The 137375-nt window shown below is 53.5% G+C and overlaps 6 protein-coding genes across 16 annotated transcripts; 3 read left to right on the top strand and 3 right to left on the bottom strand.

The window, feature by feature from the left end:
* Window positions 1-49400: 49400 nt before the first annotated feature.
* On the bottom strand, window positions 49401-66117 carry TAFA3 (TAFA chemokine like family member 3). The gene is made up of 6 exons (XM_074893554.1): window positions 66069-66117; window positions 60866-60950; window positions 60465-60580; window positions 53015-53164; window positions 51988-52112; window positions 49401-50707 (listed from the first exon to the last, which is right to left on the bottom strand). Exons 3-6 carry the CDS (start codon window positions 60577-60579, stop codon window positions 50696-50698), a joined length of 402 nt encoding a protein of 133 aa, XP_074749655.1. The 5' UTR covers window position 60580; window positions 60866-60950; window positions 66069-66117; the 3' UTR covers window positions 49401-50695.
* Window positions 66118-72737: 6620 nt separating this feature from the next.
* On the top strand, window positions 72738-81470 carry PPM1J (protein phosphatase, Mg2+/Mn2+ dependent 1J). Of its 2 annotated transcripts, none has more exons than XM_074893377.1 (10): window positions 72738-72988; window positions 74144-74270; window positions 74755-75078; window positions 75504-75616; window positions 77057-77141; window positions 78595-78713; window positions 78894-78957; window positions 79131-79238; window positions 79389-79540; window positions 79825-81470. In XM_074893377.1, exons 1-10 carry the CDS (start codon window positions 72738-72740, stop codon window positions 79970-79972), a joined length of 1491 nt encoding a protein of 496 aa, XP_074749478.1. In that variant the 3' UTR covers window positions 79973-81470. The 2 variants fall into 2 exon arrangements, with proteins under 2 accessions (XP_074749478.1, XP_074749479.1); XM_074893378.1 differs by having other exon boundaries at window positions 72851-72988; window positions 74760-75078.
* Window positions 81471-83063: 1593 nt separating this feature from the next.
* On the top strand, window positions 83064-92187 carry RHOC (ras homolog family member C). Of its 3 annotated transcripts, XM_074893379.1 has the most exons (6): window positions 83094-83160; window positions 84415-84487; window positions 90407-90564; window positions 90782-90902; window positions 91182-91312; window positions 91437-92187. In XM_074893379.1, the coding sequence occupies exons 2-6, from the start codon at window positions 84481-84483 to the stop codon at window positions 91608-91610; spliced, it is 591 nt and encodes a 196-aa protein (XP_074749480.1). In that variant the 5' UTR covers window positions 83094-83160; window positions 84415-84480; the 3' UTR covers window positions 91611-92187. The 3 variants fall into 3 exon arrangements, with proteins under 3 accessions (XP_074749481.1, XP_074749480.1, XP_074749482.1); XM_074893380.1 differs by lacking the exon at window positions 84415-84487 and having other exon boundaries at window positions 83064-83160; XM_074893381.1 differs by lacking the exons at window positions 83094-83160; window positions 84415-84487 and adding an exon at window positions 89311-89409.
* A 380-nt stretch (window positions 92188-92567) lies between these two features.
* Window positions 92568-99314, bottom strand: MOV10 (Mov10 RNA helicase). 4 transcript variants are annotated; one of them, XM_074893376.1, is made up of 22 exons: window positions 99114-99314; window positions 97923-98019; window positions 97672-97805; window positions 97350-97588; window positions 97030-97270; window positions 96609-96725; window positions 96361-96514; window positions 96127-96281; window positions 95818-95994; window positions 95585-95732; window positions 95340-95501; window positions 95162-95265; window positions 94855-94952; window positions 94644-94763; window positions 94457-94559; window positions 94202-94325; window positions 93938-94129; window positions 93755-93829; window positions 93517-93642; window positions 93327-93415; window positions 93111-93232; window positions 92568-93010 (listed from the first exon to the last, which is right to left on the bottom strand). In XM_074893376.1, exons 1-21 carry the CDS (start codon window positions 99245-99247, stop codon window positions 93118-93120), a joined length of 2904 nt encoding a protein of 967 aa, XP_074749477.1. In that variant the 5' UTR covers window positions 99248-99314; the 3' UTR covers window positions 92568-93010; window positions 93111-93117. The 4 variants fall into 4 exon arrangements, with proteins under 4 accessions (XP_074749477.1, XP_074749474.1, XP_074749476.1 ...); XM_074893373.1 differs by having other exon boundaries at window positions 94202-94559; window positions 94644-94952; XM_074893375.1 differs by lacking the exon at window positions 99114-99314 and adding an exon at window positions 98775-99093 and having other exon boundaries at window positions 94202-94559; window positions 94644-94952.
* Window positions 99315-101839: 2525 nt separating this feature from the next.
* CAPZA1 (capping actin protein of muscle Z-line subunit alpha 1) lies at window positions 101840-113303 on the bottom strand. The gene is made up of 10 exons (XM_074893946.1): window positions 113138-113303; window positions 108306-108369; window positions 108005-108056; window positions 107092-107155; window positions 105628-105834; window positions 105137-105216; window positions 104648-104726; window positions 104088-104159; window positions 103425-103487; window positions 101840-102857 (listed from the first exon to the last, which is right to left on the bottom strand). The coding sequence occupies exons 1-10, from the start codon at window positions 113174-113176 to the stop codon at window positions 102717-102719; spliced, it is 861 nt and encodes a 286-aa protein (XP_074750047.1). The 5' UTR covers window positions 113177-113303; the 3' UTR covers window positions 101840-102716.
* Window positions 113304-113519: 216 nt separating this feature from the next.
* On the top strand, window positions 113520-136242 carry ST7L (suppression of tumorigenicity 7 like). 5 transcript variants are annotated; one of them, XR_012632184.1, is made up of 16 exons: window positions 113520-113733; window positions 114618-114700; window positions 116260-116419; window positions 116950-117004; window positions 117552-117667; window positions 119263-119341; window positions 120147-120301; window positions 120817-120914; window positions 121539-121653; window positions 123481-123553; window positions 124202-124304; window positions 127401-127551; window positions 127696-127788; window positions 127884-127964; window positions 129900-130040; window positions 130533-130664. XR_012632184.1 is itself a non-coding variant. In XM_074893943.1 (16 exons), the coding sequence occupies exons 1-15, from the start codon at window positions 113535-113537 to the stop codon at window positions 135452-135454; spliced, it is 1674 nt and encodes a 557-aa protein (XP_074750044.1). In that variant the 5' UTR covers window positions 113520-113534; the 3' UTR covers window positions 135455-135470; window positions 135708-136242. The 5 variants fall into 5 exon arrangements, 3 of the variants coding, with proteins under 3 accessions (XP_074750044.1, XP_074750045.1, XP_074750046.1); XM_074893943.1 differs by lacking the exons at window positions 127884-127964; window positions 129900-130040 and adding exons at window positions 135401-135470; window positions 135708-136242 and having other exon boundaries at window positions 130533-130672; XM_074893944.1 differs by lacking the exons at window positions 113520-113733; window positions 127884-127964; window positions 129900-130040 and adding exons at window positions 113762-114287; window positions 135401-135470; window positions 135708-136242 and having other exon boundaries at window positions 130533-130672.
* Window positions 136243-137375: the final 1133 nt, after the last annotated feature.

Genomic DNA, 137375 nt, shown 5'->3' with positions numbered 1-137375 from the left:
ACATTTGTAATTTCAGGTTTATTTGCAACCGTTAAGATTTTAATATGTTAGCTTGAACATTTTTGCAGAAATATGCTGAGCTCTATTTTCATTATAATTAGTTCTGCAAAAGAATCTTTGGTTCTGCCAGTTTCACTTTTAATATTTTATAATCAATATCTAGATAAAGAATAATGCAATCAGGAGCCCCTTCGCCAGCGATACAAATGACTCTGAAACCCAACTAGTGCAATTAACATTTCCTTTTAATTTCTCTGTGTAGAAAATTAAGATTGCTGTCAGCAATATTGTATTTCCTGGGGGAGAAGAGTAACTCAATTCTGGCTGTGCCACGACTCACACCCTGCCCAGCTGGAGGGGGCCCGCTGGGCTCCCCTGGCCTGAGCCCACCCGGCTGACGGGGTCTGTCCCCGGCCGAGGCAGCAGCACCCACATCCCGCATCCTCCCGGGGGACCCCGGCGCCCCATGGGAGCCATTTCCACAGCACTTTGGACAAGCCCCCTGGGAGACCCATTCCCTCTCTCTAGGAGAGGCTTCTGCAGATTTTCCCCTATTTCTCTTCTTTGTGGAATTGGGATAAAGGATCTTCCATTATCTACATGGAAGTAACATCCCTCCTCTGATCGATTGGACAAGGAGAGTAATGCCAGTATCTGATCTACCATTAATTATGGAGACAATTATCTTAAGAATCCACAGACTAACATTCCCTGTGATTAGTGGGAGGTCATTATCTCCTCTGATAGGAATTTCTTCTGATATTAATAGTAACGTATCAAGCGTGGCTGGAGCTGCACTCCTGCATTAATGGGAGAGGGAGCACTGCCGCCCGGGTCCTTTGCACCTCGCACACTTAGACCCTGTCCCCATCTGCTGACTTGTACATAACGGAGCCCAGCAGTACGCCCTCAGGTAATTAAAGACCCTTGGACCATGGAAGAGTGCAGTTATTTTTGCCAGGAACATCAAAATGTGAAACTCATTAGCAATGGTTTTGGTGCTGGATCTGAGCCTCAAGCCCCGTCAGCTTGGGGGCAGCCATGAGACCCCCGGCACGGTGCGGGACGTGCTGCCTGCACAGGAGCTCAAACCCTGGGCACCAACCGCCAACCCCCAGCCCAGAGCCTGCAGCTCAGCCCCCAGACCTCCCCCGGGGTTCAAGATGACGCTGGAGAGCAGCGGGCAGGTTCTACGGGTGACGCGCTGCTCAGACCCCGGACCTCAGGAGGGGGCTGCACCACCCCATCTGATAACGAGTTTATACCCCGGGCCTCAGGCCCCGGAGTGGCAGTGGGATGGGGAGGGATGGATGCAGCTGTGGCCAGCACAAGCTGCAGGAGACAAGCGGAGAAGCGAAGCTGGCAGCGACGTGCCTGGCATGAGGCTGGGCAGCTGCAAGGGCAGAGACGCTGCAATTACAGCCTGCAGCCCGGCAAACGAGACAGGCAGGGTAATCAGCACTATAAAACTGTCACAATTCACATCCTTTCTGAGTAAATAAAAGGCAGACATTAAACAAACGGGACATAAACACGATGTGTTAAAGCAGCAGAGGAGCATGGTTCAAAAAGCAAAGCAGCTTTTCGCCGGGAAGGACCCCCTGTCCCACGCCCGGGCGATGGAGAGCCCAGCCTGGGGTCGCAGCACAGAGCTGAACTTTCCCTGCCAAGGGTTTCTGTTTCCTTAGAACAACAATATTCACTGTCAAAGAGAAAGCTTCATTTACTAAACAATTTTCTGTTTAGCAAAAAACCCCCAAACAATCACAAGAACCCGGCAACCCACCGGCATCCCACAGGCCATGGATTTACCCCACCTGGGCCCCGCAGCCGCTCTCAGTTTCCCTTTCTGCAAGGGGAACAGTCCCCACAACAGCTGATTTTGGTCCTACAGCAGTAGCACTTTTCTTCCCCAGGTGAGAATAATGTGGTAAAGATGTGCAAGTATTTCAGGGCAGGAGGCTCTTGCTGACAGATCAATAGCAAACGAAGAGCGGCACTGGCACATGGTGGGCGCTGAGGCCAGTGGTGCTGTAGTTCACAGCAGCTCAGCTCTACCCCCTGCGTCATAAACCATGACTCTGCAACACCAGGTATAATTAAAATACTAACCTCTACGGAAAGTGGGTGTATTTAGCAAGACCATAATCGTGGCTGAACACAGAGTTCATTCCCACAGACGCAGGATGATTCCCGGCAGGTCACAGCTGTCTGTGCAAGGGTGCTTTCCTCCCCTCTGCTTCTCCCGAGCCTGGGCTGACCTCCCGGTGGTTTAATTTAAACAAAGGCAGAAACAGCTCTACATGAAGATAAGTACATTCATTAGCAGTGGGCTCTGATAGAGCTTCATTAATTTATGGCATCTAAAAGCCTATTCTTGAGTTGTTGTCCACACCGCTAGAATTTGACTCCTGAAAGCCCATTGCTGGTTCAAATCCTTCACAATTTCATGTCCCTGGGTGGGCACATCTCGGATTTGCATGAACATGTGCCCCCACAGTCAAGATCACACCTTTTGGAGTGATTTTTGAAACTTTTTCCCCATTTTAAATAGTTCATACACATGATGTCACCATGAGGATATGATAGAGTCTATCCTCATGAAACTAACACCAGCATTTAGTGCCAAAAAGAATGTGACATGGGATAAAGGGCTCTGGTCGTGGAGCAAGGATCTGGAAGAAGTAAGAGTGGACAGTCCAGAGAATGCAAAGTTATAAACCAAGTATTGTGAGTCTCAGGGGAGAAGGTTTTCACAGCTCACACTGTGATCTATCCTGTGATACTAGAGAAGAAAAGATAGAACCAAAATGAACTAAAAGCCTGGAAGTATTCTAGTTCCAAGCACACTATTTCAAATGCTTGCATTGAAATTATGTTTGGAGTGAGATAGTGTGGAATATTTATTATCGATTACATGCTCCTGCTGCTCCCGTTAGTGTTTACAGGAGGCTGCTTAAAATTCAGAGCGGATGCCTCCCTGTCAGCCTCGCCGTTCCCAGGGAAGTACCCATCTGAGCATCAGTTCCTGAGCAAAATAAACTTCAGTGGAAACCATTCATTTGCTTCAAACTGAACCTCTATTTCAGGTCATGAGAATCATCAAAAGCTATTTGGAGCAATTTGTATGCAGATGTGTTTATTTAATCTGACGTTATTTGCACAACTGCATTATAATAAGATGAGAAATGGGAGATAATTTCACAGAGGTTTTGTTATCTTCTTTAGCAACAGAGCACTTCGGTGTCCTCTCTCAGGGGCTCACGCTGGCTTTTAAGAGCAGTGAATTCACCACCTAAAACACAACGGGGTGTTGCCCCTCGGCGGGGACAGGGACGCTGCTTGGGGATTTGGGTGTCGGCAGCCTCTGCGCAGGGCTGCGGGGAGGGGGGGGCATCGCTGTGCCTCCGAGGAGCCACCGCCGGGACCCCGGCCCTGCTCTCCACCCGGGCTGCTGGGGTCTGGCACAAAGCTGGGTGGCCAGACCAGGGCACGTCGGTGGGACACTGCAGGGAATGAGACCCCGAGGCGCAGCAAGAGCAGCGAGCAGAGACCGAGCCTCCGGCACAGCGGCAGCGAGGGTGCTGCCAGCACCCAGTGAGCGGTGCCAGCTCACCCCTCGGGTTGGCCTTCCTACACCATGGCTACACCAAACAACAGAACCAACAGCCCCTGTCGAGACACTGGGAGTGAAAACAGAAGAGCAAACACCACTCATAGGTTCGCAGATACTAGGTTTATGGAGATGGTTACACAGCCAGTCTGCCCATTTCACTGCCCTGTCCCACCACCAAGCCCACTGCTCTGCCAGCATCACACGTACTTCTGCAGCACCAGCTCTAGTCTCGCTTCACTCCAAAATTTTCTAACCATAAGTTTCAAGTGTAATAAAGTCATTTAGTGGCACTTTTCTCAGAGAACAAGTTTTGAACCAGCCCTACCTGAAGCCAGCCAGCTGCCAGGGAAGCCACCAGGGACCCTCCACTCCCAGAGGTGGTGGCTTTCTCCAGGGCTTTCCAGGGACACCCTGACCTGGGGGGTATCACCCCAAGGCATGGGAGGAGGATGCTGTGGGCCAGCAGGAGCAGGGAGTGGGTCTGGAGGCAATGCACAGCACAGGGGTGCTGGGAAAATTAATCTCAAGTTCTGATATTCTTTCAGTCAAACTTGTAATTGTTTAATGATTTAGGGTTGGCTCCCTAGGCACAGCAGCGGTTGCCTGAAGCCCAAGATCTCACCAGAAAGTATTCCAGAAAAAGAATTTTGTCCATTATGCCTCTAATCAGATGGTCTTGAGAAGCCATTGGATAAAACTAAAGAGAACGGGAGAAAAAAAATGAAAAATGGGAGCGATGTAATGGAAGAAAAGCAAAGATAAAGTGCTGTCTGGAGAGAAGAGAGAGGAAATATGCCCCACGAAATAAATTGAGAAACATGAGAAGACGATGAGATCTCATTTATCTCTCATGCATTTCTCTTTCAGTGATTGAGCACTAACTGAGCAATAAAAGGCCTGCTCTGAAATCTCTTCTTATTCAGGATTCACAAGAAGAACATCCAAAGAGCAAGCTTTTAGCACAGCTATGAATATTTTTTAAGTCTTTCCTTAAAAAGAAACAGATACTTGGCATCACCAACTCTGTATCATCTCCAGAAGTTGCTCATATCAAATTTAGGTGAGCAAGTCACTATTAACTGGGCAATTAAGCGTTTCATCTGGACAGCAGGTGCAACGAGAATCTCTCTTCTTCCCCACACTGTAATAGATGAGCAAATAAATTAATCAGAGAAAGGTTTGTGAAACAAACCCACGATCTTGAATCCTCAAGAAGAAATGCAGCTAACTTTACAGCTTGTACAAGCATTCACAAATAACTCACATCAGTGCTGTAGATGGGGAATGTCCCCCGCTGGAGCCCAGCAGCAGATGAAGAGCCAAGTCTTGGACCACCACCACGCTAGACCATGCACCTGAAAAGGGGGAAGAGCCTTTCCCCACAGAATTTATACTCTGCAGTAACATGCTCCCACTTCCATCTGCCCCTAATTACAGGACTGTGCTCACCCCACCCTTAAAATGGGCAATTATGTTGTGATTAGCGACATTCTTCTCTCTTCCCTGGTGCTGCCTAAGGCTACTCACAGCCCTTGCATTACATTAGCCAAGCAGATCTGCATTGACCCTCTTCCAAAAGCAACGCTGTCCCCAGAGAAGGACCACGGGTGTGAATTAGTCCTCAGAAGGCTTTGCTGAAGCTGCAGGAGCAATGGGGGTGAGCTCTGTCCTGGAGGGATGCAGTGCATCTGCCTGCCGGAGCGGCTGCTGGGCCAACAGCCGTGCTCAGCTTCATTTCATGGAGCCCAGCAAAAGCCAGAGAGTGCAGTGTAACTAAGCAAGTCTGTAAAGAGAAAATGTCGCACAGGCCTCCAGATAACTTAAGAAATGCGATAAAATCTCCTGTGGGCCCTGGGCCATGGGAGGGAGCAGTGTCTGCTCGTGAGACAAGGCCTGGGGGGCGATGCTGCAGGAGCGGTGCAAACAGCAGCAGTTTCATGTCCATGCCAGGGCGTGGAGGCTGTTGGTAGCACTTCAACCATTCAGCATTTCCTCAGAACCCATTAAGAAGCAACTGCTTTAATGACTGAGGTGTCTCCTGCTAGTGACAGCTCTCGCAAAACCTTCTCAAGGGATCAATGTCCGTTAATGCTCAGCCAAGCAGAACGTGCCCGGGCGGTGCTCGGCTGTTTGCAGTGTGGGACTCGGGTCTGTATTTTGGGGGCGGTGTCGGGGAATAAACATGAAGAAAACAGTCTCTGCTGATAAGAAATCGTGTTAACTCAAACCCAGGTTTAGCTGCTGGAGACTGGCCTCTGCCACTTGCAGGCTCCGCTCCTGCCGAGGGCCGTGGGATCCTGCCCTGGGAGCAGAGGCTCGGGAAGGAAAGTGGTGTCTGTTGGTGAGGAAGGATGAAGACACAAGATCTGGGAACCCAGAAGGTTTCCAGTGGTTCTTCCAGAGCAGACAGAGCCTTGGCATGCACGTCCCATGCCTGCCCAGCCCCGACAAAGCCCGAAGACGTAATTGCTGAACAGCAAACATACTGTGGAGTGTAAAACGTCACCAGCGGGGAGGAAAGCAAAGATAATCCACGCTCCCCTGGGCGAGGTCCAACACAACATCGATGCTCCGCTGCCCACCTCGGCACCCCCAGCCCCCAGGCTTTCCGCTGTTTCTGCTGCTTGCTGTAAAGTATGATTTAATGTGGTTGCTCCTGGTAACTAATGCTGTCTGGCTGAAGATTAATCATTACAATTTCTCAGTCCCCTTATGAGGAGAAAATAAGGTTTATTTGAAAATGGAGCTTCACAGGCCACGCAAACATACCTCACACTTTGTGCCTTGGAAATGTTAGTGCTTGCTAACAGTACCAGTACACGGTGCTCAGCACATTGATGGGGGATGCTTAGAGCATCATGTTAAAGTAGGTGAATGTTCTCAGGCTAGAGAATAGTCCTGAACTCCCAAGTCTGGTGGTTTTCATACAAAACTTGTGGTTCCTATTCTGATCTCACGGATGCTCCTGAAAATGAGCCAGAAGGGGCCAGACCAGCTCTGTGCTAACAATGTGAAAAATTGACCCCAGCTGAAACTTCCCATCACTTCACGTCAGTCTTTTCTCCCCTCGCACAACCTGGAGTTACTGGAGATGGCAAATGCAGATGTTTCTGTGCCATCCACTGCAGCAAAGAGCTCTGGAAATGGCGATTCCTTTTTTGCTCGGCAAGGAAAATACCTTGAGTTTGTACTTGTGAGAGACATGACTGCGTCTGGGCTCAGAACACACTAATCCCCCCAGTGACATCAAGCCTGTTGTTCTTTGGTAGCTGCTAATCAGCATTAATTCTTTAAAGTCTCTTGCTTTCCCCTATTCCTCTCTTATTGCAATAAATGTCACAAAATCATTTATTAGCCTGAGATGACAGGCTGTAGTCTGTAATTTGATTTCCCTCTGCACACACAGATGATGTCCCTTGGGACACAGAATAATTTTTGCCACATATTTTTTGACAAAAGACATTGCTAAAAATGCCAACAAAACTGAGGGAAAGGGGGAGTTCCCAGAAAAACCCTTTCTGACTGTCACTGGCAAAACATCGAGGAGAGAGCGAGGGTCTGGCTTTCTGCTCTGCCCTTCCTAACTGCTAATAATGGGAATATTGCTTTAAACTGTAACACCTGGAAAATCTGGGATGTCCCTTCCCTGGGGTCAGGGCCAGCACAGGCTTGTGCTCTGCCAGCGCGAGGAACGGGGCTGGAGGAGCCACCGCACACTGTCCTTGTCCTTAGGGGACACTCAGTGCACAGAGAAGCCCAATTCAGCCAAGATTTAATTGTAAATCTTTAATAAATGAGCCCTGGAGGTCCAACGCCACTCCCGCCTTCCCTCAGCCCACACAGCCCTGAGTGTGCAAGTCAGATAAAGTATTTTAAACCAGAGGCTGCGGCTGAGTGGGGAAGAGATCAAAACGTTGGGTGGGCGGCTTCTGGAGAAAGATGCTAAAAATTCCTGGGAGTTTAGGAGGATTTTTCTCTTTTAAGAGGCAATAGCTTTTGTAATGACTGTGTGCAGATTTTATTTTTAGGACGACCTAGTGTTAGCAGTGCAGAACCTCTGTATTTGCTTTTCATTAGAGCAATTTAATTTGCATTTGGCTAGTATGAAAATTCATTGTTGTCAGCAAGAACAGCAGCAAAAAGCCTGCCTGGAAATCTATCCCGGCACCCCGCACTCTGATCTGTGAGGGTAATCAGCTCTGTAATCACGCACTTCGGCTGCCTCCAAAAATGCTGTTAAATTGTATTCTGCCTCCTCTTCCCAAGTAATTCTGGATTTTGTTCAGGAGCTTATGTTGCATACAAGAAATAATATCTTCCCATAGGGAACCGCAGGACATGCAAGTGCTGACGGCTTCCAACACAAGAGTCATGTGGCTTAGGATGAGACATCTCCTTTCCAAGAGAAAATAACAGCTAACCCCAGCTTTCTGTACCCCCTAACCTCTGAGGGTGTCCCTGCCTGGTGGTCTTTTGGGGGTTGAAGTTAGACAGATGTTGCTTTAGGAAACGGTAACACGCATTAATAGATTTCTTTCAATAGTTATGGATCATGGGTGGCATTAGAGGCAGAGCACAGGGAAATAAATGACTTTCTGGAGGAAGACATCAGTTGATAGAGGCTATCCTATCACGATAAGGAGATAACGGGCTCAGAAGACAATGGTTCTGTTTAATTACAGCGTATCTTATCCTTGTGCTTGCAGGGAGTAAAGAGAGAAGCTCCCTATAGACACAATGTTGTGGCAAGGAGGCCTTTTCAGAAAGAAAAAAAAAAAACTAATGCTCATATTTCAGTTTATTGAATAATCTGAGCTATGTTGGTGGTACCATAAAGGTCTTACCATCTCAGAAGCTTATGGAGTGTGTTCAAATGAAAAACCAAGGTGGTGTCATGGAAATTCTGTCTGAAGCAGTGAAAAACTGCCTCCACGAAGTGGATGTGGCAATAAAATTCAGGAATATTGTTGACACGCCAATGTTACGATTGAAATTTGAAGAAGTAATTTGCTGCATGGTTGCAGAGCTAAATATAATCAACAGTGCCAGCAAAGGAGACAACCTCTGAAGGTGTGAGTGAGAGCAGCAGGGCCCGAGTCTCCAGCGGTGCCTCTGCGGTCCCGGGGTTTGCTCTCGCTCCATCACCTTGTTCCCCCTCTGGTTCCTGCCCGAGGAGCCTGGGCTGCGCTGGAATTGCACACCTGGGCCACTGCGTCCCTGTTAACTTCTCCTGTGGTTTAGCTCTTATGTTTGCCACCTTCATTAAATTTACGTATCCCCCAGGGCTGTTTCTGATAGAGGACTTCCCCAAACCCCGCCTTTGCCCCCATTTTGACTCCCTCTGCGGTGCCTTTTCCTGCCCGTCCTCATTAGCAGTCAGGCACACGTTGGTGGGGTTATGTCTTCAAGGTTAAAAAATTCTGATGGCAAGTCAGATTCCTGGTCTGAAGTTTTCCTTTGAAGTCGTTTTTCGAGCCGCTGGGGAAGGCAGCAGGCAGGGAAGCGCCGTGCGGAATCCTGACACGGGCACAGCCCCGGGCCCGCGCCCAGAGCCGTGGAGCCGCGCTGTCTGTGGGGGAGCTGGGCACCGCTGCGGGACCTTCCGTCCAGCCGAGAGGGAAAATGACATCGTCGAGTAGTGAACAATAGGAAAATTAATCATTCAGACTTTTGTTTTCAAAACTATAGCTGTTCATCCACTTAATATTCATGAAAGGTAACTTAATATGTAGTGTACAATAAATTAAAGTCTTTATTTCAGTGTCCTTCTGCTCTTCCAGCAGAGTGCCTGACATACATTGTGAAACTGAAAGAATAATTAGAATTCATCTCTGGGAAAGAAAACTAAGTAATTACCATTAAAAAAATCTTTCTGCCATTTTCTATCAAGCAAGCAATTCCGCTGAGGTATTATCAGCGATCAATAGCAACGTACTTCAATAACCGGTGATAAGAACACGTGGCAGGTGGGCGAGTTTCCCTGCAGCGTGACCCGTCCGAGTGCGGGGAGATGCCACAAACCTCCCCAAGCTGATCGCGGGAGGGAATCCAAGGCACAGAGAGAATGCAAGCTTCAGCATTTTCCCCTTAAATTACTCAGGGTTTTCAAGCTGGAAGCATCTTTTATATTCTCTCCTAAAACCCCACGCGTGGTCCTGCACGATGAAGAGCGGCTGCCGCGCGCAGAAGTGAGTCTGTGACCTGCATCCCAGTCTGCGGCCGGGGGATGCTGCCGGACCAAAACTGTCGGGTCAAACCCTGATTCAACACAACGGTCAAGCAAAGCACAATTTCACATCAGTGACTGGCATTAAATATGTGAAGAATTCACTTAAGACTGTGTCCATCTATTTTTGGTGGGCTGGGATTCCTGATCGGATGTAAAACCTCAGCAGGGAGGACCTGGGCTGAAAGAGCCTCTTCATTTTCTGCCAGGCACTTTGATCTCTGGGGGTGGCAAGGCTGGCTATTTGAAATGCTTTTGATCAATTCTTTTCTCAACCGTTATTTGCTGGAATTAAGTGAGTTCTGATTGGAAAATAAGCTTAACCACTGCTTTATTAGTCAGCGGAAATTGCTTTGGCTAATTGACAGAGGAAATATTGGAAGAGAAATCAAGACTTGGAAAATGTTACTTAACAGGAATAGTTCAGCTCCCCTAAATCACGTTAGCTTTCCATTTTGTGGTGATATTGAGTGCAGGCGTGTCACAGGCTCTTTTTCAAGGGGAAATAGAAAATTTTCCTAGTAGTGGAAAGTAATTGTAGATTTATTGAAATAAATATGATTTATCCAAGTTTGTGACCGGCAATATGAGTTCTTGAGGTGTAAAAAACAAACCTGATTATTAGAATCACTTTCTCATAAAATTAAAGGTTTATTACTTGAGATGGAGAAGGCGGAGCGGGGTGGCACTTTGTTCCCAGCCAGTGGGCTCTTCCCTGCCCCCCCGGGCAGGCACAGCTGCGGGTGGGGCTGCCCCAGCACGGGTACCACCAACACGGGCACCACCGGCACAGGGACCACCGGCGTGATGCCCAGCTTGGATGCCCTGTGCCAAAGTGGCTGAAATGTCTCCTCTGTGGTTTTATTCTGAACAAAAGCTTTTGCTGACGAGGAGAATGGGCCTTCCGCTATTTTCTGGAGAGGCTGCAGACACGCTGGCTGCTCCTCCTGCCCATCCTCACAGCACAGCCTGACCCAGAGCAGACACATTTCAAACAGAAACTGCCAGAAATAAGCCGTGAAGAGAAGCGACAGCGCTGATCCTTCCCCATCCCCTCCCAGGGCTGTGCCTGGACCCCTGAGCGTGATGGATTTGGCCCCTCTGGACCCTGAGCATCCTTCACTTCAGCTGCTAACAAGGTGTGAAAATGAATCTCCAGGGCCAGGCTCTGCCCAGCTCCCGGGGCAGCCCGGGGGCAGCTGCTCCCCCACCCCGCTGCCCCACTCCGGGGCTGAGCCCCAAGGGCAGCAGAGGAAGCAGAGCCCTGCCCAGCGCTGCAGGACTGGGGTCCATCACACCAGCAGCTCCTGAAAACCGCCGCTGCCAGCTGCTCTGCGCAGGCTCCCAATGGCACATTCAGTCCCAGGCTCCTCTCAAGGCTTATTTGTCCCTTGCAGTGGTCAAAACACAAGCAAATTTGGGCAGAAGTTATGAAAGAAGGAAGAGAAAAGGAAAGGAAACCTCTGCATGCGTGAGGAAGGCGAGTCAAGCGACTGAGCCCCCCGTCAGGCCCCTGGCACGAGGTACCGAGGGGTTTGCTCGGTGCACGGCGCTTCCCGAAGGGCTCCTGGCACTCGGAGCCCGCCCGGTGCCCGGTGGGACGGACAGACCTCTCCTCCCAGCCACGTTCCTGCAGGTGCGATGGGCAGGATGCGGGCGAGCTGCCCCTTCCCCGGCGAGCAGGTGCTGGCAGCCGATGGGCTCGCGCCGAGCTGCTTCACCGGATCGGAGTTTCACGGGCTGGGTGACGAGCTGTGGACACCGGGACCCTCCCCGGCTCCTGCCCAGGTTCAGAATCAGCAGAAATAAAGACAAGAGCTCTGAGACACTGATGGCCAATGCCTGCTCCTAACGAGAGAGGCCTTACACTGGATATTTTGGTTTAATTAGCACACTGCCTGCAGATATCCTGTATATATGTACTGAAACGGGGAAAGAGTCATTTCAATTCACATTGTAAAGCTTGGCCTTAAGTTTCCTTTGTGGTGAATTATTAGTTTGGTGATAAATACATTTTGTCATTTCCTACACCATAAACATTTATTTCTAGTGCTAATTAGAACAGATTCATTGTTGCAGAAGTTATAAGTATCTATAAAAGCTTGCAGTTGTTCCACTGAGCACTCTGCGTGCAGCTGTGCCCCCACAAATCTGGAATATAGTAGCAGATGGCAGGTATTATTGTAAAATTAGCCAGAAAGGCTAGGTTATCCGCTTACCTGGGTAATTAAGGAGTTTGGAGAAGAATGTTCAGCTAAGGCAGAAATATTAATATTACATCCCTTCTGCCTAGGCAGGCTCTGCTTTTGAGCCTTACATACACCTTTGGTTTTGAAAGCAGAAGTACAAGGGATGGCACAGAAAAGGAGCTTTTCCATTTGCTCACACGTTCGAGGGATTTTCAGGGCTTCAGGGCGGGGTTTGGTTGGTTATTTGTGGCTTTAATGAGGGCTAGAAACATTTTGCTGTTGCTTTCTGGTGCTCTGGTAATAACCAGAAACGTTATTTTCAACTGTGTTTTCTGAGTGTCACTGGTGAGCACGGCTGTGCTCAACACAGTCAATAAATGCTGGGGAATAAAATGATATGGAAAACGTTGAAGACAGAAGAGCCTACGTAGCAATCCTTAGCCACAGAGCACATTTCTCCTGCTGGCTGTGAGCCCCAGGGCTGCGGGAAGCTTCAGCAGCTTCTCCGTCGGTGTCCTGCCCGACGCGCGCAGCCGGGGGACGGTTTGCTGGGCGCAGCGGTGACGCTGGGCAGCGGATCCCACGGGCCTCGTCAGATGGAACGGCTGCCCCTGCCCTGGTGCCACCAACGGGGTGCTCTGCTGATGGGACACCCGTCACACCCCTACAAGGGGCACCGTAAGTTACTGCAGGTGAAAGCACCCCCAAGGCCAGCTGGTGACCAGCCGCCGCGACGTTCCTGCTGTGCAGGAGCGGGGCCGGGGGCACCAGCAGCGAGACGCGGCTCTCACGGACACCCCGGTCCTCAGCCAAGTCCCAGGGGCCAGTGCAAGGCTCAGGGCAGCCTGAGAGGGTCGTTCTGTCTCCTCTGCTCTTGGGGGCCTGTCCGAAGGGGTGGGTGAAGGTGAGCTTTGGTGCCAGGGGTTTGGATGGGGATCAAAAGAGGAAAAGCTTAAGGCTGGGCATAGCAAATACAGACATACCTCTGCAAACCAACCTTGAAATTGTGACGTTCAGCCCTTCCTGAGGCAGCACAACAGCTCAGCAGGGGTGTGTAGAAATCCTGTAGCTTTTATCATACCCAGAGCTGTAAATGTGACCCCATTTCTGCTTCGACTCCCCTACACTGGCATAGAGCGGGTGCAGAATTAGTTGTAACACAAACCAAGAGGAAAATATTGAAATTCATATTAAAACTCTTGCCTAATTTTGTCTTGAAAGACACTGGACCAGGTTCCTGCTTTGGTTATAGGCAATAACTGTTCCAAGGTATATTGCTGGGATCACCTGCAGAGAGAATAAAGTTCACAGGCAGACTCCCAGCCTGATGAAGACGCAGTTCAGCTCAGGCTTTAACATGCAATGTTCCTCGTAGAGTGATGAACTCTGAGCTGGTAATGGCAATTTCTTCTTGGGATCTCATTTGGGCCAAAAATGACAAATGTAGCTGTTAATTTAATTGTCTGTTGAATTGCCTTTCTCAGAGCTGGCCCAAAAATCAATGCACGGAGTTATGTCGGCTGCACGTACCCGGCATTACATACACCCCCAAATAAACCCGCACCTACTTTTAGTCAATCGCAAACCAGTGTAAGATGATAATAAAGACTGAACACAAATAGTCTATTTGGCTGAAGTATCTGTAATTTAAATTGCGAATGTTGCTGCTTCCACGGGAGCAGAAATGGAAGGTGACCTGCTGCTCGCTGGCAGCCCGCGGCCGGGGTGGGGAAGCCCAGCGAGCAGCAGCGAGCGTGACGGGGGTCTGCAAGGTGGAAATCCACACCCGAGAGGGGAAACGTCCCGAGGAAAGGGCTGCGGGGTGTGAGATACAAGCCGTGGGGAGGTGCCCGGCGCTTGCTGCTGGGGTGAGTTTAAATCACCATCTTGAGGAGCTGAACCGCTGCAGAGCCGGGCAGAGAGGCAGCTTTGCCCGCTGCGACAGCACCCACCAGAGCCCAGCGCGGGCTGGGCCCGGAGGGCTCAGGGACCGTCCCGGGGGTGCTCGGGCCCCTGGCGAGCGTGAGGCACCACGCATTTCCTACGGGCTGACGTGTGCTGGCAGCATCCAGCATCCCGCTGCCGCCGATAATCCCAGCGATCCTGGCAGCTTTACAGGGCGGGACGCAACTGGGCTCCCAGCTCCTCTCCAGGTCACTCGTTCCTTCTGCAGGAGAGAAGTGGGGACACAGGAGCTGTTGTCAAGGGTATTATTATTTCCCATGAGCAACATTACCCATGTTTTGTTGCTTTCGCTATTTAGATCACTTAATTTGTTTCAGACTAATTACTAGTTCATTATGGTGGCAGGCCTACTGCCAGCACAATTTCAAAGAATTTCAGAAATTTGACATGCAACATAGTCCTTGAGCTTTGGGCCAGATTTTTGTTTAATAATTTAATTTAAAATTCATGTGAACTCCCAAAGCATCACAAGCTCCCTCTGGAAGTCCAAATGTGTTCCTCTCTGGGCATCACCTGCGCAGCCCTTAGTACTTGTAACGTAACCTAACGCACGATGTAATGTGAAAAATGATGGTTTCTCATCCAGAGCACAATGTCAGAATTATTTTCCTCCTGTTCTTCAAGACACCTGTGCTTTCCCATCCTCGATTAAATGTCAGGTCACACTGGGTATCCAATCAAAGCTGGAGCCGTTTCAGATCCCATTTCACATAAGCATAGGGAGGAATGCTGAATTTTTATCACCTTTTTTTGAATTGAAACCTCCAGGACTGCGAACAGATATATCCAGCCCACAGAAAAACAATGTTGGTGCTGCCTGCACCCACCACCGCAGTCTGCCCCGAACAAACCCTGCACGGATCTCATTGCCTCCTTCGTGCACTATGTTCCACTGAATTAAGCTCAAAGATTAAAGCAATAAGAAAATAAAATTGAATTAAGTTGATGAGAATGCAAATAATGTCATTTGTAATTAGATCTTTTGTCTCCCCATTTAATTCCCTGCTCTTTTATCGTCTTTCTCTTTCCAGCTTTTGTGTCTTCTCCTCATCCCTCTTTTGAATTTTTTTTTAAATCCCTTGCTAAGCTCCGAATAACATGTCTGCATTATGTAATCCTCAGACAAATAATTAACCAAGAGTGGCTGTGGCAGCAGAGCTGGCCGAGGATGGGAACCTCTCCCTGGCACTGCTGCTGCCTCGGCCTCTGGTTTCTGACCACGACACCCCCCAAAGCCCGAAGGCACAAGCCCGCTGTTCCCAGCACAGGCACCGCCGGCACAGGATCAGCCCCCTAAAGCCATCTAAGACACAAACAGCGTCTCATGTTGTTGGAAACCAGCCAGAATTGTCCTGGAAATGGAGGCTGGCAAGCAGCTGGGGGGAGGACACCCCGCATTGCCCCAGCTGTGGGGCTCTGCAGGTCCCAGCCCTGCACCCCGTGCTCCCCCCAGGGCCGGTGGGTCTCCTTCCCCTTGCTGGCCAGGGGCATAATGCCCCCAGGAATGCAGAGACTCGTCACCCCAGCTGCAGTCTGTAAATAAATCTCCATTGTCACCCTGGGAAGAAGCTTCTCCAGCCCACGCACCCGGGGCTTTGGGGAGTGTCACGGGCACCGACACCTGACCCAGGGGCAGGCGGCCGCAGGCTGATGGGCCACGGCTGCACTTCAACATTTCTGCAAGGCAGAAACTGGAGGGAAGAACCTTTAAATGAATGTAACGTCTATCCTAGCTACGTGCGAAGAGCTGCCTCTGTGGGCCTGACAAAGCGAACAACCAGGCGAACACATGACGGCAGATCTGCACTGAAAGGCCCTTTCATGCCGCTGCTCTCGCCGCGGTGTCTCAGGGCTGAGCGGAGGCCGGAGCACGTAGCTCAGGGCTGGTGGCAGAAACCAGCGGGAGTTTGAGCGGGGACCAAGAGAAAAGCAGCGTTTTCCTCTGGGTGCTCGGCGTTCCTTACATAGCTGCTGGGTGCAGGGCAGGCTCTGATCAAATCACCTCCCAAGCACACCGACTGATTTTACCTAGAAACCCACCTTCTATAACTGCGTTTGTTTGATGGAGAAGGATGACAGCTCCATTTTCAGCACCCTGGTTTAGCTCCCACCAGGCTGGTTTTATCACCCAGCCAACACTGCTCCCATTCATTCATACCTGGATGCTTTTGCTGTAGCTGCTGTTCTATGATTCATACTTTTGGTTTCCCTAAATTGGATTATTAAAATCTGAGGCCTTCTGGGCTGCCCGCAGACTGTTCTGGCACTGCGCAGTGCTGTAGCTTGGTGTAACACGCAGAAATTTCAGCTCTGATCCCTGTTACGGTTAATCTTCACCCACTTCCTTGCAGAGAGCGGATTGAGCTAACGCTACGCGGGATGCTCTGCCCTGCTTCCCCCTCCTTCCCCTTATCACCCAGCAGCTTTGAACCAGCGGGCGGGTTGCAGAGCTGGGGCATGAAGACCTGGCTCACTGAACTTGCTTACAAAGAAAATGCCACCAGGTTAAACTGAATTTTCCCTTTCTGAGCTGAATTGTTCTTGGTCGGGGTCTGCCCGCAGCTCACACCCCCTCCTCCCCGCTCACAATAACCCCGTCCCTGGGCTGAGCTTGGTGGGACCGTGCCGACAGCCCAGCCCTCAACCTGCCACTGCCTCGCTCAGCGAGGAGTATCTAAAATGTTATTTTGTTGGTGTATGTACATAGAAAATAGCATATAAACATTTAATCGGGGGAATAAAACATTTTTTCCTTTCCATGTCACTTTATAGTAGTTTGATTTGATTTCTTGTTTGTCATTGGTAATTAACAGCAGACTTTACTGCTTCTAATTCCTCATTTTATTATCTTCCGATGCAGAACAGTTTCCGTGGTACAAGAGCATTTCCCGGGCTGCGCTGTGGTGGGAGACTACATGGCGTTCACTTTGTGAAGAATCATTAAAAGCGACTCCAGAAGTCAATAAGCCAACAGCTCCACTTCGGTTGCTTTATCAGTATCGATTCAGTTAATAATTATTTATCTTAATCCGAGCCCCCGGCAGCTGTCAGTTTAACCCTTTGGAGGAGGCAGGCATGGGGTCAGGCAGCTGCCCGGCTCCCGGGCTGCAGGCAGGTTTTCTCTGTAGCTCAATCCCTCCCCGGTTTTCTGCCACAGCAGCCCGGGGCCTCTCACCCGGCAATCAATGGAAACCGGGAGAAACGGCAGCACGGGCAGCCCCTCGTGGGGAAGGCTGCGGCGGACGGGACGCCAGCACGGACCCCGCTCCGAGGCAGCTGGGCTGGGGGGGACCGGGGCATCCCCCTGCCCAAACCCCATCCGGGTGCTCCCCTGTGCCCCCCCTGCAGCCAGGGTCTTCCCCGGCTCCCTGTCCCTTTCCAGGTGACAGCCTTGGCTGCGCGCTGGGACATTTCGTGTGACATCGCTGGGCTCGGCTGGGCCCCTTTCCGTGCCTTAACCTCCTACACGACCCTTCCTCCTCCTTTGACTCTCCAGACCCAGCAGTATTAAACACTAATTTCCCATTTATTCTCAACAAAAAGCGTTCTTTAACTCCTAATAGCTTTCCTAAAGCCATAACCTGCTTTGTCTGTGGTTTAATAGGAAATCAATATTGTTGTAATACAATGAAATTAACATTGATTTATCTCACTCTAACTGGCAGCTAAACCGATAAGGCATTAGTCCACGTGCTCCTTCCAGGAGGTCGGGTTGGCTTCTTCGAGCCCGATGTGCTTCTCTTTGCTAATAATTAATTACAAAAATCTGGCATAAGGCTTGCAAAGGGGCTTAGGCAGAATAACTACTTGTCACAGTTTTCTAAATTAATGCAAAAGTGGAACCTATCAAGCCGAGATCCATTTTAAGCGTGTTTGTGCTGGGGCGCACAGGCTGCCTGCGGATGTCTCCACCTCTGTGACCCGGGCCCGGGTGCGGGGCAGAGGCTTCTCATGACCATTTCAGCTGGATTCACTTCAGGGCATAAATTGTGCATCCCACTGGATCGGGACGGAGCCGCCCACCCTGGGATCGCACACGTGGCGGCACGGGCAGAGGGAAGGGGCAGGTTTCTCATCATTTTGCTGGAGCTTTTGCTCCAATGGCTGGTGCTGGATTAGCTAACAAGAAAGCGAAAGGTAAAACTGGATTTCGGGCCAAGGAAAAAGGACAATTTGTCTGTCACTCGGAGGACTGGGAGAGCCATTTCTCATTTTAATAATGCAGTGATTAACTTTGAGGCAGGAGGGAATACTCCTCCGAGACAGGAACGCTCTCGACTGCAGTTTACATGGGATCTACAGTAATTCTGTTGTATTAATATAATTACCAGACAATCCATTTCAATAACATAATCACAACCCATATTTCATTCCTCAATTACTGTTCTGATTAGAACAGTTTCTAAGCCATAACCTCCTCACAAACCCATCACTAAAATGATTTTTAAAAGAGAACAATCCAATAATTATTCTCACCATGTTAAGCCAATTAGCCCAGTGGCAACAGAGCAGAAAGGTATTTTTCTTACTGGCTACTCATCAGCAGTGGAGAGAGGAGTTGCAGCGGAAGAACACGTCCCTCTTCAGAGGCCCTTCTAAAAAACTTGCAGTCTTTCAAATAATGAGCACACTGGGCGCTGCTCGTCGCTCCCCACTGCTTTCCCGGGACTCGGCTCCACAGCCCTGTTTCCACTCCTTCAGGTGTGCCTCGGCTGCCCCTTCCCATTTAACTGGGGGCTTTGCCAGTATTTTTCCTGCTCCACCTCCCTGCTGCCGCTGCAGAAATCTTCCTACCTGCCCCTCGGCCAGGATCTGCAGCCGGCTCTGCAGGGAGGCTTTGCCCTGAGATGTGAGCTGGTGCAGTCTGTGTCTGCTCACATGGTGACTGCCCTGCATCCCTGCATCCCTGCATCCCTGCATCCCTGCAACCCTGCAGCCCTGCAACATTGCATCTCTGCATCCCTGCATCTCTGCATCCCTGCATCGCTACATCCCTGCATCCCTGCATCCCTGCAACCCTGCAGCCCTGCATCCCTGCATCTCTGCATCCCTGCATCGCTACATCCCTGCATCCCTGCAACCCTGCATCTCTGCAGCCCTGCATCCCTGCAACCCTTCATCCCTGCATCCCCGCATCCCCACATCCCTGCATCCCCGCATCCCCACATCCCCACAGCCCCGCATCCCTGCATCCCCGCATCCCTGTTCCTGGCACCTGCCATGTTTTGGTGCTGAGGATGACCCCGGGTTCGGCCCAACGCTGTTTCTGCAGCCAGTGGAGGGCAGGGGAGGGATAGCAAAGCCAGCAGCCGTGCTCATGGGGGACTGAGCCTCCGAATCACACCCCGTCAGAGCTCTCACTGACAGCTGACAGCTTTTGCCCTCAAACCCTCTGCAGCACTGACGAGGCACCTCGCTGGGACGCGGTTCCTGGGAGGCACTGGGAGCCCAGGCACCCCCCCGGGGATGGGCACTGGCAGCCCGGCCGCGGGGTCTGAGCGCAAATATAAAATCTTCTGGGCTCTCCTGGTCTCAGAGCCTGGTGTGTTCGGGTAACGCCACCCTCCCGTCGCCGCTTCCTGGGGTATCACCTGCTCCAGCGCTGCTCCAGACACCAGCCCAAAACGTTCCAAATTTAAACAAATTACATTTCCAGCAGCCCAGGAGGTCACAGCAACATGCAAGGGATGAATCCCACTTGCCTCAGTGCTGGAATTAAGGAGTAGAAATATGATTGTTTGCCATAAGAAAGCAGTTCAGAAAGCTGCATATTACACATTATCGTGTTATACATGATGGTTTTGCACTGCAGTCCTCCAAGATTGTAATGAATAAAATCTTGACAACATTCTCTCCTGCATTAATCATTTTAAGCTGATCCTACAGGATACAAGGGCAAATTAAATTCTATTTGCAATTTCATGCATGACGCACAGGCGCGGACGAGGCCTGAGCTAGCAGTTTTTCAGTAAGACAAGCGTGTAACTTGCAATTATGCAGTTACTTTCTCCCATGTGCCAACACTCTTATTACTGACAAATTTATAAATGAAAATGTATGAATGGTATTAAATTCACCTTCAAGGATGTAGCAAATTAAAATGAATAACTTGTAAGACTGTATTTGAGGAAAACCACTGCTTTTAATGGTTAAAATGGCAAATGGAAGCTCCGTGCCTTTCCGGGGCTGCCGTTGCAGCCTGCTTTCCTTGTGTGACCCGACGTGCCCCGACGCCGAGCCCTGCCTGCGCGGCCACTGCAGGCAGCTGCCTGCTGCAGGCAGGCACCCGCTGGAGGGGAGCACCACGTCTGCCCCCCCGGGCTGCGAGCATTGGGGGGCACAGGCACCGGCGTCTGGCAGCTGGGACCCGTCCCGTGTGCTCCCCTGGGCCGGGCGAGGAGCCCTGTCCCCTGTCCGTCAGGGCCAGGGGTGCAGGCAGCACGCAGGCAGCACAGGGATGGCAGTTCAGGATGGCAGCCCTGGCCCACGTGGGCTTTTCCAGACACTTTGGTCTTCTAGCACTGCCAGGGTGATGTCTTCTTCCTTTTTAAACTAAATAACCGGAGGAGCCCGGCTATGCAGAACAGCCCAGTGCCAGGGCTGCAGAGCCCCACAGCTCATTAACAGCTCCTGAAACAAGAGCAAGCAAGACCTCTTTTCACCCTGAGCATTTCAAAGATCCTTTCATTATTGTCAGAAAAGCGAAGGGTTCCTGCTTCCACCTCTCTCTGCAGTGGCTGGACAGTGCCTGGGAGAGCTGGGTCCCCACACGGAGCCAGGGTCCCCGCACGGAGCCAGGGTCCCCACACGGAGATGGGGTCCCCGCGCAGAGCCAGGGTCCCCGCATGGAACCGGGGTCCCCACGTGGAACCGGGGCACTCAGCAAACCCCGCAGCAGCCTGCGTGGCCTTGGAGCCAGCCCCGAGCGCCTGATGGAGCCGCTGGAAGTCCCTCTCCTGCAGAGATTTACAGTTGCCATCTGACCTGTTAAGGCAACAATCTGTCACTTCTGCAGGATTAACTGTATGTGTTCAGGCTGACAGAGGCTCATGCTGCTAATTTTACATGATCTACAGCCCTACTGTCTTCTCACGTTTGGAGATGTGCAAGAAGTGCAGCATATGTAAGTTGTGTTATTGCTGCATGGTCTTTCTGAGCAGCCCAGCACAGGCATTTATTAACAGTTTCTATCTAATGCACCTCTCAGGAGAGACTGCAGCCCCGGCTTTGCTTTATCCTGCGTGACTGAGTCCCAGAGAGCCTGCTCCAGCCTGAGGGCAACCGGGACTTTTTGGATCAAGAGCAATACCGATGTGAAGTTCCAGCCTAACTTCACTAATCAAACAAACACAACAATTTTCTAAGCAGCAGCTAATTACCAGCTGCCTGGGTCCCTCATAGGTGACAGCCTGAAAAGCAACAGCCACAGGTATGGTTGTGCGTGGGGAAGCCGGCGGCAGACAGCCCGGAGGAGCCCAGTGACTCACGCGGGGCGTCTCGGCACAGCACGAGCGGTCTGATGTTGATTCAGGGTTTTAAATAGCAAGAGCACCAGCACAGCGAAGTAATAATAGAAGTGGTATTAACCCAGGCATGCTCACTGCCTGTTTGTAGGGTCAGCAGCACCCTTGATGTGCTGACACTGCTCTGCTTGAGCAGTTTCATTAGGCACAAGAAGTGTCTGATTCACCCCTGGAGCTCCCTGGCACATCGGCAGGGAGGGACCGTGTCCCTGGGGCTGCCTGACCCCACACGATGCAGAGGGTGGAGGAGCTGCTGGTGTTGCCTGTTTGCAGCCGGGCTGGCGTCCCCAACCCCCTGAGCCATCCAGCATGCTTCATGCTACCCGCTCATCCTTCTCAAATGGCTGCACGGCTTCCCCGGCTTCCTCGGCGGCAGGGAAGGGCGAGGGGAGGACTGTCAGGAGTCTCCAAGTTCTCCTTTTCAAGCTTCACCACAGAGCTAACAATTTTTTAAATGCTGTTCTCGGTTTCGTTGTTTCCTTTTTTCCAAGGTCCCAGCCCCTGCTGTCAAGTGATGACACGAATTTCTCGCTCCAGCTTTCATGGGGTAAACGTTCAAAACAAATCAAGCGAACTGGAGGGAGGGAAATAGTGCAGAGCTGGTAAGTAGGATGTCTCTCTGGAAGGCACATTTGAGTCAAAATACAGGTTATGGAGAATAAAGAAGGGGTACCTGGTGGGTACTTGAACCGGTGTCTCGCACACCCTTCCCACGCCCTGGCAACACTGGCTGGCTGCGGAGAGCGCGGGAAAAGGGCCAGACAGCAAACCTTCGTCTCGGAGAAATGCCTTACACTTCCCTTCGGAGGAATTAAATTCCTGCCTAAGTACTCCCCAGCCAGCCAGCTCCGTGATCTCCCGTCCCTCTCCACTGCGCAGCGTATGCTGATCATGCTCCGTGCAAAAGTTCAAAGCCATTTCCAGCTGCCTTTGTGCGGAGGCCTGTGTTAATCAGGTTATAATGTAATGTGCTTCTTAGTCCTCTGGAGGGGAAACTTACACTTTTCTTCAAAGCAGTTTTCTCTGATAACTTATAACCTTCCCCCTCTGCCTTTCTCCTCCTTCGGTGTTATTACCCCCTGGGAGGAAGCGATTTTTGGGAAGTTGTCATGTACGATATCACACACCAGACTCCTCCGCTTTGGTCTCTCTCAGCGCATCAGCTGCAGCAGAGCCCCGAGAACACACGGGGCCCAAAGCGCTGGAGCAAGTGCCGTGTGGGTGCTGCAGCTCCTGCCTGGCTTCTCTGCCCGGCCCCCCCGGGCCCACCTTCTCGTCCACATGGGGTTTCCCCCCCCTACATTATCTTAGATTAAGAAACTCATTGCCTCAGACTGCAAGAAGCTTGGTAAGACCCTGGAAAGGATCAGGCATCAGTACAGATCACAAGGCAGCCTGGAAAGCTGTGCATGCTTGCAGTGCTCTCCAGCCCCTGGCATCCTTTGTTTGCCTCCGCTTCCCCCTCCTCTGTGCGTGTTATTTATCCCTGCAATTAGATCAGCGGCTCTGCAGCGCGTCGGGGAGGCGTTTGCATGAGAGATTTCCTGCAAGGCGCAGCGGCGCGGTGCTGTCGGGATCTGCCTCCCACACACCCCGTGCCAGCTCTGCGGGGGCCCGGGGAGGCCGCCAGCCCGGGCACGCAGCTGCCCCGTGGAGCGGGACCCCCGCAGCCCCCGAAATGCCGTGCCAGCACTGCTGGGCTGGGACCAGGAGCCCCCAGGCTCATCCCAAGGCTCCCGTCCCCTGGGTCCCCTCGCCCCACAGGCAGGTCGTCTCCTGGGTCAAGCAGTGACTCTGCTGCAGCTGGACACAAAAAGAAAATAAATCACAGGTCCACATAAAATCCTCAATTTACGTGTAGGCATCAGTCAACCAGAGAGGGAGCACACCAGAGCTGATCGCAGGCTTTAACAGGCTGAAACCTCTTCAATGCAGCCGTGCGAATTCACGCTGCGCTCCAGCCCGTTACAGCCTGGAGTCCTGAAACAAATCCAAAGTCATCACCAACCCACGACGCTGCTCCCAACACTTAATAACTTTTATTGTGTGTTTTCTGTCTGTGTGTTTGGAGTTTTGTTGCAATTTAGGCGATAGGACCCCAAGGAGGAGCCTCATAAAAACCCTATGCCATGTTTTATTTGCAACATTATGCTGATAGTCTATGGCTTTATTTTGTCGGTCTGTAAATTACCTATTCATAAGCAAAACGCTTCATCCTGTATGAATGCACTATGCTTAATTAATACTGAAAATCCGGCTGTATGGTTGCAGGAACCAAGAAGTTCCATCAAAAGGTAGGCGAGAAGCCCGCCCTGCAGGTCTGTCCCCCTCGGCCGGCCGAGGGCTCCACCGCAGCCCGGCGGCTCGGCCCCTCCCGAGTGAAGACACGCTGCTCCCTGCCACGGCTGCTCGCCTCTCGAATTTACCTAACCCTGAAAACACAGTCCTAATTAAAATATTGACGCAAGGAAGTGGAATCAATCACCAGCTGGCACACCAGGACACGCTTTGCATTAAATAGCAGCGGCTGGGTTGTTACGGACTCCTCAGGTGACATTTAATGGCTGTTTGTACAGGAGGAGAAGTGACCCCTGGCTCAGTGGTGGCACCAATTAGCACAGAGCAAGCCACGGCGTGCGCGATTTTAACGTTGAATAAAGACTCCTGGTCCTACTCCCCTTAAGCATCCGGGCAAAAAGCTGAGCGCTTGTTTTTGAAGGATGATGAAAGTCCCATTTTCAGGGTCCTGGGGTGCTGATGCTGGCGGTGGGTATCAGTTATCACCCCATGGCAGCTTCCCCGGGGACCTGGCACAGCTGAGGGGAGATTCTCTTGTGTGACTTTGGGCGATAGCAGCCAAACCCTGGGGCGGAGGGAGGAGAGCCGGGGGCTTCGCTGGGGGAGGCGCTGGGGAGAGGGGGCGTCCCTGGCAGAATGGGGTGGGAGGTGGGGACTTCAGGGCTGCATTTGCTAAAACTCCTTACCCGTGGGTAATAACAGGGGTGGTTTTCCACTCGTTCCCCTCACCAGTGCATCAACTGGTCCAGACTGGACTCCTGCACTGGAGTCTGCCCACAGGTGCCAGCGAGGGGGGGGGCTGTGAGTTGGGGGTCAGGGCAGCTCGGTCCTGCTCCTGCACTGGGATCACTGCGCTCTGCTGCTGAAAAATGTAAAAGCAATATTAGAGGGAGCATCAAAGGGCTGCGGAAGGTATTGTTAACCTACATCAAAGACGGAGGCCCGAGCAAGCAGCTTGGCAGGGGTAGCGAAAACTCACGGCAGGGACATCAAAAGGAATAAAATACCAAGATGTGCAATATTTCTTTGCCAGCCAGAGAGATAACTAAGAGAGCTTCAAAGGCATCTTCTGCGCTCATGACTGACTGATAAATAAATAAATAAGGCAGTTGGCTCCTTCTGAGCTCAGCAGTAAGAGGATGAGGAGCAGGGAAGGAGAGCTGGCTCCTAACCCTGCTCGATGGGGCGGCCGCGCAGGATCGCTCCCTGCCTTCCCATCGCTGCTCCACGGGAGAGCAACAACCCAGAAACGGGTGCAGGGGTAAATGCTCGATGGGAAACACCACCCGAGGTTTTGCCTTCGCTCTACATTCATTTCCCGTGCATGGTCCAGGAGTCTGAGGCCCGGAGAGCGGCTGTCGGTGCACGACCCAGCGGCAGAGCATCCCTGGGCTGCCCGGCCCCGGCACTGCCCTCCTCCCTCGCTGATTTTAAGCTGAGTTTCTTTGAGACTGCTGTGACTCCTTGCACAAACCCTCCTCCCAAGTGTCATATTAAAGAGGCTATTAAAAGACTTCCAGAAGTGTAAGTTTTCACACTCTTGTTACAGCTGACGTCTGCCAGCAGCAGCACCCAGAGCTAATTAACAGCCCCTGTTATCAAAATATGAAACTCATTATTTGAAAGTAACCTCTTTCTTCCTCCCAAAGTATGCTCATAAAATGACACATCAGGCAATTTTTTTCCATCCATGAGTTACATTCCATTTTCTAGGTATTTTGAGAAAGCACCACATTCATTCTTTGGGAAATGGGGTTTTTGCCATTCGGGAGGAAACCCGCGCGGCACTGAGCACCGCGGCACACCCCACAGCGATGACAAAGCCCTTTGACCCCTGCCCCAAAGGACTGATCCTGCACCATGGGCCCACGCTGCCTCCCACACAACGATCCCCTGCTCCCAGGGAAAAGCAAGGAGCAGCCGTCAGGGTGGGAGCACCGGGGCTCGCGCCCATCTCGGCAGCACCGGCAGCAGACAGACCTTCCCAACACCCAGACCCTGGTGCTGCCTCAAAACCAGCCGAAGATCAGCGCCACCACGAAGAGGCTTTTGCCCATCGCCTCATCGATGGACAGCGTTGGGGGGTGGAGGCGACACCCCAGGCTGTTCCGTTTTAGTCCCAGTAGCTTCACACGCCTTCGTACGCACGGGGGGTCACACATCTGCCAGCAAACACGGGTGCAGGCGTGACAGTGCCATTCCCTTTGGAGGCAGAACCCTGTTTTGGGTATTTTTCTGGTTTTTGGTCTTTCTTCATGTCAAGAATAAACTGCAGCAGCAAGCCCACAGCTGCTGTTGAACAAAGGAGGCAGTTCTTTTATCTAAATGGCAAATTCAGAAAATAAGCAGGGAAACTGCTTGGCTTAAGAACTCTGAACAACCTGCAAATTACTCTGTTTGACAGAAATGAGCCAGTTCTACATTTTCAATTGGACAGTTCAGTTTTGCCCCTTAGCAGATCAAAAGATGCGTTTCCTCACGTGTGGGAAAGCCTCAGAGCGAGGGAGGCGATTTCTCAGCCCGGAGGGTCCCTGCCTGGGCTGGGCTGGTTATTTGCCCGGTGGCTTTAACAAGAGTTCGCTCAGGCTTACCCATGATTATTGGGTCTTTAAACCAGCAATGATTAAAATGAAATAACACCACAGCAGAAGGCAGACTGAACTCCCTTCACTCTGCAAACACACCAGACCTCTCTCCCTGCTGGGGTAACAAAACCACATAAATAGTCCATTTAACACTGGAAGCAAAGCCAAACAGGAAGAAATTTATTCATGGCATTTTTGCAGCTTTTGTTTGGGGATCTGCAGGGGGGATTTCAGTGTAAACCTGCTTGTCTTTGCTTTTGTTAACCCTTGTCTTGCTGTTTGTGAGGGAAAGGGAAAAGCAGCAGAGCTTCAGGCAGATGCCGTGGGTTTGTGTGTCCTGCAAAAACCAGGTATCGGAGTCATTCCTGGAAAAAATTTCCGTTGAAGTGAGACACAAATGCAGATGTTAGAACGAACAGGCCCCCCCCTCCGCTGACGGGGTCTCTGGTCTAACCCAGCACCGTCCACAGCTCCCCCAGACCCTCTCGGTGTTTCTCTGGCCCCTGGCAGGGTTTTCCACTCCGGCCCCAGTGTGAGCCCAGCTCGGCGAGCAGGTCCTTCCAGGAATGCTGCCCTGAGAGCTGCTGGTCTTTCTGTCACACTGGGGATTATTTTCCCGCTGTTTTTCCCCTTTGCTCCTTTTCTCCCGGGTTCTCTGGTGTGTCTGCAGCATTCACAAGGCACGGCGGGTCCGTCCTTCTGGAGCTGCCTGTGGGCGAAGGAGCTCGGGCCCCGCCAGCTGCGACGCTGCCTGGTGCCAGCCCTGCCTATCCCGACTTTCCCACCGCTGATGCTGAGTGAGAGGGGCAGGCAGTGCCTTTCTCGACTTTCTGTTCTTGAAACACCAGGATTTATTTGTGTGGTTTCTTTTCAGTGTGAGAAATATCGCCCTGATGTTCCACAACATCCCCATGGTCCTTTGCCAAAACCAACAAAGCAGAAAGATATCTCCTCATGCTGACATTTCTTTAAATAATAAACTTTTCCCACGCGCAATTTCATATCTGAAATGTTTTCCCTTTCATAAATGCTCTGGCAGTGGAGAGCGCAAGCGTGAAGAACCGGGAGACGTCCTGCCCATCACCCAGCCTCTGCTCCTCCCCGGCTGCCCGAGCCCTGCCTGGAGCCTCCTTGGACAATCCCAGCCAATGACTTTTGTACCAACATATTTTATTGTTGGTTTAGGAATCTTCACTGTCACTGCAGTTATTTCACATTCTTTATGGCTTGGATATTCTCTACGTACAGCCACCTCCCCTAACAAAAGCAGAACAGAGAAGGTGAAAGGCCTGAAGGGTTAAACAGTTCAAGGGGTAGATGGTGACACTCATCAGAAAAGGTCTGGAGGCAGCGCTCCCCCCAGCGAAGGCACCACATCCCTCCCCAGAGCCAGGAACTGGACCCCAGAACAGGCAGAACACGACACACAGAACTAACTGGTCAGGACACACAGAACTGCCTGGCTGGGTAAAAGTGTCGCTGCCAGCGCTGGGTGGGAGCGTTCGTTGTTCAGTGCCAGTGGGAGCCAGGTGGTGTTTGAAGTATTGTACATTTGCATTGTACAGATCAGGTCCAGGTATAAATTATATATCTTGTTTCAATCCCATCTGTAAAAGCTAGTGAAAATTGTCCTTTGAGGAACAGATTCCTGTGATAACGGCACCTGTGAGGGGCTCAGCCCCGTTGCCGAGCGGGGAGGGCAGGGGGGTGCGTTGGCGTTCCCCGGGGAGCTGGTGGGGTACGAGCGTCCCCCGCAGAGTTCCTGCCGGCTGCCGGGAGCGTGGCAAAGCAGCTCAGCCTCCGTGCCTGGGAGCGTTCGTCTCCTACAGATCCGGGCGATGGTTATTTCCATTCTGGGTATAATAAAATAGCCAGGGACTCACGCTGCCGAACTGCTCCCCGGCTGCGGCGCGCGGAGCTGGCCTCCCTGGGAGGTAATGGGGTTATTCCACAGCTAAAGCCGTGTACAGAGGTACAGAATTCGGCCTGGGGTGCTTCAATTATTGTCTCCCTGAAATCGTGCCCAAAGGATGCGAAGCGGGGGGACATGGGGCCGTGTGCCCCGGGGGCCGGGGCTGGGGGCTGGAAGAGCTCCCGGCCCCCCCAGCCACCCTCGCCGGGGCGAAGCTGTGTTGGGGGGGTCCCACGGTCCCTGACCCCCCGGCCAGTGCCGCTCTCCCTGCTGTGACAGCACAGGGGCACCGAGGCTGTTCTCTGCTGGTACCACAGCTGTAAAAATGCCTTTTTCTCTCTGTGAGCATGGGAAGACGAAGGGGCAGTTTGCATACTGGGAGCCATCATCTGCAGCGTGATGTACGTATTTTTGCCGTCTCCTCCAAACATATTTAGAGGATTAGAGAAAGCCCACATCATACAAGGGATATAAATGTTATTAAGGGAGAAACGCATTTTTCAGCACAGGCTGCCTGAAAAGTGTGTAGCCAATGGTGTTTTAAATACCCCAGTGCAGTTTTTCATGGAAAATGCTTTTCTTATTTTTTTCGCCTTTTTTTTTTCCTCCCTTTTTTCCTAGTGTAACTGTAGTCATCATTCAGCCTTATAACGATAATGGATGGTTGCTAGAAGCCTTCCAAACAAGCCAGCACAATAAGATACAGACGGTTAACCCACATCAATTCTCTAAGGAAATTTCATGTTGGGCCCTTTTATACACTCTTTTTGAAATTATTCAGATAAGTCAGTGCATAGGGCACTGCTGCAGGGAAAAGATTGAACCTGGAACAAAGTGGAATGAGATTTGAAATAATAAAAATAAAGAAAAAACACAGAGGCAAGCTTCAGGTACACCTCAAAAATTCAAATGAGCTCATTTGCAGAGCTAAAAATTTCCCAGGGACTCAAGTTGATTCAAAGAGAAATGTATTTAATTTAAAACAACTCACTTCAGGGAGCTCTGCACTGGGATGAAATGTATTAAATAATTGATCAACCAGGGAGTAAGAAAGAGGGAAAAAAGAAAAAGAAAAAAGAAGGGAAGAAAGGCACCTGGGTGGGGTGCGGAGCTGGAGGGGAGCGCAGGGTTTGGCATTCAGCGCCAGCCCGGCTGCCCTGGCCCGGGGTCAGGGATGTGCCTGAGGGGTGACAGGCTGGTCCTGGAGCCACCAGCACTGTCCCCCAGGCAAACCAGGACAGCGCTGGACCCCCAGGACAGCACAGCCCAGTGACACACGGTTTTATTACATTTTCTTCCAGCCTCAAAGTCAAATAGAGCCTCGGTGTCCTGCGCGGCCTCATACTTGGCACGGGTTTCCTTTCTGCTTCACTGGGGGTTTTACAAAGTGCTTAAAATAAAACAAATATACTTAGTCCTTTCTCCTCAGCAGCTCTAAAGGCAGATTAAGATGTAGCTGGTACCAAAACACACATACAGATAATTTTTCTGCAGTGGTTCAGGTTTGGATGTGAAATGGAAATGCACTTCCAGTGCTTGGCTGTAACACTGCTGTGCATGCAAACAGCAATTACAACCTGCAGCCAAACTACATAAATCTACCAGCGACAGAATAACTGCAGTTAAAGGGGAAAAATGAAAAGAAACTGCAGTTCATTTGCATTTTTTAAGAGTAATTTTGTTCAGGCTACAGTTGTTCTGAATGAAATGTAACTTCTAAGTACCGTTTCACTTGCGGAGGCCACGCTGTGAGCGCGGGCGGCTGCGGGCGCAGCCGGGTGGCTCTGGCACGGCGACGGCTGCAGCACAGCCGGCATCGGGGACCCCTCGGATCCAGCTCAGCCACAGCAGCCGAACCCCTCCCCGCCAAACCCAGCCCAACCGGGGAGAGTCTGAGCAGCCCCGAGCCCCCCACCGCCCGTCGGGCAGCACTGCCTCACTAAATGTTATTTTTATTGATTTTTATTAAATCGTTTCCCCTTATTAACTAAACCAGGAGACAGCACAGCCTTCCAGACAAGGTGCTTTCCGCCAGCAGCAGCAGCGGCAGATCAGTTAATGCAGGCTGGATTTAAGACATCTCTCTTTTTCCTGCAGACTTCACAGCTCCTCCAGCGGGAAGTCCCCGGGGCACGTGGGCTGGCAAGGCCGCGCAAGTGCTTGCTGGTGTCGTGGATGCTCTTAGGACTTAAAATAAATGAGCTCAATTAGAGCCATACATGCAATTGTTCCCCACTTCGTTTACTATTGCCTGCGATTTGCCTGTCGGCAGGGCTGGGGGGAAGCGAGCGGCACACCCCGGGCGGTGGGTGCGGCGGGATGGAGAAGCCCCCCCGGTTCCTGGTGCAGCCGTCGCGGAGCTGGTCGGTCCCTGCGAGGGGCCTGTGTCCTGCCCGGGCGCAGCAGCCTCACCCGGCCCGTCCTCCCGCCCAGCGCCGCGGCTGACGAGGACACGGGAAAAGCCGGGCTCAGGAAGGCTGGAGCTCGGGTGGATGCTGGACAAAGGGCCAAACGTGTTTGCCTTTGGACCAGCGCTGGGTGCCAGCTCTGCTGCCACGGGCAAGCGCTGGAAACCAGGTGAAGGATTTATTCGAGGATACTCCAGTGAGGTGACGGGAGAGAAATGCTTCCCCCTGCCGCTGCCACCACGGTGCTGCCCTCGCTCCAGGCTCCCGCTGAGCCGAGCCCAGCTGAGCTGAGCTGGGCCAGACTGAGCCGAGCTGCGGTTCTCCCCAGCACAGACCGCTGTGCAAATAACAAATAAATGCTGCTCACTGTAGAAAATGAACTCAAATTGTAGGTCTTGTACAGAAAAGCGAGCAGGGGATGGTAACAGGCAGAGATGGAAGAGGATGTACAATTTCACTAGTCTTAATAGTAGGTGATGAAGCCAGTTTTTAATAAATTGGTAAAGGAACTGATAGTGGCTTTCCCTTGTGTCAACAGGCCAAGAAACATCTGTGGATTTACCATCTCCTGTTTCCTCTCTTCCCATTTACTACACTGCCCTGGATTACTTCCTTTCACACCTCATTAGGACCAATAAAATATGTAAAATTGTAAGGAGATCAAACAGAATTTTGAACATTTCTTCCTCTGCCTGTGATCGGGCCGTGTGGATCCCAGTAATTCCAGGCAATGTTTGTTTTTTCTCTGCAAAACATCGCTGTCAAAACCAACCTGGTTTGGGACATGAGTTGTGCTCCCCAAGAATGCAAAAGCATTTTATTTTAAAATCACAAGTACTTTGTTTTATTTTCTTTCCTAATCTTAAATAAAAAGAACCATCTCACTGTCTTGTAATTAAGTGCCCAGGGGTATTTCAGCTCTCCAAGAGGCCTCAATTTTGCAGCAAGTGTTGGTACCTCTCACTGACAGGTGAAGCAGCTTAAAGGGTAGGAAACACAACTGACAAATCAGGGGACTTCAAAACAGTTCCTGCAGCTCTGATTTTTTTATCCTGCAAGCATGTGCATACGTGGCATCACTCAGCAAGTGAGCTAAACCCTTGGGGTGTAAAGCATACATTGAAAGTACAGGATTGAAGTCAAAGTGACGAATTTAAGGAGATTATTTCTGTAAGTGTGATTGTGAATTTTCTGTCCTTTTCTTTGCAAGAACATTTTTATCCCCTCCAGACACCCAATTTCCATACCAAGCTCATTGTTGTAATTGCAGCCAATTTTTTTGTACATAAATTTGATTTAAAACTGTTTTCTGTTGATCGCCAATGTTTAACCAGCTCATTAGAAGCATTTCTCTTTGTGAAAAGGAATAAAGCCCACCCAGACATTGCAAACGCCGAGTGACGAGGTGCTATCGATCAGCCCGAGCCCAGGCCCCACATCTCATGCTCAGGAGCGCCAGGGAGGAGGGTGATGCCGGTGGAGACGCGGGGCCTGGGCGGGTGAAGCTGGGGCTGAGCTCTGCCCCCTGCCCTCGGCATCGCGGCTGCGAGGAGCGAGCGGGGACGGGGGTGTCCCACCCTGCAGAGCCCGACTGGCGGGGGGGGACTTGGAAAGCAGCCGAACACATCCATGCAGGCTGTCCCCAGGGAAGAGGAGCTACCTGAGTGAAAGGATGGTGTTAGCAGAGGGATAACGAGGTCTGAACTGAGGAATAAATTTAGTCTGGAAATTACAAAAAGCTTTCTAAGCTCAAAGCAGTGTGGGTCTGTGGAACAGCAGTGGAAAAAAAATCCACCGTACTTCTAAGCAGCAGTTTGATGTGTTTCACAAAGACCTGCAGGGAGCAGCACTGGTGATAGGAAGCGACTGGCTTAGGAGTTTCCCTCCGGCCCCAGCTCCCAGGGGAGAGCCCTCAGAAGCTGGCACGAAGCAGCCGCAGTGCCCGGGGCAGACGTGCCATGTACAACCAAGTCCCCGCTTTGCTTCAGCGGGACCAGAGTGCCTGTGTTGTGGGGGGGCTGATGGCGGGGACACCCCCGGTGCGGGGCTGGGGCCGCTTCGGAGCAGGGTCAGCAGAGCAGTGAGAGGTTCCAAGGGAGCCGTCAGAGTGCACTTCTTCTGCCAAATGGGATCGCTCCCTTCGGCGCTGGCAGAAGCCAGAAATTCTTAAAAAAAACCCCAAAACAATACACCAAAAAGCCAAAAAAAGCCTCTATAGGACCAGCCAAAGAAAGACATACAGGGACAAACAGTAGCCTTCTTCCAGTCTCTAGGAAACACCAGCGGGAATCGCCCTGTGCTCAGCAGGGCTCGCACACTCTGCTCCCTTCCTGAGCCAAACGCATCCCCTGGAAAAAGTATTGATTACATGAATGCAGACTAATGAGAGGCAGGCAGCATCAATGAAGGCAGTTAATTGCTTATTGCGCTTTCCTTTGGCTGGTCCCTGGTGATTTCTTCACCGATGAATAATTCAACAGCCACTGACACATAAGTAATATCTCCTGATTTGCATTGAGCATCATTCATTAGGAAGAGGATGAAAACCTCCCCTATCCACCAGCTAATGCCAGGGAAACGGATACGCCACCGCTTCAGCTTCTTGCCTGGGCCTGAAGGCACGACGTGTCCTCCTGCGGGTGGGAGGGATGTGTCCTGCTCTGTGGGGAGCCTCCCGAGGGGTGTGGGGGGCTGTCGCCCCATCCAGCACCGTCCACGCGTGGCCTCCAGCCACCGTCACCGCGGGGACAAGGGCTGTGCCCCTCAGAATCCGCTTTATTTCCAGCATCAGCCTTTTGGCATTTTAAATCACTGAGCACTACGCAGAGCTGATAATCAGATTTACTGATGGAGCTCCTCTGTCTCAGAGACCCAACAAATCCCTTTTAATCCTTTTCTTAAACTCTTTCTTACAAGTGCTTACAACAGAGTTTATCTTTCAGCTTTAGGTCTAATTTTGGTTTCCAAATGTGTTTTCTTTTCAAACGAGGCTGTAGCTGCACTCGTTATTTCTAAAGGACTGAAGTGGAGCGTATTCCACACACTTTACAACTATTCCAGCATGCTCCCAGGCCACCTGCCAGCCCACAACCATGCCCAGAAGTGCATCTGACCCGGTTGTCCCCAGGGCCAGAGGGGCCGGGAAAGGCACCGACACGCAGCCCGGCAGCAGCTTTGCTGCACCGAAGGGTACACGTAGGCAGCTGGGGGCCAGCACTGACCGCTCAGCCTGGACTTGAACCCGGCCACACGCAGACATTTAAAACGTTTGAACCACAGCCTCCTCGCCTGCAGACGGTTCATCGGCAAATTGTCCCCCAGCCGGGAGCCGTTCCCAGCAGCACCGGGGCATCCCCCCGCTCCAGGCTGACAGCAGGGAGGTTTTTAGCTCAGGGGTGTTTTGTAGAGAGCTGGGTGGGTTTGTGGCAGGTGACACACTGCCAGGACCGGGACACGGCAGTCCCATGGCTTGTCTAGGTCCTTTCCACAGCTGGGAAGACTCTCCCACACGGAAAAAAAATCCATTTCTAACCTGTGGCCAGTACTGGTGAGACAAAGCCAAGCAAGGGCAAAGGGAGGAACAGCCTCTTGCCTTCCCAGTGGCAGCAGATACTCCCCCTGCCTTAGCAGTGATCTTTGCGAGTGAAGTTACAGGTGATTTAGAAACCAGCAGACAAAAATAAATCACCCACTCCTCTTTTTTTTTTTTTTTTTTTTTTAAAGTAGGAGCTACAGTCATTGCAAAAAGTGATGAGATTGTTCTCCTGTGAACATCTCCTCATTACATCGCAACTCAGGCACCAAGGCACCTTTTGGGATGGCTGCAAATTATATAAAAGCCCAGCCTGAGTCACACCAATTAATCTCTGCATCAGCAGCACCACTCACTGCTTTTCCTGCCGCTTCTGCACGTGGTTTTCTCATCAACCAGCTCAGCCTGTTCCCATAGAAACCAAGCAGCACATCACTAGAGTCACGGCTTCTGGGGTTTTTTAAGTTATCATCAGACCTTTATTCTACCCCCAGAAAGCCATGCTGATAGCTGGGACTGGGGACGGCCACTCCGCCTTGGCTGCCAGCAGAAAACGAGGCTCAGCTGTGAGAGCGCCCGGGCACGGCACCTGGGGAGCTCGGTGGGCTGCAGAAACTTCGCTGTCAATATTTGCATCTCATGAATCCACTCCAGCTGCGGCTTCGTCTTCTGCATCTGCTGCCCACAAGCATTCGTGTCTTCCCTGGGCGGCGTGTGGGAAGTTTTCCTGGCACCGAGACTCACTGCGGGAGCGAGCCCTCGCCCTTGGCGACAGGAGGCAGCTGCCCCTCGCCAGGCCCTTTCTGCAGGGACATTAAGGCCCCCAGTTTGGGTGCACGTCCCAGGGGAGGAGCAAATGTATTTAAAGGTGCTTCTGGAAAAGCTCTTGCCTAGGGCTGGGGTGCAGAGACCCAGGGGGGTCCCACCGCAAGGAGCCAGGCAAAGCTGCCTCAGGATCCCGCTCTGCTGGGGAGAGCAGCAAGGAAAAAGCGAGTCTCAGAAATGCATCTGATGGGAAACCTTAGATGTTTTGCCTGGAGTATTGTTTTTCTATCAAAAGCTGCTAATGTAAATATTTACTGGCAACTATTCCCATCCTATTAGTGACGGGGCTTTGTGCAGACTGTTTCTTAGGGAAATACTTTAAAAATCTGCTTGATATATTTAAATCATCTTCAATGTATTCATTTAATTTGCCTTTTTTTTTGCAGGAGTGAAACTCCTGCACATATGGCTATGCTTATGCAACTAGTTGATTAGATTTTACATTTCCATGTGTAATTTATGGTAAATTGCCCACAGATTCTTTAAAAACCCCCATCCTTTAAATATGTCCTGAATAATCTCTTCCATGCATTTTATATAGAACAAAAATAGTGTGATTCTGTATTCTAAAGGGACACCTACTGATAAGAACGTGTTGCGTTTGTAGTAGTTTAAATGCAGGATATAGAAAATGTCTATCTTGCTGGGATTTTAAAGCCCCACTAAAATGTATTTCAAGGAATCAGTCAGTACTGAGTCAATGTACAAGAATTGCTTTAATAAATCTAAATAGATGTGTCAGGCTCTAAGTGAATTGCACATTAAATGAAATCTGATTCTTCATCGAATATATTGATTATTATCATTAAGACCGTATTTGTTACACTTTCTGAGCAGGGGGCTGATAGAGCAGCAGACAGCGTTGTTGAGCCCGCGGGCGGCAGCGGGCTCTGGAGGGTCGACCCGTGTGTCCCCGGGAGCCCTGGCGATGCCTTCAACCTTCGTCCCACACCGGAGAAGCCTCAGCCCGTACGTGTCTCTGTCGTACATCCCTTAAACGAGCACGAAGCACAGGAAGGATGTATTTTGTGTGCACCCTTGCGAAATAGCACGGCTGTTGCCATGTGCACCTTCCCGGCACTGAGAAGAGCCCCAGGGCGAGGTGAGCTCGGCCCAGGGCACAAGGCCAGTCCTGCTCCGGCCCGAGCCACCCAGCCCTGGCCCTGGGCAGCCTCAGGCCATCGCTCGCGCGTGGGGAACGATGGTGAAAGTCCAATGGGTTGAACGCTGCACTCGGGTTTGCGCGGCGGGTCTTGATAAATCAACTTTGCTGGGGAATGCACTTGGCGGCTGGCGGTGCGGAGCAGGACGAGGCGTTCAGCCCCATGTCGTGGGTGACCGGAGCAGCACCTCCCATCCTGGCGGCACCTCCCATCCCATCAGCACATCCCATCCCATCAGCACATCCCATCCCGCAGCAAGGCCCCGCTGCCCGGGCACGGCGTCAGAGGGGGTGTGGGGGAGCAGGGGTGCTCCCGGCATCGCGAGCATCCAGCGTTGGCGGGGACAACCCTGGCCCCATCAGCACGAGTGCTGCAGCACGGTACAGGGACACCTGCTTTTCCTTCACACATTTCACTTTCATTTGCCCTTATGTTTTCTTTATCCCTGTTAAGCAGTTTGGGACAGGTATTCCATAAATATATTTTCTCCCCAAAAAGCTGTTTTCCAAGTGTGGGTTTGATGTACAATAAGATGTTCCAATGTCTGATTTATAACGCATATGAAGTTTCTGACTGAAAAAAAATATGATTAATTTCTCAGGTGTCTCACTGATTTATTGACCATGTGGCAATTTATAAGTCATGTCAGCAACTTCATAAGTAACACAATTAATTCTGAAGTTATCCCGGAGTTACCCAAGTCCTGTGTCACTGATGAATACGTGATGGGTCTGAGTTATAGGCTGGCTCTGAACTATGACTGACTCTGAAATAAGTCACAAAGCTGAGTCATAAATCACAAGAGATGGATCTGGGTACACCGCCGAGTTGCGAGCGTGTTGTTGGATCACACACCCCGATTTACTGGCTGGCGAGGTGGCGTCTGCATTATCTCATGGCTTGTGAGTAAACGCCGGGGTGTAAATCTGGGACGGTGCTGCCATCGGGGCAAGGAGCCAGTGGGCCCTGGTGGCCCCTCGCACTGTCCGCACTGCCCAGGAAAGGGCAAATGGCTCAACGGCCACCAGAGAGAGGGGTGATGCCTGACAGGGTGAAAGGCCGCTGCCCGAAGGCAGGTTCCTCCATCGCTGGAGCATCTCCAGCACGGATCAAGCCGGGGTGAAGATGCCCGAACGCTGCCCTGGCCCAGCTGGTCCGGCCCCCGCACCCCCAGAGCCCCCAGTGCCGGCACGATGGATTCACCCGTGGCTATCGGAGGTGCTGCGTCAGCCCCGCCAGCAGCGGGCGGGCAGGGGCACCGTGACGGGCACGGCGCTGCCGAGGGACTGTGCTGGGGTGGGACAGGGACACCACCAGCAGCTCGCGAAGGGAGGGATGGGAAGGGAAGGTGACACCAAGGACTGGCACAGCAGAGGTGGCTGCTCGCCCTCGCCCCCATCCCTCCCGCTCGCCCTTTTGGAGTGGAAGGAGGTCATCTTCGGTCTTTTAGCTTGTCTGTTATTTACAGGAACTAATCCCAGGCAGCACCGGGCTCTAATGATAAAACCCACCTCTACAGCAGAGCGGCTGTTCCCAGGGAATCGGCCGGGACATGCCAACGCACCGAGCTTACGACTTTCACTGGGACTTGGTGTTTGCCCGAGCGAGAGGGGGTGGCTGGCCGTGTCCTCAGCCATCGCCAGCGGGTGACATCCACGTCTGCCACCAGCATGTGCATCCGCTGCTGGCGGCCCCGGCAGCGCCCTGCCCCTGCTCAGCTCTCCCGCAGCAGCGTGTGTGGACTCGGTGAGAGCAGCAGCGCAGCCGTGCTGGCCCCTCACTCGTAATTAATTAGCAGGCAGGGACACAGAGGGGGTGCACCCTCCCACCAGCCTGCCCCCGCACCTCGCTTGCACCCACAGGCACAGGGTTGGCCCCTCGCCGTGCCCTGCACGCGCCGAGGCATTTGCCACCATGCTGCTTGTGTCTGCACACGCCGGCGCGCTTGGGGTAAGCGCAGAGTCTGAGTAACCGCAGCCGAGCCGCGGGTCTCTCCCTCGCTCGCTCTTCCTGGGGTACCAACTCCATGGCAAGCCTGGCTGGCACTGGCAGATATCGTAGGCTATTAATTAAGATGTCATTTACAGGCCCACCGGGTGACCTGAATTAAACTATAAAATGGCAAACACTAATAAGAAAGATGATATCCCCGTGGGTGGTGGATCAAGTACATTAACCTCCTCGTGAGGAAGCTTTCCTTCATCTGATGGAGACGAGAGATCTCCCCGCTTGCTGCAAGGGCTGAGCCCCGGTGTCACGGTCGGTGGCAGCTGCTCCCCTGCCCACGGGACACCGTTCTCCTGCACCGCGGCACGGCCACGGCTCCTCCTGAGCGTGACGGGATGGATAACTCCTGTAGACCTCACGCCGGCAAAGGGACGGTCCTTGGGCCTTTCCTCAGAGCATCAGACACCTCGCTGAAGGACCACCAGGACACGTTTCCCTTCTCCTTCCGAGGATCTTCTCCCCTTTCTGTTTCGCTGGCGCCTGCCACAGACGGGGATGGAGATCACCAGAAACTGCACCGGCACTGAGGCTCTACCCGGAGCCTTTCTGTTTGTTTTCCTTCCTGTGCATAACTCAGATGCTGTTACACTAAACACTCATTTCATATTCCCGGGAGGTGAGGGAGATGTCATGGGAGACACATTTACATTTGTAAACTGCAATCAAAACTAATTAAAACCAAGACAAATACTGATTAATAGAAGAGGGAACCTGATGCCAAGTCCCTTGGCCCCACCCCAAATAACAGCAGCTTATTTTTTAAGCGGCAGATTTGCTTGTTCTCTTTCATTCCCAACATCTGGTGGCACATCTCCAGGTCCCGGCTCCATGGCAGCCTGGCAGCTGTGCTGCCTTTGGAAGTGATGGGGGGGACAAGCCGACAGCCGGGGCTTGTTCTGCCTGAACCGCAGCTTTTCTTTAAAAACCTCGCCGTGGGGACGAGATGAGGTAAGCTCCATCCCTGCTCCCATTTTGCACTAGGCCACTGGTTTTGGTTTATTTCATTAAAGCTGAATTTATTCCGGCAAAGCAGTTAAAATATTCATCACTAGTCTCACCACCTTTAAGCCTCCCGGCTCCCTGCGCTGCCCCTAATTGCCGGCTCCCGGCAGATCGGGATGTCAGCTCTCCAGGAGAGGCCTCGGATGGAGCAGGCGCTAACAGAAGGGAGTCGGAGGTGCAAACAGCTCACACCAGAGCCAGCTGCCTCACGAGCACGTTGTCACCAACCCCATGATGAGCACAAGCAGCAAGAAAAACCCTTCGCACATGGACTGGGTGAGAAAAACGCCCAGCACGTAGCTTGCTAAACACATAAATGGAGCACTGAGCGGAACCAGATGGAAATGGCTCTAAGTGGAGCAGAAAGCCAGGTTATTTAAAAAGCAAATCCTTGATTACTGTGCAGAGAAAACAAGCAGAACCGCTGGACAGGGTACGAGCGATGGACATTTCTAGGAATATAGATTTGAAAGTGGTAACTGCAGCATCAACCATCAGCTCTGTCCTGGAAGAAACGGACCCACCTGCCCAAGCATCCCCCAAGCGCAGGGGCACCGGTGGTGGGGGTCTGTCCCCCAGGCCCTGCCCTCCCCCTGAGCCTGGGGACCAGGAAGCAGCCCCCCAGGGCAGGAGGGGCCGCGCCGAATGCCGGGGCGTGGGCAGGGGGGCGCAGCGGGGAGAGGGTGCGGGCAGGGTCCTCGGGGCTGCCCTCCCCATCCCAGGCTGCCCCCGTAGACCCTCGGCTCTGTCTGTGCTGGATTTTCTGCTGTGGCTTCTTGTTGCACCCAGGCAGCTGCCAGCACGAGGGGACGCTTGGCTGGGGTGGACCGTGGGCGAGTAATTCCTGTCTGTGAAGCGGCCGTTTTCACACCAGCTCATCTGGCTTCTCCCTTTGCAGTGAGCTGGGACGGTGCCTGGCAGTCACTATTTTCAAATCACAGTTTTTTCACGGTAAAAGGCTCTTTTCCCCAGGCAGCCAGCAGGGATTTTATTGTTTAAATAGTGTGAAATCCTTCTTTATGAGGCCACTCACCTTCTGGTCTACAAGAATGGCCTTTTGCAGCATCTAATGTTTCCTGTTATCCCCGATGCTCTTTGCTAGAGACAGCCTGTCCACGCCAGCCCCTGTCCTGCTCTGCAGTTGCAAACCACTGAGGATTTAAAGATAAAATGACCGATGCTGCAGGTGAGGACTGCCAGGTGCTGCATCCACAGGTGGTTAATTTTCCCATTGCTTGCAAAGGATTTTAACAGCATTTCCTTGTGGAAATGGGAGAGTCGCTCTGCTTGTGCCTCCCGGGCTCTGCCGTGCAGGGCTTCTGATTCAGGGGGGAGGTGGGGGAGCCAAAACCAAACAGCCATCAGACACCACAGAGCCACAACACCCACCCGCCTTTTCCCAGGAGCAGTATCAGTCCAGACAGAGCCAGAGACAGGGGCTGAGGCACGAGGGGGGTCTGCCCGGCCCCCCCTGTGCCAGGACACCGCAGGGTGAACCCCCTGTGTGGGCAAAGCCCCGAGTGCGTCCTCAGCCCCGGCCAACATCGATCTCTGGCGCAGGGACTGCACCGACGTCGGTGGGGTTCAGGGTGCAGACACCCCGCGTGGCAATGGCACCGGCTCGCTTGTCAGCATGACTGTCCAAAGTTCATATTCCACCTTCAGCTCAACTTATTAACCCACTGTTCCTTTCAAACAAAATATCACACTGCTTAATTATTTTTTGGCTAACCGTTTGCAAATGCCATCAATTACCGAAAACATGACACCACTGCCTTTTGCAAAGCACTGGAATCAGACTCCATGTCACCCTCTGACAGGAGCATCGTAAAACTGCATTAATCAAATTGCATATCAGTCACAAAAATTGAGGAGTAATTTGTCAAAGTCACAGCTGTGCTCAATAACCGTTTGGAGATGACTAAGTAATTAATCAATAACGCATTCTCACCTTTTCATTCCCCTAGGTTTCTGTGACTGGAAAATCACAGACAGAGTTGCCCGGTGGCTTTAGAAACAGCGGCTGGTGTTACTGGGGGGTTCGTTCAGCCCGGCCTGGCACGGGCCCTCCTCCGCCGCACGTCCGCGGGGCTCGCGCAGCCCAGGCTGCACCTCCCGGCCACACGCGCTGATGCTCCTGAGCCCGTTTTGGGCCAGGAGGCACCAAACGGGGCCTGGCACCGCAGGGCACCGCATGCAGAGGCACCGCCGAAGGGACGGAAAGCGCTGCCAAGGGCACCTGGATGGATCCTGCCCGAAGCCTCCGCTGGGCTGGATCACCATGGAGCCGGACACACGCTCCAGTTCCATCAATCAAAACCAGGCTTTTAACCTCCACGCTCGCCCTGTAATCTAAACAACTGTTTATCAGAGATACTGTTAATTTAGTCTAAATTCTTCTTTCTTAATGTTCTTGAAATAACACTACCTAATGCAATCCAAGAATAACCCATCAGTGTAATGAAAAAATTTCCCTGTGAGACTGAGCTGCTAATTCTTGAATGCCCTAAAAGTGATAATTTGATTAATAAAATGGTCAGATTTGCAGTACCGAAGGGCTTTTCAACTCAGAATCAATCACTTTACATCTATTACTCAATGCCGGATTCACTGAATGCATTGTTGAACTCATTGAAAACTGTGTTAGTGATATTAAGTAATTAGTAAGATTAATGCTGTTGCAGAGCTATAACCTGGGCAGAATCCAGATTGATTAGAGTTAATTATCTTCTGCCTGCTTAAATAATTTATATACTGTTTCCCCACTATGTAAGAGCAGAAAACACAGAAGAAAGATTCCCATCCTCTGCACAGTGCACGTGGGGCTGAGCCACCAGCGCCGCGTAACTGGGGTTTGCCTCCTCCTCCTCCCCCCCCTCCAGGTCAGTCCATTCAGCGCATCCAACCCCCCCAGCACTCGCTGCCCAGCCCCGTCGCCCATCCCGCTTCCCGGCCAGCTTGGGCGCCCCCACCTCTGCAAAGCCAAAAGGTTTTCAACTGAATTCACCGCCGCTACGTGCTGTTTGGCCCGGAGGGCTGATGCAATAACTTATGCATGATCCTGGCTTTCTAATCAAAATTTCATTATTATAAATGATTGCAAAAGTTTTCATATTCTACATTTTGTCTTTGCAAAGAATTTTAAGCACTCTTTAATTTTGTCCCTCGGTGCTGGTATGTGTAATAATCCCGCTGATCCATATTCATACCCTCCCAGCCTTGCAGCTCCTGCACAGATTTCACAACTCATGGAATCATTTTCTTAAAGAACAGAGTATCCACAATATTTGTTATTGTTATTAAGGCAACATGATTTCAGCCCCTTTAATAATCACAGGACATGATTCCCAGTGTATTTAAATAATTGATTGACTTAGAGCTCACTAATATGAATGCATCCACAAGTATTTAATTGGGTCGTTACTTGATCCTGGCTCCGTGCGGTGCATCATGTTACCAATAAATCAATTATGCATCTCTCTGCTCACAGAACCTCTCTCCCGGTGGCTCCAGGACCAGGCTGGGCCGGGAGCGCTGTGGAGGGGTCGGGCACTACCCCCCTCGGGGGTCTCTGAGGGAGGAGGTGATGGGAGGGTCCCTGCTCCATGGGACCCACGGTGCAGCCGGCTCCCAGCCCACGTGGGGAAGCTGGGACCAGAGAAAAGCCCATCCTTAGAAGGCAATGGAGCATGTGCTAATTTGTCCGTGTTTTCGGCTAGCAGGCATTTATTAGGGAAGTCTGACTTATTCATATTCAGGTCAACCCGCTAATATTATATTAACCTCTGATGTGCACTGGAAAAATCCAAACCGTGCTTGGGAGGGATTTCACACGCTGCCCAAGGCATCTCCCGGCCATGCTCAGCGTGCTGCCGGCCTGGGGCACCGCTGGGTACCCCCCACAGCACCCGTCAGCCCCCCACAGCGCCCGTCAGACCCCCTGGCAGAGGGGACAGGAGAGCTCATCATGCCCAGGGGAACCACAGAGACCAGCCCCATTCTGCAGCAGCGCGCCAGCACCCCGTGACACTGCACCAACCCCTGTGCCGCGACAGGGGCTTCACGCAGCCGCAGACGGGTCTGTCCCACGCCCAGCGCAGGTTCCGTCTCCCAGAGCATCTGTCAGCGGCTTCGGTCCCCGCGGGTGACAGGGCTGCTGGAGCAGCAGTAGCACCAGCCCCTTCCAGGGGAGCAGCTCCTGCTTTGGGGCGCTGGGGCCCGAACCTGACCGTGGGGGATCAGGACCCCCCTGAGATGGGCAGCGGGGGATGCCGAGCAGGCCAGGAGAGCAAGTGCTGGATCGTAGGTTGAATGTTCCTGCAAACGTCAACACAATCACATGCGTATTTTTGTTTTTACCTGTTTCACCCATTAACCAACTACAGAATTTCTCAGTAATCCCCAGCAGATGAGCATCAAAGAGAAGACCTATGGTCCCAGCTAATCCCTTTATTATGAAGTAATGCTACAGAAATCAAATACCAGCAGTAAGTCAGGAGATTAACAGTCTGGGAAGTGCACAAATTAAATTGCATTCTCCCTCGCTGCTTTGCCCCAGCCAATGGCTCTGTTTCTGCTCTGGCCACTGCAGCCCCCCCAGCAGGCAAACAAGGTTAGAAATCACTTTATAAAAATAAAAGACTCCTTTAATCTCTGCTGCAGTCAGGAAGCAGAGCCTGCCCAGAACGAGCCGATGCTCGAGCAACCGCCCTCCATCTCCGTGCACCTTTTGCCAGGGCAGGGGAGGGCGTCTGGCTTTGCCAACCACGCGGGGATCCAACTCTGGAGACAGAGCTGTGCCCAGGAGAGGGGCCGAGGGCCACCGGGGACCCCCCGGGGCACAGCAGGAGCCAGGCAGCCCGCAGCAGGGTCAGGTCTGCAGCTGACCCCCAGCAGCACAGTTTGCGCCCTGACTCTGCTTTTATTGCACCGTAACATCTGAATGAATATTTTATTCGTTCCCTTAAGAACATCCCCACAAATGCCCATTTCAATAAAACATGAGGATGCATTTTTGGAAGAGCCATCTAATGCTTCAGACAGCCCCATCACAGCCTATTAACCAGAGCAAACACTGTGCTGTTGTATTTTTATCTTGGTGACTCTAATGGAGTCCCACCGCGAGCGAGGCAACGGGGAAGGTGCCCCCAGCCCCACGTCCCAGCAGCACCTGGGGCTGCGGCTGCCTCCTGCTTCTGGCCCCAGGGCTGGCGGGACGGGGCAGCGCGCGAACGCGGGAGCCATTCGCTTCACCCCCTGCACCCCCCTCGGTCAAACAGGGACGTATCTACTTATGAGCCTGCCAGAGAGAGTTTCTCAGTGAAAGGTATCAGCAAACTAGAAAAATACTGAACCACGGGCTCATGTGCAAACACACACGGGTGCCACAAGAGCTGCACACACCTTCCACCCATTTGAATCGTGTAAACTGGATGAGATGGATGCCCCCACCCATCCAATAAAGCCAATTTTGGTTTTCCACATCCCTAAATATGGGATGGGAGCTGCATGGTAATTTTTTTCTGTAGCTGAGGCGATTCTAGCAAAAATCTTGCTGCTTCTGGAAAGACGAAATTTTTTCTTGTCTGTGTTTGAATTCGTTGTAAAAGCAGCAATGAACAGAATGGCCAGAGAGGAGCAAGCTGAGTGACAGCAGTGGGATGGAGGTGGCAGAGGTTACTTCTGCCTCTTCCTGCTACAGGGAAAGGGAGCCAATTAAGTCTGAGAGGAGGAAATTTAAAGCCAGTGACAGAAAACGTTCCCCCAGCCCTAAACTGAGCTGTTCAACTCATGGGAGCAAGAGGCCACTGAAGGCAAGTTCCCAGCGGGGTGAGGTAGGAGCGACGCTGGCAGGAGTCCCAAGGGTGGTTGGTTATAGCAGCAAAACCCCAGGGAGAGCAGCCCAGAGCTGGGGAGGGGCACAGGCCACCCCGCACGCGCCGCAGGCTGGGCGAGGGAAAGGGACCGAGCGCTCGGCTCTTGGAGGCATCCGCAGCTCCCACGGAGCCACACTGCTCAGGGCCAGGAGAGCTCCTGCTCTGGAACGGCTCTGCATTGCTGCTGACAGGTAGCGCTGATTTATAAAGCAGGAATAAATGAGGCTGCTCTGCAATTTCACCTAATTTTGTCTCCCATTTCAATTTGCCATCTTTCAGCGTAATGCCGGGTGGTTAATTATGTTTCCATCTTATTTCTCAGATAATACCCCCCTTGTACTGCATATCGTAGCCGCTCAAAGGTTTCATTTTACCTTTCATTTCACCTCCTAGCACAGCTCTAAATTTAGTCAGCTTGTAATTTTTGGGTATTTTATACATTATGCCTTTATTATTGTGAAGTAAAATGGAATCCTTGTCTTTTAATTCACTCTCTAATAATTCTCCACTAAGCCTTAATACAAAAGGCTTTTTTTCCTGAAGACTAATTGAGTGGGGTGTAATTATAATACCCAGGGAGATGATATTGAAAGTACCTTAACTGTGACAGTTTCCTCTGACTAATCGCCCCTTCGGCGACTTGCAAGTCTCGGCTGCGCAAGCTCCCATCATTTACTGCACTAACGTGCCAAGACCAACCCGGGGGGGATTTGGGCCTGGTGCTGCTCCTGGGCCAGCATCTCGAGGTCTCTAAGCCACTGAGGCAGCCGCAGGGGCTTCTCTGCCCCCCAGGGACCAGCAGCGTGGTCCCAGGTGCAGAGAAGGGGACGGGGTGTCCGAGGCAGCCGTGGGGGTGGCACCGTCCCGCCGAGGGACCGAAGACACGGGGCGTCGCGCAGGGTCCTCGCCACGGGAGCGGGTGTCCAGCAGCCACAGCGCAGGATGTTCCCACCCCCCTCACCCACTGCCTTGGCTCAATGCTCCTGCTAGAAACGTTCTGCCTGTTTGGCCACAGGAAAGCACTGAAAACCCAGAAAGCGAGGGTGAGGGAGGAGTGCCAGGAGCCGTGGCAGGAGCATCCTTCCCGGCTCCCCCCGAGAGACAGGAGATAAAGCCAGCAGTGCTGCAGGCTGCAGCGCTTTCCTCTGAAAAGCGTTTACCTGCCGGGAGGGGAGCAGCGGTTTTCCGTATTTGTATAGTTTACTGTGATAGCTGCACACGACAGGCAAGGTCAGCACTCAGCAGAGACACCAAGGGGCTATTTCCTCACTAAACCACGGATTGCGGTAAGTGAAAAATAAGCGTTAAGGGTGGCTATTATGCAGACAATAAAATGTTTTTTATATCAGTGTAGGTGTCAAGCTCAACACTTCTGCAGAGTGGTTCCTTCACATTATGAGCCGACTACGGCTGTGCTCAGCCGAGCAGGGATGCTCCCAGCAGCAGCCCAGTGTTTGTTATTAGAAATAACAGGCTTCCACCCAGCATTCGACAGGGAGGGCTCGTGCTGGGGGACAGTACAAACACAGGCTGGCCCTGGGCTGGGGTGGCATCTGCGGGGACATCGTACTGCAGCGGTGGGAGCCACCGTGCAAAGGAGAAGGGACAGGACAGGGGAAGGTCCCTGCCAAGCATCCCAGAGAAATGAATGCACACTGCTCTGGGATCACTGTGAGCTAATTAGCCTTTGCTGGCCAGAACAGGCTTCCAGCTCTCCTCCAGAGCCAGACATTTTTCTTTCCCTCAAGTACACACTCGCCCAGGCTGCTGCCAGTATCAGAGGCAACGAAGGTGTTTAACCCGAGCTCACAGTCTCCAGCCCTGTGATCGCTTGAACTAACAGGGGGCAGGTCTGGGGGTGGGTGGGGTACAGGCATTTGGGGATTTCCCAAGGTGCAGCTTACTCATGGTTCAGCTTCTGCCACGTTGGCTGAGCGGATGCAGGGATCTGCTGCCCAGGGCACAGCTCGAGTGCCCTTTGCCACCACACACACTGCAGCAGCCACACCAGCACTGATACCCCCATGCACCCCCCAGGCTGCTCGCCCTCCTGCTGCACGTGCCCCTTGATGGGCCCTCACTGCTGCTTCCCAGATCCCGCTGGGGATCACCCACTTCTGGCATCTCCCTGGTTAAACTTCCTTGGCCAGAATCCACTTGGATATAGACTAGTCCTAAAAGCCTTGAGAGCAGGAACCGCAGCAGGGAACAACACCAAGAAATTACACAGCCAGAGCCCTGGGAGCAGGGGGAGGGGTGGGAGGCCCTCCCCGCACCAGGCACCGAGATACCTCCAGTGCCCAGGACATGGCAGCAGGGCACTGCAGAGCCCCCCCGACAGCCCAGTACAAACCAGAACTGGGTGAAGAGAGACACAGGAAGGTTGCTAAGAAAGCACAAAGACAGAGCATCCTCTCAGAGCCACTGCTCCCCAAGAGCAGAACCACCAGCAAGAAAAGTTAAGAGCAGTACCTCCTCCTGCAGCAACAACATCACTCCTCCTGCAGCAACAACATCACCCCTCCTGCAGCAACAACATCACCCCTCCTGCAGCAACAACATCACCCCTCCTGCAGCAAGACCCACCTCCCCACCTCCTTTATTTAAGCTCTCCTGGGGCCAGATTGCTGATTGCCCCCAGCTGCCCTCACTCCGCACCCTCCTGTCCCCCCAGCTCCCAGGACACAGCCCCTCTGGCCCTGGTCATGCCGGGGAAGCAGCAGTTCCTGCTGACAGCCCCGTGTTGGGGCTGGAGGCACCGGCCCAGGGGCTCCGGGGCTTCACCAGCCGGGCTCCAGCGGAGCAGAGCCGAGGGGAGCGCTGGTTTATGCAGCCCAGCTTCCCGCACCAGCCCCTGCTCTCTCCCGAGCTGGGGGTAAATTATTCATGCTGTGAGCAGCGCTCGATAAATGAGCTCGACAGGGCGTTTGCTCCAGCCCGGCAGCCCTGGCCCTCGCCCCGCGCCCTGGCCTGGACCGGAGCACAAGTCGTCCCATCCTGTCCCCTGCCCTCCCTCCTTGCAAGCGCTGCCCCGTGCTCAGGGGACGAGTCACAGAATCCCAGAATCATCTGGGTTGGAAAAGCCCTTGAAGCTCCTCCAGTCCAACCATGAACCTCACCCTGACCATTCCCTCAGCGCTGGGTCAACCCGACTCTTCAACCCCTCCAGGGATGGGGACTCCCCCCCTGCCCTGGGCAGCCCATTCCAACGCCCAACAACCCCTTCTGCAAAGAAATCCTTCCTAAGAGCCAGTCTAAAAACTGGCTCTCTGCAAGGACAGACCCTCTTTTCTTCAACGCTGAGGAATCTCTTGCCAATTATTCTGAATGTTTCTTTTTTTCCTCCCTCCGCAAGCTGTTTTTAACTGATAAGATCTCCCGCCAGCCATGGCTCTGCAGCAGGAGAGGTACAGAAAGCCGATGGTGGGTTTTTCTGTATCTTTTGTCCATCTTAGTCTCGTTTCCCCAGGGAAGGAGGTTCCTGCTGTGCATCCCTTCTCCTGATAGCTTGTGGCCCAGGCTTCTCTCACTTCTTTTGATGGAGGAAAGACATCTCAAGGGTATTTTTGTGCCTTCACCTGCCCAAGACAAAGCCAGGGCGCAGCCAGGGCTGTCCCACCAGGAGCTCAGCGATGTCCTGATGCTGGGAGAGCTCGATGGCCCCGGGTGTGCAGGCAGCTGCCGGCTCCTCCTCTGCGGGGCTTTGCCCTCTGCTGCTCCTCAAACCCTTCCAGCCAGTGCAACGGGGGAATAACAAAAAAATGTAGTTAAACACTTGACAAAAGACAAAAGCCTTTGGTGGGTGAGCTGGCAGCCAAGCCCCACAGGGCTCGTGACAGGACCAAGGCACTGGCAGCAGACCAGCAGCCCCGAGGCACGGCTACCTGCCCTCCGGGGCCGCGGCAGGTTCTCACGGGTCAGGTCTCAGCGTGTGGAAATGGAGAGACACAGGCGGGCTCATCCCTGCCGCAACGTCAGTGAAATCGAGACAAAAACCAGCATCGCCTGCACTGTTCCTCTGCGGTTCAGCTAAATGAAAGAGTATGCCTTTTTAATGCAACGTGTAATTAGAGAGTGTAAGTCACAGCCAAAAGATTTTATTGAGCCAGAGAATTAGACAGTTGCATGAGTAATGAGAGCGGCTGCCGTTGCACGAGCCGGTTGGGATTGGAATGGCTGGGGCAGAGCCCCCAGCCCCTCCGCCTCGGATCTGGTCGGCAAGAGAAGTGCTCCCAAAGCCTCCCTTCGCTGCGGAATGAAAAGATCCTTTGCAGAGATTAAAATGAATTTATTATTTCACAGTCTGGTATTTACATCACATCTGGAGCAGGTATTATATACCCCATTACAAAAACATCTAAATAACGAGTCCTGCCAGTGGCAGCCGAGCACGGCTCCAGCCCCGGCCCCTCCTGAGCCGACACGTCCCCCCGGAGCGGGGCCGGGGTGCTCGGGGGGGCCTTGGCCCCGCTCCCCGCAGTGATGCTCTTGCTCCAGCCGCGTGCCACCGGCCCCACCAGCGCAGCAGCCCTGGGGACCCCGGCCCTGCCGATGTCGGGGCCACGGGGCTCCCATCCTCTCCCCCTCGACCTGCCACGCAGGGGAAGTGGTGTGTCCTGGAGAAGGTCATGAGCTCGGGGCCAGGAGATGGTACATTTCTCTTTATTTTGAATTAATACAGTGAAGCCTGGCTCAGTCTGGGTCCCTGGCTGGGCATCTGCACAGCGCCAGGCACACCAGACCTGCGGGCAGGAGAGGGCTTCCCCCGCGCGTTACTCTGACTTTCGATTGTGAACACAAGCAGGAACTTGGTGCCTAGGACTTGCACGGTAGAGAACAGATATTAAACTCGCAGCCTGATTAATGCAATTACCGAGGAAGGAGAAACCAGCAGCATGCTCCATGAGACATTTCACCATCTCTGGGGGCTGACGGGGTGTCAGACACCCCCGGCCACGCTGCTGCATCCGCCCCACGTGGTCGCAACGGCTGGGTCCCGCAGCAGGGCAAGCACAACGCTGGGGGTTGGAGCAGCCCCCCGGCCCCTGGGTGACACGAGATCAGGCCGGGGCTTAGCGCTGGCTCCTGGGAACCCACCGGGCCAGGAGCCAGGAGCCAGACGGGGGAGGGCTTCACACAACCACTGGCTCCGCAATTCCTGACAGCGACCCCGATTCGGCATCTTGGGAGATGGGGAAAGGTGACTCACAGCAATGACTTCAGCTATTTCAGAATAAAGCCCGTTCTGGGGGACCGCTGTCTGTCTGTCTCTGTATTGTCAACAGCTCTTACATGACTGGCGTATTTTATTTAACGGGATAGGAAAACGAGCCCATTTCTCGGTCAGCGAGCGTGTCCACAGGGGCAGAGGGGACCGTGGAGTGACAGGAGTCTTGCAGCTGCGCTGGGCTCCCATACCCGCAGCCTCCGGAGCAGCCGGGGCTCAGTGGATGCTCTGACCCGGTACCTGGACGGCAGCCCCGGAGCATCCCGCATCCGGCCGGGCCACGTCCGGCTGCTGAGGGACCCACGCCGAGGTTGGTCGGCCACCACCGAGCTGCACAAGGGCTACCGTGTGACCTGTGGGCAAGGAGAGAGCGTGGCAGGGGCCTGCTCACGGAAACCCTCAACCTCCTTGCAGCGGGCGAGTTACCCAACACATCCAGCTGATTCCCCCCGCCGCGAACAGCCTCAGGAGATGCAGATAGGATCTGCTCTCTGTGTTCATTTAATGGGGTGGCTGTTCCAAGTTTCAGCTGATGGGTCGTTTGTGAACCCCAAGCTCTGGTTGTAGCTGCCCCTGGGGCTCTGTCTGCAGAGGGGATGGGGAGGGGCAAATCCAGCCCCTGGGCAGGGTTCCTGACAGGGCACGGAAAGTCCTTTTGAAAACACAGGTCTGCATTTCCAAAATGCCACCTCCCCGGGGGGGGCAAGGGACCCAAAAGGGGTGTTGGAGGGTGGCCATGGAGGTTGGGGCTGCTGGACAAGGGAGGAGAGCCCTGGGGTCCTGTGGACGGGAATGGTCCCCAGCGAGCGCCCAGGACAGCACAGCCAGAGCAGAGGCTGAGTTAGCAGCTGGGGGGAAAATGAACAAAGAATATTAGGGGGAAAAAACAACGAGCTGAATGTAGTGCTGCAGTTACTGGTCAGCGATGGATGCCCAGGGCCAGAGGAACCTTCTTGGACATCCATAAAGACACGTGACCGCAAAAGTGCTTTCTGTGCACAGAAATATTAGCGATAATGAAAAAAATCCCAACATAACTTAATACGATAATTTTACGGCAGAGGAGGTGGGGTAAGAAAAACTAAAGCATAAGGAATAATTACACTCAACAGTATGAACAATGATTACAAAATTATGCAACTGATTAACCATGGCATATATGTAATTACTAATGAGTTTGATAAAATTTTAATTATACCTTGTTCTTTGGGGCATTCAGCAAGCCATGAAAATAATAATCATGTAGCGCTCTGTCACAGATGGCTGCCTCAGACGGGGGAGCGGTGACAGATTCAGGGCCGGGCCCAGCAACCTGCTGCCCCGACACAGCGGGCGATGCCGGGGGGCGGCCAGGACGGCCCCGCAGCCCCCCTGGGGCTGGTACGGAAACATCCCCAGCACGTCTGCTCGCGGGCTGAGCCACACAACGCCCTCCTCCCCAGGGAGCTACCGCTCATCAGCACAGCCCTGGCACCCACTGGGGTCTGTGCTACCCCCGCCAGCCCCGGTGACCACAGCCCGGCCCCTCTGCTCAGCTCCGGTGCATCCCCTTCCCCCGTGAACTCTTTGGGGACGCTTCCCTGGGTTCTGCTTGCCCTGGGCAAGCGCAGCCGGGCTTTGCCGGGGGACGTACCTTGGTCGTCTTCACTTTGTTGCCGCTACTGCAGCTCCAGCCCGAGAGGTCGGGCAGCACCTTGCACTCCTCCCCGTCGAGGCACGGCTCCATCTGGCACCACCACTTCTGCAGCACGATGGAGGCTGGGGGAGAGGAGGCTGTCAGCGGCTGGGTGCCCGCCCCGCTCGCCCTCAGGCAGTGGCCAGAGGGGCAGCCCCTCTCCGGGCACATCCCGCATCTGCATCCACCCTGCCAAGAGCTGTTTGCCGCCCGCCTGGCCTCGTGTGACCCAACTGCTCCCTCCACCTCCGAAACACTCTGTTTTCTCCCATTACCCCAGGTAAAAAGCCTAACGACAGCCCTGTCCTTGCTCCCAGCCAGAGCAGGGGGAACAGCGCTGTTCAGTGACCTCTTGGGGCTCCTCTCGCTGAGGCAGACGGACGCCTACGGCCACTCTGCTCTGCACGGCCCTTGTAATTTGTGCCTCCAACGCGGGTAACCAGAGCGGGTCCCCCTCTGTTTGGGAATGACGACACACACAAGCTGTTTGGGACAACAAAAGCCTTCCCTGACTCATCCTGGCATTTCTTGGTGTTGCACACGCACGCACTCGTGGGACGCGGTGAATCGATACGGCGCTGGCGGAGGCTGCTGCTGGTTCTGCCGCCTCCTCGACGACGCCACGTGGTGCCACGCAATAAAATACACATGGCGTGAGCTCTGCTTAGTGCTCCTTGCAGGTGACAGCGCTGCACGGCTGCAGCCACGCCCCTGCCTCTGGCTGCAGCGGTGCTGGCAGCAGACGCGCAGGGATCGATGTTGCAGGAGCCCCAACCGCTGCAGCACCGTAACCCGCCCGCAGCACGCAGCAGCCCGGGACTGCTCGGTGTGGGGTAACGCAGCCACACTGATGGGGAGCATCCCCAAAACGCTCCCTCTCCCCCTCAGCACCGCTGACCATCCCAGGGGCACAGAAGCCCCACAGTGACCGGGAGGGGGCAGCCGGGGGTTGGAGGGGACCCGCCGGCAGCCGCGGGATACTCACCATCCACGCAGGATGGAGCTGCCCGCGTGGTCCCCGCCACCTGCCCTGGGAAGCAGGAGCATTTCACCGTCTGGGAGCGCTCCTCGATCTTGTTCTTATTGCAGCACCGGTGAGCTGCAATGACTTCGCACGTGCCGGGCTCTACGTGCACTGCGGGAGGAGAAACAGCTGCCGTCAGCGGGGCTGTGCCCCGGACCCCCCCGGGTCACCCCCTGCGCACTGTCCTGGTGCATGACTGTGCCCGAGGCACCGGCAATCGCCCCAGAGCTGCCAGTGACGTACATGTGGCTCAGCCCAGCATCTCCCAGCGCACTGCTCCTGCTCCAGGCCTCCTGCATCTGGGCTCTGACTCCGACCCAGCGAGGCCACGCCAAGAGCTTTATTGAAACGAGGGAGCACATCAGTTAATTGCAGCTGATAACAAGACACACACTTCGCTCCAAGAGGGGATGGTGCGTGGCGCTGCCTTTGCCTTCAGAGTGCCACCACCGCCGGCCCCAGCCAACGCTCCCCTCTGGCCATCTCGCACCGCGCTCTGGCTGCAGGAGGGAGGACCGGGGCGGTGTTTCCACCCTGCGGTGACACAGCAATGTCACGGTGTTCACCAGAAATCCGGGCGGCTCTGCTGCTCCCCCTCCCAGTGCCATTAAAATACGAAGGAAGAAAGAAAACTAATGTATCAGCTGATCACCTCGGGGATGCGGGTTTGGAAGCTAGTTAGCATCAGGAATCAATGACTTTTGCTGGGTAATGGCCCACACACGACAATGCAAATGAGCCAAACGGGGCTGGATACACTCATTCCCGTGACCGAGAGAGCGGGGGGCGATCCCTGCAGTTCCTGTTTAACGAGCTCCAGAGGAGCCAGGCCTTGAGGAGTTCGTGCCCAGGGGTTTGTGCCGGTGTCCCCTGCCCCGCTCTGTGGGATGTGTCACACGAAGGGGGCCGGGGGCTGACCTGTGCCCTGGTGAGCGCTCCCATGGCTCCCTGGGAACAGCAGCGCGTCCCCACGCTCACCAGCACCCGCCGCCCGCCCGCCAGCAGCTTTGGGGAAGCAGCCGCTTCCCCTTCTCAAACAGAAGCTCAGGGCAACGCGATCCGGGGGAAACCCCTCTGCCTTGCAGCCGGGTCTTCACATCCCTGCAGGGAAATGCGGATCCAAGCTCAGCCTCGCGGCTTGTGCCGGCCGGGTACGGCCACGCCGGCCTCCAGCCAAAGCTGTCCTGGCCGCTCTCCTGCTCCCATCGCCAGGAGACGGGTGGGCAGGACGCGAGGAGCCGTCCCAGAGAGCAATGCCACCAGGCAGGGACACGCTGCCGTGAGGAAAGGCCCCGGCCGAGTGGGAACGTGGGCAGCGACAACAGCGCTCGGCCCTCGCCGCCTGCCCCGTCTGGGAGCCACACACCCCTGCCCCTGCACCCCCGGCACACGGGCAGGACGGGCCACGCAATTACCACGACTTTAATTTGGCTTTATTTATTGTTATTTCATGGTCATTTTCTTTTAATGAACCATCACTTTCATTTCTGCCCATAATAATTACACAATTACCTATCCTGGAAGTATTTTGTAACAGCATCTCTGGCCATAAATTCTATCCTCCCTCTTAAATGCCATCATAAGTCAGCTTTAATGATAATTTCCATTCTTTTTGTATGCAGAAATGGTAGACTTTCGCGAAAGTGAGAGGGAAAGCAACTCATTACAGAACAAACGTGACTGTTTTGCTCTGGTTTTATGGTTAATGGGATTTTTCAAATAATCTGAGGAATAAGCAGAGGTTTTGGCTGACTATGAGCCCACATTCCCACCACGCTCTGGTCCAGGACCACAACGAGCCACTCACACTCTCCTGCACCCCCCACCCCAACAGGGAATTTTATACCCTCCAACTTCAGCGCTCACACCTAGTTGTGGTTTTGACTCATTTTTATAAAAGCTTCCCTGCAAAGCTTCATTAGCAGAGCTCTTCCCAGGAGGAAGGGCCAGACGACCCCTCTGCTCCCTCTCACTTCTGCTCTCTGGCTTCTCATTTTCAGCTAATTTGAAAAGGTTCAGCAGAGGAGAGCCAGGCAGAACTGAGAAATTGCTCATTACAGCCATGCAGTAAGAGTTTGCCAACGTGCCAAAGCCCTTTGAATTTGCTCAGAAAGGTGCAGCACCGAGATAAAGAAAATTTTGCCTCTCCTCCACCTTCCTGCGGCTGGCTGAGCACGTGGCACCGCGGTGCTGGACCCGCAGCCTCAGAGCCCATGGGCACCCGCCGTGTCCCTGCCAGCCACACCGAGGACGCCCGGCCATCCCGGCAGACACACGGACACAGTCCCACCAGGACAGACGGACGTGGTCCCTCTCCAGCTCGCACCTCGCCCCCAGCCCACCACGCCGGGAAGGCAAAACCCGCGGCACACGAGGTGCTCTCCAGCCTGTGGCAGACGCTCTCACGGAGGAGACGCTGCTTTGGGCTGGAGGGGGCTGCCATCAGCTGAGCCGCACCAGGGGTGCAGGGAGCACGGAGGGGGGGGGGGGGCCGCGAGCTTCGGAACAGAAAGGTTCAGAAAGCCTTTGTTTTCCCTCAAAAGCGTACAGCTTCCCTTTGAGCCAGCCAGAGCCCAGGCAGCTGCAGCTCGCGGGGTCAGGCAGCAAACTGCAGTGCCTCTGCCCTGGGAAAAGAACCCTGCGTGGGGCAGACACCCCATCGCCCGCAGGCTGGTCCCAGCTCTGGGATCCAAACCCTGTCTGTCCGAAGACAAACCGACGCTCCACAGGGGTGAGCAGAGAGCCTGAGCCTGAGCCCAAGTGCCCGGAGAGCGACGGGCTCCTCCAGAGCTCCCTGCAGCTGCTTCTCCTCTGGCTGAGCAGCAGGAAACTTCGAAGCAGAGAGGACTGAGAACACGAGTCAGATGGATGGTGTTTTTAACACCGAGAGCAGGAAACCCCCAGAGAGCCTGGGATAAGTTCCAGAGCTTCTGGCATGCTTCTCCCTCTCATTTAACTGGTATTTCCCCACTGGAACCCTTTTCAAAAAAATCTTATCTCATGGAACCATAAAAGCATTGTAAGAACACATGGCCTTTGAGTCCTTCACGCAAAAGTAAAATAAAAACGCTGTCCTACTCTGGCTGACCTTTAAGTCAGCAGCAGAACATGGTTTTTTATGGCATAACCTGAATGACACATTTTGTGTGTCTCAGGGAGGCGTGGGCACAGCTCCACATGTTCAGTGTAAAATATCGCTCTGCTTGCTGGTGGAGAGTTGTAAAATGAAGAGAAGCTGGATGCAAGTAACTGCCAGGCAGCGCCCAACCCCTCTGCATCAAAACCCCTTCCCGCTGGGCACCGAAACGCCCTTTGAGAGGTCCAGGTGTCCTGAGGAGGGCTGAGCAGCACGCAGGGACCGGCAGAACCAGGGGGGAGGCAGAGGGGCCCGTCCCCGGCAGGGAGCGGAGCCACGGGCTTGGTGGGTCTGCGCGGAGCGTGGCACGGCCGGGGGGCTCCGGGGAGCGGGCGGCTCCAGGGCAGGGCCGGGCAGCCACGGCCTGACTCATCTGTACTCTGTGCCCCGCAACAACTCCACTACTAATATTCACTAAATAATTAACATCTTAAAATCACTACTGCCTTAGATGCATGTATTATTTAAGAGGGTTTCAGAGAGAAGCAGGCTTGTTTTTATTGCTCATTATCACTGTATGTCAGCTGGGATTTTTTACTATCTTGTCACCTCATGACTCTGTATCATAGAATTTTAGAATGGTTTGGGTTGGAAGGGACCTTAGAGATCATCCAGTCCCACCCCCTGCCCCGGGCAGGGACACCTTCCACTAGCCCAGGTTGCCCAAAGCCCCGTCCAACCTGGCCTTGAACCCTTCCAGGGAGGGGGCAGCCACAGCTTCTCTGGGCAACCTGTGCCAGGGCCTCACCACCCTCACAGGGGAGAATTTCTGCCTTAGATCTCATCTAAATCTCCCCTCTGCCAGTTTAAACCCGTTACCCCTCGTCCTATCCCTTCCCCCCTGATCAAGAGCCTCCCCCCTTTCCTGTAGCCCCTTTCAGTCCTGGGAGGCCGCTCTAAGGTCTCCCTGGAGCCTTGTTGAACTTCATGAGGTTGCCACGGGCCCCCCACTCATGCTCTGTCCCCCTTGTTGCACGTGTGAGTGTGTGCACACCCACTGCTCGTGCAAATCCCATCGCTTCACACTTGCAAGCAGAAAACCAAATGCCTGGAGCGTGGGGAGAACAGCTGAGCGGCCGCTGGGCAACAGATGAACCTGCGGGTGGGGGATGCAGCTCCCTGCCTTCCTCCGCGGCGCTTCCCACGCTCCCAGCGCCGCTCCTGCCTCATCTAGAGAGGGTGGCTTAGAAAAATACTCCGTCTTGATGCAAACGCTGCACATGACGGAGCAGCCAACACTTCCCCAGGCGAGAGGGAATCCTGCAGAAGCATCTCACAAATAAACGCCACAGGGCCGCGGTCTTCACTCCACGCAGCGACGCGCTGACCAGTAAATCTCTCTTACAGGATAATCAGAAACCGGTGCTCCGCTCCCCATTCACTCAGAGAACCTCATTTCCCGAAAGCAAATCCCAGCTGACTAAACGCCTTTACTTCTGCTCCGGCTTGAGTGATGAATGCGAACGAAGGCAAAGATGGCACTTTGATTATCAGCATTAGGGGGGTTTATCTGCAGACGCTGGGGCCACCTCTGCGGGAGCTGTATGCAGACAAGCCAGGCTTGTTCATCACGTAGAGCTCACCGTGTTACACGGGGGATTGAACTGCCGGTGAATCATTCTTCACCGAGGAGTCTCCCATTCCGTTTCCAAATGACTTAATCTCTGCACTTGATTCATGTGGCTATTTAAATCCAAGCACGTACCCCAGGAAGCGCCGCTCTGCTGGGACACGTCGGCACTGCCCGTGTGCTGGGGGAGCACTAGTGATCAGATCCGATTTCCGCAGCCAGATGGTCACAGCGCGGCGTTGCCCCGGACGGCTGACAGCGGGGCTGCAGGCGGGCGCTCTCGGCAAGAAAGTCAAAAGTTTGGGTGCTCGGAAACAGTGTGGCCGCACTGTCACAATTAAAGACCTTCCTCTGCTATTGCTCATTTTTGGGTGCCACACCTGGTTTTAGCTGTGAATAATAAACGCGACGCTCTAAACTGAAAGCTCTGGATGAGTCTGTCCCTTTGCACAGACAGTCCCTCAGCATCCCTGGCTCTGGGGGTCATGGGCAGCCCCACAGCGATCCCCGGCCCCACCGCCACATGCAGGAACGTAACTGCCGGCTTCCCAGGACGAAAATGGCATTGCAGCCGAGAATGCAACTTTGCGAAAGTGCGTTTCAAACACAACCTTTACCAAAAACTGTCCCAAACGAAGCAAAAGCAGCGGACAGACAACAGGCAAATAAAGGCCACGAACTCAGCAAACAGACTAAGAATTCCTGGTTTGAGCCCATGGAAATCCAGCCCAGGAGAGGAGGCAGCCACACCAAATACTTACAGTGCCAGGAAAGCAGGACGTGCAGAGAGAAACCGTGTTAACACAGACACAGAGCGGGGTCAAAATTTTACGTATTTGCTCCTTGTATGCCCTCTTTGCTGTGGATTAGAATTTGCTTGAATAAAATGTACAAGATTTTGTCCACTGTGGATAAATCTGTGTGAGCAAAAAATCCCCAGCTCCCTGCCTGCGAGCACGTGAATACGTGAGCCTGTCTCCTCACGTATGGAGCGAGATTTATACATAATTCACACCCCATGAGTACACTTGGCCGTCTGCACTTTAAACCTAGGTGAGCTGCTGCTCGAGTAATGCCAGGTCTGACTGTTCCCCGAAGGAGCAGGTCCCCTGCCACCGCTCCTGCCGGGGAGGAGGGGGCTCTGCGGGGCTCCGGCCCCAGGGACCGGGCAGGTTGGGTGAGTGCCCGAGCCCGTGTCCCGGGGAGTCCCGACCTGGTGCCAAAAAGTCTTTCCAGAAACAACTGAGGAGTTTTATCTTCTCGTGCACCTACGTTAGAAAGAGGGTAAGGCAGGGAACTGCCGACTGGCTGGTTGAGGGAGTCGCTCTGGAAGGCTCGTTTTGGTTTTAAGCAACGAGGATGGGGATTATAGGATTAGAACTGCTTTAACTGTCAGGCAAAAATGACAGAAATAGGACAGGGTTTGGTGTGGGGTCAGGCAAGAGCATGAACAGTTTCAAATTAACCCTTGAATACCTCCTTTTCCAAACACAGGCACAAGAAGCAGGCAGCACGTGCCCCAGGATCGCTCCGTACTCCAAGCACTCGCTGCTGCCGTGCTGCTGCACAGCTCTGCCAGCACAACAGCAACGCTGGCTCCCACCCCCCCCCATCCTCCCTCCCACCACGCACCAAGGAGAGGAACCCCCAGCCCTGGACCACCAGATCCCCCCTCGGTGTGGCCCATCGGGCTCCCGCGCCTGGCACACGGGCACGAAGGGCTGAGCACAATCTCTCAGCTGCTTCTCTTCTCAAGCCACAGGCTCCAACCGGGGTTCACGTAACCCCTCCAAAGTCACATCGATGGCACAGAGCAGCGTGCCAGCCTACCCGCACAGAGGGGGATCTCGAAGCCACCGCTGGGAATAACAGATTCCCACCCCAGAGCCAAGGCTACACTTCCCAGCAAGACCTTCAGTTCTACATCAGTTTATACTTGTTCCAGGTTTCAAGATGATCTTTACAACCAGAGAGCTGAAGACAAGTGGAGTGTCCATCACCTAACCAGCGTGGTTTGTGACACTCATTGCAACTTAGGTGGAAAGAGTTATATCTCACTGCTCCCAGATCAAGAATTACCTCGGTAATAACCCAAATACCCACATGTGTCTCAGATTTTGCTACAGACATGAAGAAATTTGCTTTTCAGCTCCCCAGACCAGCTAGGCTCACCAAGCAACAGTTTTTAAATGCCCTGTATTAAGTATTTACAAGTTGTAACTCCAAGGAACAGCTTTACTGCTATATGGCTCCAGGCTGCTGCCTGATCTGAGGAGCAGCCCAGGGACTTCCCTGCACGCACGGACACTCGAAGTGCAAATCCCACGGCCATCGCAGCAGCACCAGAGAGAAAATGTCAGTGCCTCTTGATGTTTGCTGGCTGGATTCTGCCCCGCACCTTCGGCACACTCATCCTCACTGCCCAGACCCCAGCGACAGGGCTGGACACCGAGGTCCCCCGGGCCAATGGTTCCTGGTCTCCGGAGACACCCGCCCGCTCCTGCAGCCGGTGCGTGCCACAACCCGAGACCACCAGCACTCGCCCTCCCACCCAGGAATGAGGGACGGACCCTCAAACATCTTGGCCCCACGTCAACCCCTCCCCAGGCATCCCCCAGAGGCCCCAAGGTGCCACCAGCGTCACGGGGACCCCGGGCAATTGCGCGGGAGTGCGACACACGTGGCGAGGACGCTGCTTCCCCTACCTGGATGGCTTCTGTGATGGGTGGAGGCCAGTGTCAGTCTTCCCCACAGCGTGGTAAGGCAGAGAGTGAGCACGAAAACCCATCTGCTCAGGCTTTGTATGTCTCTCTCACTCATTCTACCAAAAACAAGAAGAGACGCGCGGAGGAAGAGGGGCTGAGGAGGGTTGGGAGGTGCAGCCCCCGCTCGTCGATGTTGCTGCACGCAGCAGAGCGGCCCCCGAACGCGTGTGGCCGCGGGGACGTGGTGGCCTGGCTGCAGGGACGCGGCCCTGGGAGGCAGGACACGCGCCTGGGGCTCACCCACCGCCCTTGGACGGGCTCGGGCTCCTCCAGCAGCATGGGCTGTCGCGGTGGGACAGAGAGAAATCCCAGTAGCAGGAGCACAGACGAGTGCTAGTTACCTTTTACTGGGGGTTCACACTCACGCCTGCACATCTGCCAACCCGGGGGGGGTCAGGTCTCTGCAAGGGGCAGACATCAGCGCATCTGAAAGGAGAAAGAGGAATAGGGGTGGTGGTACCTGGGGAGTATGAGCTGCTGTGTCCCCCCGGGAGCAGCGGAGGACACCCCGGAGCTTGGCTGGCCCCACGTCAGCGCACACGAGAACACACCAAAACCTCTCTGGGAACTGAGCCGGTAACCCTGCTCACCCCTCAGAACACCAGCGGGGCTCCGTCCACCTCAGAGGAGCTGGTCCCGATTCTTCCTGCCAAGAGCACCCAGCTGGGTTGTTACAGCACGTTTTTAACGCAGATCACAAATACCAAATACAGCCCCAGGGTGTGCGGGAAGAGCCAGAGGAAAGCAGCACTGAGTCATTCCAGGTGTTGCCTTTTCCGCGTTGCAGTTACGCGCTGTCATCGCCCCTGTGTCACCGAGGTCCCTCGCAGTGACACCCAAGGTTTGGCTCTCATGGGCTGGGCACCTGCAAACTGCTCACCGACAGACAGACGGACGGACCGACCGCCCCGGCTGTCCCGAGGCCCAGCCACCCTCCTGCTCCGTGGGGCCAGCACCGTGGGGAGACGAGGAACGGGGTGGCCGATGCCTGGGTGGACACGCACAGCCCGTGGCAGTGCCGGGACCCGCGCCCCGCTGTCCCAGCGCCACGCCACCCCCCAGGGCTGCTTCTCCTCCCAGTACAGCTGTGAAGTTCATAAACCAACGCAAACCCACGTCCACGGCCTCTGAACACACCAGGAACCTCCCTGGGCTGCTCCGCGCGCACCACAGCACGGCGCTGGCACCCGCGCCACCCGGGACGTCTGTGGTGGGAAGGAGCCCAGTTTTACATCATCTGGAGCCCTTAAGGAAAAATTTAAATGCCCAAAGAGTTGGTATTTTACTGTTGACTGCTTTAAATACATTCTCTGTACTATTTATCAGCCACGGCCCTGCAGGTGGAAGCGGCACCAGGGCTCCGGCAGCAGCACGAGCGATAACAGCTTTGACAGCAACGTCTCCGCTGTAAACAACGCTGGGCACATACCAACGTCCCCCATAAAACTTCAGTGTCGGCTCATAATTTATTAACGAGAGGCCGTGAAGACGAATGGCGATGAGGCTGAGGCTCGGGAGCGCGGCCAGGAGAGACCGTGGGTGCCCGGGCTGTCCCTCAGTCCCCTCCCCGGGGAGCTCCGCCGCACCAGTCCCTGCTGCCGCACCCACCGGGGCCCACGCAGGCAGCGAGGGCAGCGCCAGGTTTCAGCCGGGCACCGGACAAACCTGGGCTGCTGCAAGAAGAAATCTTTTAATTTTCAACCATCTCCTAAATTTCTATCTGCTCTGGACCAGGCTGAGACAGTGCAAGAGGCTCATACGATGAAGTGCCAGAACAGAAAATGCTGATGTTTTTAATCAAAACAAAGTGATTTGAGGTGGCAAAAGGGCATTTCTTGTTTTGAAGCATTTCAAAATGAATTGTTCTGTTTTAAACTGACATTTTAAAATGAAAAATGTTTCATTCTAAAATGCTGATTTAAAATGGTATTTTCCATTTTGATTCTCCCAGCTGGAAAAAAAAAAATCGGAAAATGTCACCAAAAACGTTGACATTTGCCCAGGAAAAAAAAGAAAGGTATCTTGACAAAAACACATATTTTATGCTAGGAAAGAATCCACAGGTAAAAAAATACTCCTAATTAACACCGCGGGATAGTCAGCTCGTCCAGGAGCAGACGGAAGCGTGGTCGGGGAGGTCAGGGACACGCAGGCCTCCCGCTCACCCTCCTGGCTCCATCCCTGCCCGCCGGGTGACGAGGGACTGATCCTGCACCCTGCGCCACGGGGCCCGGGGGGGCTGCGCAGACCAGCACCGCTGCCCAGGGCCAGGCAGCCCCGAGCACCCCCCCGCCACCACATTGCCAGAGCGAAGCCGAGATGGCTCAGTGCGCCAGGAAGCCTTCGCTCCCTGAAGCGGGCACCAGCCGATGCGACCAGACTGCGCCGGCTCCCTCGGGTAAAGCCGAACTTCAGCAACCTCCAGCGCTCTGGCTGCCGGCAGAATCTGCTCCGCAAGAGGCTTCCTTGCAGAGGGGGGGGATTTTCACACAACAGCCTGCACTGCTGGAGTCCCTTCAGGGGTGTCACAGCCTGTCATGTAAATATTGATGCCAGCTTGAAACGCGTGCAATCTCCTCAATGAAAAAGTAAACAGCCCCCAGAGGTGCTCAGCCCTTCCCATAAATCCAGGGGCAGCGCGGGCATCAGCACTGCGGCCGGCCCGGAGGGGGGCACGATGCCCTCCTGCCCCCCCACACCCCCCGTCCACGCTGGACCAGGGGGAAGCCGTGCCCACATCTGTCCTGCCCCGGGAAGGGGCACATCTGGCAGCCCAGATGTGAGGACAGCAGACACGACGCTGTCCCCAGCCTCCGCGTGTCTCGCGGCAGCGAGCCCCCGACGCCAACGCACACCCCGTGCGGCTTCCAGCAGAGCAGCCCCTCCGCCCGCACCCAGAGCCCCTGGGCACAGCCCAGCTCTCAGGCACAAGCCCCCAGCCCCACAGCACCCACCGGAGCCCCCTCCAAGAGCCCAGCCCCAGCTCCTGCCAGTGGGACCCTCCGGCCCTCGTGAGGTCTCCAGGAATGTCCCCAAATCTCTCGGCTGGGCCAAAAAGCCAGCACACCACTGGCCACCTCCATCCCACACAGGACAGGGATGCGCTCCCAGCGCAAATTCTATTTAACTCGGAAAGGCTGAGCTGTTTGCTATAGCCACGGAAGCATAAATAAATCCCAGAGTTATCAATAATGCAGCCCGCGCTGCCCACGCCGCACTCAGATGGGAAGCTGCCACGTCAAGCGGCAGGAGCCGAGCCAGCGGCCGGGGAGAGCACGGGGGGGCTGGAGGAGCACGGGGCAGAGGGGTGCCATCCCCCGCAGCGGCTGTCGGAGCGAAGCTCCCCCCCCCCGGAGCCGCGCAGGCACTCAGGGCTCCCACTCAGGCACAAACTCCCGTTAGAAAACACAGCTTCGCAGAAATTGCTATTTTGACAGTTATCAACCTCCATCATCGTGAGACTCCAGCTACAAATGTTTGGTCTGACTTGAAATTCTTCAGCCTGGAATGTCATTTTGAAATGAAGAGTGGTGTTCTGGCACGTCAAGGCACTTAATTTTGATTGAAAATATCAGTATTCTCTCTTCTGCTCTGTCTGGAATTTTGTGGAATTTTTCATTAACATTTTTTGTTCGCTGTTTTCCGCCTTTCAGCTCTGAGCTGGGACTGGAGGGCAGGCGAGGAAACACTCAGACACGCAGAGGCTGTGAGGTTTGGGCCCAGGGCCTCCGAGACTGCTGCTGCCCGTCCTGGGAATGGGCTGCGAGGTCGGGGGTCCCTGGGGGGGCTGCTCAGCAAGACGCTGCCACCCTCTGAGCAGGGACCCCTCGGCACCCACAGCTCGGGGTTCCTCAGCGCAGGCCAGCGGCCCGGCTAAACCCCAGTCCCCTCCGCAGCACCGAGGACGCTCCGTCACAGGCAAAGCCGGGAGGTCGGGGGCAGCGCCCGGGAGGCCGACATGCCCGCGGGAGCTCCGCGCAGCAACTCCTGCGCCCTCCCCAAAGGGAAACCCCGCCGCAGGGGAGCCTGGCCCAAGCCCCAGAGCTCCAGGTTGAGCCGAGTCCTTTTGCACCCTTTGTTTTAGCTTCTACTCGGGGTGCACCAACAGCGCTCCAGCCCCACAGAGGTGCCAGCGAGGGCAGCACGAGGCACGTGCCCTGTGGCCGGGCAAGGAGGTGCCAGGGCAGCGCACAGAAGCGCAGAGGACTCCTTCCCCCAAGTGCGCTCGCTCGTCCTCTCCTCCACCCTGATTTATTTCCAGCTCTTTGCTCATTCCTCCAGCGTCTGCAGCATTTCCTTCCCAGCCAAGGTGAGCGGGAGAGTTTTTAACTAATTCCGCCCAAGCACGGGCCTGTTCCTGCTCCCTCCCTCAGTGAATCCCACCGCCCCACTGCCGCTGGCATTCTGAAGGTCAGCTCTGCTGACAGCTCGCACCCCAGCCTCGTCCAGAGCCAGGAACTCCCTGGCGGAGCGCGGCTGCTCATGGCGGGTGTTGAAACCCAAGGTCAAGAGCAGCTCAGTCAGTCTTGTCAGCGGGGGAGAGCAGAGGACTCGACAGCTCACGGGGTTTCCCCAGGAGATACAACCCCTCACCGGTGCCGGCTCCTCGCTGGGGTGTGGGTGCCCCGGCGCAGATGAGCTCTCCTGGGCAAGGGCACCTGCGCACACACTAGCCCCCCAGGCCTCAAAGGGGATGGCTAACGGGCAGGAGGAGGGGGCTCCTGCTCCCTGCCCACCACCACGGCAAGGATCCGCTCCCGCTCTGCCCCGGCCCACGGAGCTGGCCCTCGGGGTGAGGGGGACACGCGGCCCGCGCAAGCTGCTCCCGTCCTGCGCCCCTCGAGCCACCGCGACGCCAGCGGCCCTGCCCCGCTCCAGCCCGGCACCCACCGGGGCGAGCCCACCCGGCTGCGGCCGAGCAGCGAGGCGGAGGAAGGGGGAAGCCCCCGTCCATCCCGGCCCGGCCGGGGCTCCGCCTGCGGGGGCAGCTCGCCGGGACCAAAGGCGAGGGCTGCTCTCGCTTTCCCCTCCCGGGCTGAAGGAGGGTTTTGGGCTGCGGTAACCTCGGATCTCTCCGCGCTGCTTCGCCTCCCACAGCCGCGAGCGGCTTCGCGGGGCGGGCAGGATCGTTTCACTGGGGGTAAATCGCACCCTCGGCCGGAGCTCGCCCCCGCCGCAGGCACCGGCCAGACCCGGGCCCCATCGGGGCGAGCCCCCCGCCGCGGGGCGGGCAGGGGCCGGAGGTGACCCGGGGGGGGAACCGAGCCCTCGGCTGGAGCCGCCGCGGAGAAACTTACCGGGAAGACCCGCCCGAGCCCTGGGCCGGCGCAGCGCGGTTGGGGGGGGGGGGGGGGGGGGGAAGCTCCGGGAGCCTCGCACCGCCCCGGGGGGCGACACGGGACCGGGACACGCTGCACCCCCGCAGCGACGTGCGGCGACCGGGACCGGGCGCGGGGCCCCGACGGCGCTACCGCCGCGCCGCGCCCGGCACCGGGGCCGTCCCGGGGGCTCCGTCCCACAACTTTCCGTCCCAGCCGCACGTACCTGCCGGTGCCGTCCGCGCGGGCCGGGGCCGCCGCTGCCCATGGCCGCCGTCCGCCCGCTCCGCCGGGTCAGCGCCGCCTCCGCGGGCCGCTGCGGCCGGGGGCCGGGGGCCGCGGGCAGCGCCGGGCGGCGGCGCCGGCAGCGCTCGGCTCGGCTGGGCTCGGCTCAGCTGGGCTCGGCTCGGTGCGGAGCGGGGCGGTGCGGGGCTGGGCGGGGGCGGCGGGCGCGGAGCCGAGCGGGCCCGGGGCGCGGAAGGGGCGCAGCGCCCCCTGCTGGCACCGGGAACGGGCCTGGCACCGGGAATGGGAGCGGCACCGGGGATCCCGGGCTGGCACTGGGACTGGCACTGGGAATGAGCCTGGCACCGGCACCGGGACTGGGAGCACGACTGGGGATCCTGGGCTGGCAGCAGGAGCAGCACTGGGAGTGAGACCAGTGATCCCGCGCTGGCACCGGCACCGGGAGCATGACCAGCAATCCCGGGCTGGCACCGGGCCTGGCACCAGCACTGGGAGCAGGACTGGTGATCCCAGGCTGGCACCAGTGATCCTGGGCTGGCACTGGTGATCCTGGTCTGGTACCCGGCTCTGCACGACACCATGCCGCCACCGATCCTTCCTGGAAAGATGCTGCCCCGCACCAGTTAGCCCCGGTGCTCATTAACGTTGGCAGCGGGGAGGACTGGTCAGAGCTCATTTACCTGAAAACCAACTTCTGCCTCCAAAAAAAAGGTGTGATGGGCCCAGCAAGCAAGGAGCGGTACTGTATGGTGACAGACGGACGGACGGACAGCTGGCCCCGGTCCTGCGGCACTCTCCTGCTCAAAGCGGGACCTTGACTCCAGCGTCAACCCACCACGCTGGAGGGTCTCCTGGAGCCAGGATCTGCTGAGACACCGGTACCGGCCCAGCCCCAGCTCTGCCGAGACCCTCGAGCCCAACGCAGGGGACCCCGACCTGGGGCGGCCGGTTCCCAACCAACGGGCCCAACCCACCCCCCCCGAACACGGCTCTGCAGGCGCTGCTGGGACAACCGGCAGCAACAGGCTGTGAAGTGCCGACAGGCAGCAAAAGCAAGGGTTGAATTTTCACAGTTGCTGCCAGTAGTGAGTCCCACAACCTCAGGACAGCTGAGAGGAGAGGCTGGAATTACACACAACTCATTTTCTGTGCTTTACTCAAAACTGTTTGCATATCAGTGAAAGTCTTTGGTTTTTGAAGACCGCTCAGTTTACTCCCAGACCTTTCAAGCTCAGCTGGAGGCACTGAACGATTTCCAAGACCAATCTGAGTTACAGATCAATGACAGCTGTTCAGGCAAACCACGTGTGGGCAGTTTGCAGCTCTCCCAGCCATTTTCTCTTCATGAGCTCACTGAAGCCTTCGTGCATCCCCTCTCCCCACCCGCCCTCGCAAAGGGCTCTGCCGAAGGCCCGGGGAAGTGCCACGCTGGGGCCGGCATCGCCAGGCACCTGCTGGCCCCGGGTTTGTACAAGCCCCGCAGCCTCCGAGCGCGGCAGGAGCAGCATCTCCCCCTCCGCACATCCAGAGACACCCCGGGCCACCACCCAGCCGGGTCCCTCGCTGCCACCCAGCACCCTCGCCCAGGGCTTTGCTCTCAGCCTGTGCCGCTTCCCAGAGCCCCGGCTCCGGCTCCTCCAGGGCTCCTGACCAGCCTCACCTGACCCGTTTTCCTTCCTCTGATCCAAGCGGGTTTCGAGCAAACCCCAGCACCTCCGCAGCACCCCACAGCAGAGGTTTCCATTTTTCCCTAGGAGAGGATGCAGGGCAGGGACGGTCCCCCCACTGCGGAAGGCTTCTCTCCCCTTCACGTGTCTGCAGCAGAAACCTGGACCTGTCCCTCTTTAATCTTGGTTTGATTTATAACAGCTCCAGATCAGGGGAACCAGTTGGTGCTGGAGAAAGCAGAGTGCAGGGCCTGGCCCCAGGCGGGCTCCCCCCAGCACGGTCCCTCCTGATGCTGGCAGAGGCAGATGCCCCAAGGGCACCCACCAGCTCCTGGGGGACACTAGACCTTGGCCGCTTGCCTGGGGCACCCAAAATGCACACGGGGAGCCAGGGGAAAGTACCCCAGCTTTAAGAGGCCCATGGTAAGAATAGGTTTCTCTGATATTTTATCTAAGGCAACAGAGTTCTTTTTTCCCCCTTTTAAGAGTAAAAATTGCCATATGTTAAATTCCAATTAATTAGTCTTGGTTGCTCAAAAGAAAAGGGAAAAGCTCTACAAGATTAACCCAAACCCCAGTAATAAGATATTAAGGAAATACAAGTATCTCATTCTTCAGATCAGAGGGGTTTAATAATAATGGCAAAAATCAATATGAAACTAAATTAAATCTGCCGTGTATATTCATCAGGTGATTTGATAGAGAGTCTGCCAATTCAGGTCTCTATTGCTATGATAAGTAAATATAAACCTATTACTTTTCAGATCACAAAGTTGTAATGGAAATGATCAAGAGCAAATGCAATCAAAACTACCTTTCACACCAGCCAAATTCCAATTAAATTAAGCCAGATTATTCAATAAGGAAGCCCACAAAAATCAAGCTCTTTATTGATGTAATGGTTCAGAAATACAAACTTGCTGCTTTCCAGATCACAGCATTTCAATGCAGGGGAAGAATTAAGACTTCAGTAAAACTGATTTCATTTACATTCCGCTGGAAGTGAGCACAGTAATTCCTCCTCCCCCTGACTTCTCGTTCGCCTGCCCAGCAGCAGCCTTCAGCTCTGCTCTCCCCGCTGGCTGTGAGACTCCCAGGAGCCCGTTATTTTACCAGGGGGGCAGGGGGGGGAAGACTTCTTAGTATCCATAACAAGTGTGGCAAGGAAAAGAGCTGCACTAGAAAACCTTAGTGATGAACATCCCCACTACCCTGTAAGAAATCATTTCCCCTTAGACTGGACGGCTGGCCCCTACCTGGGACCCCTCTGTACTCTCCAGATGACCAACCGGCTTTTCTTCAGGAAGAAAACTCGGGGTTTTCGACAAGGACTTGGGTCAGATGGTCATGCTGAGGCAGCTGGGCTCACCAGAAGGCTTTAAATCCTCAGTGCAATCAATTTACCTGCAGCTGCTAATAGGCAGCAACACACAAATGATTTTATTAAAGCTGGAAGAGGCAGAACTCCTGACATTTTATTCCTGGGGAAGATTTGTCACACCCCATTTTCAGTGGGTCACTGAATTAAGATTCAAATGTACTTATCCCCTTCCTCTGAGGCAGCACAGGTGCCTCCGGGCTGTCTCAGCACCCAGCTCTGAGGGTTTTGTTCCCTTTTCAGGAGGTTTGGCTGACAACAGGGCATCTCGGCGCGGATTCCTGGCAGCACGGCAGTGCAGGAGCCTGGGCACCCACCGCACAGGCAGGGACCAGTCCTCAGCCTCTGGGACATGGGTCTGAGCTTCCAGTCTGAAAAATAAAATCCCTAAAGGCTCCATAAATTCCAGTTAGCCTTGTTGTCGTACATTTGTTATTGTCCTTCTGTGCTCCTGCTGCCAGGTGATGTCATATGAGAGGCTCTGGAAGCCTGAGAGCAGAGTTCAGCACAAAGACCCCGCGGGTGACGCCGAAGGGGTGAGGCAGTTTCGGCAGCAGCAGAGGGGGAAAAGCCAAGTGACCCAAGGAGGGGAGAGGCGAGGGTAAAAGCCCGCAGGAATTGCACCAACTCGGGGTGATCTGCTCTGCAAAACACCGACTGCACCCACCTGCAGGGAGGTCACACACGGACCCGGGGCCGCAACGCTCCAGAGGCTCCTCGGCACTCGAGCAGGAGCAGGCACGGAATAAAGATGTGTGGTTGCAATCAAATTATCCCTTGAAAGAAATAACAATAAATTCTGAACTTCCCAATTACAGGGGACAGGCAAACCTTGGAAACCATTAAGAGCTGCTTCTTCTGTTGATGAATTATCCAGAGTGCACAGAGCTATTTGCTGAGCTTCACTGTATTACACTAATTATAAATTAATATATTGCTCATTACACAGTAAAGCTGTGCAGTCAACTAATGCACTGCTGCAAAGAGCCTATTTTAAAACATCCTCCAGTACTTTTATGATCTAGATGTTTAATTTACTTCTGTTCTGGCTTAAATGCCACCAACATGTCATTCTTTCACAAAGAAATATCTCTGGCTTCATCCTACCTCCTTTGGGGCTCAGCAACACAGAAGAATGATGAAACTTAAGGCTTTTTTAATGCTAAACAGTTGCATGAGAAATTAAGCAAAACAGCATAATTTAAGCCTAATTCCTGTGTTAGTAGTTTTTAAATCAGTGTTTATCCCGGCAGCAGGCTGGCAGGAGGTTATCGGTCCCGGTTCCAGTGCCCCCCGTGCACAGGGAGCTGCCCCGGTGAGCTCAGCTCCCCCCGCCCTGCAGAGACAGGCAGAACCAGCAAGAGGGCTGCTCTTCTCAAAGAAAAATGGCTTTCTGAAAGGCATTAAAACCTCCTCTCCTTTGCAATAAGCTTTTCATTTAAAAAGGGCTTTGGAAAATTTTTCCTTCGGTCCTCCCCTAGAAATTAAAAGGAATAATTTTCATCACCATTTTCACACAGGTTTGTCCAGAAACAGAGGTGATGTCATACCCTTACATCTCCTCTATTCTGCACGGGCAAACCCCGGGCAATTGGGGAGGGAGGGGAGGACCTGGGAGCTCATCCTCTCCCTGGAGCCTGGGGCAGGGAGGCTCCAGCTGAAGGGGGGAAGGAAACACCAGTGTCCAGGTCCAGCAGAAACCCTCAAACGATGCTGAACGACTCAGAAACCTGGTGTAGATCAGCCTGCGCAATCCCAACAGCTCTGGAGGCTGCAGGAGAAAGTCTCGCCAGCTTTGTGCCCACTCGAGGAGAGTTTCTGCTCCGCTGCAGTCGCTCGGAGCAGCCCGGGGGTGAAGTGTGGAAGCAGAAGGCCGGTGACTTTGGTAGGGATCACGCGGGACAGCAGATCTGTCCCGTAAGGCATTGGAGGCTCCCGTGGAGCCGTGCCCTGTGCTCGGGCAGAGGGACACGTCCCAGGACAGAGACGTCGGGGCAGGAACCCCCGAGGGGCGGGAAGGGCAGAGGGCAGATGGCCAGTGCCGCGTTTACTGGCATCGGCCTCCCCAGGCCGGGAGTCTGGAACTGCCGGTGTCCCGGGGCACAGGGCTCCTGCCAGGCAGCCCGGGAGGGGGAACACCGCCCCGACAAGGAGGAAACATCACTTTGTCCCGGCAGGAGGGATGAATAGGAGGAAGCGTAGCCCTCTGTCTTGGAAACCCGTCAGCAGCACTGCATTGTTCCAGGGAGCATTCTTGCAGTGTGTTTTTATGTCAGACCATTCTTTCTGTGCAGCGCTTGGCGTAAAGGAAACAACAAATACCAAACGGGCTCAGCCCTCCAGAGAAGTCATTTTGGAAACTGCCATTTCCTTCTTTCCAAGGAAAGCATCCCTGTGACTCAGCAGTACAGGGCTGAGCGGCAGCCTGATGGAGGAGAGAAACATTCCCTGGAGAAACCGGTGATTTTCAGCCTTAATAACACAAAGGATATTGCACTCTCGATATCCGAGCCCCCCCGCGGGAGCGGCAGCAGGACAGGGATGCTGTAAGGGGGAGGGTGTCTGGGGCAAAGAGAGAGGACCCAGGGCTGCTGGCAAGGGATGGGGGGGCTGCTGGCCTCCAGGCTACCACAGCAACTCCCAGTCCACCGCTGCCCACCACAGCTCCCGGCCATACTGGGGCAGCCCCGGGGCCCCCCCGCTGCCCCCGCCCCGGGCTGCCAGAGCACACACAGCCAGAAGGCACCGGGGAGCCAGGAGGGGAGAGATGGGCCCAGCACCAGAAATAGGAGCAGTGTGTAACCTGTGCGTGTGCCAGGGCTGCGAACCCAGCCAAACCGCGGGGCCCCCCGGCCCCCCCCGCCGTGACGAGCCCCGCAGCAGCTGACAGGGAGCTGCACCGAGCCGAAGGAGCCGAGGAATAATTTGTAGGAGGCAGCTGGACGCCCCGTCCCTGCGACCCCCCCGCCAAGGGAAGGGCCGGCGGGTTTTATTTTCGGTGCAGGCACCCACCGGCAGATTTTTCAGCCCAGGGTGGGGGGTCGGGGCCGGCCCCGGGGCCGTAGCGCAGCCTGTGGCGCCATCCAGCGCCACCTCGGGTCCCTGCAGCCCCCCCCCCCCGTCGCTGCGCACCCCCGGACAAAGCTCGGTCCCCTCGCGTTGGCTCCCTGCCCCTCCCGGGCCGGGGGGACTATTAATAGCCCGGCATGGCTGTGGTGGGGTTGGGTGTCCCTGGGGAGCGCTGGGAGGGGGGACAGAGCCCCCGCCACTGCCAGGGGACGTTGTATCCGAGGAAGTGGCTCTGCCGTCCCGTCCCCCCGGGGCTGACAGCGGCGGCCCGCCCCCCCCCCAGCTCCCGGGGTGACCCTCCTCAGGGGCTCCCCCTCTGCCCGGGCCGGGGGGGGCCCTGCGGGGCGATGCGCGTACGCGCTGCGGCGCTGAGCTGTCACGCGGCCCCCGGCCTTTCTCCTTCTCTTTCTCCTTCTCTTTCTCCTTCTCCTCCTCCTCCTCCTCCTCCTCCTCCCCCCGGCGGGGCGGGGCGGGGCGGCGGGCTGGGTTGAGCTGGGCCGGGCTCAGCTGGGCCGGGCTGGGTTGAGCTGGGCCCATGCTGCTGCGGGTGCGCGCCGCCGTGGCGCAGCTGGTGGCGGGGGCGGGCGCGCAGCCCCCCGCGGAGCCCCGGGGGGGCGGCGGCGGCAGCGGCGGTGGGGGGGGTGGAGAGGGGGGCTCGTGCTTCTGCCGGCCGGCCTTCCTCCAGCTGACCGCCGAGGAGCTGCGCCGCGCCGATGACCACGGGGGCCGGGCGGTGCAGAGCCCCGACGGCCGCCGCCGCCTGCCCTGGAGCACGGGCTACGCCGAGTGAGCTGGGGGGGGGGGTCCGGGGGGCGCTTTGCAGCTCGGGGCGGGGGGAACCGGCACGGCAGCGGGGCTCTCGGGAGGTGAAGTGGGTCGCAGGCAGCCGGCCGGGTTTGTTTCTCCAGGAGTAGCGGGGGGGAGCTGTGCCTTGCACGGGAAACCGTCAGTGGGGGTTTATGCTCGCACTCCCCCACCCCCGCGAGGGTTTCGGGCTCTTCTGTCCTTTGTTTTCTGCTCGGATCTGCACAACAGCCGGTGTCGCTGATGGGGAACTGACACCGGGGGGTGCAGGAGCTGCTGCGGCTCTCGCAGGGCCCGGGAGGGAGGAGGGACTCGAAGCTGCCCTGGGAGCGGGGCCGGATTTGGAGTTCCCCTTCGAGGGCCCGATCCTCTTCTCCTTTTCCTCGCGGCGAGTTTCACCGTCACCGCAGGCCGGGGAGGGGGGGGGGGGGGGGGGCGTTGTCAGGCATCTGCTCAGCACTGTCAGCCTGCTCCCGCATCCCTTTTTCAGGCTGACCTTCCCCATACCCTCGGGAGCTTTTCGAGGTGTTAATTCGCCCCAGGAGGTACTGGGGAGCAAAACCCCCCCTCTGCTCAGCACCGAGTCTTCTATCTCCCAGGACTTCTCTTTGCAAACCACTTGCAAAGTCTCTGCCCAAAGGCCCAGCCTGTTGTGCACGTTTACAGCTTCCTCCCGTGAGCAGGTTTTGCAGTCTAGAAATCTGCAGAGGTGGTGAAAAGTTAACGTGACTCTTTCTGCAAAAGTTCCGCTGGTTTCATCTTCATCACCTCGTCCCCCTCCTCCTCTGCAGCACCTGCTCCCTTGAGGGTGCTGGGAGCGGTAGGACAGGGATGTGGCTGGGGGTGCGCATTGAGGCTGGTTTTTGGGCAGTTGCTCTGCTTGGGGCGGTGGTGGGGGCCTCCAGCAAAACCAGCTTTTTCTGGTCACCCCCCTCAGTGGGTGCCTGGGTGCTGGTGCGGGCAAGTGCTGCTGCTGGCCCCAGATAGACTGGTTGGGCACATCTCACCCGGCCGCTGCCCAGACAGGGCAGGAGCACCCACAGAGCCCCGGGATGTGGGGCATGGGCGGGCGTTGGGGGCTGGGGGCTAGCTTCTGAGGGAAAGAAAGAGTCTTTACATCTTGTTTCCTCCTGGCAGGGTGATTAATGCGGGGAAGAGCCAGCACAACGAGGACCAGGCGTGCTGCGAGGTGGTGTTTGTGGGGAGGAGGCCCAGCCCCAGGGGCCGGCTGCCGTCCAGGGAAGGTGGCGGGGAGCTGGACGGGGTGAGGGCCTGCACAGGCAGGGATGCGATTGGGGGGACGCGCGATGGGGCACATGGCGATGTCTGTGTGCTGGGGCTTCCCTCAGTCCCCGGGCTGGCTGCCCTGCTCCTGCCAGCTCCTGCCATCGTCCCCACTGGACTAACCAGGGCTGGCTGGCCCGGGGAGGCCACTGGCCCATGTGCCCCAGCGGGCTGTGGAGGTGCCTCCCGTTTGGAGGAGCTGGCTGCCGGGGACGCGCTGCTGGCAGCACGAGGTGTCTGATGCAGCAATGGGCTGGAGCCAGGGACCAGGGCTGGAGCCAGGGACCAGCTGTGTCTGGACACCCTGGATCAGCTGCCCGTGTTGCCTCTGCCTGCGCTGGGCTGTGACCTGTGAGCTGGAGGCCCTGTGTCGTTGTCCTCAGCTGGTGACCCCAGCTGCTCTGAATTCCCCGTCCTGTCTGCTTCCTCTCAGGCTCGTTTAACCTTCCTTCCTCTCCCCGTAGGGCAGGAGGGGTTTTTATTTCCACTACTGGGCCTTGTTTGATGGCCATGCAGGCAGCGGCGCTGCTGTCCTGGCATCCAAGAGGCTCCATCTGCACATCTGTGAGCAGCTCCGGGACCTCGTGGACATCCTGCAGGACCCCTCCCCGCCCCCCATCTGCCTCTCCCACGATGCCAGGGCTGGCCCCGTCGAGCCGAGCCGGGTCCCCCTGGCAGAGGACAACGGGGAGGTCCCCAACGATGCTGTGCCACGGTTTCACCTGGAGAAAGCGGTCTCCCACGAGAGCCTGGTGATCGGTGCCATCGAGAACGCCTTTAAGCACATGGTGAGCGAGCCCCCGCCTGTGGGGACGCCTGGGGCACCCCCGGGGAGCATCTCCCTGCTGTCCCTGTCTGCACCGGCGTGTCCCCTCCGGCGAAAGGCAGCTCTGCAGTGAGGAGGGGGCTGCAGTGAGGGCTCCGAGCAGGGCGGGCTCGGAGGGGGCACTGTGATGCTCTCCTGTATTTTGGGGGTTCAGGACGCAGACGCTTGGGGCTCCGGTGTGGGTGCAGAGGGCTTCTCTGTGCTTTGTCCTGCAGCCGTCCCTGGGCTGCGTGGGGAATGGTGCCTGGCCCTGCCTGGAGCAGGCTCTGGGCTCAGCTTGTAGCCCAGGTGCTGCCGGAGCAGCCGGGTGCTATTTTGGGCTGCTTGCAGCTTTGCTTTGCAACTTTGCCTGCTTGCCCTGCCCGGAGCCGCGCTCTGTCTCCCCAGGATGACCAGATCGAGCGAGAGCGAGCGTCCCAGCGCCTGGCCGGGGGGTGCTGCGCCCTGGCCGCCGTCTACCTCATGGGCAAGTTCTACGTGGCCAACGCCGGCGACAGCAGGTACGGCCCCGCAGGGCAGCCCCCGCCTTTCCCCCCGCAATCAGGGAGCTCCCCGGTGCTGGGGGCTGGTGAGGAGCAGCCAGCTCCGTCCCTGAAGCTGGGCTGTCTTGGGGAGGGCAGAGGCAGTGGGACCGAGCAGAGCTGTGCGCCGGGGACAGCGTGTCCTGCCGTCATCCCCGCGTTTGCCGGGCACACAGAGCGGGCTGCAGATCCACCTCCCGAAATCTGGGACCTCCTCCCTTCCTTCCTGTCTGCTTCTGGATCACACCCCAGCCCCTGCTGACAGTGCTGGCTTGGGCTGCAAGTTGGGGAGTGAAAATTGCCCTCAGCAAAGCTTTTGGAAATGTGCAAGAAGGCATTTTAGGGCACACTTTGTACCGGTGAACTGCTTCAGGAGAAGGACACACAAATCTCTGTGCAGACAAGTCCCGTGGGAGCTTGGAGCGCAGGGATTTTGGCTGATCCGTGCATTTCCGTGGGTGCGTTGCTGTAACTGCGCCCGGGTGTGTTCATACCCCCGAGCCACGGCAGAAGGCAAGGCCACCTTGTGGTGGGGGTGAAGCTGGTTTGAGTAGCTCTGTATTTACTGCAGGGTGCGCTTGTCCTCGGCAGGGTCAGGCCAGCAAACACAAGCTCTGGTAAATTGTCTGAGGCTGGAGGGCGCGCTTCCAGCTCTGGGATGGAGGAGGAGGAGGAGGACCTTCATGCCTCCAGTTTTGGGTGCGGGGCCCCTCCGTGGCCGTGCGGGACGTGCGCAGGGCCCCGGGGCTGTAACGGTGCCTCTGGGTGAGGGTCTGTTCCCTCCTCGGGTGCCGGACGCTGCCAGAGCTGGGCTCAGAGCTGGGCTCAGCCAGGCCTGGCATTGCTGGGGCAGAGCTGCAGCCCTGGGCAGTACAGTGGGGGGGGACAGCTGGGCCACCACTGCTGGAGATCCTCGATCCCCCAATGCCATCCAGAAACATCTCATAACCAGACTTTTAGTTTTTTTAGCACATTAAACAGTCAGACCAGCCCCAGCAGCGAGCCGCAGTGCTGCTGTGGGCCAGGCGCTCGCTCCCGTGTCCTGCTGCTGGTGAATTCTGCCTGTCTGGCGTGCGGCTCCCCTCTGAAGGGGGGTTTCCCACCTTTGTGCTCCTCCTTTTCTAACCATAGCCTGCCCTTTGGTTTGCTCTGCTTCATTCCCCTCTGCCCCATGCTTCTCTTCCATTTTCTCTTCCTCCCTGCCCCTGTCCTGCGCAGGAGGGGGACATGCCCTGCGTTAGCTGCAGTGGAGCCAGCATGCAGCCCCCCGCCTCGGGGCTGGGAAGGGGGCTGGCAGCGAGGGGGAAGGGTTGCACCGCCCGGCAGCCGTGCAGGGAATCGGTCCCGGAGAGCCGGGCTCAGCTCCCCTGCCACGTCTTCTCCTCCTCTCTAATCTCATCCTTCCATGTTTCATTGCAGGGCCATTATCATCCGTAATGGGGAAATCATTCCAATGTCCAGGGAGTTTACTCCAGAGACAGAGAGGCAGAGACTGCAGTTTTTAGTAAGAAAGACCTTTCTTCTAACCTCATTCCTGTTGAACCACCTCCTGGCCCCTTCCCAGCCCCCCACGCTGCCCCCTTGGTGGGGTCCCGGGGGCTGAGGGACCTGCTGGGACCTGCCGATGGCTCTTGTCCGCCCTGGCCAGCTCGCTGGGTTGGGGAGGGGCACTGGGACGTGGGGAGCTGCCCTGACCCACTGCTGGGGGGCATCTCCTGGACGGTGGAGCCCCGGTTTGCTGCGGGGTCAGCGTGGGGGTCTGCGCCCAGCCAGGACTTGGGGACCCCAGGCTCTCGGAGTGGGGCCGGTTTGGTCCCTCTGGTCCTGCTCCTGCCCGGGGTGGCAGCGGGCTGGCTGGGGCGGTGACCGGGAGGAGCGGGGCTCCGCTGCCTCCACCCGTCCTGCTCCCTCACACGCTCGAAGGAGCCACAGCGCTTGCGCCGAGTCCTGGTTTCTTCCCCGGCTGCTCCCTGGGGAGGCAGGGAGCTGACGTGTGCCAGCGGGTTTCTAGCTCTCTTCCCAAAAGCTCCTCTCCTGCCTGGCCTGGACAAACCCCCCTGTGCCACACAGGGAGCCTTTTTAAGGTTATAAAGACCTCTCTGACGGCAGCATGGAGGAGGAGGCGTTTGTGCTGGAGGAGGTCTTGCTGGATGTGATTTCCTGGCTTGCAACGTACTTGGAAAAACACTGAGGCATTTTTTTCTTGGATCTATTTTTGAATGACCGAGAGGAGGAAACTGCTGTGAGCGGGATCCTCTCCAGCCGGCTGCGATGGGCAGGGTGCAGGCAGGGGGCCAGGCACACGCTTGCTCTGCTGCACGGTGCCCAGGCCGTGGTCAGGGCCCCCCCGGCGCGGGACGGGGCTCTCCGTGCCTCTGCACCGAGCCCTCCCGTGTTCCCGAGGGCTCTCCTCCTTTCTTTCAGCTCTTTCTTCCTCCACCTGCATTTCCCAACGCTGTCCCTGTTCCCAGTCCCCTCGCTTTGTGCCCTGGGGCTGCCCGGGGAAGGGGCTCTGTGCTGCTTCTTGGCCAGGACACGGTTCCTGAAAAGATCCTTCAGCTCTTTTCCTCGGGCGAGTGCTGTGCCCTGTGCTGGGCCCCGGGTGCCAGGAGGTCTGTGGCTCTGACTCCTCTGGGGAAAATTCCAGCTTCTCCTGGAGTTTGCTGGGTTTTGATCCCTTTTGGAGATCCTCGTTTCCCAAAACTCTCCATGAAAAGCTTCACCTTGCTGGGTGTTGGCATGGCTGTCGCCAGCTCTTGTCTGCCCTCTGGGCGTAGCACAGATGGGTGGTTTGAAGCTGCTTCACCACCGCCCAGAGCAGCTGACGTTATCGCCATAGCGGGGGGGCTGGCGGGCCCCGTGCCGCGGTGGCCGGCGAGGTGCTGCGGTGATGCCGGCGCTCCAGCGTGGATCCCGCGCTCCCAACCCTGTGGCTGAGCCGCCGCTTTGTCCCACAGGCGTTCCTGAGGCCCGAGCTGCTGGGGAAGGAGTTCACCCACCTCGAGTTCCCCCGCAGGATCCAGCCCAAGGAGCTGGGGAAGAAGATGCTGTACAGAGACCAAAACATGAACGGCTGGTAACGCCCCGTCCCGCTGCACCCGGCTCCAGCAGCCCTTCCTGTGGGCCGGGGCTGTGCCACGCCACGTCCCCGGGTCTGGAGGGGCCTTATCCTGGGGGATGCCATGTCCTGAGCGGGCAGGGGAGGTGCTGGGAGCCTTCGCCTGCTGAGATGTCGTCTCCGGTTTATTTTAACCAGGGCTTACAAAAAGGTAGAAGAAGATGACCTGAAGTTTCCACTTATCTACGGGGAAGGCAAAAAGGTGAAGTGCTGTGGCAGGAGCTGTGTGGGGGTCACATCCCGCCCACCCTTGATGAATTGGGGGTTTCCAGCTTGTTTTTGCTAATGCTGTCGCCAATGCCACCGATTCTCAGCTGGGAATGGAGGTGGGGATGAAGCAGCTTAAAGCTTCCTTTTGATTTCTCCCTTCTCCAGGCTCGGGTGATGGCCACGATCGGGGTCACGCGGGGCCTGGGAGACCACGACCTCAAGGTGTTCAGCTCCAACATCCACATCAAGCCTTTCCTGTCCTGCTTCCCCGAGGTGAGCCTGGCTGCCGGCCGCTCCGCTCCCGGCGGTTCCTGCAGTGGCCGGAGCCGGTCGGGGTGACCAGCCCCATGGTGCGCCCAGTGCAGCAGGAGCCTCCTCTGCCTCTCTGCCCCTCACCCTTGCACTTGCCCCATCGCTTGCCAGGTCAGGGTGTACGACCTCACGCAGTATGAGCACTGCCCTGACGACGTTCTGGTCTTGGGCACTGATGGGCTCTGGGATGTCACCAACGACAAGGAGGTGGCTGGTGTGGTGATGGAGGTGCTGATGAGCTACGAGCCCAACGACCCGTGCAGGTGAGCCACGAGTGGGCAGCGGGACGAGCGTGTCCTGCACTTCGACACCTCCCCTTGCTCCATGGAGCCATGTCGTGGCCGTGTGTCCCTCCGGCCTCGGGGCTGGTGCTGTCTGCAGTGTGCCACGCTCCCCTGGATGCACGTGTCTGAGCTCAGACCTCTCCAAGGGACCCTTTCCTGCACCGCTGGCTCCTCCAGCTTCTCCGTCCTTGCCAGGGACCACAGGAGGCTGCATCAGGGGGTCTGGTGTGGCTTGCTGAGCCACGTGGTGCTGCGTCCCCCAGGTACACCATGGTGGCCCAGGAGCTGGTGGTGCGGTCCAGGGGGGTGCTGAAGGAGCGGGGCTGGCGGCTGGCCAACGACAAGGTGGGCTCCGGCGACGACATCTCTGTCTTCGTGATCCCTCTGGGCGGCCCAGGCAACTACACGTGATGCCCGATGAGCCAGGGGCAGCGGGGCTCGCCTTTGCCTGGGCAGAGCTGAGCGGACGCTGGCGCTGCCTCAGGGCCACCTCTCCCTCGAGCACTTGTCTCCTGAGCTGACCGCGAGAAGAGAAAGAAACCCGGAACCTCTGTCTGTGCCCTGGCCCAGAGCATCTCCTTCTACGTGATGCCCCCCAGCCCTGGGTGGAGGTGGAAGGGCCTCGGACAGAGAGCGGAGATGGGGGGTCAAGGGATGTTTTTTTGTGCTGCCACTTTCTTGATTGCTGTGAAAAGCCTCAAGGCTCCCTGGCTTCTCGGTGCGTCCTTTGCCCTGGGCTGGGTGCGCTGGTTCCCGCCACGTGCCGCGGCTGTCGGGGCACTCGCGCCTGGAGAAGCCTGTGCTGCTGCTGCAATCGTCTTCTCTCCCCCCCACCCCGTGACACTCGCACTGGTGACACCGACGCCACTGTTGGGGCTGGGCCAGGCCAGGGCCTGGGGTGAAGCCCAGCCGGCAGCCGGGCCGTGCTCAGCCCGGCAGAAGTCCAGTTGTGGGTGGTGTGGCGGGGGCCGAGCCCCACACCCGACGCCCTGGTTTTGTGCTTGTCCTCTGTGGCCCCTCATGCCTTCGTCCCGGCCACGTACCGTGTCTTAGTCCCAGGTGTGGGAGGAGGGGGCAGCGCTCGGTCGCTGCGGCGCACCGCGAGCCCCAGGGAAGGAATGAGCTATTGCACTGCGCGGGCTGTGCCATGGGTGCTGCCCTCACCCCTCTTCATGCCTTGGATCACTGCTGTGTTTCTGGAGCCAATTATTTATTATTAACTGGAGAGCTGAGCTGGAAAAGGTCTAAATCCTTTCTTGGTGCGGGGAGTCTCTATGAATATGTGTCTGTACTTCTGAGCGGTTCGAAGTTGGCCGCTGCTGAGCCGCGGTTGCACAGAGCAGCCCTATTCAGCCGAGCTTAACAGCTTAAATGTGCTGCGTGGATCTGCTTAGCTGAGGGCTGGAAACCCACAATAAAAGCACTTTGGTTGTGACTGGGGGGGGGCGGGGAAGACAACTCCCTCCTTTTTTTGTAATAATCTTGAAGCTGGTGCTGAGCAGAGCTGTAGCAGCAGTTGATCGCTGCCCAGGGTCTAACTTTGCACCACACATACCTCTGCCCCGGAGGATGCATTCCCTGGACCTCTGCAGAGCGTCGTGTCCTCCCGGAATGTGAGGGGTGGGCCCTGTCCCTCCTTGTGGGAAGGCTCCGTGGCACCAGTAGCCTGTGTCCTGCTGTCACTGGCTGGAGCCACCTCTTGTCAAGTGTCACCTCTGGTGAATGTTGTTTGTCTCTTGTAATCAGTGGGATGTAAATAAACTGGGTGCACTTAATGGGAAGTGAAAGTTATCCAGCGAGATTTTAACCTGTTGGTGTCTGTGCCAAAGAGAGCAGGGAGTGGCGCTGGGGCTGGGAGCCTGTCCTTGCGTAGCACTGTGTGTGTAAATAAAGGTTTTGCCACTCACAATCCTGCTTCAAAGTCTTTCTTGCAGAGCTTCTGCAAAGACCTACCTAAAAGCCAATTAGCTCTGATTAATTTATGTAGGCAGGCAGGGTAGCAAATAGGCCCAGGCAGAGCCATGTGAGCTGCTGCCGTCCCTCTGCCCTTGGTGCTGGCCGGACCCTGTGGAGTTTCTCCCCCTCGCCCTGGGGAGCGGAACCGCGACCATGTGGCCCGGGGGGGGCTGCCTAGGGCTGGGGGGCAGCGGCGATGGGTCACAGGGTGGGTCTGTAACCCAGAGCAGGACCAGGTTGGTGATGGCTGCACTGGGCTTGGGTGAGGATTGAAAAGCAGCGGGCCCCAGCCTGGACCCCCCCGGCCGCTCCCTGCTGCAGGCAGCGCCTGGTTGGATGCGGGCAGTGGAGGGGAGGAAGGGCTGATGGTTTCCCTGCCTGCAGGGTCCCTCCTTCAGGGAGCGGGTGGGTGGTGGCTCCCAGGGAACTCCCAGGGACACGATCATGCCAGAGAGGCAGGACCCCTCTCTGGGAATTCCAGCATCCCAGCAGCAGCTACCCCTGCCTCTGGGGTGTCCCCCGTCCCCCTGACTGGTGCTCCTGATGCTCACAGACGTTTTCCCCACTCCCCCAGCTCCCCCACAGTTGTTTGTGCAGCCTCGTTCCCCTGGTGCGATGCTCGTGGTGGTGGCTCTGCTTTTCCAGGTCACAGCCTGGGAGCTGCTGGGTGAGGCAAGGAGGCAGAGGCTGCATTTAAAGCTTCCTCTGTGGTCCCCTTTTTTACTGAGGAAACATTTCCTTTGGAACCAGCTCCTGGCCTAGGGCTTGATAAATTGAGAAAAATCGTCTCCGAGCCCTTAAAATAGCAGCGGTTTATGAGCCTGGGTCTGGGCCAGGCCCCCGGGGCCGCCTTTCCCTGGCTGAGTGGCCGGGACTGGGCCCTGCGGCTGGGCCGTCGCGGGCAGGAGCTGCTGCCCGGTCCCTGCCCAGGGCACGTCCCTCCACCCCGGTGGGAGCGGGACCTTCCCCCGGGAGCCGGCGGCGGCGGGGCAGCACGTGGGGGAGGCAGGAGGGGCGCGACGGGGTTCGGCTGCTGGGCACCGCTGCCTCTGCCGGGATCTGCCTCCGCTGGGATCTGCCTCCACTGGAATCTCCTTTCCCTGGGATCTCCCTTCCCCGGGATCTCCCTGCCCTGGCAGATCTCGCCTCTCGCTCCCGGTGCCTCTTGGCGCTGCCGTGATTCCCTCCCGGGGGAAGCTCTCCGCGTCTCCCGGGGATTTGCTCCCGTGGCGGGGGGCTCCTGCCCAGGGGGTCAGGCCCAGGCTGGGCGTTGCCGCTGCTCCTGCCTGGAGGGGGTTTGGGAGCAGCAGCTCTGCCCTCCCTGGCAGCGCCGGGGTCGCCCCGCTGCCGCCTGGCGCCGGTCACCCGAACCGGGAAAGGGCCCGGGGGGAGCCCCGGACCAGCCCGGGGATGGGGGAACCAGCGGCGGGTCCCGGGTGTCCCCGGAGCCGGGGAAGGGGCACAGTCCCAGCAAGGCTCGGCTCAGCAAGGCTCGGCTCAGCTGAGCCCGGCTCGGAGCGCTCCCGCCCCGCCCGCCGCGGGCCGCCCCCGGACGGGGCGGGGCCGTCTGAGCCGCGGAGCCGGGGCCGGGGCTGGGACCGGGACCGGGATCGCGATCGGGACCGGGACGGCGGCGGAGAGAGGTGCGGGCTGGGCCGGGGGTGCGGGGCCTGGGGGAGCTGAGCGGCGGGGGGCACTGCTGGGGGTGGGGGGGCCGTGGGGTCTGGGCAACTGGGGTCACTGGTGGGGTGTGGGGTTACTGGTCTAGTAAGGTGTGCGGTCAGAGCTGGGGTTTGGGAGAACTGGGGTCTGCGGTTACTGGTGGGGTCTGGGCGAACTGGGGTGTGTGGGGTCTGAGATGGAGTTTGGGGGAACTGGGGTTTGCGGTTACTGGTGGGGTGTGGGGTTACGGGTACTAGTAAAGTGTGGGGTTGGAGCTGGGGTGTGGGGGAACTGGGGTGCGGGGTTACTGGTGGGGTGTGGGGGCGGGTGCCCCGGCCGGGCTGGGTGGGGCGCAGCGGGACAGGAGGGGGTGGGTGTGCCCGGGATGGCGTGGGGGTCCCTGGGCGCGGGGCAGGGATGGGTCAGCGGCCGTTCGGGTCGTTCCTCGAGGGCGGCTGAGGGCTGCGGGTCCCGGCCGGGGCTCCCCGCTCCTCCCGGCCAGTGCCTGACCCGGGCCAGGCTGGGGGGAGAGCCCGGGGGCTGCTGCCGCGACCCGCCACCCCTCCCCACAGCCCCCGCTCCGGCTGCATCCCCGTGCGCGACCTCGCTCGCAGGGCGGCTGCTCCGTGTTTTCTTCAGAAAAAGGAAAAAAGTTCCCTTTGCTTACTGCTGAGCTCATTTTTAAACGTTTATATTAGGGGGGGCTGGGAGGGGGGGAGAAATAATTGTGTAATGTCTTAAGAGCAAGGGAGCATTCCAAAAGCATGACTGCGCCGCCGTTCCAGCACTAACAATCTGGCAGCAGAGTCTTCCAGCGGCCGCCAGCCCCCCTAAACCCAGCCTCAGCCTCTCGACACCCCCGTGGTCCCCGGGCTGCGTCGGGGGGTGCATCTGCGAGGGGGGGTGGGCTGGGAACGGGGCCCCGGCTGAGCCCCCGGGCCGGATCCCCAGCAAAGCGTTTGGGTCGTGAAACCGGAGACAGGGAGGTCGCGGCTTTGGCTGGCTGCGTTTCACTGAGGCCACTTTAATTTTATTTTCATTTTGCCAAGTGCCTTTTGGTGTCCGAACAGTTTCAATTTCTGCTCAGCTCCTCCATCCCAGCTACAAGTGGTGTAGGTAGAGGCTGTGTGAGCTTTTACGGGCTTTAAACTGAATCCATGTTCCTGACAGCTACAGCTTCTCCAGGGAAATGTTTTTTTAAGCAGAAAATAAGCCAAGTCACTGTCTTCCAACAGGTTATCGGGAGCGTTTAACCAGGCTCACCTCCTAACTTGCTGTTTGCGCTGGAGAGGCGTATTGACATGAAAAGTAAGGAATGTATCAGCAAATATTGATTGGCCCTGGGGCAGGGGCAGCCAGGCATTGCACAAGCACAGGCGTCTGCTGAGGCTGTGGCACCTTATTTGAAGCTTTCAGCGAGACACTTGCGCTGCCGTGAGCCTGGGAAGGCTGTTGCTTCCGCGGGAGGTAGAGTGTGAACGTGGCGTGATGGCCTCTGGAAACAGAGGTAAGGGCAGGCAGCGTTTCCCACAAAGCTCAGGCACTTGTGGTTCAAGCTTTGTTTAGGCTTTAAAGTCCTTCTGTTCCAAGTCCCTTTCTCTGTTTTGCTTGTGGTTGTTTTTGTGGGATTTCGCAGTGAAAACCAGCCAGCCCGGGGCTCTGCTCCGCGCCTGGCTCCGGGCTGTTGCCCTTTGCTCTGCGCTGGAGCGTGCTGCAAAGCCAGGCTGGCTGAGCTGGCCCAAAGAATAGCTCGGTGGTTTAGAAGAAAACTGCTAAGATCTAAAACTTTAAGCACGGAGTTCGAGCTCCTTTTTTGAATGATCGCTCGTCATTCGGACGTGGCAGCTCTGGGTGTTAAGAAGATTTCAGGCAGCTTTTCCAGGGGTGGGTACAGACATGTGCTGGGTGCTGGGTGCAGGTTTGGCAGCGGGACCGCAGCCTCTGAGCCGCCGGAGCTGGCGCTGCCATCGGGGCTGGGTCGTGCTCTGGGTGTCAGCGATGGTTGTTGGCGCGAGCGAGGCTGGAGGCTGGTCTGTGCCACACAGAAACGCAGAGCTTGGACTGCCCGGGGCTGCGCCAGCAGCAAATGGCAGATGCTGTGGGGCCAAACCAGCGCCGCTTTGATTGTCTCCAAGCTGCCGTCAGCCCGGGAGCTCGAGCCCCACCTCTGGCCTGGCCGTGGCGTTTCCCTTTGGCTTCAGCCCCTTTTGGAACTGTCTTCTGCTTCTGTATAAGGGTCCCTCTGATATCTGAGGCACTTTGCTGGGACGCTTGTCCTGTGCTGCCTTGGCCATGGTTCAGATGTCTCAGCAAATTAAATTCCCCTCGATGGGCAAACCTGTCAGATTTTAATTTGGAAGTTTACTTCCTTTTTCATTGCCCCAGCAAGTCCCACCAGCTAAAACCAGCTAAATTTCTGGTGTGGAACAGCACTGCAGGGCTTTCTGCTGGTGACACCTGGCGATGACCCGTGTGCCTCTGTCATTCTGTCCCCAAACACCTTCAATCCCTGTCCAGTTACTTGAACTTGGGGACAGCTGTGGCCTTGACACCGGCTCTGGGGGTTCCCTGCTTGTGCTGACCGTGTTGGTGGGGAGGGAGGAGAGAGGCTCTGGGGGGGTCTGGAGGGAGGCACCCCCATGCCCACAGCCCCTGGGGCTCCAGCCGTGCCCATGGTGGCCTGTGGCTGCCCAAAGTGGCTCCTGTTTGCCCAGTGGTGGCTCTCCAGGGCCCTGTCCCCAGGTGCCCTCGCCTGGCGCGCTCGGCGGTGGCAGCAGCCCTGTGCACACACACGGCCACGTTTGAAGTGGAGACTTGGCTGCACTGGTCAGAAAACATTTTCTGTGCTCCCTGCTGGAGTTCCGTGCTCGCTGGATCTGTGAGAGCTGCCTCAGGCCTCGTCTGCCTTACAGGTTGCACAGCCTGAGCCCGAGGCGTGTTTTGGGGTTTTTGAAATCCAGTTAAATGCCCCGTGGCTGTTCTAGCCTCGAGCCTGGTCTGTGCTGCACTAGCCCAGCTCCTTCCCAAACGAGAGTTAAATCAAAACAGCCCAGCCGAGCACTCTGGATGCTTTTGTTTGTTAAACCACTGAAATATTTAGCTGAGCTGAAGACACAGCAACACCAGGAAGATCTCGGTTTGTTCAAAGAGGTGTTTTTCCTTCTCTGGGGGATCCGGGTGGGTGCCTGGGCTCCAGGGTCCAGGGCTGCAAGCAGCAGGCTGGCTGTTCCCTGAGCACCCAGGCTTTGGGGTTGTGCCTCTGGCCAGGGCTGTGGCCAGAACAGAAATTCAGCTGGTTTTGCTGATGGGTGGTGTGACAGGTCCAGCCGGGGTGGAGCCGTCAGTGGCAGCACTTGGGAATTTCTGCTTTAGAACAAAACCCCTCTGTTGGCCTGGGGAGCTCGAGCCTTGCCAAGGAGGCTCGCTGAAAGATTTCTGTCCCTAGTTTGAGCCCTTCTTCAAAGTGTTAATGCCTTTCTCCACCATTTCCTGAGATCCCATAGCAGGCACTGGATGACGGACACATCCTGCTGCTGGAGGAATTCCCCTTTTCCTGCCCAGCAGGAACTTCACATTTTGAGGCACAAAGCTGGGGGGGGGGGGGCGGGCAGTAACGCCAGGGCTGTCCTGGAGCCCCGGCTGGTTTCATGCTGATGGCTTTAGAATAGCTGCTTGGAAAGCAGAGCAGTTTGGTTTCATTTTGCAATTTCTCGGCGTGTGGAAGGAGCTGCCTGCTCGGGATTGGGCCCTGCTGGTGGCAGATTGGGCAGCGCCGCTCTGCGGGAGATGCCGGTGCAAAGTTGCTGCTCCCTTTCATTATCTCTGTGAGCGAGCAGGAGGCGTCTCCAGTGAGGGACCCCAAGTGCTGCTGGCACCCGAAAACTGCGGTTGCCGTACGGGCCGACGTGGCTGGGCAGCCTTTGCTGTAACTCGAGGTGGTTAACGCTTGGCGGAGTTTAAAATCTGAATTTCCATGTCTGATGGGGGTGACTGCGTCCTTTTAATCATTTTGCCTGCCTGCCGTTGTAGTAAAACTGTCCTCCTCAAGTTGTCTTCATGTTTTCCACTCTCTTTTCTCTGCTCTGGCAACGGTGCAAAGCCCGTTGCGTCGGGCTCCCCTGTCCCAGAGACTGGCCTCATCCTGCTGAGGGATGGAGCATCCCCTGGCCGGGGAGCTGGTCTGCGAGTGCCACCGGTGTCCGGCGTTGGTGCCGGCCGGCTCACACGGCAAGGGCAGGGATGGGGACAGCCCAGCTGGCCACTGAGGCACGTAGTGCTCTCAGCCCCTTGCCCCGCTCGCCTCTGCATGACAGCTCTGGATTAGTAATGGGCTATTTCTGGATTGCTCTCATGAGTAATGGAATGAGTTGTGCTGAGATTTTGGGTGGGGATGGTGCCTCTGCCTGCTGAGTCACCGCTCGGCATCACGCTGGGCTCGGGAGCTGCCGGGGCCCGGGGCCGTCCTGGGTCAGGGTGGACAACGGGGGCCGTGGGAAGGAGCCCGGGGAGCGGCGACCCTGCTCGCTTTGGGGCATCTGCCATGGCCCCGGCCGGGCAGGCGCACAGGCCGGCGAGTGGAGCTGGCAACCACACCGGTTGGTTTTGGTTTAGGTCCCATGTCCGGCAGACAGAGCATGGGCAGATCTCGATGTCTCCTGGGAGTGTTTGTGTCCCCAGGCAGCCGCTGTTCCTCGCGCTGCAGATGTGCCGTCTCCGCGCTGAGTGGGTTAGATAGCAGCGCGTCCCACACTGCCTTTCATCCCCCCTCGGCCTTGAGATACGGAGTCGCAAAGCAGCAAATCGCATTTTGCTGTGGACAAAGGAGCTTTCTGTCTAAGTAAATAGACTTTTCTGCCCACGAGCTCTCCTTTTTCTGTGCTGTGCAGATGACGGCTGGGGAGAGGACGAGCCTTTGGTCAGATGAGGATGGTTTGCAGTGGGGCTGATGCGTTTCTTGTGACCCCGGGGACACGCTGTCCTTGAGGGCTTTCCCTCCTCAAGTGGGTAGGAGACAGCAGAGTCCTTCAGCCCTTTTATCTGCCTCTAACACAAACGTCAAGTCTCCTCAGGATGAGCTCCTGGCCGGCTGCCCGTGCGTGGGGCCACGGGCATCCCTGGCCCAGTCGGCCATGGAGCAGGGGGCACAAGGAAAGGGGCCGGAGCCGTGCCGGGGGGTTTCCCCTCTGCACTCAGCCCCCGGCAGTGGGACCCTTTGGGCACTCTAAGTATTTTCTTCAACTTTAGTGTTGCATCTATGTGCTCACCCTCTTTATAGACGTGCTGCTCACTGGGACGTGTGCTTAACGCCGAGGCTCCTGACCGAGGAGTGCTGGATCCTGCTGGACACGGCCCTTCGTCCTCCTCTTCTCACTTTACAAGTGCTGACTTACTATTTTTATTAAAGGCTCCACAGCACTCAGCACCACAAACCATTTGGCTCCTGAGCCAACGTGCTCGTAACCTGCGAAGCTTTGGGGCTCTGACAGGGTCTGGCCTGGCTCTGGGTGAAACCTTTCTCTCTTTTGCCCCAACCACACGGTTGGGCAGTTTGATCTGTGAGAGCTGGGGTGGTCCCCGAGACTCCCTTGGGGTTTGTGTGACAGCCCTGGGCAGGTCTCTGCCAGGCAGGAGCTCAGCAGTGACCTGCTGAGTATGCAGATCAGGGGAGCTCTCTTCAGCCTGCTTTTGAAATGCAAGTCAGCCGCTGAGCCTAATTTCTTAATCCTTCGTGTGCGGCTAATTATGATGCAGCCTTACTCGGGTTTTTCTCTTTTCTTCCCTTTTCCATTGGCGCAGGGTGCGGGTGTGATCACCCTGCAGAGGACCGGTGCCAGGTCCTTGTTAAAGTGTCAGGGCCCTGGTTAAATGCCAGACTCGTGATGGCCAGCGATCCCAGTGCGATCCCAGTGCGATCCCAGTGCAATCCGCTCCCAGCGCTTGCAGCTGGGTGTGTTGGCATAGCTCTGCGCATCCTTCCCACACGGTTCTTTCCCCTGAACCTCCCCGAGGCTCCAAGCCCAAACTGCCCCTCCCAGTCCCGCCGCCCTGGCCAGGGGGGGTTTGGAGGGGGACGTTGGAGTGTCTCTGCCTTCCTGAGCAGTTCTCTGGACAACTATAACTTCCCCCAGCCCACAGAGCAGCGTGTACCTTTCCCAGGATTAAACCCTGAGCCCTCAGTGAGCATCTGCCCGCGATTTCTGCGGGGACAGAGAGCTGGTGATGTGCCAGAGGTGCGTGAGGACTGGGTCGGGCTCTTTGGACTGAGGCGTGTGGGAGGTTGGGGATGGGAAAGAGATTCTGGGCCCAAGGTCAGGGAGGGATGTGATCCCGCCTCGGCTGATTTTCACATGCCTCGTTCAGGCGCCACGGCAGGAGTTTTGTGCCATCGTCCTGGGCAATTCCCAGGCTCAGCTGTAATCTCCTTTTGAAGCTCGGGGATGCAAAGGCATAGTTTTACTTCCAGGACTGCATCCTTTTTCCTTGGGACAGAAAGCAGCCTCCTTTGCTGCGGGGTTTCGGCTCTGTTTGCTGAGCGGTGGCTGGCAGCTTCCCCCGCTGCCGGTGCCAGCGCTGGCTCTCGGTTGTTATGTGGCAAAGGCTCCTTTGTCAAACAGGCTGGGACGGGGCCAGCCTGCTGCCGGGTGCCAGGTGCGCAGGTTGTGCTCGCCCGGACCTCCGAGAGCTCGGCTCGGCGCATTCCTGCTGCCGATTGGATTATTTGGGAGCTGGCGAGTGAGCCTGGGTGAAACCCAGAGTACAGTTTCTGCCCTGAGGAATTTATAATCCGAAATAAAACCAGCGGGTGCGTGCAACTCTGAGGTCGTCAGAAAAGCCACTTGCCTGGGGTGGTGGCCCAGTGTGAAGGGGTTGGATGGCCGGGGCAGGAGCCTCGCTGCCGACGCAGAGGGAGGGCAGGACGGTTTGTTGCCTGGTGTGAGGTGCTGCCCACAGCCGCTGGCACTGGCCGGGGCATCAGCGTGGTGGTTCGTGGCGATGGATGCGAGTGGCTTGGTCGGGCTGGTTCTCGCAGTGCCGGTGCCCGTGCAGGCTGTGTGCAGGAGCTGGAGCTGTGCCTCCATCCTACCGGTCACCGGCTGCTGGCGCTGGGGGGTGCCCGTGCCTGGTGCCCTCCTGGGCAGGCTGCGGGGCACGGGGGGACCCGGCGGGGCCGGGAGCGTGGGCTGCCCGCGGCTGCTCTGTCCCGCTCACCCGCCCTTGTCCCCGCAGCGATGGCGGCCATCAGGAAGAAGCTGGTGATCGTGGGAGATGGTGCCTGCGGAAAGACGTGTCTGCTGATCGTCTTCAGCAAGGACCAGTTCCCCGAGGTCTACGTGCCCACCGTGTTCGAGAACTACATTGCTGACATAGAGGTAGACGGGAAGCAGGTAAGGGCCGTCGTGCGGTGCCAGAGCTGCCACATGGGTCGTTCCATGCAGCTCAGGTGTGCTCGGGGGAGCCCCGTGGCTCCCACGTTTCTGGGTCACCCTGAACCTGCCCCGGTTTGAAGAAGACCATAGCTATAACTGAGGAAGAAGAACCTGCTCGCCCCTGGCCTGCCGAGCCATCCGGGAGCTGCTGAGCCATGTCCCTCTCCCCTCCCAGGTGGAGCTGGCCCTGTGGGACACGGCGGGACAGGAGGACTACGACAGGCTGCGGCCCCTCTCGTACCCGGACACGGACGTTATCCTCATGTGCTTTTCTATCGACAGCCCGGACAGCCTCGGTAGGGAGCGAGGGGGGGACCTGGGGCTCCCACAGCACTGGGTGAGCTGGGGGTGCTGCCCCTCTGGGAGGATGCTGGTCCCTCCCCTCCACCTCCTGGCTTTGCGGGCACTGTGGGAAAATGCTGGGAACTTGCTGGAGGTGGTGGGAGAGGAGAATGCTGCAGGGCAAGCTCTCCCCCCTTCCTGCGGGAAAAGCCCAACGCCGGTTCCCACAGCTGTGAGGGGGCCAGGGGGGAGCAGCCCCTTGGCTCAGGGGGGTCCACCTGTGCTCGTTGTAGAGAACATCCCCGAGAAGTGGACGCCAGAGGTGAAGCACTTCTGCCCCAACGTGCCCATCATCCTGGTGGGGAACAAGAAGGACCTGCGGAACGACGAGCACACGCGGCGGGAGCTGGCGAAGATGAAGCAGGTGGGGGGGCAGCCCTGGGTGCTGTGGACCCGGCGCTGAGGGCTGGGTGCCTCGAGGGCTGTCGCTCTGCTCTCGCTGCTGTTCTCTGGCGCTGTTTCCGAACCCTCTTTTTAATATTTTCCAGGAGCCGGTGAAGCCGGAGGAGGGGAGGGACATGGCCAACAGGATCAATGCCTTCGGCTACCTCGAGTGCTCGGCCAAGACGAAGGAGGGCGTGCGGGAGGTCTTTGAGATGGCCACGCGCGCGGGGCTGCAGGTCCGGAAGAACAAGAAGCGCAGAGGCTGCCCGCTGCTGTGAGCAGCCCGGGGGGCCAGCAGGCAGCTGCCTGCACCAGCCCCCGGCTGCCCTGCGCCGTGTGGGGAGGGAGTGCTGCCCGAAGCGGGACCTGGTGGTGCCAGGACCTTGCCCCCAGCCGAGAGCTGCCCGTCGAGCGTCCCTGCCTGGCTGCAGGCCAGGAGGGGCCGGTGCCTTCACTCCCCGCTGCTCAGTATGGGCCGGGCATTTGTGTAGCTCCCCGAGTCGCCCCATTTTGTACTGATCTCCCCGGTTTTGCCTCTCCCCTGGGGATTGCGGGAGGTGCCGCTGGCTGCCACCTGCAGCTCGTGCCTGGGGTCTGCCGGGCGCTCAGGCCGATGGATCTGCCCGCTCCCCTCGGCCCTGCGGGCAGCACATGCCAGCGATTTACGCAGACTCGCCCCGGGCAGCTTTGGGCCCCATCTGCGTGCAGGGCCGGCAGCGCTCTGCTCCCGGGACCCAGCGCCTCTGCCCAGCTCTGCCGGTGACGCCGCCCTCCAGTCTGCGTCGGGCACGGACTTGGCACCGGTAAACCGAATGGTGTAATCGGGAGAATAAACGCAAACTGGTATTTTAGTAATGGTAACTCCCCTTGTGTGGCATCCGTCCAGCTGGCCCTCGTGCCCCCACGCTGGTCCGGGCAGCTGCCTGCAGGCTGGATCCCTGTGCTGCAGGGTGGGGGGCTTGCTCGGCCCCCAGCCCCTTTTGCGTCGGCCGCTGATGCAGGATCGGGGCTTGTCACCATGTCCTTGGGCAAGATCCCGGGAGCAGCTCACGTGGGAAGGGCCGGGCAGGAGTTCCCAGTTGTGCCCAGTCCTCCCCGGCGTGACGGGGGCTGGAGCCGTGGCTGGAGCCATCCCTCCCCTGCAGCCATCCTGGGGCAGGCCTGCAGCACGCCTGGCCCTGCGCCCGCACCCCAACTGTGGCAGCAGAGCCCCAGAACACGACATCGAAACACCATTTTTCTCTAAACCTTTATTCCAGGGAAACAAAAGTGAAGTGTGGCAGCTCTCGGGCCAGGCAGCTGCCTGGAGGGGAGCTCAGCCTGCGCCCGGCGGGGTCCCTGCCTGCTCCCCGCTCCCCCACCGCGGCAGCGCTGAGCTCCCCTGCGCGCCCAGCGATGCTCTTTGGAGCCGTTCACTGAATGGTGAGACCAGTCACAGAGAACTGGTTTGACATGGATGTATCAAAAACTTAAAAAGGGTGAGTGGTCCCAGCGCGGCGCTGCCGCGGTCCCGCTCTGCGGGAGGAGGGGGCTGCCCCGTGGTCCGTGGCAGTGAAGGCCGGCGGGACGCCCTTGCTGCAGGCTCAGGGATGCACCAGGGGAGAGCAGAGGCAGGCCAGGGGGTGCTGGGGGGTGCTGGAGCTCCACGGGGCTTCTCCTCCTTTCCCAGGCAGGTTTCCTGCCGAGAATCCCCATGGCAGAGCTGTCCCCTGACTCGCGAGGGGACCTGCACCCCTCAGCCCTGTCACCCTCGCTGCGGGAGAAGCCGCCCCGCTCACCTGGCTGCTAATTGCCGAGGCGCAGCGCGTGGAGGTCGGCGGCGAGGCCGTCCTCAGCCGGGCTCTCGTCCTCGTAGGGGTAGCCCGTGTAGCCACCCTCCTCCCTGCAGTACCCGAGGAACCTGCGGGTGCAGAGCAAGGGCAGCGTGGGCAGGAGGGGGCACTGGCCCCGCTGCCTGCACTGGCCCAGCGGGGAAGGGCGGGTGCCAGGCTCACCTGTGCCAGTGCTGGTCCTTGCTGAGCACGGCCGGGTTACCCACCACGATCAGCAGAGCCTTGGCCCTGGTGATGGCCACGTTGAACCGCTGAAAAGAAAAGCAAGGGTGAGGCTTCAGCCCCCGCCCCAGCCCGCCTTGGGTGCAGGCACCAGCAGGGAGTGGGGGGTGCCCAGGGAGCAGCACAGTGCCTTGGGGTTCTTGAGGAAGCCCAGATTGAAGGTCTCGTCGAGCGGGAAGTACTCGCTGCAGCTGCGCACGGCGGAGATGAGGATGACGCGCCGCTCCTGGCCCTGGAACTCCTCCACGGAGCCCACCTGGGGCGGGGGCAGCAGCTGAGGGGCCGCAGACCACCCCCAGGCTGGGGCTGGCGGGGGTCCCTCGCCCGCGGTGGGGTGGGCTCCTCTCCCCCTGTGCCCAGGACTGTACCTTCAGCAGGCTGATGTCCGGCAGCGCCCGCAGGACGGGGTCCAGGGAGGTGATGGCTTTTCGGATCTTCTCCACCTGGGGGGGGATGCGCAGCATGGAGCCACCCTTATGTGCCAGCCCCAGGGCTGCCCACCCGTCCCATGTCCCCCGGGGGAGGAGTCTCCGCCTGTCCCTGCCTCTCACCTGCTTCCTGTAGGGAGAGATGATGCCGACCTCCTTGGGCGAGACGCGGGGGCAGCCCCCCTTGCCCTGGCTCTGCAGCAGCTTCTTGAGATAGTGGACCAGCACCTCGATCTCCGCCGTGTTGAAGAACGAGGGGCTCTTGGCCTCTCTCTGCTCTTCCCCGCAAACCCCGTGGAAGATGACGGGGAAGCCCTGGGGGTGGCAAGCGTTGGGCTCAGCCCTGCCTGCGGCTCAGGCCTCCTCCCTCCCTGCTGCCCCCCTCACTTTTTTGGGAAGCTCCTCCCAGGCGCAATACAGACTCCGGACGTCGAGCTCGTCGCTCTCGCAGGCCTTCAGCTCGCTGTCGTAGAAGAGCTCGTTGGGGATCCTGAGGATGGTCTCGTGGGACCTGGCAGAAGCAGAACAGTGCCCGGGGCGGATGCCACGTGTCCCCAGCGCCCCCCCGGGCACCGCACACCCAGCGGGCGCACTCCCAGATCCTGCGCCGAGCCGCACGCAGCAGAGCGGCCCCGTCCCCACCTGTAGTTCCAGAGCAGTTTGGTGACGAACTGCGGGTCGTACCCTCCGCTCGACTTCTTGTACAGGGGGTTGTGCAGCATCAGCCTCTCCAGCAGCGAGGTGCCTGCGCCCAGCGAGACCCCGTGGCTCGCTGCAAGGCCGCTTGGCCCTGGGCACCGGCAGCGCTCCCACCCCTATCCCCGCTCACCCAAGCCGTGCTCGATGGCCAGCGGCGACCTCAGGATGGGGCCCAGCTGCTGGGGGTCTCCTGCCAGCACCAGCTGCCCCCCGTTGGGGTTGGTCTCCTGGTCCATGGCACTCAGGAGCCCTGGGCACAGAGGGGGAGCTCAGCAAGGGACGGGGGGGTCCCCAGGCCATGCAGACGCTGGTCCCCGAGACAGCTGGTGGGCAGCACTCACCCGCGATGGCGACCATGCTCTCCGGCTCTACGGCCTGGCCGCCCTCATCAATGAAGACATGGGAGAAAAACCCTGGGGGGAAGTTGGCTGACACCAGCCTGTGGGAGAGGTGGAACGAGGCTGCCTCGGCATCCCTGCCCCGGCTGGATGTCCTTCCTCCCCTCACCTTCATGTTTGTCCTCCCCCAGAGCGGGGGTCCCCCCTGCTCCCCACCCTCCTCCCCTCCCTGCTGCACCCCAGCCTGGATGCCAGGCAGCCCCTGGGTCCCCCTGCCGTGGGTGGTGGGGACAATCCCCAGTCCTCTGACCTTCCCGCGGTCACCAGCGTGGTGATGAGGATCCGGTAGCGCTGCAGATGCTCCTTGCTGGGGTACACGTAGCAGCTCTGCTCGTCGTCCCAGTTGCAGCAGGACTGAAACCCAGGTGCTCGGTGGGACACTGCTCCCCCCAGGGGCCCCCAACGTGCCGCGGGGTACAAGGACCTACCCTGATATCAGCAGGCACCTCCTGGTAGCTCCTGGAGTTGGCAACAAGCCTGTAGATGTAGCGGGGGGCGATGTCCTTGATGAGGCGCTGGCACAGCAGGTCTGTGGCACTGTTGGAAGGGGCACAGGCCAAGATCCGGGCATCCTTGAAGCACGTCCACACCTAGGGGGGAGCGGGGGGCGATGGCACTGAGACCCACGGGCTGGGGTAGGCTTGGGGCTGGACCTTGGGCACCGGCCGCTCACCTGCTTGATGGCTTCCACCAAAGTGACTGTCTTGCCAGTCCCAGGGGGGCCGAAGATGAGGTACGGCGCTGGCCTGGACATCCCTGTCACGATGTGTGTCACGGCTCTGCACTGCTCCTCGTTCGCCTGCAGCTTGCGGTCAAACCACCTGTGGGGGTGGAGGCTGAGCGTGCCGGGTCCCCGTCCACTCCTGTCCCCCCGTCCCCTCCTGCCCCGCAGGCACGGGGACTCACCGGGGCTGGAAGGTGCCTGTGAAGAGGGACTGGTGGCAGGAGCTGGAGGGGAAGAGGAGCCCGGACAAGCCGCGCTGCATGGCCAGGGCTGCAGCCCGGTGCTGGACCTGCAGCGGCAGCCGGTTGAAGGTGAAGGTCACGTCGAACTTCAGGTTGTTCACAAACTTCTTCTGCAGCCTGGGAAGGAGCGGTGTGAGCAGGGCACGGGGACGCTCCCCCAGGCCCATCCCAGCCCTTCCCAGCCTGTGCCCGGCCTTCGGCATGTCCGAGCGGGGCTGCCGGGGCCCTGCCAGCCCGGCCACCACTCACTTGGAGGAGAAGCCCAGCCTGACCTTCTCCAGCTCCACACCGTGCACGTAGCCCTTGTACCGGACGAGCGGGGAGTGGTCCCGCTCGCTGCTCAGGTGGACGAAGAGGTGGTCCCCCTTCAGCACGGACGGGCGGCTCTCGGCCACGCCGGGCACCTGCACCGGACAGCTGGTGTGATGGTGGGCACCCCAGGAGCCCCAGCACCCCCCTGCCCCGCTGGCCTCCCCTACGCACGTCGAGGACCAGCAGCGCCCTGTCCTGCACCATGGTCACGTCCTGCATGTCGTAGCGCCGGATGTCCACCTCCATCTGGATCTCCTCCAGGTGCAGCAGCAGCTGGAACTTCTGCTGGTAGTTCTCAGGCTGCAGAGGGGCCTCCAGCAGCGACCTGCGGGCAGCCGGGATGTCACCGTGCCCCGAGGACACCTCGGTCAAGGGGCAGCAGGCGGGAGGCAGCATTGCCCCCACCCCTCGGCACTCACTGCATGTCAGCCCAGCCAGAGCTGGCCCTGGGTCCACGCAGGATCGCGTCCTTGAGGCTCTTCGGGTAGTCGTAGGTGTCCAGAGGGATTTCGCTCTCCAGTTCGTTTTTCAGGGAGCTGGATGGAGGGGACAGCAGTGCCACAGGGACGGGCCCCCCCCGGGCAGCAACCACCCGTGGCCCTGGCAAGCAGGGTGTCCCCAGCCTCCCCAGTGTCCCCAGCCTCCCTGGTGTCCCCAGCCTCCCCAGTGTCCCCAGCCTCCCTGGTGTCCCCAGCCTCCCTGTCCCCAGCCATCGCACGGGGATGAAGCGTGGTGCCAGGGTGCCCAATGGCCGGGTCCCAAGGAGCTGAGCCTTGTCCTGACTGGAGAACAGGCTGGAGCCCTCCGCGCGGGATGGCAGCGGTGACGCCTGTCATATACCTGTCAGGGGGGATGCCGTCCTCGGTGATGACGGTGACAGGCTGCTGGAGGCTGGACTGGTAAGGCTGGAAAGGTGCCGAGGGCCCCAGGTCCTTGGCCAGCTTGCTCTCGGCGACGGCAGCGATGAAGCGCCCGATGCTGAAGGGCTCGTCCGGCTCCTTGGTGAACTCAAAGACCACCACGGCATGGAAGTAGCCATTGCAGGTGGCCAGGCACCGCGCCTGGATGGGGTACGAGCCGCCTGCGGGGCAGAGGGGCGAGAGCTGGGTCCTGCATCTCCCCTGGTGGGGTAGGGTGTGGGGCAGGGGCTGGGGCACTACCTGGGTGCAGCAGCAGGGACTGGCCCTGTGTCACGCCTTGCTCGTCCGTGAAGGAGAACTCCCGCACGCGCCGGCGCGGCTGGCACCGCCGCAGCGTCACAGCCTCGGCCCCGTGGTTCTGCACCAGGACGGTGACTGTGCGGGGCTTGCGGGGCACCACCGGGAAGCGGATGCGCCCGTTGCCCTGGTCGTGCTCCGAGACGATCTCTACCCCGTGCTTCCCACAGATGAACTTGGCCCTGCAGGAAGGAGGGTCAGGCTCTCCCAGCCGGTGTGGGGGGTCCCCGGGGCCGTGCTGGCGCAGGCGTGGGCAGGGTCGTACCACTTCTTGGCGCGGCTCTGGGGCGCTTGCGGACTGGAGCTGGGCTGCTGCCCTGAGGCGGATGTGGACGCCGAGGCCGTCGTGTTCCCACGGGGTCTCCGGTACTGGTCTGCCACCACCACGCGCCTCTTCTCCTGCGAGGAGCCACCGGCATCAGCGCGGCCCCAGGGGCCTGCCAGGGGCCTGGGGCTCCTGCAGAGCCAGTCCCAGTGGGCACCGGAGTTGCTGCCCCAGCCCGGGGCCTCCCTCACCTTCTTGAAGTGCACCGACTCCCCGTGCACCTGCACCCGGTGGGTCACCTTCAGCGCGTACAAGATGCAGGAGAAGTTGGGCATTTTTGTATCGGTCCTGCACAGACAAGGGAGGGAGTTTTCTGCGTGGGCTGCCAGGGGCAGCGGCAGCAGAGGGAAGGAGAGCAGGAAGGGAGGGTGGAGAGGGACACTGAGGCTGGGGCATGGGACCCTCTAGTGACTCGCCTCTGTCCCGGGAGAGGGAGGAGGGCTGGGGCTTTTCACCAGCCCCTGTTACACCCCCACGGGCTGCTCCAGCTGTCCCACGCTGCGGCGTGGTTGTTCCAGCTGTGCCACGACATCGCTGCCTGTCCCTGCCAGTGCACAAGCGGCAGCAGGGCAGGGACATGTCCCCATCCCCAGATCCTCGACAGAAGATGCCATCCAGAGGGGTCGGCCCCCCCTCCCAGCCCCAGGGGCTGAGCCGGCACAGATTGGGGCTCCCCCAAGGCACGGCCCCTGTGCCCCCACAGCGATGCCTCCCCAGGTACCTCCTCCCGCACCCCAGGGCACGTCCCCCCGCCCGCCAGCGGGCTGAACCCCGGCTTTGCCAATGATTAACGGCGGTGATGTTGCACAAGGGCCAGCGTGACCAGTGTCAGTGGGGCGAGGAGGGGAGCGTGGCGGGCAGCGGGTGTCCGAGGCCGTGCCCAGGCAGCGGCTGGGGGGCCCGTGCAGCTGGGGAACATCCCAGCAAGGCTGTGGTGAGGTGGAGGGGCTTGGGGGCATGAGGGGAGGCAGCTCAGCCTCTCGCTGCAGCCGCAGCCCAGCAGCACACGAGCCTCCCCAGCAATGCTGCTGTTTGAGCCGTACCTGGCGAGAGCATGGCCCCTGCGTTCGGGTTTCACTGGTCCAGGTGGTCCTCACTGCTCAGAAAGCACAGGCCCCCCATCCCACCCAGGCTGGGGATGCAGGAGAGTCCCTGAAGGCCCCACGTGTGCCCCAGCGCTACCCTCACACCCCGCTCCCGGCTGGAGCCGCCTTGGCACCCCCACGGGAAGCCCCAGCGATGCTGGCTGGGGCCCAGTGATGGTGGCCAGGCACTGGCCATGCTGGCCAGGGGAATGGGCGATGCCCAGTGATGGTGGCCAGGCACCGGCCCATGCTGGCCGGGGGGGCCGAGGCTGCCCGGGTCTGGCCGAGGGCTCTCACCTCCCGCGGAACTCCTGGTTGTAGATGCTCCGCAGCGTGTCCCGCTGGCTCTCCTGCTGCCGGCCCGTGTCCCGCAGGAACCGCACGAACTGATCCCCCCACTGCCTGCTCTCCCCCACGCTGAACCGCGGCATGGCTGAGCCGAGCTGAGCCGACTGAGCTGAGCCGGCCTGAGCCGAGCCGAGCCGAGCTGGGCTGGGCTGGGACTGGCTCAGCAGCGAGAAACGAAAGCGAAAGCGGCTGTGCACCCTGCGGGCCCGCCCGGCCGGGGCTGGGGTGGGCGGCTCCTGCCCGCATCATCGGCCCGTACCCGGGGAGGGGGGAGCCTCGCCCGGGGTCCTGCACCCCACTGAGGGTCCCGGCTGCGGGATCCCCACGGTCACGGGAATTGCCCCGGCTGCGTGCAGAGGGGCTGGGGTGGGGGCTGGCGGGACCCCGAGGGGCGCACCCCCCCCCCTTGCAGGGCTACTCCAGAGCGAGGGGCACATGCCCGAGCCAGGCTGTGGTTGCGGGGCCGGGGGGAGCCGAGGTGATGACTGTCAACGGTCTGGGCTGGTTGTCACCCCCCCGGCAGCGATTGCCAGCAAGGGGGGGGCAGGGGCTTGGGCAAGGAGGTGCCCAGGTCCATCGCTCTGTCCAGTGACGAAGGCAGGGGCTGCCACAGCTCCCCCGGCCGCTCTCGAACTAGGGCAGCAGCAGGAAGAGCTGGTTTCTGTGTCTCTGGTTTCCCGTGCTGTCCCCCTCCAGCCTGCCTGGGGAGGATGGTGAGCCCCGACCTGCTTCTGTAAAGCTCAGGTCCCTGGGACTGCTCACGGTGCTGCTTTCGCCGTGTCTGTGGCCCGAGGCTGTGGGGGTAAGTTGCTGTTGTCCCCCCTTAGCTTGGGTGGCTTTTCCTCTGCCCCAGGCTCTGCTGCTGACCCGCTGCTGTCTGGAGGTGGCTGACGGACCGTGACGGTGCAGGGCCCCTCGCAGGTTGCTCTGAGGCTTGAAAAATGGGGGTGCTGCCTTTGGAGAGGTTGCTTGTTAGTCCTTCTGTCACGTATTGCAGGCAGAATCCTGCAGCTTTGCGCTTTGGTCTTGCAAACTGAGAGGAAAGCTCTGTCCTTGCTGGGCAACCTGGCTGCTGTCTCTGGGCCAGCTGGGCCCGTCCCACCGCGCTCGGCTGGCTCTGTCCCCCCGGCTCAGTCAGGCTCCAGTGCCTGCTTGCTGAGACCCACCTGGGCCAGGCTTTGGCTTTGGTATGCTCAGCAGAGCCAGCCCGGGACACAGGCTGTGCCAGAGCTGGGCTCAGTCACCGCTGAAGCCTCTGGTCTCCAGCAGACAGTAGCCAGTGGCTTGGAGGATTAGGTTGCCTCTGGGGCATTGCTTAGTGCCCCGGGGGCCAGGGGACACCCAGGGACTAAGAGCTGGGAAGGGGCTGGGGCTGGGCCAGCGCAGCCGGCTGCAGAGAAGGCTGGTGGGGGAGAAGGGCCGGGAGGCAGGCAGGCAATGAGCGGCCTAGAGGATGATTAGCTAAAGATTTGGAGAAGAACAAAGAGATAGAGCCGGTCTTAAGGCCGGAACAAGTGAACTACTTACAGTGTAACTAACCCGGAGCGGGACAGGACTAGCCTTGAGGCAGATAAAAGCCCGGTTGTGTGCCCAGCCTTATCTGGGCCCGCGTCGGCTTCACGTTCTTGGGATTGCTGCGGCGCCTGTCGGGATGGACCAGGGCCACGCACCTTGGGCCCTCACCCACGTAACCCTTCATCTCCTCCTGGCACCCGTGCAGGGAGGAAACCCTTGTCCAAACACCGGCTGGCAGAGCCCTGTCCTTGAGCAGCTCCGGATCCTCCAGACCCGCTTTGTGCAGCACCAGCCGAGGAGAGGAGAGGAGGGGTACAAGGAGAAAATGGGTGCGAGGAGAGGAAGGGTACGAGGAGAGGAGGGGTACAAGAGGTGGGTGCGGCCCAGCAGGGCTCAGGTGACAAGCGGAGGAACCTCGCCCACCGCTTTCCCCGGGGTGAGGTGCTTCATCAGAGCTGTGTGACTGGTTTTCTGTTAATCTGGGAGCCCTCAGGCCTCCAGGTCCCTGCTCCGGGTGCCAGGATGGGGGCGTCACCAGGGGGTTTGCACGCAACACCCCCCCCCCCGTCCTGCAGATCTGCCGCCATTGGGCACCAAGAGAAGCGAGACCACGCAAGAACAGACACAAATGGCTTTAAAACAAAGAGCGGTGTATTTCTGCCAGACTATGCGGTACAGAGGAGGCCTGCAGGACCAAGGGTCAGTCTCAACAGCAGATACAAATACATTTTATTTAGACAAAACTTCTCACAAAGGATAGACGCACGCATTTTGTGGTATTACTGTGCAAAACATGAAGTGTAATGCACACCAGTCCCATCCCTACCTGCCCACCCCCTTCCTCTCTATTTTTAAAAATAGGAAGACACCAGCCAGTTTAAAAACCAGAACCTGCAGGAAGGCCAGAGGTAACCAGGTGCAAACAAAGCCCAGGGAGTTCCCCAAAGGGGCTTCATTCCGCAGTGAATCCACGTTCTGAGTTCTGAGAAAAGCACACGCGTGCCCCCTCAACCTCCCCCCACGAGAGGGGGGGACGGGACTGCCATTTCTGATTTTACAGAAAAAAGAGTAACATAGAGTAAGCATTTAGAGAGCAATGAAGAGATTAATTTCAAAACCCCCTTAAGTATGACAAGAAACTGGCCACAACTGAGACAAAATGGAAAGGTTTTTTCTCTCACTTTGGTGCAAGTTTATTTATTTTGTACACTATCCATCCATACACCTGTGATACAAATTCTATGAACCTGCCACAAAGCATTAAAGCACAACATACCTATTATTCTGTAGACATTTGCATTTTTAATCACCAGACAGCCTACATGGAGCAGCAGTAATTCAACCCCGGAACTTGTAGATCTGTAAAAACGCAGATGTCTGATAACCGTACATACAGGAGGGAGGGGAGAGCAAAAATGTTCACTTTTAGGGAACATGGCTCAAATCTTCAGATTTAAAAAAAAAAAAAAATGACGTCCCTGGAAGAGCTGGCTGCGTGGGGGTTTCTGTAAAGGATCCTGTAAACTCATTTGGTACAGTAAAATCTGAGCCTGCAGGTTTTTGCTCTGTGGTCAGCAGTAAGGGTTCAGGACTCGCTGTCTTTTGCGCGACTCTATCTCGCAGCAGAGCGCCTGGAGCTGTTGGCAGGTCGGACAGACTTGCTGGGTACCTGGAGAGCTGTACGCGGGCGGGGGAACGCTCTGCACCCTCCGCTGGGTTGGTAATAGGGCTTTTCCAGCTAGGAAGTTTTCCAACCAGTACAACTGGTGAGTGAGAACAGCTACGCGTCTGAGCCATGAATGTGGCTTAATTCAACTGACCTATCAGTAAATGCAGTCACGACAGGAAGTTTATGTGGCAGGAAACACAAAACACAAAGACAACACTATTTGTTCCACAGTTCTCTCTGAGGCTAGAAAACCTGTTAACTTTGAAAGCCCTAGAAAAATGCTGCACTGGTTTAGAAACCATCTACTTGGCATAGGACCACATTTGTTTTTTGCACACAAACATTTCATAAACCTCCGCATTTCCGCATTAAGCATTCTGCATTTCTTTGCCAATCTTGTAGCTGAGGATTTTGTTCCAGTCGATCTTGGTGCGGGTGACGGGCAGCTGCCGGCGTAAGGCTTTGAAAGTGGTGTCTGACATAGTCTGGTAGTTCTCGCTGATCGCGGTCTGCAACGGCAAGTAGGTTCAGTTACGACAGGAGTAAGGTACTCCAGAACGCCCCAAACCCTTCCTACGAGGCGAAGGCACACTATCAACTGAATTAAAATGCAGGCACCAGCGTGTGTGAAGTGCAAGGGTTTCTGTTCAAGTGCCCTGTGAATGTGGCAGTGTCTCCTCAGGTGCTTCATCGCCTTTTCTGCACCGAGTCTCCTCGCACACAGGCTGGGACAACGTAAAAAGCTGTCACGCTGTCACACAAGTTTCCTCTTCAGTATTTTTAACTGTTGCAGAGGAAAACATTTAGACTCACTCACTGCCCTTCCATGCTTGTTCCAGGCACCATTTGTAACCCTTTAAAATAACTATACAGCAAACTTGATTATTAATTACACACAGCTTGATGACTATGTTCTTTATTTAAACAACTGCTACTGCCCTCTTCTACGTAATTCTTACAGTCAATACCACATTCAGCCAGAAACAGAATTGGAGGTCAATTTTCCATGTTTCCATTAACAGAAAATGGAGACTGATATGATTCCATCATGTGTATTTAGCCACCACTGATCTTACCTGATACTCGTTTTCTGCATTTTCTATTATCTTAATAAATTCCTTAGCTGTCTGGACATCACTCTACAAAGGGAAAAATACATTTTTATATGTTTTAGAGCAACTTACAAAAGCTACTTAACAGATTTCTTCTCAAACGATAGGCTGAGCTAGACGAAGTGGGTAACACCAGCAGCTCCGCCCCGTGTCTGCAGCCAGGTTCCTTTGGAGACAGGGGCACACGCTGGCTGCAGCTCGTGCTCCGAACTGAACCCGGACTGCACCCTAGTGCGCAGCAGGGAAGCAAACCTTCGTGGTACAATCAGGGATTTTGTGACTGCTGCTCCATCTACTGTAGTACCGGACTTTGTACCTTCCCTTGTACACTGCTCTTACTGTTCGTTCCCTTGTGTATAGATGGAAAAGCACATTCTGCCCTCTTTAACTGGAACTCGACAGATAAGTGCTCCAGTACAGACTATGCTTTCTAGCACACTCTAACTTCAAGCAGTTGAGAATCTGGGTTTCCCACGTAACTCTAAACACTACGACAACACTGACTAGTCACCCTAAAATTACATTAAAATCAAGAGAATGCAGTCATAGCAGCGTATGCTTCACGAGATGTTTAAGAAATAGAACAGTTGCTTTATCTTAAAAAAAAAAATCTTTTAGCATACTTACTGAAACCTGTACAGAGTCCTGGATATCTTTATGACTAACCAGTTGAACGTTGCCATCTTCATAGTAATGAACCTGAACAAAGAGACAAAATGCAGGTTATCATTAACACTCATTTCATAATCCCTAGAGCCCCCAAATGCTACCAGAATGGCACAACAGCACTGCTGTGCCAGTCTTCTCTGCTTACGTGGAGACTAAAAGCAGGATGGATTTTCTAAAAGGTTTCATTCTTTGTCAAGACTGTTCAAGATTATGTTAACGCCTAGAGTTGAAATAAGAGCAATTATAAAAGAATTCATGGTATAGGTTTTAGCCCTATAAAGTGAAGCAGACTTGGAGGCACACTGGGTAATGCTACATAATAAACCACAGGCCAGATTGTAGATGATGTCCAAAACACCAGATTTAAGAATTAATTCCTCAAATTGTATAGTTTAATAGCATCCGGACTTGAGAAGGACATCTCGGCTGTACCTCAGCATCTCATTCTGAGTCGATTGCATTCGTGTAAGAGAAGCACAATGCAGCTTCTCCTGTTATTGCCAGAAAAAGTAACTCACCTGGATTTTGAGCACTGCAGCCACTTGAGCTGTTGGTGGTGTGATGGTAAACTTCCACTCTGATCTCCAACGACCGTTCCTACAGACAAACAAAGCATGAAAACTATTTCCAAAAAGCTCTAAGAAGACCCAAACTAACAAGAGCTCTCTCTGTCTTATGACCAATACTACAGTGCCTTGCACTGAATTGCGCAGGTGAACAGAGCGCAGCTCCAGTTCGGCCGAGCCCGGCGTGCTCGTGCTCTGACCACGTACGGGGGTCCCTGTCCCGTCCCGCTAAGGCCCTTCACTCCGGGCAGGTGACAGCCACACCGACGGCTTTAGGAAGCGCCGTGGGGGCTGCGAGGTGAACCCACTGCAGGCTGAGAAGCAGAACTTCTCGGGAAGCCCAAGCCTACCCGCCCTTCAGACTGTGTCAGAAGACATAGAGGATGGGTTGGTTTGAGGAGTAGTCAAGGAAGAAAATACACTATGTTGAAATAGTCTTACCAGAAGTTTTTGGGCTGGAACTGGTGGCTCTCAATACAGGCAATAATTGTCTGCTGCCCATCTATAGATTTACCATAAACCTGTATTTAGAAAAAGAGTTAAAAAGGCCCAAGAGCTGAGGAAAGCCATTCTTAATTTCTGTTCTTGGCAGCACTGTGGAGGCGTGCTATTGTGGCATCTCACTGGGAACCTGTCCCACTAATGACACTGTCCAACACCTCCACTCATGCAGGTGCATTAACGCCTCCTTTTTATTAACTGCAGGCGTTACGGTGCTTGGCAGTCATGGCTATGAAAAAGAAGGTCTGGTACATCTTTACCACTGCGTGCACACCAAGGTATTTGCACCCTCTTTGGAACTTGTTATTCCAAAGTTAGCAAAAGCACTAGTGAGGATGGAGAATTCAAACAGCACTGCCCAGCACAAAGTCCACAAGGTCCTGCCTGCCACAGAGCAATGAACTTTCAGTGAAAGAAGACAGATACTCAACAGTACAGAAGCCGTTGGGGTAATGATCTTTCACATAAGCTCTCAGCGCGCTGTCACAGGCATCTCTCCATTGTTTTAAAGCTGATTCCGTGTCCTCCGGCTGGGGGTCACTTGCTTCTTTCCTTAAATGATCAAACTTAAAAGAAAGTTTGTTTCTTGGGTCTAAAAATCTGCCATTGCCCAGATCACCATGTTCTGTGATTAAGACCTGTAAAAAAAACGGAAATTAAGATATGCTTATGCTGGTGTAAATGTGCTGGTTTGTGGTTTTCCCTGACTATCTGAATAGATATCGATGTTTCAACCGCTTCTTTTACTGAGCTATAATATCACATAAAGAAACGGGGACTTTCAGTAATAATTTCAACTAATAGTAGTTGTAGTGAGGCTGTAGGTAAACTTTCTGCTCTTCACAGTAATATTGCACCTAGTCTTCTGTCCCAGAAATGGCTGGATTATAATAACAATGTATATATTTAGCTTAAAGTTGGACATCCTTACAATAGAAACAGCTAGTTTTGCTTTTAAAGTTATTTTCGCTGTTTTCCTTCCCCATTTCTAAAGGAAACAAAGAATTTTACTCTGGAATTTACTATTGTCATGTTCCGTGTTGCAATAGCTCTCCTTCTGGTCAAGAAGGGTATATAGACGTGGCTACTTCTAACATACACACACTGAAGCACACACAAAGCAGCGCTGTACCTTCCCTCTCCTTTGTCTTAGTCACCATAATTCTCTGGCTGCTCAAACACTGACTTTTTTTTTATTTGCAGGTTGTACTGTAACTTTTGCTTGTCAAAGCTATGTCTATGGACAGCTTTCTTAAAAATATCTGCCTGCCACGGACATATCTGGGACACCAGAAAAGCTAGGTCAGTACTCGGCTCAGAGAACAGAACAGCTGGGCAGGCCAGCTTTCTATCTTCTGGAGGACTTGCTGCTTGTTCTCAAAAAAAAAGAAAAAAAAAGAAAAAAATTGTTTTGCTGGCATAGACTGGCTAGTATTAGCTTGGTATCGTCAAAGACACCATATGTTTTTTAGGGTAGCTGAGAATGGATTAAAAATGGAGAAAATGAAAAAGAAAATACTATTAAGAATCTGCTACTGGTTGTTGGTAGGAACCGTACGCAGGTAGCAACACAAGGATTTGTGAGTGAGCTTTTAAATAAACAGTAATCTTTAATCATTCATACTGTAAGTAGAATTCCAGCGACTTCAGCATGGAGCTTTACTCAAGGAGCAATGAATTAGTTATTAGGCAGTATCAGACCATTTCTGAGAACATTTCACCCATGCTGCTTCTATGAGAGCAAAAGTTTGGTAATATAATAATGTGTGGGGGAAGGAGGAGAGCTGATAACCTGTGAGTGGAATGAAACTAGTCAACATCTTGATGAAGCAACATTTTTATTGTCTTTGCACAGTGTAGTAACATAAACCTCAAGTATAAAAGTTTTCTCTTACCTGATCATCATACCCTTCTATCTTCACTGGAGTGAACTGGTCCATGTTATACTGTGCAAATGCACTGTTAAGAATGAAAAGAACATGAACTTTATTGTACATGCACATTTATTTGGACTCAAAGACAAGTACATGGTGTGATTTATATTACAGAAAATTTCAACTTAATTTGGCAAATAATACACACAAGCACTCTTAAAGGATTTTTCAACGCCTTTTATTGATGATAGCTATAAAATCCCCGGTCTAAAGCCAGGTTTATTTAATGACCAGGGAAGCACAGAGTTCAAAAGTAGAACAGTAGGCAGCCTGGGGGAATATGAGCAAGCCAGGGCAAAACAGGAACACCCCAGCTACAATTAGACAGCAGCAAAGTAAACAAACGAGTAGACTAATATTTACAACAATTTTCTTATGTAAAGACCTGCTGACTGACATGCCACCTAGCTTTAAGTAAAATCTTAGCAGCAAAAATCTTGTGTGCATAACCTTTAAGCACCTTCTGATGAGACTGGGCAAGTAAACAAGATATTTTAAAAGCTTTTTTTTTTTTTTTTTGAGGGCAGTTCTTTTTCTAAACTTCAGCTAAGGATTACTCAGTATTTCAGGCTTCACTTGCTTTACAAATCATGCTCCAACAAGATCAGACATTCCTGCTGCTGCAGAGTTAAACTTTTTGGCAGAGTGCCTTCCTGTCAGTTTTATACGGCCTCTACAGCACAAATTCCAATTTAGGGCTTTTAAAAAGAATCATCCATGCCTTTTATTATTTATTTTGTTGGGGGGGTAAGGAACTACAGAAGATTGCTCTCAATACAACAACTGGCTCTCTTTGTTACCGAATGATGGGCGTGAGGAAACACATGCATCTCTGGGAATTTGACTTGTGTTTGAAATACTGGTTGGTACTTACTGTGCTGCTCCTTCCCTGAGAAGATTGTCATTGTTAAGCAATAACCGGACATCTGGAGAAGAGAGAGTTCGGGTAGGTTATTGGATTTTTTGATCAAACGTTTCTCTTTATGCATCTCATTTTCAACTGTACAAATGCAAACATTAAAACAATTAAAGCGTATGTAGTCACAGAATGACAGCACACTTTTCCCTCACCACTCCTTCGCCTTAAAAGCGGTATATTGTGACACAGACGGAGACTCTTATAATAGATGAAACTTGAAGAAAACACCACCCATCATTTTTCCTTATTCACTTACCATTGAATACTTCATTGAATTCTCCAGGGGGTGCATGAGTGATGAATTTTGCAGCTATACGCACCTACAACGAAGCAGAAAAGTAATTAAACTAAAGACAAAAGACAATTTCCTGAGTTCATACGTACTGCAACCTACGCTGAAGCCATCCACCAACAAAGCCAACTCTGCGAGTGTTAGGAAGTGCCACATTTAGGCAGAAATCCAGGCATGCATTGTCAAAGCAGAAACAGTTTCATAAGGTAAAATTTGTTTCAGTGTAACCGAGCAGAATAATCCCAAACGGACTCAGGAAGAAGCGCAAACTTCACAAGGGCACCTGTAAAAATGTGAACTGTTCAACCTGCACTTCTCTAAAGAACAGGAATGCTGGCTAGCCACTCTTTTTGGTGACATTCCTCAACAATGTTTTTTCCTGATCGTTGCCAGTAATCAGAAACCTAAATGCCAGGTATAGAAAGAGTAAGAAATGACTGCAGCAAGTGACATGGTAACTAGATGGAAACCTACAGCACAACCCCACAGCTAAGGAGTGTCTGACATCTCCTGCGGGACGCCCTGTGATGCAACTTGTTTGCGGCTGACGGCTGGCTGAGGGAGATGCCACTGCCCACAGCAAACGGCGCGTGAAGGATGAGAGGCGGATCCCTCCAGAAGTGGAGCAGTAAATCAATTACATCAACTGCCACGGGACTGCCTCCAGAGTTAATTATGCCTCACGGACTTTGAAAAGCCACTGATGTGCTCAGAGTGCAGAAGGTGCTATGGACATACAAAGGAAAAAGCTGGGAACTGACACAAATGGGGAGGTGAGGGAAAGTGCCAAAATGAACCAGAGAAGTCAGACAGAGCCTCCAAATGAAACCATCCAAATTTCAGCAGGTGCTCCTTGGGGGTTTTTTGGTGGGTTTTGTGTTTGTTTTATTTTCCCCTTGATCCTCTAATGCTGCCCTGGTCACTTCTAACCCTGAGCAGCAGACACACCACCTGTGCCATTCTGTGACACATTACTCCTCTGATCTGGAAGTAGTATTTTACTGGAAACTGTACTGTAGCCCAGCCATGAACTGTCAGAGCAGTGGAAGAATTCAGGCACGTGAACTGTGGGTGATACAATAACTACCTGAAAAGGCCCACTGTAAGGAAAATACCTGAATGTCTGCAAACTTTGCAGCTGGGAAAGAAAAACCCATTCTCTTCTTAAAAGTAGTAAAACCGCACTGTGTGCTGAAATCCAATATACATATCTTGCATTGTTAGGATTCAGGCGGTCTAGGTATTGATTCAGTAGAAACTAGTAAGGGTTTATGGTTTTCATAATCAAATCTTTTATGGTTTTCATAGGACCAAAGGGAATAGAATCATTTTGGAAGACTCGAAACAGGAAATGTCACAAAATTAAACCTCTCCCCTAGAGTAATAAAAACGTCACATTTCTTCCAATAAGCACAGCTAACAAAGCTGTGCAATAAGCCTTTCTTGCTCAACTAGACATGTATTGAAGATGAGTGCAGAACGGTGCTCATTACAACTCTGATTACTTCTTCTACTTTCATTTTGAGTAGTAAAACAAAGGAGTGTGTATATACCCAACTACTTCAGCTGAATTATTGCCAGAGCTGTAAATAACTTGCTTCTCTCAACAGTCTTCCCCGGTTTAATTAGAAATTGTTGTCTGTGTTGTTTGTCACATGACTTAAAGCAAGCCATGAAGGGAAATAAAAGACCCTTCTATACAAAGGCTATACTGCCTTGTTTCAACAGGATCAAGTAACAACTCTGCCTTAACTGGATTGAGCTTCAGATAAAAAGAGACTGTCTTCCAAATTAGCATTTGCTTCAAAAACTATATATACATTCTTTATGCCATAAGTAATTATGCAATACAAATGAAAACCTAAAAAGTCAGTAACTTGTGTGATACAGTACAGAATGTCACACCATTTTCTCCTAATTTTCTGCTTTTAGCTAAGATTGGTAAGTATACAGCAATCCTAAAAATGTAGCTCTTACTGTCTGAAAAATTTCACTATTTAAAGAACTGTAATTAGGACACATTGCTGCCATAATCTTGTCAGATTTCACTGTCAGAAATCTGGATGGTGATGAAGATAACGTAGCAGTAATTAGGAGGGACACTGCTGCTTGATGTCCTCTGTGGACTTTGCGAGAGCCAGCCCTAAATGGCTGAAAGACTTCTGAAATGACACCATGTGCTTTCCTAAGAAAGCCCTAAGCACGAGTCCAGGCGTATCACCCTGCTAAAGCGCTTACAAATACACACCACTTCACGCTGCTCAGTGGGAGGACTGCACCAGAATACATCCTGCAAATTAACTCCCCAGATGAACAGATTTCCTTTGATAAGGTGCTTCAACATATGGAAAAATAAGGCCTCTAAAAAGCCATAAAATGTAGCATCTTATAAATTTATGCAACAACGTTGTGGTTGCAGAATTGTACATGGAACCCTCATAAGAGGGACCACTGTTTTAACAGGTTGACTTTTAGATCAATGGAGTCTCATAAACAGATCCTTGCAAAAAAACCAAATATGACAGGAGAGATTTTTAGTCTTCCACAGATTCTTCCACTTGGAAGGAAAAATAAAATCAGCACAGAAACGACTCTGCATTTCAATCAAACATTGTCACAAAACCAGCCACAAACAAAGCAAACGCTGCAAGTGAAAAGTGTTCACTTCTATGAAGCATCCCTGGCCCTGCCTCCCTTCTGCAGCAATAAACTACAGAGCATTTAAGTCAAACTATTAAAATGGGGAGTGGAGCACAGCAAACAGGCTGTGGAGCAATTAATTCTAATGTCAAGCATTTCAACTGCTGTTGGTTTTCAGAGTTGTTTTGTTTCAAAGTGGTGTCAGCAGATTGGCAGGATGTTCATTTGCAGAAGCATGAAAATAAGACTTTCTGCAAACTGACCTACTTCCTGGCCATCGTTGCCATTTCAGGTAGCTCTGCAACATGCTCGCAAAATGAACTTCCTGCTTCTAAAATGGGGAAAGTGTCTGAGAGGGAAGCTGCTCAACCATTAGTTTAAGCTGGCGAAATGGCAGCAGAATGAACTTAGACAACAGGGTACACCGCAGTAGACTTTGAACTAAAATGAATCCCTTCGCTTACCTAAAATATGCCCATAGTGAATAAAGAGGTGAGGCTGAGGGGGGAGATGGAACGAATTAATTTTGTTGCTCTACTGATTTGTTTCTTTGATTTTAAAGCATTGATAAACTCAGACTTAAAAAAGGAAACATATGTAAAAGTTCTAGATCTAGCTGAATGGCTATAAAATGGATACTATAGTAAATCTTTGCTGCACGTTACTTTTTCAGATCCTCGCTTAAGATTATCCTTGTCTACCTGTGCTAGGCATGGAGCTACTTTAAACTGAATCTAGGTTGCCTGAGCCAGGACATCAAGTAGAATGTAGGCTCCGATTTCAAGCGAAAGCCCATCTACTCCAACAAATAAATACCTGGGCACACGTAGTTCTGAAGAGCCTTGTCTTAAAGGACAAGCCTTCCCCACAAGTGGTGTGAAAGAACTCCAGATTTCAGGTGAATGCAGTAGGAGGAGGAAAAAGAACACCTAGTGACTCCAGGTTCTTGCAACACTGACTCACTCCCAGACTAAACAGCTAGCCTAGATGTAAGCCTACGAACAGGGACCCCAGTTCTACTTCCAGCTCTTCAAGGACTTGCTAGATTGCCAAGGGCAATTTACTTCACCTCCTTTGCTCTCAACCCTGTACCATCATAACCCCACAGATGATACAGCTTCAGTTTGCTTTAATTTTCACATCAAATTCAATTTTAGCAGTTCAAATGAAATTCAGCCAAATGACATCTCAGGTAAAATATTTTATACATCACTGGATAGACTTCAGTTATATGCTATAGACCATATGAATTCTGTTCTGGAACACTCATTTCAAACAATGCTCATGTCAGCTAAAATATTAATTAAAGGATGAAATACGCCCTTAAAGCTCTATCTGCTTGTTTCACAGTGAATGTCAACGTCCCGAAACTGAAATTGTCAGTTTAAGGGAAAAGTGAAACCAGGCTCCAGACTCATGGGATCCTTAATGCCCCCTTCAGAACGTTAAGAAACAAACCAAAAACCTAAATTTAATATTTTTATGACATAAGGAAGAGTAACGGTGGATTTTTTAACTACCGTTTGTAGGTAACTAGTATTGCCTAGCAGAAAAGGCGACCTTTTCATTTGTTAAATGAAACTCAAGTGCCGCTTGTAAGATTGTAATTTTCCCACATTCCTACGCATGAGGTACAATCTGTTCACTTCTCCCTTTCCTAAAATAAATATTGCTCTATTTGCTTCTGCTTAGTCCCTTCCATCCAGTGTAACTTGTAGGATCTACATTAAAATTACTGTCAGCAGCTAGGGCAAGCAGAAAACGTGAAGACACGCTCTGGAGGAGTTTTGGAAGTGAAGAGGTTGCACAGCACCTTCTAAAGACGCCGCTAACTTTGCTGACCTGGGAAAGGAAAGCCGAAGAGCAGAAAAATATATTTTCATGCACAAAGACGCGCCGAGGCACCCCAGCTGCACCCAAGCAATAAGGAAATCGAAATGCAAAGCGTTGCGCTGATAAGTAACCGCTGATCCGGCCTCTCCCCCAGGCAGCGGCGGCCCGGCCGGTCTCGGGGGCCCGCCTGCCCCGAGGCGGCGGGAGGCCGGGCCACAGATGGGCCCGCCAGCACCGGGCGAACCTCTCCGCCACCCCCCGCCCGCGGGTGCTGCAGGGGCAGGGGCGCCGGCCCACCGTAGAGAGGCGGCCCCCGTCCCTACCTTCTCCTCATCCGACACCCGGTCCTCGAAGTCGGCCATTTTGGCAGCTCTGGGCCCGGCCCGGCCCCGCGCGGAGCATGCTGGGAGCGGCGGACTGGGCGCCGCCGCCGGGCTGGGCCGGAAGCGCCTCCAGCGCCATATTGGCTACGGGCAGAGGCCGCGCGGCGGCCATCGCAGGAGCGGGCGGGCCGGGCCGCGCTGGCGGAGCCTCCGCGGCGGGGGACGGCGCGGGGGGGACGCTCGGACCGCGCCCCGCCGGCGGGGGAGCGGAGATGGGCTCGGGGAGCCGCGGTGGGCTCGGGGAGCGGACTGCCCGCCCTGCCCGCGCTGCCGGAGCCCACCGGGCCCCGCCCCGCCGCGCGGCCCGCCCCTCTCCCGGCGTCCCCCGGCGGCGGCCATGGCGGACAGCGGCGGGAGCGGCCGGGGGCCGCCGTGCCCCGGTGCGGCCGCGGCCCTGCGGCGCTGGGAGCAGCTGCGGCGGCGGGCGGCGGCGGTGGCGCCGTGGGCCCGCGGGCTCCTGGCCGTGGCCGCTGGGCTCGGCCTCTTCTACGCGGTGCTGCGGGTGCCGCTGCGGCTCCGGGACGGCCTGGCGGCCGGTGAGAGGCGGCAGGCCGCGCCGGGGGGGCTGAGGGCTCGCCGGGGGACGGCTGCGGGGTCTGGTGGAGGGCTGCGGGGCCGCCGGTGCGGGCCGGGCCGAGCCGTCCTGCGTCCCGGGCCCCCCGCTGTGCCTCCGCGCCCGGCCACACCGCGGCGGTTCTCGGGTGCTGCCGGGCCCGTGCCCGGGGGGATGCCGGCCGTGTCCCGGCCGTGTCCCGGTTGCGTCCTCGGCCCGTCGCTCCGCGCCCCGCTGCGTGTCAGCGCAGACACCCGCTCCCTGCCCGGGGCTGCCTGGTCGGGCCGGCGGCCGGGCCTGGGGGCGAGCCTGCGGCGGGCGAGCTCGCCATCCCCCCCCGGGCCGGGCCTTGCCCAAGCCCCGCGCCCTCCCTGCCCGGGCTGGTGCCGGGGGATGAAGCTGAGCAGCGGTTTGGGTCAAACCACGGTCAGAGCAGCGCGAGAACGCTGCGTTCCCTGCCGCGTGCTCTGAAAACCGGGGAGGAGAGGTCGGTGGAAAACGTCTGTTGGTAACACCGAGCGTGGACTTGGCTCCACAGTACGTTTCCGTTTTAGATTAAAATGAAAGAATACATTAAATTGGCTTGTGCTGCCCACCAGCCACGGTATGGGTGAAACCACAGGCTGCTTTGTCTAAGAGCTTACGCTGAAGTTTTTAGATTGGGTGTATAACCTAAATCACTGTCACAGGTGGTTACAAAAATAATATATGGAAAGGACTCTCTAACAAAGTAACGTATCCATAAAGTTATTAGGGCTGTATTGTATTACATATTTGCATAACGTTTTGTTCAACGTTGTTTAATAAAAAACTAGTTGTGTTTTTCAGTTCTGCTCGTTAAGTCTTTGGTTTTGTTTCTCTTAACAGTGACTGTGTTCTTGAGCACTTTGACTCCGAAATTCTACTTTGCCCTTACAGTGACTTCGTCTTTTATATCTGGATTGATATTTGTAAGTAGTCCACTTTTATGTTTTTTAAACAGCTTTAGCACCTCTAAGATGCTTTTCATTAGGGGTAAATGCCATCGGCTTTTTTTCGGTCAGACTCTAGAGGGTGCCTTTGTACTAGGAAGAAACTTGTTTAGTATTTTCTCTGATGTATTGTAGGTACTCTTGCCATGTGTGTTGAACATTGGGGTGAGTAAGGAAGATAACTTGTGCCTGTTTGAAGGAGATACGTGTCCATATGAATGTATACGTATATGTGTGTATATATATATGCATTAAAAATGCAAAATATCCATGCAAACGCTGCAGACCTCTCTGAAAAGAAAGCACTGAGATTTTATCTCTCGTAAACTACGTAGTTAAGAGTTTTGTTTCTCACAGTAATTTTTGGGGGTTTTTGTGCATGTGTCCTCACACAACTTTAACAACTTTGGTGTGAAAATGAGCCAGTGATTGAGCTCATCTTCAGAGGACAGTGCACAGCCGGGGCTGCCTGCCCGCGCTGGCTGGGGCCCGCTGGCCTGGGCAGTTCTGCAGGCGCAGCCGTTTCCGCAGTGATCGTCGTCTGACCCTCACGTGGGCTGTGGTGCCACCTACAAACCTTTGGAGTTAGTCTTTATTTTCAGTATTAAAAGCTAAAGCAAATGTCTCTTCTCATTAATTCAAGATATTTACCAGAATGTGCAAAATCTGTTTCATAGGTGATTTTTTTTGTAGCCACCATTAAAAAAAAGAAAAAAAGTCTTATTTATGTGGCAGAAACAACTTGTTTGCTGTAAGTAATGTTGCTTGGATTTTGATTGAAGGATTTGAGGAAAGTCATTTAAGGAGATGGATTCTGCTTGTGATAAGCCTTTTACATAGGTTTGCTCTTAGGAGAAAAAAGTGATTATTGGTCATCCACTATTTACAGTAATGCTGCTTAACAAAGAATACAGTTTGTCTAAACATCCCGCCTTTCTGCCTGCTAGTGACTATACTCAGATAAGTTGGTCCAGGGCTGACTGTGGTAAAGTGCTTGAGGACTTGTGATGCACAGGGATTCTTAATAGCTTCAGAGAGAGAGGTGGTAATATTTTTGACTCAGAATTTCTGGTAAGTGAACTTGATTGCTGTTAATTCAGCCTTTTCTCTTTGGACTTTTCTGAATGGCAGAACACATCACTTTAACTGTCCATTTTGTGCTTTATTTTTTTAGAGTATTTTTGTGAAATGAAAAAACTGCACCTGTCTTGAGGTTCCTGCCTCTGTGTACAGTTTCCCTATACAGGCACTTTCTGAGAGGGGTTAGAGGTTATCCTAATGACTTGGGGAGGGAGGAACATATGTTGACTAAAATTTTACTGGTGTTTTTCAGTCTCTCATGTTATGTGGGTGATCCTGCATGACAAGACAGGCCAAAACAGATAATTAGTGTTACTTTATATGTAGATAAGTTCCATCTTATAGTCATTTGCAAGGGGATGTACAAGCTGTGAACAACTAGCTCTTCATCTCTGATGTGTATGTTGGAAGGGTGTCACCTGAGGACATTTCTGGTGTTTTTTTTTCTCCTGTGACAGGTGTTTGAGTGGTGGCATTTCCGAAAATACGGCACGTCTTTCATTGAGCAGGTTTCTGTGAGTCATTTAAGGCCCCTCATTGGTGGGGCAGAAAACAGCCCTCCAGCAACAGCATCCTTCTCTGCTGGAGAGAATGAGACGAGCAGGCAGAACATGCCAGGTGATTGTTGGTGTGTCCTGGCAGTTTTCCTTAAGCTTCAAGGTGGCTGGTTCACATGAACTGCCTGTTAATTGGCTTTGACTCTGCATTAGTGCTTGTAAGAACTGGAGAAAGGCCTACATCTTACAGTGCCTTTTGTTAATAATGGTAAAAATAAACTAAATAATACTGTATCTTTGATCTAAAATTGTCATTATTAAAATATGATTTAGAAAATATATTACAGCTAAAACTGTTTCAGTAACATTAGGTATTTACTATTCTGACTATGTGCAGGATAAACATTGCATGAGTGTAAGTGGCAGTGTTTAATCCTTACACCGTGTGCTTTTGTACCCCAGCAATGTTGGGGAGCAAAAATATTTATGGCATAGCAGAAGTTTGTGAAGAAGATTATATGATTGTGCTCAGGTTGTATAACGATAAAGCAGCTTTTGAAAGTAAAACTGCATCTGCATTACTGCATTTTAAAGTCAAGTTAGTATTTCCTGTGCTTTTCATTCAAAAAGTACCTTTTTTTTTTTTTCCAGAATGCAAAGTGTGGCGAAATCCTCTCAATCTTTTCAGAGGGGCAGAGTATAGCAGGTATTAATTACCTTACTTTTCGTTCATATTTTTAAAATTAATTGGGGGCGTGCACATGACTTCATCCCAGAGATTGCACTAGTAATATCAGGAGACGGCCGAGACCTGCGATAGGGGAGATTGATGTCAGTCCTGTGTTTAAAAGGCACCTATCCAGGCTTTGGCAGTTTCAGTGTTAAGAATGCAAATACCACTAACATCATCAGTTTTTTTGAAAGTAGGGGAAAAGCTTTATTCAGAGGTTGAGAGAGTGATTCTGAATTTAGATTCTCTTTTATGAAACTGATAACGGCCGTATTGTAAGTCTCCTTGTGTTATTTCATAGGGAAAGCTGATTCCTAGGAAGCCAGTTCCCGAGTTGTTCAGAACTTTACAGCCTGTACAGATTATGGAACAGTGTAGTACTTGAAACTTCTGGTTAGTAGCTCCAGTCCTTAATAAAAACTGTTTGCGCTAGTTTCAGTTGTCAGGCCCATCAGCCATCCCCCTTGGTATCAGCGTTACCATTTACTAGGAGTGCTGCTTACTGAAATTTCTCCTGTTAAAGATACATGTGGGTGACCGGGAAGGAGCCTCTTACATACTATGACATGAATTTGTCTGCTCAGGATCATCAAAACTTTTTCACATGTGATACAGATGCCCTTCGGCCTTCAGATACAGGTACCAGTGTCGTATGCGTACGGTCTGTAACTGCTGGAGAGTGTAAAAGGGGCTGGTTTTAGTATACTTGGAGGTAGCGCAAGCTATCGTGTCAAATATTTTGTGAAATGAGAGCCTTTCTCAGCTACTAAGGAGGTTTAATAGATGTATTTAGTGAAAAGACTTCTTTTATCTTGTGCTTTCCCTACTAACTTTAAGGCTGTCAGGATCCTGACTTATTTTAAGATCTCACACTTTCCAGATAATTAACAACACAGTGTTGAAAACCTGGAGTGTATTCTCAACAGGCAAAGATGTGGTCTCGTTTAAACCTTAGTAATGAATAGTCCAGCCTCCAGAATTTTTTCATTGTGTTCCACATGTTTAGTGCAGAAAATGTTCTCTACCTGGTTACTGTCAGCCTGGGTGTGAACTATTGTCAATTTGTCACATTCCGGAAGCGTTACTTGTCAGCTGGCTGTGACATGCTTGATATGAACGATGTGTTTTTGTTTGACAGAATGGAGTGTATTGTCTCGCTTGCTAAGCCAAGACTAATATTTTGTTTCCAAAAGAAAACTCAAACATTTTTCCACGTTATTCTTGCTGGACAGCAGGAGGTTTTGTTCCAAAAGAAACATGTATAGAGTCTTTGGTTTTCTTATCGTACTTGAGATAGGCCAGATATGTAACTCCATGAAGTAAGGTTCTGGAGCTCTTTCAGAGCTGTTAGCTCGTGCGAAAGCTGTTAGTGCTGCGTAGAAAATGGTAGCCTCAAGTATGTTGTTTTGCTAGAAGCCGGTTTTTAGTGTGGGATTTCTGTTTTTCCCTAATGGGAGCGCAGTGGGGAGGGGTTTAGAGTCATTGCATTGAACTTTTGTTTGCTCCTTATCTGACCGTGATTTGAATTCCCGTTGTAATTCAAATGACCCTTTTGAATAGATAGATTTCACCCTTTTTAATTGTTTCCTAGAACACTTTCTAAGAAGGTGATAAATTATTGTATCTTGAATTGGCTTTGCTGTGTTTGGCCACTCAAATGTGCTTTGTAAAGTTCAACAGAAATTGTTTAACCCTTTAGGATCTGGTAGTTTTCTAAATACTTAAGTATGAAGCTATACCTGTGCAAGATATCGCTTACTCTATCACTGTTTTCTTTGAAGTTCTGTTTGAAAGCTTAAATTAAAATTCTGTGCAGGTCTGTGCGAGAACCTGTGTTTAACAACTGCTCTTGCCAAGCTTTCAACAAGTCTTGGGAAATGTTTCCAAAAATCTGTAGCGATTTAGAAATTGTACATCTGCCTGGTTATGTAAGCTGTCTTTGCTTCTCAGTGAGGGCTCTTAAATGGTCAGTGGGTAACCTTCCTGGTGGTGCTTTCTGAGATGAAATCTGGAGCGTAAGGAGAAGTTGTGAGATTCTGCTGCTTGTGGTAGAAACTGCTGGAATTAAACCACTTGTTTACTCTTCCCTTTAACAATCATATAGCAAACAGGAATTTGCAAAATGGAAGTGAATGTTAATGTAGAGCATAAGCAGCCAGCGTTGCCTCCACTGGCTCCTGGGTGTTTCGCCGGTGTCTCTGTCCCTCACCAGCCTTTCAATGTTTTTGCAACAGTTATGCAGAAAGCATGGCGAGAGAGAAACCCTCAAGCCCGGATTAAAGCAGCATATCAAGCTTTAGAGTTGAACAATGAGTAAGTTTAGTGTGTAAGTTCCATTGCTGTATTTCTAGTGTGGAAGATTAAGTGGACTGATACTGAGCACACTATCAGTTTCTTGATCTAATAATTTACTTTTAGCAAAGTTCTGAATAGCTTCAGGGGGGACTTCTGTGACATGGGGCTGTCAGTTGCACTGAAGTATTGAATGGTTCCTCAAAAATATAGCTTTTGTTTTCCCTTTTTCTTGGGAGAGATTTTGTTTTAAATCTTTGTATCAGTAGCACTAAATGAGAAATCTTATTCGGATGTGGAACAGTCTGAATATAAGGTTGTATGTGTTTCAGAGATGGCGTTGTGGTGACACTGTGTTTGGAGTCCACAGATGCCACTCCTGTAAGGGATTTAAAAATGCTCTTATAACACAAACTGAAGAATTTCACACACACCTGTGATCTGTTTTGTTATGTAGTCTCATTGTTTTTGTGTAAAATGTCTACCTGCTGGTTTTAAAATAGGAAAGCAAAGCAAACACAAAAACCCTCTCCAGACGATTACCAGAGCATTTTTAATATTTCAAGAAAAATAATTTGACTTGCTGTTACAAATCTTTCTGTTGATCTTTCTCCAAATGTGTGTGTTTTCTGTAAAATGGAAATGGTTTCTGTTTTCCTGGCGTTCACCATTTGAACTCAAATCAGTTTTTTGGTACTTTAATATTGTCCATGCTTAGATATTAAACAAAAGTGAAAACTGCCCATTTCTAATGATTTTAACACTTATCTAGAAAATACTAAACTTTGTCTCCCAGAATAATTAGTGGGTTTTTTCCTTATTACAGTTGTGCCACTGCGTACGTCCTTCTGGCTGAGGAAGAAGCAACAACTATTGTGGATGCTGAGAAGTATTTCAAGCAGGCTCTGAAAGCAGGAGAAATGATTTACAGGAAGTCGCAGAACTGCCATTCCCAGAGTCCCCAGCACGAAGCACAGCTCAGTAAGGGCTTCTGAATCGCCTAAATTCTTGGGTTTGTGAGAGCAGAAATGTCAAACTGGAGTTAAAATTAGTGATTCTAGTTTGGCTCCTGGTTCGGAGAGGCGGTTCCTACTGTTCCAGCCACGTTTGTTCCCGCTGCGGTGCCTGAAGGAGTCGTAGGAAGCGGCCGCCGCGCTCTGTGTTGGTGGCGGGGTGTCTCGGTGCGTCACTGGCTTGGAAAGTGGGATGGGCAGAGCAGGGTAACGAAGCAATTAGCCCGGGTCAGTAGCACCTCCTTTTATTTCACACAAAGTTTTGTTAAACAGAATCTTTTTTGTCATTTAACCTAGTTAAAACTTGCTGGCATTGGTCTAGATGGGCCTGGACTGGGACAGCATCAGTAATTATTTTATGCTTTTACATGTGGTTAGAAAAAGGTTGTGGGGGTTTTGGTGTTTGGGGGTTTTTTTGAGAGAGGGAAGGAGAGGTCAGGATTGAAACTGATAAGTCTATTTGTTTTTTGTCTTTGTAATCAGGAAGAGACACCAATGTATTGGTATATGTGAAAAGGAGACTAGCTATGTGTGCCAGAAAACTTGGAAGAATACGAGAAGCAGTAAAAATGATGAGAGATGTAAGTAAAAATAAAGTGAGCAACTGTTGTTTTTAGTCACATTGTCTGAATTGATGGTTTAAAGTTCCTCTCTAGGCATCATAATTAATCTAATTAAAATATTTTCCGATGAGATTTGCACATCATTATTCATGATTTATTTTGACAGCAGTTTTTTCAGTTCCTACGTGTAGGTTTTAATTTTTTCTATAATACAATGTCCTATGTTCACAGTTCTGTTGTCCAGTTTGCTTCATGCTTGACTTGGCGACTAACTTGTCAAAATAGCCAACTTTAGATTTCACTATCATTTTTCTTTCACTTGCCCAAGTTGTATTGTAAGTTCTTTTTTCATAGGAAAATATTACTGCCCAAGCCAACTCACCGTGGGGGTTGTGCAGATCTGGGCTGGGAGTGTGTTGTATGAACCTCAACATACTTATTTTCCATTAGGTGAATACAGGGAAGAAGTAAGGTAGAAATGATGCGATTCTTTTCATGCTGCTTATGTGCCAGTTTCTAACACTGTGAAAGACCAGAACTTTGAAAAAGCTTAAATATCGTACTGATTTCTATTAATAGTGTTTCAGGAATTCAAGTGCAATTCTGTACGTGCTTAATTTATTTCTCTTTATTGATTTGCAGTTGATGAAAGAGTTTCCACTTCTCAGCATGCTGAATATTCATGAAAACCTCCTGGAGGCTCTGCTGGAGTTACAGGCTTATGCAGATGTCCAGGCAGTTCTAGCAAAGTATGACGGTGAGTGGTGCCTGTTGGGAAATGCGGGTGTTCGGGTGTCTGAGTGCAGGTGAGGTGGGCACGGTGTGCCTGGCCAAGAGCAGATGTCTGCCCATGATCTCAGCTGCTTGGCTAGATTCCCTTCATTGGCAACAAACAGGCGCTTCTAGAGTGCAAGTCACGTTTTTTCTTGTGAATAATGAGGTCAAATTTAGGTAAGCTAAATTGCATACAAATTACTTCTTACATTTTTAAGTTACTTCTAATCTGTAAAGAAATCTTGGAGCTCACTTTGCTTCAATTCAAGGATTATTTTAATTTTTTAATCTCTTCTACATCCCTGGTTATGCCTAAATTCATCAGCCTTTTTCTTCAGTCAGCATGTAGCCCCCTAAGTAATTGATGTAAATAAGGTGGAAAATGTAGTTTTCCTTTCTGTCATCTTCCAGGCTTGGCCTCGTGATTCTGTAACACAGAGGTTGCTCGCCAGAGATTAGCAATGTGCAAGCATGCTGCTTGCCAGAGATTAGTGGTATGCAAGCTTTGGGCTGTTAAATGGCAGTAGTTTGCTTTCACTTTCCATCTCAACTAATGTGTTTCAGGTGTTGTGGAAGTCTAGATAAAGGCTAATGAAATATATACTTACTTTCTTATTGTCCTCAGAGTTTTGCCACCTAGATAATGCCCACATCATTAGTGTACAAAGTGCTGCTGTCAAAGCTGTCCCTTAAATCACCTTCAGAATGGAGGGACATAGAAGCAGTATTTTGTGGCAGTCGTTCCCTGCCCTTGAGAAGTCGGTACGTTCTCTCTTGTGTCTCTGTTCTTCATTGCTTCAGGGAATCAAAAGTACGATATTCTCACCCCAATCCTGTGCCCCCTGTGCGTGGCCACCCTAGCAGCCTGCTCTTGTTACTTGGCCGTCCATGTTCTTCTGTGTGGATTCTTACTAATTTAACAAAACCATTTGCTCTTTTCCTGGTGCTTCTTTATATTAACATCGGGAATCGTGACACTTTCTTAAGAAAGGGTTGCTGATTTTTTTCCAAAGCATCTGGAAAAAAGAGTATGAGCTTCAGACTCTCCGTAGCGCCCCTGTGTTTTGCTTGACACGACGGCCAGACTTCTAGTAAGTGATGGACAAGCCCAGGATGGGATTTACAAAAAAAGCAAGAGCCATCTGACTATACACAACATGGTACTTGGGAATTAGACCCCAGACTTTGTCTGCTTTTAAAGTAAACTTGTAGTGTGAAGTGCTAACCTTATAATCTGTAATTGTCAGCTCAAACTTGGCCTCAGATGTTCTACAAAACCTACAACTAAAAGCATTTTTCCCCATGGAACTGGAAAAGAATGGAAATGGCATTTTCATTAAAATTTGTCTACCTGTCTGTAATGAATGCAGTTTTTTTGGTCAGCTTGTAGTTGGTCTCTCAGTATTGTGTAAAACTCCGTGTTAATGTACATTTGCAAAATTAGGTAAAGATTAGAAGCTTGTTTTAAACCTTCATGGGTTAATACAGGAAAAGTATGCTGTTCTTAAGTGTGTACTTATACATGCATTTCTCTTTGAATTAAGTTTCAGTGTCTTGGTATGTTTAGAAGAAAAAAAATTACTCTTTACCAGCTAACTACAACTCAGAGTTTTTAATCCGAGACTGACTGGTGACCAGGAAGAAGACTGTGCAAAGAATTTCAAAGTTTCTAATCATAGCTGAAATGTTCCAGATGTTACATTCGCTGTCTGGTATACCCAACTAAGAATCTTCAAGCTCAAAGGATGTGGGTTTAAAGTGTTTGTCTTGCCTTAGAATCTTACAGCTTAATTATTTTATTTTATCATAGATATCAGTCTTCCAAAATCAGCAGCAATATGTTACACAGCAGCCCTGTTAAAAGCCAGAGCTGTTTCAGAAAGGTAAGCAAGCACATTTGTGAAAACAGTGGTTTGTTGCTAATCTTGGGTTATGCTGTAAAATATGAATTAAAAAGGTCTAAGTCCAACATGTAGCAGTTACATTTCTAAGATCAAGTTAAGTGTATTTATATATACACATATGTGTGTATACCGTTAAATGTAATTTAAAGTTTCTTTTAAGCATCCATGAAGTTAATACAGCTTAAGATATTTTTCAAGAGCCCGTGTACACACATGTGCTTTTGTATAAATTTCGTTTTCAGTTTCTTGCTTGTGATGTTCAGCCGTTCTTTGTTCTGTGGATTGGGTGCAGGGTATTTGTGGTAGCTCACGTTGGCATTTCACTCCTGGTCTGTTTGCCCAGCTGATCCCAGTGTCCCTCTGAGTGGGTGCTGCTGCAACCGTCACAGGAAGGACTCGATCACCTTATGTGATTGACGTGGATTTCGGAAAGTTAAACACAACTTTGTCGTATGGGCATGGATGACAGTCAGGATACCTAAATTAACATGAACATTTGTCTCCTAGAAGGGTTTGTTTATCTTTCTTGACAAATCAGCCAATTTTTAATGAACTCCAAGCTTACAGTGCAAATAAACACCTGGTTAGCATTTATTACTTTTGTTCAGTGTGGGTTTTTCCCTTCAGGTTCTCCCCAGAAACTGCCTCCAAAAGAGGGCTTAGTACAGCAGAAATTAATGCTGTGGAAGCAATTCACAGAGCTGTGGAATTTAACCCTCATGTTCCAAAGGTAAGAGTATTTTATTTCCTATTGGACCACTTCTATTGTCTTCTGAAAAAAGTCATGTTATCATCTTGTTATTGGAGCCTTTCTAGCCCCATGTTTTCTTGAAGTATCTCCAGCCGTTGAGTTGTTGAACACACTAGTATTTATATCATACATATTTGGTGGCCAGAATTAGTTGTTTGCAATAGGTGATGATAAAACAGGGGGGTTTTGCAAAAAATTTAAACTCAAAATTTTCAAACTCGATGGAAAGTCCAGCAGTGTATTACTGAAGGCCCTTCACTGGGTAAGGGTAAGCATTAATAAATGTAAATTTAGATATTTAAAATCCCTGAAGGCAAATTAAGTTCTCCAAACAATAACCACTCATAGTATCTCAAAATACATTTTTTTCTGCTGTGCTTCCAAGCACAGCTCCAGGACTTGGGTTATTGAAAGATCCACAGTCGTTTATTTTCTTCATCCTCGTGTAAGTGAGATAAAGAGTCGGTGTTGCTGCAGGCTGTAATTTAATGTCTGGCATTGCTTGACGTGGCCGGGATACGGATTCCACTGAGCACTGGGTGAAAATAAAATCTTAGGTTGCTTTTTACTGTACTGGTATCTGCGATGTGTTCAGTTTGAAACCTCGCATGCAGAAGGTTGGCTTAGTCCTGGACCTAATCCTCCTGAAATGATCATGGAGTCCCAGTGACTGTTGCTGTGAAGGCTCGAATTATCCAGCCGCTCTCTTCTGTCTGCCTGTCCAATCTAATAGAATGTGCACTGAGAGAGCTAATTGCTGGGAGAAATTGCTGCTTGTGTGCATGACTGATCAAGAGCGTAGCAAGTTCATTTCAGACAGTCTCAGACAGATTTTTCTTTAGCCTCTGCCTTCAGGGGAAGAAGATTATAACGCATTATCATTACCTAAAAGTTCTTTTATTTTGTATATCCTCCAGTTTCAGGAGCCTTATGCACCTTTTTAAAGAAGTTAGGTATCATTTCAAACAGGCTGTTTGCAAAATATGTTCCGTGGTTCTACAGACAATCACCGACACTGATTCCAGGTTGCAGTAACTTGATCTTCTAATTGTATACCTATCCAGTTGTCTTCATGATTTTTTAAAATTACAATATTGCCTTGAAACACCAATTTATTAGGTGACAGGGCAGAATTTTTTTGGTGCTATCTAGAGCTCCGAGATGCTTGTAGTCACAGCAACCAAGTGAACGAGGGCACAAACAAGTGAAGTAACTTGCCCAATGGGTCACAGTGGAGTAGTGGAGAGAAAATCTGGTTTTTGAATTTGCAGTCTGTTCTGTCCCATGGACTAAAAATAAATGAGTATGTAAAGTAGAAATCCCTTTGTTCTTGCATCTGATGAAAGTGGTTGTCTTTGCACATAACATCGTTTTGCATAAGGAAAATAAGATAATGTTTGTTTCTCTTTGTTTGGAGTTATGCTTTTACAGGGATGGGTTTTGTTTGGAAAGTTAGGAAGGCACTTTACACTGCTAGGGAAATGGTGCTCTTAAGCCATTTCAAATTAGAGATCTGTAACTACATTTTGATAATGTATGAAACAATCTTTTTCCAGTCATCTTCTGGATATCTTACAAATTTTTTTGTGTATAAAGACTTCCTTAAATCTGCAAAACCCAAGATACTTTCAGTACTGATATCTTGCCTGTTTTATGGTTAAGACATGAAAACCTGCCAGACTCTGGAATTTTTCTGTTTCTGTGGTGACATGGGCAGAGACCAAAGCCTGGAGTTCAGCGTTGGCACGTTGTGGCAGTACTGGCAGTGGGGCTTCATCACCACTCTCACGTTTATATTCCCCTGCTCTCTGCACAGTTAGTACAATGGAAAAGGGCACTGCGGAGAGCATGAGGAGTCAGGGCAAGGGTCAGATATTTGAGACCATTTTCCCACAGCAGCCCTGTGTGAGTGATCCTTTACTGTGTTAAAAAAAAAAAAAAATTAAAAAAAAAATTGAAGAGGATTAGAGGGGATTAGCAAGAATATTACCCTCCGGAGTGTAGGCCCAAGGCACTAAGAGAAGAACCTAGCCAGGCAGTAAATGTGCTTTATTTGGCCAGGGCACAACCCCTCCTGCATTCCTTCAAGAATCTGAATGGGAAAAGTTAAGTCCTCAAACTGGATTAGTAAATAATCTCATAGTTTGTGGCATCTGCTGAAATAAATCGGCGAGTTAGCTGCATTCTTACACTTTGGGAGACAGTCAAAGGACTTGCCAGCTACACTGATCAAAGATGTGGATTAACTTGGTCTCTTATTGAATGAGACACTATATGCTAGGAGAGAACGACTCACAGGTGAATACTAGAGCTGAAACTGTCATCTCAGTCTTGTAGAAATTACTCATCTGTTTTTAAAAGCTAAGTTAAAATGAATACCTGTCTTTTTTTAATGTACCAAAACAAAATTGCATGTCCTGTGTTTCAAGGGAAATGGAAAATGATCAGTCCTTGTGTTCTTTGACCCTTCTGTGCATCAGATATTCTGCTGATGTAGGGAGGAGGCCAAAATTGAAAAAATCTGAAATCGGAGATACTTTGTGGTAGTCCAGCAAAACCACATTCAACCAAGATTTTCCTGGGTTTGGTTTATTGTTCTTCCTTTGGTTAGCAAGCTGTCACTTTCTGGTTTGCTACTCAAGAGCTGGCAAGTACTGAGCCTCCTACACTGAAACTTTCGGTGATGAAATGCTGAGCAGAAATACTGTTGGTTTGGTGGGTTTTTTTATTAGCCTGAACTTGTTGCTCATTGGTATTGTACCTGCGGCATTATACTTTATGTATATTCCACAAGAATGTATTTTTATTTTGCCTTACTGAAGATGCTTTTTTTTTGGTGATATTTTGTGTGTGAAAACCCCAGTTTAAGAGTCTTATACCGGGCTGTGTGTTTTGCTGCTTTTCCCCTCCCGTGGAGCGCAGGCTGCCTGCACTGTGTCGGGACTGGGCTGTTTCTCCAACAGGCAGAAGCAGGCCCCTGTGGGATGTGCTCAGTTATGCCTCAGATGATCATTTACATTTCACAGTTAAAGATTTTGGAATATTCCACATAACAAGTGTGCTTTCCACTTTCAGTATTTACTAGAAATGAAGAGCTTAGTGCTACCTCCAGAGCACATTCTGAAGCGAGGGGACAGTGAGGCAGTAGCATACGCTTTTTTCCACCTCCAGCACTGGAAGAGGATAGAAGGGGCTCTAAATCTGCTGCACTGTACATGGGAGGGCAGTAAGTATCTCTCCTTGTTTTAGTTTTTTCTGTACAGCAGACTAATCTCTCTGCTTTATTCACCTCCAACACGATTGGTTCTCTTTGTGAGAAGCTGGTCACTTGGTTTAGATACAGATCTGATGTCACGCTCTCTCTTTTCAGCATTTAGGATGATCCCATACCCATTAGAGAAAGGTCATCTTTTCTATCCCTATCCGAGTTGTACAGAAACAGCAGACAGAGAACTGTTGCCAAGTAAGTGGTTTCTAAGCAGTAATGATAATAAAACATAAGCTAAGGACATGTTCAGTTTGTGGTATTCTGTATTTACCTTACTGTGATTTTTTTAGTTTGAGCTTCCTGTGAAGGGGATTCAGCTATTTGTTGATGTCCTTCCCAAGCGATCCTGGAGCACTTGACGTGTGTGTGTGGTAAATGTTAGCTTGACTCTCTAATAACAGAAGTCCTTCAGAGATGAAGTCTGTGTGTGGTACATTCAGATTAGATTTGGCCAACTTCGAAAACAACAAAATGGACCAGTTCTTGAAATACTTTTAAAAGAATTCATGGATTTGACTACTGTTGTAGAGGAGCCGTGTCCTTTTCCCAAGGAATAGAGGCATGGTTCCAGTCCTGCGTTCGGGTGTCTGTGATCTTGCAGAGAATCCTCGGTTAATCTGTAGCTTCACAGAGCATGTATTGCTTTCGGTCATCGATTCGTTGGTCCGTATTTGTCAGCTGGGCAGTGTGCTTCCTGGGGCTTCTTACCCGTTAGGTATTTCTATGGATTTATACTGACACTTGACCCTGAAAAGTAAGTCTTCTCCAGCTGCCCATTACTTCAAGATTATTTCATGCAACTGTGAGCCTACATGGTTTTTTTCTTTAGGTAAGGCGAACAGACTAAATCACTAGGGCCCATGCTCATCATATTTAGGAAAATAGCATCAATTTAGATTAGAATTAGACTGTTAATTGTACCTGTTAATAGGATTCCTTTGGGGGTGAACTTCTACATCATGAAGAAACACAAGTCCCAGGGGACTGGAAAGGGCTACTGCAAAAGCACCAGCAGACCCACTGAGACCGCAGCTGTGGAAAGGAAAACTACACATACGTGTTTCTATTTAAAAGCCTGAAGTTATATTTAAAATGTGTAATTTAAATTTGCCCCCAGACTGCTTTAAATTACTCATTTCTCACTTATGCAGGATATTGCACAAGGAATTCCTTGGTTAGCGACTAACCCTAAATTGTAGACTTCCCAGCATAATTAAACACCAACACATGCAGATATTTCAACACGATCACTCACGCATTCCTGTTATGTTTTAAATATAAAACTACCCATAAATAAAACAATCTTAGCACTTTTATTGCAGTACTTCCTTGAGAAATCTTGACACTTTTTAAAAATTTATCTATTTATTCTAAAGTTGGTCAAATCAATGATTCAAAAATCCTGTATTGGTCTGACTGGTAACAATTCTCAAATGGCCATGAACATACAGAATTATCTTTACTTGTCCTTATCTATTTCAGATTTGATTTTAATTTCCCAGTGTAGGGAAAACTAGTGAAAAAAGAATCTTTCCTATTTTTTTTTAACACTTTCCTGACTTATGTTGGGACCTTTCCTAAGTGATATTGCTCCATGTTTTAAAAATTGGGCAAGCTCCCACAGGGGATGAGAGCATCCCTCTGTTCCATAGTGGACGAGTGGTCCCTGGTTGCTCGGGGAAGGGGAGCGTGGTGCTGTCTGGTTGCATGTGAAGAAGGTGAACTGATAATCCCTGGGATAACACTGAACGTTTCTGATGGGTGTTAGACATGGAACTCTGAACGTTCTACTTAGTTGTGCTCCAAAATCAGACACTTAAAAGCAAAACAAAAGCCAAGCACTTTGCCATTAATGCATTGCAAGAGCGTGAGCCACTGCTGCTGGACTTGGTCGTGCAATGGCAGCTTTCATGTGCCAGCATTCGGAAACAGTAACTGGGAGGGTGAAGTGTCTTTTTCCTCCTCAGACTTCAGTTTAAAAATGAATACAATTGTATTTTCTTGTTTTACAGAAAGGCTTACTTAAATTTTGAGGCTTTTGTTAGATTTTCAGAACAGCTTGTCAAGAAGTGTGCAGCCCTTTCATAATTCCTTATGTCTATAGAAACTAATTTTTTCTTCATTTAAAACCCCTTTAAAATCATTGGACAAAAGTCAGGGCTGCAGGTATTCAGAGCCAGTAAGTAATTGCAAATTCCCCAAACAGGTCCTGGGCTAGTAACCAGTAGTAGTGTCTTGAGTGCTGAAAGCTCCATATGCCAGCCCTTAGCCTGCCTAATCAGCTTCTTTTGATTTTGTTACCATAGATTGGAAATTGCAAGGAGCTGCTATGTGCAGAATTTATAACCTAGTCCTGGTGCTGTTTTCTTTGAGGTCTACTCTGTCAGCTGCTCTGAAAAAATTTACTGTAGCCTACCAACCAGAGATCTTTGAAAAGTATTAAGGAGGTACCTTGCATGTATATATAATGCGAGGGTTGTTTTGTACTTGCTGAGCTGCTTATAGGACGGGGAGATGTGCTGTTCTCTTCGGGTAGCAGGGTTAATGCTTTGGAGGGTTGAAAACACCAGAATTGTTTAAATTGGTCTAGGTAATTTTGACAGCTTGTGAATTTTACAGTTCATCCCTCTGTCCTGTTAAAAGAGTAGGTACCAAAAACTAAACCTGATGAAATGCTTCAAAAGTAAAGCCCATGCAAGTGAAAAAGAAGACTGGGAAGAGAAAGATGTAATGACTATTAACAATGAACACAAGCATTTAATGTAGGGGAGACATTTTTCAGAAGTTTAAGTACTGGGACCTAACATGTGCTGCCCAATAGCCTTGAGTCCAGACTTACTCCTTCTGAAAGTGTAGAACTGAGTTACAAGACTGTGTAAATAATTCGTAAAACTGTCCTCGATTATCAAATGTCAATATTCTTAATTTTTTCCTTTCAGCATTTCACGAAGTCTCCGTTTACCCGCAGAAGGAACTTCCCTTTTTCATCCATTTCACAGCAGGCCTCTGCTCCTTTTCAGCAATGCTCGCCCTCCTCACACACCAGTTCCCTGAGCTGATGGTCATTTTTGCTAAAGCTGTGAGTATCATCTCTGTCATGGGGCTTGCTGAGGTAACTTGGGGAGTTTTGAGGTCCATGGTGAAGTAGGCTCTGGTCAGTCTCATGCTTCTGGGCCATGAATTATTTTATCTCCCTTTGTAAGAATCTTAATTAGTGACAAATACTTGTTGAAATTTGGGCAAAATGTCTATTTTGACAAGGTGAACTGTTACTATAACATACCTTGGCTTTAATTTGCACTCTAATGGTGAGAGAGCAGCATTTTAGCACCAGAGAAATTTTGCCACAGGACACTGTGGTGAGTATGGATTTTATTCTCATAGAAGTGAAAGACTGCAGTGTGAGAGCCTCAAAAAATAAATTTGTTGGCTGGAGATTTTGAGAAGTGAGTAAAAGACAGGCTGGACTGCAGGAAAAACAGATCTCTTGCTGAGCGTTGGAAACTAGTAGCATGATGTGACTGGAACGGATGAGAGCAGAGGTAAAGTAACCGTTACCTCCCAAGCCAGGTTCAGAAGTTAGTTACCTAGCTGTCACCTACCTTTTGGGAACTAGACCGGTGGGTTTGTATCTTATCTGGTTACAGCTACTAGATGGAGAATGTGTTGAGTGACCTCAGTTCTGTCACTTGAGTACCCGTTCAAGGATACAGATTGGTCTTGACAATGGCGATACGTTTCTAATCTCTGCTGCTTTAGACACATCTAACATGTCTGCTGTTGTTTGTTCCTGTGGGTGCCTTCTGCGCCCGTCTCCTTCCTCCCTCTCTCTGCCCTGCTCTCTTCAGGGTTTCTTTTCCTTGCTTCTCTGTTAACATTGCTGCTGGCTGTAAGCTCGTCTGAAAGCTGTGCTCCCTTACTTGTCAGAGGGAGAAACTGCCCAGGCAGCTTCCCCTCGCCACTTCTCAGGCTAAGCCACGTGGTTTGGCCTTTGTTGAACTGTGGATCTCGCGCAGAAGAGCGGAGTGGCCAATAGAGAGCCCTGAACTCTCAATGAATCATTTATTCTAGCTTTGCTAGTCAAAAGAGAGGGTGAAAGGCGTTACGCTTTCTTGCTGTTTTAATGCAGCAGGTAATGGAGACCCAGGAGGTGAGCCCTTTTTCTTAAGAATACGTTGTTCCTAAAAGCATTGGCTTTGCTAACGATTCTAGTCCACAGCGTCCAAGTCATGCAGGTCTGAGAGTGGGGCCTCATTTCCACACAGTTCTGTTGATCTTTTTGTTGGAAAATGTAGTTGGACATGCCAGTGACAAATTTCAGTGCTGCTCATAATTGGCTGGGTTCATAGTAACTAGGGTCTAACTATCTGCTTGATTAATTCTGTAAGGACTGCATTAGCAAAGTTGTATGATTTCCAAAGAGATACAAGGTCAAATGTTATGCTAACAAAGAATTGCTTGGTGAAGTTCTCTCTGCTGGGTTTCTTGAACCAAAAAAAGACTTTGTACGAGTCAGTTGGCTTTGCATACTGGCATTTTGAATGTCAAGTGACATGTCCAAATGTGGGGGAAAAAACTCCCAGGGTTTGGTCATTTGGCAGTGTGTTTATTTCACTTATTTTCTACAGAAACGGATAGATAGTGTCTGTTCAGCTGAAAAGATGATCAAGAAGCCTGTGTATCGCTGTGTCATTCCACCAACCGAGTCACAGTGGGGGCAGGCACAGGCAAAGGGGTTCTTACCCCTTACTGTGCTAGTTTAATACTGGCAAAAGTGGAAACTGTATTGAAATAAACAGCCAAGTAATGAATTCTGTGTTAACCCCTGAGATTGACAGCTGAGAAGGGAATGCCATCTTCCAGTATTCTGTTACTTTAGACAGAGTTAATGTTAAGTCCCAGTCATACACTAATGACCAATATTCTTCCTTATTTTAATTATTATTGTACTCTCAATCCCATTCCTGATGTTTTCAGAAGCATTCAGAAAACTTGTAAGAAACAATGATATTCATTATCAAATTAACACTTCCAATTTTATTCATAGATTGCTTCAGTATTCCAACTATAGATAATGCTGTGACTGCTGCTTACACTTTATAAAGCGTTATCTCTTGTGTTCTGGAGGTATGTGGCAGTAGCATCTGGTTGAATTTTCATACTGAAAATGGAAGTTTACCTTCTCTTTAATGACACCTGTCTCTGCACCCAAGAATACTGTAATAAAACAATTATTATTTGCTGTATCTAGTGTTATATCTGCAGGTAATTCCAGTGCTTTAAGCTTTCAAAATGAAATTTTTTTTCTTGTGTGTTTCATAATCTCAAGTATTTTTTCATGATACTGTGTTTTAACTCACTAAATACAATAATTGGAGATAATAAAGTTCTAGATGGTAGATACCTGGAGTGCTCTGGCCTTAGTGAAAAAGTGATACAAAATGTATTTCCAACAAATTGTTGAATTTCCAACAACTCTAGAACACAGTTTTAGGAATGACAGTTGGGAAGGACCGTGTATATGGAATTCTTCACTACAGATCTCAAAGCAACTTAAATATGACCACTTAGGTTACATTTCAGTTGCTTCTTGATCAAACTGTTGTTCCCAGCAGTTGAATCTCCAGCGACCTGTGTGCCTCTGAAGGGTTTTAAGAAGTTGAATACCTTTCTATTGACTTGAAAAGTCTGAGTTTACATATTTTCATTTGTTAGTGCTTGAGTTTGTTTCCTCCATAATAAATCACAGGGTAAACCTTGGCAAATTGCTAAAAATATTCCAAGTGGCCAAAAATCACAATGAAGCGTTTGCTGGTTCCAATGTATACAGCGTAATACGCCGTCAGCAGGGCCTGGAGCGCTGGCACCGGCTGCGGGTGGGACGGAGGCGGCCCTGCCTCCGCGCCAGGCGCCGGGGGATTTCTGCTGTCCTGCCCAGTGGAAGGGCTTGCGGGCGCTAGGACTGGGCCTGGCAGAAGTGCTGAGCATTTACTGATCCACTTAGAGCCAGCTGCGGCTCACTAGTTCTCTTGCAGCTCGGACATTTAATGTCCTTTGAGGAAGGGAAGGTGTGCTGAGGACAGTGGGACAGGCAGCGGTAGAGCTCCGTGCGACCCGCGGTGCGAGCGCGAGTGCTCTCAGTGGGTAAGAGCTCAGGCTCGCTGCTTGCTTCAGCTTGATTTCTGATCTCTTGGAGAATCGCTCTGTTCTTGATCCTCGGAGACAGCTCTGTTGTCTCAAGTAGTTGCTGTTGAAAATTTTCTGAGTAAGTGACAGAAGGGAGGAGGTAGGTGAAAGGGATGGCAGCAATCTCTGCAGTTCACTGAGCAAGCTGAAAAATACTCTGTTACATAAAACAACTTCTGCTGAAACTGCAGACAAAAGGGTCTGATTATTTTTCCATTCAGTATGAATTTTTGTTTTTTAATAATTACCTAGGTGGAGAACTGGGTGGCTATGTACCATCTTGCAAAAGTGATGTTGCACAATTCCTTCTGTAATATCTTAAAAGACACCAAGAAGTCTGCCTTCGAGAAAACTAGAGATGCAGAGTGACAGCAGGGACTGTCTGCTCAGAAGTTCCTGGAAACAACCACCATGCCTACCTTCCGAGGAAATCAGTCCCGTTTTTTAAGTCTGAATCTTACGCTGCTGGAACAGACCAATATTAGTTAATATTAAGTATTGAAGAAATATTGAAGCAGTGTTCCTGCTGAATCCTACTGAAAACAACTTCCTTGTTCATGGAGTTGGACAAAATCCTGAGACAGTCCCTGTTCCAAAGTGTTTTGAGATTGATTGCTCGATATTTTCACAACAAAGAAAAAAGTCGTGGGACTTAAATTAAAAATTGGCTAATTTTTGATTGCAAGATTAGGAGAAAACATTTCTCGTTCTGGTTGTTCCGTAGCTCCCCGTTGGAGGGTTCCTTGCCATTTTGCTGATAGCAGCCATCTAGAGACAGAAAATAGGCCTAAACAGAGCCCCGTCTGGCAAGCCCTGCTTTCTGTGACACGCTGCTTTACTTTCTGAACAAATCCCCCTACCACTTTCCCCAAAGCTCATTAAGTGAGGCTGGAGAATTAACTTTTTAGCCAGCTGCTGAACTTTTCATATTTATAAACACTTGAGTCTTTTGCTTATCTAAGAGAAAATGTGTATAGTTTGGAGATGTGCACTTCCCTGCCAATGTGTAATGAGTAGTTCTACACTTCGTAGAAAAAAAGCCTGAAGTTTCCTGTCACAGCTGAGTGTCGATGCCAAGGGCAAAGGTTTCTTGCCTTGCTAATCTACATCTTAACTCATGCACTTAATGTGAAGGTGCCACACGCAAACAGGCAGGGGAGAAGCTAGCTGTGGTGGAGAGCCCCTGCGCTGCTGTGAATGTTATGTTTTAAAAGCCTTTTTAATGTAATATTGGAGGTTATGATAGAAGCCAGGAGGGCCAAAGTAAAACCCTCAAAGTAAATGAGGCCTGTCATTGCTGCCTCCTGAAAAGAGGGTTTCTACGGGGATAACACGAGTCCCAGCGGAATACTTGGGGGATGGGTTGAGAAGGTGCAGGGCAGTTTGCACCATTCGTTTTAGCCTAATCTGGAACTGTTTAGAGGGCATCTAGAATGTGGGTCCTGTCTGGAAGCACGGGCCGGTTTTGGTGGATGGTCTGTTCAGTTTTTGCACGTTTGAGTCGATGACCTATAAATAATCCACGCCTGACAACGCGCTGCCCTCCTCCCTGCGGGGCTCAGCGCTGCTGCCAGAGCTGAGCCCAGGAAGCGCCGTCCTAACCCCCCCTGCTTCTGCCTAGGTGCTGCGGGTGCTGTGGCCTGTGAGTGCTCCCAGCGTCCTGGCCTCCAGCTGAGCGGACCGCGCCGGCGGTGAGTGGGCAAGGCTGGGGCCGTGGCTTCGGAGGGATTTTTCCTCTTTTGTGTGTCTTGCCTAATATTTAATGTTCGCTGCAAGCCTGTGTCATGGCATCAGCGCTGAGGGGATCGTAGCTCTGCTGCCTTGAGGGGAGGATACAGGGTGGGTTTTTGTTCGTGCCTTTAGCCTGTAAAAGGCCTTTGGTTTTGAAACTGAGCTAACTTTTTGTTGCTGTGTTCTGTTTCTTCTAGTGCTCTGGGACTCTTCTTTCATCCTTCAGCTTCATTAAAGAAAACACTGAGGTGCCCCTGTCCGTTGTCCGGCATCGGCCGGCTCCGCTGTGCCCGGAGCGCACTTGCCGCGCTGGGTCCATTCCATTGTTCTCCCGAGCCTCGCCCCGCTGGTTCGCTGACCCCCGGGCGTGGGGGGCGAGGAAGGAGGCTGTGCTATCCAAACTGGTGTCTTTGACAGGCTTCCACGTTGGTAATGGTGCTTAACGTATGAATTTCTACTTTGGCCTTGGTCTGTAGTCATCTAGGAAAATAGTTTTTGTTGAGCAATACCTTACTGCTCCCTTAATCACTTGTACAACTGGAAGCTAATGCTTCCTCTGTAAGAAAGGAGAGGACTGAGCAGATGTTTGGAGTATTGACACTTCCTCCTCAGCTGCAGATGCACCAGATAATTGGCTTAGATTTAATTTTATAAGCCTTTTTCAAAATATTTGTTAACCGCAAAGTATGGTTCTGCTTTCTTTATTAAAAAGTTGCTTCTTAACACATTGAATTTGTTGACTTCTTAAGTGTCTGTTTAATATAGATTACAATGTGCAAACAAAGATTTGTTTCTTCTGTGTCCTACAAGCTTGCCTTGCGCAAGGAAATGGTAGTATAAACTCCTCTATTTTGTATTGCTGCTACTTTAGATGTAATTGTGCATCTTTTGTCTTTCAAACCACTTTGCCCTGAGGAACAGGGTGGCTTCTGAAGCTGCCAAAAGCCGTTGTGATATCTGCATGGGAGTTTTTTGGGAGACCTGCACTTTCACGTGTTAGTCCAAAGTACTGTTGTTGTTGGTATCGGGACACAAAGAGAACTGAGGTGCGGAGCGTTCTCCGAGGAATCGCTTCATGTGCAGACCAGCCCCAGGGCTCGGTTTGCTGCAGAGGCGAAGAGACGGCTGGGGCAGCCCGGTGGGTTGAGGTGGTCGCTGCGACCTCCATTCCTTGGAGCAAACGGCCGCATTTCCACCTTCAGGTCTGCTGCTCAGCACTGAGGAAGCAGAGTCCTGATAGCCAAGGCGGCTTTGAGGTAGAAGTGATAAAAATAGCACAGGCTTGTGGATAAATGCTAATTCTGAGCACATGACAAGTTGTCAGTCATCTTACATTTTACAGATAAACACGTATACTTACCCCTAATAACTAGGGAGATTTTATGTGTTTAATCTTCACTGATGTTTGTGAAGGATTGATGTAAGCTGTGACGTTGACGGCTTCTTTCAAAGGTGGTGTAAATTATTCTGGTTTCTGAATCCTGGCTGGAAGAAGCTTGCTGTGGCCGCCTCTATTCCCTGAAATAATACCTAAATCAATCAATTACAGGTTAATTGGAGTTGACCTATAATCTGTCTTGATAAAAAGACAGAATGATTCTTTTTCTTGTTCTTTCCCAAATCCTTCTTTACCTTGTAAACAGAGTGCTATGAAGCGGGCAGTCGCCTGTGCATCTCGTGTAAGCGCAGCTTATTTGTAACCGGCTGGGAGGAGCCACAGGTGTTTAGGTAGAAATGCCACTGTTCCTCCCCACTGTATGTTTCTATCAACTGGGCTTTAATCCAAGTTAAATACTTGAATTCATTGAGGAGTCAAGAGGGGAGCCCTGCAGACAGGTACTACCAAATTTTTTTGAGTTGCTGAA

The sequence above is a fragment of the Strix uralensis genome, chromosome 24 (genome assembly GCF_047716275.1).
Source record: "Strix uralensis isolate ZFMK-TIS-50842 chromosome 24, bStrUra1, whole genome shotgun sequence".
NCBI lineage: Eukaryota > Metazoa > Chordata > Aves > Strigiformes > Strigidae > Strix > Strix uralensis.
This window is presented reverse-complemented; position numbering and strand designations above follow the sequence as displayed.

Coding starts and splice junctions, on each gene's coding strand:
- PPM1J (XM_074893377.1), top strand. CDS start 72,738: ATGCTGCTGCGGGTGCGCGCCGCCGTGGCGCAGCTGGTGGCGGGGGCG. Junction 78,958..79,130: donor TCTACGGGGAAGGCAAAAAG/GTGAAGTGCTGT, acceptor TCCCTTCTCCAG/GCTCGGGTGATGGCCACGAT. Junction 79,239..79,388: donor TCCTGTCCTGCTTCCCCGAG/GTGAGCCTGGCT, acceptor ATCGCTTGCCAG/GTCAGGGTGTACGACCTCAC.
- CAPZA1 (XM_074893946.1), bottom strand. CDS start 113,176: ATGGCCGACTTCGAGGACCGGGTGTCGGATGAGGAGAAG. Junction 108,057..108,305: donor ATTCAATGAAGTATTCAATG/GTAAGTGAATAA, acceptor TCTCTTCTCCAG/ATGTCCGGTTATTGCTTAAC. Junction 105,217..105,627: donor ACCCCAACGGCTTCTGTACT/GTTGAGTATCTG, acceptor TTCTAAATACAG/GTTTATGGTAAATCTATAGA.
- RHOC (XM_074893379.1), top strand. Junction 90,903..91,181: donor CGACAGCCCGGACAGCCTCG/GTAGGGAGCGAG, acceptor TGCTCGTTGTAG/AGAACATCCCCGAGAAGTGG. Junction 91,313..91,436: donor AGCTGGCGAAGATGAAGCAG/GTGGGGGGGCAG, acceptor AATATTTTCCAG/GAGCCGGTGAAGCCGGAGGA.
- ST7L (XM_074893943.1), top strand. CDS start 113,535: ATGGCGGACAGCGGCGGGAGCGGCCGGGGGCCGCCGTGCCCCGGTGCG. Junction 120,915..121,538: donor CAGTAAAAATGATGAGAGAT/GTAAGTAAAAAT, acceptor ATTGATTTGCAG/TTGATGAAAGAGTTTCCACT. Junction 127,552..127,695: donor GCACTGTACATGGGAGGGCA/GTAAGTATCTCT, acceptor CTCTCTTTTCAG/CATTTAGGATGATCCCATAC.
- TAFA3 (XM_074893554.1), bottom strand. CDS start 60,579: ATGAGTGAGAGAGACATACAAAGCCTGAGCAGATGGGTTTTCGTGCTC. Junction 53,165..60,464: donor CCATCACAGAAGCCATCCAG/GTAGGGGAAGCA, acceptor CTCCTCCCGCAG/TGCACGTAGAGCCCGGCACG. Junction 52,113..53,014: donor AGCTCCATCCTGCGTGGATG/GTGAGTATCCCG, acceptor CCTCTCCCCCAG/CCTCCATCGTGCTGCAGAAG.
- MOV10 (XM_074893373.1), bottom strand. CDS start 99,247: ATGCCGCGGTTCAGCGTGGGGGAGAGCAGGCAGTGGGGGGATCAGTTC. Junction 96,515..96,608: donor TCTGGCTGGGCTGACATGCA/GTGAGTGCCGAG, acceptor GGCTGCCCGCAG/GTCGCTGCTGGAGGCCCCTC. Junction 95,502..95,584: donor TGGTGGAAGCCATCAAGCAG/GTGAGCGGCCGG, acceptor GCTCCCCCCTAG/GTGTGGACGTGCTTCAAGGA.